Source organism: Mauremys reevesii, linkage group 1, assembly GCF_016161935.1.
Source record: "Mauremys reevesii isolate NIE-2019 linkage group 1, ASM1616193v1, whole genome shotgun sequence".
Classification (NCBI taxonomy): Eukaryota; Metazoa; Chordata; order Testudines; family Geoemydidae; genus Mauremys; species Mauremys reevesii.
The window spans coordinates 304,371,400-304,515,578 of NC_052623.1; the positions used below are offsets into that span (position 1 = coordinate 304,371,400).

A 144,179-nucleotide genomic window follows, 5' to 3' on the forward strand; every position below is an offset into this window, starting at 1 on the left:
TAGGTCCATCAATGGCTATTAGCCAGGATGGGCAGGTGTCCCTAGCCTCTGTTTGCCAGAAGCTGGGAATGGGTGACAGGGGATGGATCACTTGCTGATTACCTGTTCTGTTCATTCCCTGGGGCACCTGGCATTGGCCACTGGTGGAAAACTGGATACTGGGGTAGATGGACCTTTGGGCTGACCCAGTATGGTCGTTCTTATGTCCTTTTGAGATGGAAGAGCTGCAACCTAACATACAGGGTCACAATGCTCAGAGCGGAGAGCTGGGTCCAGCCCTGTGGGATAGGAGCGGCTATTGTGGGGTATATGCATGATGGGCTTACTCCAGCCCTACCCCTGGGGCGTCTCCTCCTCACTGGGGTGGGTTTGCTCACTAGCCACCATCCCCTCCCCCAGCCTCTTCTCCACATTTTTGTGTATTCATTCTCCATCCTCAGGACCTCCCCTCTCTGGGGTGGGCTTGCTTACCAGTATCAGAGGGGTAGCCGTGTTAGTCTGGTTCTGTAGAAGCAGCAAAGAATCCTGTGGCACCTTATAGACTAACAGATTCTCAGGAAATCAGTGGTGTCACGGAGATAGCTGGGAGTGCTGGTAACATAGGGTCTGAGTAGGGAGTCCACATATCCAGACAGTCCTTCAGTGAGAGTTCCAATGCCAGAGATGATGGGGCGTCCAGGATTACCAGGTTTGTGGATCTTAGGTAGTAGATAGAATAACCCTGGTCGAGGTTCTAAGGGTATGTTGATTTGTTCCGGTGTTAGTGTAGGGAGTGTCCTGAGTAGATGGTGCAGTTTCTTAGTGTATTCCTCAGTGGGATCTGAGGGAATCTGTTAGTCTATAAGGTGCCACAGGATTCTTTGCTTACCAGGACTTTTGTGGCTGCCTCTCCTTGCTGGAGAGGGCCCTTTCTTCTACAATCCCCCACCCCTCCCCACCCCCCTGGGCCATGACCTTTCATAGAATCATAGAATATCAGGGTTGGAAGGGACCTCAGGAGGTCATCTAGTCCAACTCCCATTTTCCTGACTATGGGTACAAATTGAGTACAAATTTGCATGACAAAATTGTCTTAATATTAATGGATTAAGAACAGTAGTGGGATATATTTTCAAAAGGGCAAAGTTGCATGTGCATGTCATCAGTGAAGGGTTTGCTTTCCTTCAGCCAATTTTTGGTCCACAACAGTGTCCATAACCATGCTATTTGAATTAATTTGACAAGATATGATCATGAGACAAACGCTAGCAAATTATTTACAACAATAGCTAGAGAGACAAGGCGAGTGAGGGAATATCTTTTATTGGACCAACTTCTGTTGGTGGAAGGGACAAGGTTTCGAGCTTGTAGCTCCTCTTCCCATACTACTTCTTCAGCGCTCTGTGTAGGCTGAAGCCATGTCCCTTTCTCCAATAAAAGATATTACCTCACCCGCCCTGTCTCTCAAGTATCCTGGGCTACAACACTGCAAACAAAAATAATTAGGTAAGGCTGAATTGGACCTTTAGCAAACACTTTGCACTCTCAGGCCCCATCACATAAAGTCCAGTCCTGAGACACAGCAGGTCCCCTTACTCAATTATGTTTAGATGGTTAACAATGCCTCAGTGAGCTAGAAAGAGGTTTTAAGCACCCCTGACTGCCAAAGGCAAGCTGAAAAACTAGTGAAGTCTTTGATTTAGTAGCAAAACCTGTTTTCATTACTCAGCTTGGAGTCCTGAGGACAACCCAAATTCCTGCAACACTGAGCTTTCAATAAGACACTGTTTACTCCACTGTGCTGTCAATAAGGTGTTATTACTTTAATTGCAAGATACGAAATCTTTCCCTGGGAACAAACCAGGGAAAGAGAGAAACACAAGGAAATTTGATGAAACTATTCTCTGGGTTTATGCCTTTCAATTAAAGCATTTAAGATTTAAAGTTGCATGAGGTCTCTTATTTTTAAAAAAATGCTCCTGGTGTAGAACAGTATATAACATGCAACATTATGGAAAACATGGGTTATGCTATAACAGCCTGTGTATGTGTCTCTGTGTCTGTGTGTGTGTTTAAAACAAACCATTAAAAGTATAAAAAGCAAGACACATTTTTGTCAGTTAGGGAAAAAGAAATCTCCTAGTTCCTCTGTCATTAAAGGAAAATTGCAGTGAATCGTTATGGGGCCATAATCTGCCATTAATCCAGAAGCACAGGCCTTTGAGATGTAGATCAGTGGCAGGATATGGCTTTTACATAGCTAATTAAGTTGTTACTAATTAACAACAGCTATGGAAAGAATTTTCAGTTTAGTTCTTAAAAATACCTGCTACCAGGCTATGGCTCCATAACTGTGACTGGAGCTGCTCTTCCATTGGTGACCAGTGCCCCATTACTGATACTTCTCAGCAGAAATTCTTGTCTGATCTAGTTTGTGACACAGACTTTTAAAAGACACAATAATTAAACATGTCAATCTCGGGACTTTCTCACATTCTCCAATGCTGCTGAGGTACATTTCCTGTCACAGATTCCACCAGCAGGCTGTCAAAATGGCAACTTCCTGTTAGACTCTTGCTTATTACTTTTAAAACTACATTTAAGGCCCAGTTCTACACACTTGTAGCCATGTATATAATTTTCCCATTCCTTTAAATTGCACACATGAATAATAGGGCTTGTCTACACTAAAAGACTAATCTGGATTAAGATAGGGTGAATAGTTCAAGCACTGATATCCACACATGGAATTATTTGGGAATAACTATTGCACTTTAAATTCACATTCTACTTTAATCTGAATTAATTTCCATGTGTAGACAAGCGTTTGCAGCAGTGAAGGCTCAGCAACTAGAGTCTTTAAAAATCGAGTAGGACTTGGTCAGCAGATTAATCAAGTAAAACACACATGTGGGAATGAAGCTATCTAAACGTTTCATTCATTAATTCAGTAAAAAGATCCATGGGCAATGGGACACATTGGGCATACTAACTGTGGGAGGAGAGGGATTTCCCAGGTAGAAGAGGTAAAGATTTGCTCCTTCTCAGTGACCAGAGACTCCCTTTTCTCCTCGCCGCAAAAGATGCTGTCTAAACTGCTTCCAGCCCCAAGGATTTAGCAAATCCCTGTACCATCCACATGCGGATTAGTACATTTCCTACCCATTGACTGCTGGGCTGTAGATATTTGTCACTAACTTTCACTAGTGTTGCACTGGAGATGAACAGAAAAAAGTCCCCACCATTTTACAATGGCTTATTTGTAGATGACTCAGTGTGATTCAGTTCAGTCTGGGCAGGGCAGGGCTAAACAGTCAGACTGGTTTAGAAAATGACTGGCTGAATGAGAAAGGTGTGTCTGTAACAGGAGACAGTGGTTACGCAGGGCTAACCTGGATTGTGTACAGTGGAGGTAATACACTAGCTGGCTGTATGGCTGTGGATATAAGCAGATATTGCTTATTGACTCATGGGCATTAGCCAAGGGAAATGATACAGGTGGCTGGTTAGTAAGTTGATACTGTCAATAAAAACAACTTTTATTAAACAATTGTTATTAATGGTGTAGATTATTAAAATGGAACATTTGCTGAATTAATTTTTCTCCGTTTATGCTGTTAGTTTGGATTTCACGCAGCTTGGACAGTGGGAACAGATGTCTCAATCTAAACTCATTTAATTAAATTTTTCCATTAATATTGTGTTTTATAACACACATATCCCCTCCCTGTGCGAATCCCTGCACACCTTTCTTCACCACTTCCAGATAAAGCTGCTTCTTCTCATATTCAAGGCCCTCCTCAACTGGTCTGCTCTTTACTTTTATCAATAGCCCCCTTACTCAAACACTCTGCCAACTGTGCTAGTCTTGTCTACCAATTGATCAGCTCCTTGCACGACTGTCTCCATATCTGCCATTATGCCCCTTAAACACCCTCACTGAATGAGGGAGTGGGGGGCAAAAGAGACAATTTCCATGGGGCCCGGGTGATTTAAAAGGGCCCAGGGGGTGCCCAGCTGCCTTTACTGGCAGCACTGCACGGCTAAGGCAGGCTTCCTGCCCGCCCTTACTCTGCACTACTCCCAGAAGCAGCCAGCACATCCCTGCGGCCCCTGTGGAGGGGGTTGCCACACACTGCCCCCACCCCGAGCACTGACTCTGCAGCTCCTACTGGTAACTGCAGCCAATGGGAGCTGTGGGGACGGTGCCTGCAGGCAGGGCCGGCTCCAGGCACCAGCATGCCAAGCGCATGCTTGGGGCAGCATGCCGCGGGGGGGCGCTCTGCCGGTTGCCGGGAGGGCGGCAGGCGGCTCTGGTGGACCTCCCACAGGGACGCCTGCGGGAGATCCACTGGAGCTGCGGGACCGGCGAGTGGCAGAGTGCCCCCTGCGGCGTGCCACCGTGCTTGGGGCGGCGAAATTGCTAGAGCCGGCCCTGCCTGCAGGCAGCAGATCATGGATACCTCTTGGGCCCCCTGTCTAGCAGCTGCTGCCAGAGGGGTGTGTCGGTCGCTTTTGGGAGCCGCCCGAGGTAAGTGCCCACCCAACTGACCTCCTCCGATGCCCAGCCCCCATCCCAGCGTAGAACCTGCACCCCAATTCCCTCCCAGAGCCTGCACCCCCAACTCCCTCCCAATGACTCAATGTTACCTGAGTCTGCTAATTTACTTAAGAACACATTTTTTTTTCAGTGAAGCTGTGCCCTTCAAGACCCACCTCTGCTATCAGCCAATTAATAATGCTTATTTGCAAGAATAGCAGCATTTTATTTATAATTTAAAATTAAGCAAATGTGTTTATTTTGGTATCCTTTTCCCCTTAGCTGCCAATGTGTTTTGGGGGGTTAGAAGCTCTTTGGTGAAGGGACAGCTCTTAGCACAGTAGGACCTGATCAGGGTTCTGGCACTACCACAATAAAAATAATAATGTACAAAAACTAAATTTTGAGACTAAATTACCTACCCAGCTGCCCAGTGTACTGACTGGAGAGCCAATCATAGCAAGAATGTGATCCGCACTGATCACAGTTTGATTTTTTTGTTTGGAATTTGGGTTATATTTTAAAACTAAAGGAGGAGGGACTGGGAATAAAACATGTATGCAGAGATGGTGTAACCATATTGGTCCCAGAATATTAGAGACACAAGATGGGTGAGGTAATATCTTTTATTGGACCAACTAAAACAGTAATCTTGAGACTAGACAATTCAGCAAGCAGGCCTCAGTGACTAAACTAAGATGGTGGTGAATTAATGAGGGGCCCTTGCACCAAGGGGCTCAGAGTGGTGGAGGCGATTCAAAGCAGTAACATGTTCTGTACTAAAGTTGTGAGTTCTGCAGAGGGGAAAACTGTCCTGCGGGGGGAAGGGCCTTGCCCAGTGGGGGTGCTATTATAGAACACATTTTAAAAAATTGAAAAACCACCCATGGCTGAATATAAATAGTTTCTCAAAGGGCTGGCGGGAAATTAGAGCGTTAAACACACAGGCTGAAGGAAGAATTCAAATCTCCAGCATGTTGCCAAACACTGTGTGACTTGCACCTGGGTCTTGCTAGCTGGGTGACCTGCAAGGAGTTGGCTAGGAATGAGGGGGGGTCCACAGCAAAATTCCAGCTGCATGCCCCACTGTTTGCTGTGTTCAACTAGCGCTTCACCAGGTGTGAGTGGCACGTCATGAATGCAACAGTGTGCAGTGCTGGTGCGGGGAGGCTAGAGCTTGGACAAGGAGGGCTGAAGAACCAAACCCCTCACCCAAGAGTACCCACTGCTTCTATCAGCATACCCACCCTCACCTAGAAGCACCTCCCCCGTTATTATCACATCCAGCAGCACCCATCTAAGCACCTTTTCCCACCCAGTACAACTCCTCCCCATTCAATAATCCTTACCAATGCCAAACCAGTCAGATTTTTTCTGTGACTACATGCCTTGTAAGGCTCCTAATTTTGGCTGCTATCTTGGTCTTCCAAGTGGCTTCTCATTGGGACAGAGTGCCCTCAATTGGCATAAGGACTCTACACTTTTGCAGGGGTGACTGTCTCCTCACTAGCCCTGCCTCCTTCCACAAAGCCACAGCCTGGCTGCAGGCTTCAGCAGGAGGGAGGCAAAATCCTTCACCAACAGCCTGGGGAGGGAGCAAGATTCTGGCTTCCAAACACATAACCGAGATGAGACTTCGTAGCTCCACCCACAATGCAGGAGAAGAGGTACTGCTGTCCCAGGGGGAGCCAGAGAGATGGCTGAGTGCAGGGACACTCAAAGTGGGCAGGGGGCACCAGGGAGAGGAAGGGAACACATAAAGGGAAACAGAGCAAGAGGTGGGGGATTTGTCAAATTCAAGGACTTTAGGAGGATCCAGGAAGAGAGGGAGAGATGGGGGAGACAAATGATTTGGCGGCATGGAGGCGGGCAAACTGATTAATTTAATTGTGGTTAAATCTATAGCAATATCCATCAAATATGCAAATTAGGCTCTAGTTGCATAAACTCTCTAGAATCCCAGCCCACATCCTTAACAGGTACCCTGTGACACACCTGGATGATTTTTGGCAGGTGATATTTGTGGATGTTGAGTTTTTTGCCCTCGAATGGCTGACCAACTGAGGCTAATGCACCGTAATACTACAGAGACCTACACAAAATTCTTCTGTAACTGGAGGGAGCATCCTCTGCCATGAAGCAAGTGTGAGTTCTGTTCCTTGAGCGGCATGGCTATGGTTTAGCTGATGACCAGGGTGTACGTGTGTGAACTTGTGTTGTTAGTGTAACAGACTAAAACTATTGAACTACTGAATGGTGAAAATATACCAAATCAGGGTGATGCAAAAGCAAGAGTGGTGAGTTAATAAGTACAGTTGCGGAGAGCCTAAATCAATTCTTTGCTTCATTGTTGACTAGCAAAATGGAGTTGTATTCCAGAGATTAGTGCTGTTTTTTAGGAGCTAATCATATCAAAGCACACAATTAGCAAATTAGGAAAATAAAAGGTGCCAGTCCTAACGCTGTTTGAGCTTGCAAATAAAATCCAATTTACAGAGCAGGCTCAGGAAGAATTCAATACTGTGCTATTACTAGACTACTGAGAAATATTTCTTTCTTACTAGAGAAATATCCCCAAAATAAATGAAAGTTCACACAGGTGTTGTTGCTGCTGTTATACCAAGTCATGTCCTAATCACTGGGTACATGTACAATGCCTAGTATAATGGGGCATGTGGGAGGGGGCTCAGGGCTGGGGTAAGGGGGTGGGCTCCGGGGTGGGGCCAGGGATGAGGGGTTTGGGATGCAGGCTGCCCTGGGGCTGCAGTGAGGAGAGGGGACTCCCTCCACCCCAGCCCTCTCTTACTGCAGCAGCTCTGGGCCGGGGGAGAGGTGCCTCTCCCCAGCTGCAGCAGCTCTGGGTGGGCTGGGCTGAGGGAAGGGCTCCTCTCCGCTGGCCATGGCAAGTCCAGGGCAGGTCTGCGCTGGGGCTGGCAGGGAGGGGTGCCTCTCCCTGCTGTGGCAGGTCTACACTGGGGCCGGCAGGGAGGGGCACCTCTCCCCACCGTGGCAGGTCTGTGCTGGGGGAGAGGCATCTCTCCCCGCTGCAGCCCTAAGCCCCTGCGTGGGGTTTAATAGGCAGCTGCGTGTCTGCCCAGCTTAGAGGGAACTTAGGCCCTGATCCTTGGCGGGGTTGCATATGCCTACGTAATACAAGTAAATATTTGCTCCAAGCCACTTAGCGTGTTTTCTTTCCTGAAATGAATTACAGTAACCCCCATCCCCCTTTTACCAGACATGAAATGACAATTGGAGCATTAGGCAAAATCCAGATCTGGTGTAAATTGGTGTAACGCCCATGGCAATCTCTGGGCCAAATTCTTTTGTGAGGGATGGGTGAGATTCTGTGGCCTGCATTGTGCAGGAGGTCAGACTAGATGATCATAATGGTCCCTTCTGACCTTAAAGTCTATGAGTACACAGTGGAGTAAGCTACACAGCTGGAGTATGTTAGAAAATGGGTGCAATTGGTGAAGCAGTGTAACCTGGTATGCAGTGGGTATGCAAAATAAGAGTAATTCACTTGAACAATGGCAAAAAGGGAAGGAGATAGCAGGTAAACTACTAACAGTAAAAGCAACTAACAGTGGGCTGCAAAATAACTTATTCTTGCTAATGCATATGAGCTGCTTGAAGTGTGAGTCCTAGGCTCGACTGCCTTGTCTACAACAGGATTTAAGCACATTAACACATTAGCTAACATTTAAAAATAGATCCATTTTCCTAGCATTGACATGGCCTAATATGATGCTACAACCTCTATACCCATAGCTTGTAAATTGCACTCAGCATCAGCTGAGTTTATGTCAGTGCAAGTTTATGTCATCACACCACCTGGCCATGTGAGAGCAACAGTGTAGATGGGGTACTGGCATTTTTATGACTGGGTTGTCAGCCTGCTCAATACAGGGCTAGACACCACGGAGGTAGAAACGGCTAAACTAGCACTCTACTGTTACCACCACCATGGAGCTACACTGGTGTTAAAGAGCAGCTGTGTGGAAAACATAAAAAAAGGCTAGTGCAGACAAAGTTTGTGTCTGAAATGGCCAGAGACTCTTTGATCTTCAAGCCAATCCATTCTCCTAGGCCTCTGAAGAGGGTATTGTTGGGCTAGAGAGGCATAGGAGAGTTAAGTGGCTTGAAGTTTGAATGGATGATAGGAAGAGTTCATGAGTGCAGTAAGATCAGTAGATTGTTTCCAATTGTACATACATGCCTAAGTCAAATAAACACCCCAACCCCATACACAGGGGTATAGGAGTAACAAACAGTAATTCACACTGATTGTGCAGTCCCAGATAGAAGATAAACCTGGACTAGCAGGAGCCACAAGAAGGGACCTAAAGGCTGAATTACCTGGAAGTGGGGTGCTCATTATAGGCCTGCTCCTGCTGGAATAAACTGAATTCCAGATCTTAAGTTTTTATGAGTGCATAATGATTTCCCCCCTCCATATCACAGCTCTGCTGTGGAAAAGGAGGAATTCCATCATCCAGAGAATTTAGAAAATAAGCTGATAGTTCTCAATAGCAGTGGCACAACTTCATGGCAAGAACTTGGAAAAGGACAGTAATATGGAAAACAGACAATGTTGATATACTAATAATTTAAAAATGGTACTTGGCAGCTCTATTATTCTGCTTCTAAAAAGGACAACACAAATGAAGACACTGAATGCATTTTAAAATAATTTTTATTAAAATGATAAATATAAAGAAACATCTTAATGTTCAGAAATTAATAGCAAGTATTCTTAACAAAAATACAAAATGTATATTCTTATGTGTCCAATCATATCAACTTCTGAAGAACCTTACAAATATTGGCATTGTTATGTAGTTTATAAAGTTGCTCAGACAGACTATTAGAGAGACAAGGTGGGTGGATAATATCTTTTACTGAACCAACTTCTGTTGGTGAGAGAGCCAAGCTTTCGAACGTACACAGAGCTCTTTGTCAGGTCTGACTTCACTGAATTTATACCAAAGATGATTTTGGCCCACAGTGGATGATGATGTCACAATTTGTGATCTGCAGCATCAAAAGCAAAAAACCTATTTATATTTCAAGCAGATTCTAATTTTCCCTTTAAAAGGCTAGTGAAATATTCTCCGAGTGACCTAGTCTCTAAAGGAGTTACAAATACTGTTGTTTTTCCCCTCCTGAATGTTTCATTCTTATGCTTCAAAAGTTCAGAGAGGCCTAGTAATCCCATCTTTAGCAGGAGTAGATAAAGTCTATGTAAACTGCACAGAATGTTAAGTATCTTTTTATTTAAGATGTTCTTTATTAAGGCACCACACTTTTCACTATCTGTAATTCTGAACTGTGCTTAAAATAAGACACTCTCTCTCTGTGTATATATATATAATATAATGGATCAAAGGCACTCCTGGCATAATGTTATCCTGAAGGAGGAATATTTGCCAGATGTGGATTAAGACTACTATGTTCAGGAGAATAATGCTAGGTGACAGCAAAAGGAAGAGATAGTACATGCCCTTGGGTATACAGGGATGAGGTCCAGTGGATTGAGTAGGTCACTGGGGACCAGGCGCTCCTGCATGTTAATCCTAGCTCTGCCACAGATCGCTGTGTGACTATAGGAAAGGCACTTAACCGCTCTGTGTCACAGTTTCCCCATCTATAAAATAGGTGATAAGTGTTGTGAGGTTATTTACATAAGGCCAAATCACGGTCCCGTCTCAGGCTGGTCTCTCTTCCATTCCCTCGTGATTTTGTCCTTTTTCATTAGTTAAATATTCCGCCCCCCCCCCCCCCACTGTTCTGTAAAAGAGTCTTTAAGGCTAACATGGATTTTTTTTTTGCATGATGATCATAGATGCGTGTGGCACTGGGGGTGGCTCTGGCTAGCTGCCCAACCTCATGGGTAGGTACTCACATGGCTGGCCTGAGCTACTGTGGCCACACTGCTCTTTTTAGTCTGCTAGTTCAAGCAGAGCTAGCATGTGTCTGTCTACCTGCCCTGGAAATGACATTTCCTGGCTACTGTGTTGACACATCCACTGAAGTGAATGGAGTTTTGGTTGTGAAAGATACAAAAGTGAGCCCTCTGTGGATATTGATTTAATGTGTGACAAGAATTGAAACTCTCACTCCTGTTACAGGTAAGAAGCCTCCAAGAGCATACAAATTCAAAACAGAATGGGCAAAATCAACTACTTAATGTACATCAACTGGGTAAAGACACATCACCTGATTCTCCTCTCAGTCATACTGCTGTAAAAAGGCAGGGATCTCCACTGATCCTATGCAGGTATCAACGGGAGAAGAAGCAGGCTTGCAGTGCTTCCTCTCATTGTGATTCAAATCCATTCTTACCATGTTGATTGAAATATCTTATCTGTATAATCCCCACTGCGCATTTCTTAGTTTCTATGGCACATAGCAGGCTTATCATGGCAACAGCAATGGCTGAACATCCTAATGTTTAGTTGTCATCATCTTTTTTCTTCTGTCTCTTTCTGATTTTGGCTTTTCCTCTTAGCTTAATTATATAGCCAGTGATTGAATTATCAAGTGACAGCTGCTTCAAGTGATCACAACTCATTCAATGGCAGCTAAAGTTACCAGACAGCAAATGTGAAAAATCGGGACAGGGGGTGGGGGTAATAGGAGCCTTTATAAGAAAAAGACCCAAAAATCAGGACTGTCCCTATAAAATTGGGACACCTGGTCACCCTAATGGCAGCTGTGTTGTTTTTAATACAAATGATTTGGTTTCTGAGGTTTTGTGCAAATTGAACAGCAGATGAAATAACCAATGGCTGAATGAAGTGGAAGGCGCTGTGCTGCATTTCAGAATGAATCTGCCCCTTCTTACAAGGCAACAGTTTAGAGAAAACCAGATGACTTATTTTCTGTCCGGCTAAAACTATTAAATATGTCATTTCGCTTTTTCCAGGTTATACTGGATCTCAAGGTTTTGTATTTTCCAGTCCTTCCCTCTATAGCCAATGATGTTCCAGACATAGCCAAGAGTTACAAGACACTATTTGCTAAAGGGAGTTAATCCCCAACTTTTGATTAGCCATTAGTAACATTTTGATTAGCCATCAGTAACCTGTACTGAGCCGGTTAAGTACTGTCTGTGTGTAAAATTCTTAGTCAAATTTAGGTCGGAAAGTGCCATCTTCTCCTTTCCAGATTCTGTCAGCTATTTTCCCCATATTTTTTTTCATAACTTTGAGATGATTCTCATGCAGGAGTGTCTGTGTTAAGTATTTCTCTCGTTTGATCTTGCTCTTCGTCTTTTGTGATACATCCGGAATTACGTATGAAACAATAAACTTCACACAGTATATGACATGCTAGGGAAGATGAAAATCAAGAATGTCAGTCATGCAGAATAGGCTATTATTATTACTAACTAGGAGTTGAAAGCCCATGCTGTCGCACAGGTGTAATTCACAAAGTCATGCATGGTAAAAAAAAAGCCAAAAATGACTGAGATCTTAAAAACTGGATGGTAACTGACCACAAATCCCATTCGTGATTGAACCTGGTGATATTTTGAACAAAAAAGAGCTCTCAACCATGCTTGTAGCTGTGTCCATTGCTGCACACTGACTCAACAGATATTCTAGGCTTCAGAGTGATGTTTGGGATGACTGTGTGTGCTGGTTGTATTGTGTGTGTGCGTGTGTTGATTTGTGTATGAGTTTTGTTTTGGGAGAGTTGTGTGGATCTGTGCAGGAAGCAAGCGAGGGACAGTGTGCTGCGAGTGTGCTGTGGTGAGAAGCTGTGTATATTTGGGGTTATTGTGTATGCTGGCTGTGTTGCTGTCTGGGTAGTTGATTTGTGTCTAGGGGGAGTGTGCTGGAAGAGTGGTGTTGATTTGTGCGGGTGGTGAATACGCGTTTGTGCTGTGATGTGACAATTGGGCCAAGTAATCCACCCTCTGTGCAGTCTCCCTCATACAACCAATGAAATTGTTGCATGCAAATAGGGGCAGAGTAAGGGTGACGGATGGTTGAGTTATCTCTGCTATCACAATGGCCGAGGCCTCTTGGCATGGCATAGATCCATGCCTTACTGTATTGTGCACTGCACAGGTATAATTTGTATAGTCAAAATGGCTGAGAACTTAAAAACTGGATGGTAACAGACCACAAAACCAGTGATGATTCAACCTGATAATATTCTGAACATAAAGAGCCCCAAAAGCATGCTTATAGCTGCTTCCATCACTTCATGCTGATTGTACGGACATAATAGGCTTCAGAATGACACACAAAGTGACTTTCTTGCAATCTTATTATATAGATGAAATGTTACATTAAGGTACATTTGCGTTTTATACCAAAGTAGCTAAATTTCCCAGTGAATACAGAAGTCTGGAAAGGAGCAATGTCCTGGGAAAAATTAGTTGTCTGAAAACAAGAGAGAGCCAGGAACTCCTAATTTGTAATCCTGGCTCTGACAGTGACTTCTCCCATAGCCTTGGGAAACTTGTTACCTGATGACTTCCTTTCTGGGACTGACCTCTCCCCCCTTTCCCTCCCCATCTAGCTTGAGTCTCTCTCTTCCTGTAACTATTGGAGCTGGTGCAGACTTGTCCAGGTGACTCTAGGACTTGGGCACATCTCCTCTGACCTCCTCCCTGGACACTGACCCAACAGCCATTGAAGTCAGTAGGAGTCTTTCTATTGACTTCAGTGGGCCTTGGATCAGGCCCTTGATGAATTTTATACAGAAACATTTAACTAGTGTCCTCCTCCCACAATTCTGAACAGCTTCATACCTCCCCAGATGCCTCCACAAAAGCCTCCACCTTTTCCCAGATGACTTCCACCATGCAGTACTTCCAAAGCTGTGTGGAAATACAAATGTCTTACTAGTAGATGAAATAGAATTTTTGTAACAGCAGTGCTGTATTCCACTCTCTATATGGCCACCCAATAGACTTAGCTGGGGTATACTAGAAGACAGGTCAGTCCCAGAAAGGAAATCATCATTTAATACGTTTTCCATTCGGGATCCTGCCCTCTCCCTGAGACATTTGGGATGTGATGGGCATTAAAGAAAATTAAAAGGGTGGGAGAGAGAAGCAGAAAATAAACTTCCCTAAACTTAATAATATTAGAATATTTTGAAGCAACTGCTTGGAATATCTTCCTTTTGAAGGCTGCTTCTGCAGCGGAATAGAGGCCAAGCCTGTATTGTTTTACTGAAGTGCTGATGGATTACAAGGTGGCACTTTACAGATCTTCTGTGATGGGCAATGCCCTTTTTGCCCAGGATGGTACCATGTGTCGAATGGACTGTGATGCCTTATTATTTATTATTTGCATTGTGGCAGTACCTAGGAGTATCAACATGCAAGGCACGGTACAGGCATAACAAAAGAACAGTCCCTTAGGCTTGGAAGTGTTTACAATATAAGGATATGATGAGACAATGAGTGGATACAACAGATTTGGAGCTGGTGTGCACAGAACAATGAAGGGGACAATTATGATTAGTGTAAGTAAGCAGTGGTCACTACATACCAGCCGCCTTGCAGTGGGCAAGTGTTTTGGCAGAGACACTGGTGAAAGGGCAGAAGGAATGTGGCCAAATCCCAGAGCTGGAAGAACCAGTCTGCATTGCCTCCAATATTTGTACGAAGGGAGGCACAGCCCAACTCTCTTGCACTGTGGGAGAGGTCAGAGTACAGAAGTCATTCAACCTCTCTGACTCAGAACCCCCATTTTTAAAATTGGGATAATAATATTTCCTTATCTGCTATATCAGACATGATGTGGATTAATGTCTGTCTGTAAACTGCTTGGTAGATTAAACATATTCTATAAATTACTATTTTTACTAATGTCTGCTCTGCTACTGCTTTTAGCTCCTTACCCATCAGATTTGCAGTTCAAGATTTTATTGCAAGTCTCATGGTATTTAAATCTTTCTTAATCACTGGACTCCAGTAACTGGGGATTTATGTTAGAATCTTTGCTTTTCCTCTTTTTTTAAAAAAATAGTAAGTTTCTAGCTCACAGGATTACAAAGAAAAGCCTGAAAATGCAAAACCTAAATGCTCAAAACCCATACAGAAAATAAAAAGAACCTAACAAAGTTAGCTTCACACTTGAGAACCATGCAGCTTCTCTGTTGCTCCTTTCCCAGCTAGAATTACAGATGCCCATATCTACCGTATAATGCTACCGAGCAGCTCTTTTGCTGTTCACAAAACAAAATGAATAACTTTGAGTGAAGAACATAATTAATTGCAAACTGAAAGTTCTTTTTTTATTGAGGGGAAGCCTAAAATTATATTTAAAAAAATCAAGACCTAATGTACTGACCTCCATGACAATGATGAAAGACAACTTGGCTGCAATCACATGCCAGTAATATATGTTGTGTTCATACTGATGCTGGTGCCCAGGAGGGTATCGGAAATCACGATATCTAAAGACAGTTCAGAAAAGCCAAGAAATAATTTCAGTAACTCCTGCAGTAATGCACTATGGCCAGGGGATGGAGCAAAATATGTCACATTTAACACAGCCCAGAGTCATGAGCTGTATACAACTGAAAGGATGGGTACATTTTACATCTACAGAATAAGCTGAACTTAATGAAATACATTTTTTCTCCACTATACCAAAAATATGTTTAAATCACCTTTATATTATTTTGCATAATGTATTATTAATTATTGAGGGAAATACAATGAATCAAAGATTTAGAAAACTCCATGTTGTTTTATTTTACCTTCTGACTGTTCTTGAGGTTAGCTGAGTCTTAATATTACTAAAGAGATTTTTATAAACAAAATTAGGATATTTTCTTATGTTTTCCTTTCCAACAATGAGAATAATTATTTGACACTTGCCTGCACGTCGTTTGGTTGCCAAGCCAAGGAAATGAAACTGGTTTGCTTCCATTTTTGAAGTCCGCTATATTGAAGACAGAAAGCGTATTGTTGATATACCCCTTCATGGTGTAATTGCTGTGATCCCCATAGGGAGGGACTGAAAAGGACCAATAATAAACCAAACGAGGAATCATATCAGATGTAAAAGCAATTATCATTGCCTATATTTTAGAAGAGGAAGACAAAAAGGGAGTAGTATTTAACTGGCAGCCTTAATATATACATAGCTTTTCCATGCACTTTAGATTTCAACAAATATGCATTACTGCACTAAAAATCAGAAAGTTTGCACTTTTCCTTTCAGTGGTTCTTTCTGCAAATAGATGTGCAGTCATTCAGTGGCAGAAAACAATCTCTCTGGAATGCACATTCTGTATTGTTTCTAAATTACATCTTTTGTGCAGGACACCTTCAAAGAGTTGTGCAATTAATGTTTTTTTCTTACGGCCACTCTCACCAAATTAAACATATACTACTGTATATTCCACTTCAGTCCACATGTTTCCTATCGACACCTGCTCACCATATATTTTAAACAACTACTGCCTGATGAATTTCAAGTAAAATGACACACACTAAGAAGCCTACCATTACAAATAAATTAAATTTCACAAGGAACATTTTAAAGATAATTCAAACTTAAAAAGCTACAGATTTTTCACCTATAACCTCCAAAACATTCCTTAGGGGTCATACCCAGCCCACATTCATTTCTGCAGCTGCTGGCTCGGAGATTCCAGTTGTCAGCAGATGTGGAAACTGCTCCTGATGCCAAGACAGTATTTCCCATCTTGCTAGCAGCTGCTTAATACCAGTTCACATACTACATGGCCTCTTATTGCCATCCTGTTCCAAAGAGTATCCATACCCCACTCAAGAGTGAGTGCCATAAACTGTATGTGGGAATCAGCCCTGTGGTTTTTTGCGGGGTGGTTAAAACAGTGACTCACGAAGACCTCCTGTTCTGGAAGAGTCATAGATTCCAGGGCCAGAAGGGATGATTGTGATCATCTAGTCTGACCTCCTGTACAACACAGGCCACCGAACGTCTTCAAAATAATTCCTAGAGCAGATCTTTAAGAAAAAAAACCAATTTTGATTAAAAAACTGTCAGTGATGGAGAATCCACCACGACTCTTGGTGAATTGTTCAATGGTTAATTACCCTCACTGTCAAAAATGTACGCCTTATTTCCAGTCTGAATTTGTCTAGCTTTAACTTCCAGCTATTGGATCATATTATACCTTTATTAAATATGTGTTCCCAATGTGGAGACTTATAGATTGTGATCAAGTCACCCGTGACCTTTTCTTTGTTAAATAGATGGAGCTCCTTGAGTCTAATCATTCTAATGGCTCCTCTCTGAACCCTCTCTAATTTATCAACATCCTTCTTGTGTTGTGGACACCAGAACTGGACACAATATTCCAGCAGCAGTCGCACCAGTGCCAAACACAGAGAGAAAATAATCTCTCTTCTCCTACTTGAGATTCCCCTGTTTATGCATCCCCAGATTGCATGAGCTCTTTTGGACACAGCGTCACATTGGAAGCTCACGTTGAGCTGATTATCCATCACAACCCCCAAATCATTAGATAGGTTCATCCTGGCTAGTTAAATGTTCTCCTTGGCTGCCTGATATTCAAAGGGCTGCACTATGAAGAAGGATCTTCATTGTTAAACTCTGCAATTGAGGGACTAGGCACAGGCTCAGTTTAACAACTGGGCACAACAGGCTTATGCCCAGCACTCTCAGTTCTGGCTGACATCTTGTGCTCCAGAATCTAAAAGCCAAAGAAGTCTCTTGTCCTTATGGCAGCAAATAAAACCTTGTCAATGTGAACAGAGTAGCTGATGCATTGATGGGGAAAGAGAATGGGAGCCAACTGGGGAGACCAAAACCCAGAGTGGGAAATAGAGAGGAAGAGAAAGTGAATGAATGAAAGCCATAGAAAAGGGGGTGGGATTGAGTGAGAGGGCAAAATTAGATATAGGGACAGAGGCAAGATTTAACAAAATCGATAAAGGGAGTGAGGAAAAATGGACAGAAAAGAGGAAAAGAACAGTGATTACAGAAAGTGGAAAATGGAAGGAGAGAGAAGGCAATAAAGTAATGGAAAGCATAAGGGAAAATGTATAACTTCAAAGTTGGTAAAACTGTATTCTATTTACATTCATGATAGCCTTTATGTTTAGGGATGACTTTCAGGGTGAATTTATATTTAATATACATAGTTCCTCACCTTTGGGGGGAGGAGTGACAAATATTCTTTGCCTAGGAGCAACCTTTGTACCTAAGGGAAGTCTTGATTTGAGGACATTTGTGATGGATACAAAACTCTGTGTATGTGTGTGTGTGGCGTGAGGAGGGGGGTTGACGGAAGACTGTGGAGATCTCTCTCATATGCTGGGTAATACGTCACTCACCAAGCAGACCCACTGTAAAGAACTTGATGAACAAGGTGGCAGGATCAAGAGTCAGACCCTGGTTCCAACTGGACAAAACTCCCATTGACTTCTATGGTACTAGGATTTGGATTAAAAAACCTGATTTCAACTTTTAGTGTGTTTTGATACTTTCAAGTTTAGCTGAGAAAACTCTCATCCATTTGGCTGACAAAAGGGAAAATGGCGGTAGCCTATGAGTAAGGAATCTTGTTTTTAAGTTTTTGAGGATAAATAACTACTTATGAAGGATTTTTGTAACATATTCTAGCATAAATTAAATGTAGGGTATGTCCTTTTAAAAACCATTTTCAAGAACTCTATGAAATGCTACATTGTTTAAATTCACACTAAGATTAGTTGTTTTTAGCATACAAATTCTCTCCAAAGGGTAATGTTAGAACAAAAATGCATGATATTAACAAGTTTTCTAATTGCAGGGGGCGGGGGCGTTTCCCCTCCTGCAGAATGATCTCCAGCTGCGTTGCAAACTGCTACAAGGACAGAAACATGGAAGCTAATTCTAAAGTGTCGTCTAAAAGGAAACACCACCCCCTCACCTCCCCCCTCCGAACTGTGGGCTGCTTTTTAGACTATCACGCTGAAAAAGTACAAACCAATAGTGTTCTCCATTTCCCAAGCTACACTGAACACAGTTTTCCATTTATACCATAACAAATTAAAATCAGTCTTCAAATCAACAACATCTGCTCTGGCATGGTACAACAGCAGCTCTGCTGCTTGAACTGCAAGTCCTAAGACTGATAGTTTTACACAAAAGTTTCTTGTAGCCTTGCAGGTGCTGCAAAGGTAATGTATGCAGTGGAAGACTATATGGTGCCTTAGGCTATAATAGCTAATCAGCAATAGCAAAACCAACAGTTGAGTGGAGAAGAGGAGATACAGATTCTGTATATTCAGGCTAATCAATCAGGTGGGAGGTACAGATGGTGAGGGAAAGTTCACATGTGTATATGTAGAAGCCCGAACCTCAAACAACAAAATAAAACGCCTTCTCCATCCTGTCAAACGCCTTCTCCAGGTCCGGGGACAGAAGAGTGAGTGACAGACCATCCCGGCATATGAGATGGAGTAGGTTGTCGACGATGGTCTGGCCTGGGATGGTGTAGATCTGGTCAGGGAGGTGTATGTCTATCAGCATGGACCCCAGCTGCAGCGAGATGGCTTTTGCTATGACCCTGGAGTCCATGCTGAGGAGCAAGACTGGGCACCAGTGCCTAAGGTTGCAGAGATTCCCCTTCTTAGGCAGCAGAGCAAGCATGGCCTACTTGCTCGACAGCAGAAGCACCCTGCTTCCTAAGGACTCGGCCCAAATGGAGGTGAGGTCTGAGCTGAGGACATCCCAGAACACGCAGTAGAACTGCATGGTCAGCCTGACGATGCCTGGATATTTGTTGGTTGGCATCACACAGAAGGCTTCCGAGAACTCAGACCGAGTGAGAGACTGCTCTAGCCAGTCCTGGTCGCCTGTGCTGACTGTAGGGAGTCCATCCCACAGGGTCCTGCAGGCTTCAGCATCGTTTGGCTCTTGAGTCCCTGGTGTTTCCTAAAACAACTGGGACTGGGAAAATTGCAGACGAGCCACTCACTGTGATCCTGCAGCCCTTATGTACTAATAATCTCACTGAAGTGAAAGGGAAATGTGTTGGTACTCAAGGACTATGGGATTGATTCCTAATTAGAGGGAGTAAAGCTGCATTTTAAATTTACCTGACTAGTGGTGGTTACAAGTATTATACATTTAAGAGCTGTTGCTTGCCTTTTGAGAGAGTGTTTACAACTAGTCTGAGGTAGCAGGATTTGTCTTATGGGAAAATGGCAGACAAGTAAGTAATCAATTGTGGGGGAGAATGCATCTTCAATAATCTAGAACTCCTTGCGCTGGAGAATGTGAGATAGCCCCCTCTTCTGAGTTGTGGAGGGAAAAGAGAGATAGACAGACCAAAATTAGTTCTTTGGGTCAGTCTTCTATAGAACCTAAAAATAGAACACTCTAACAACTTCCCGGGCACTAAAAGGAATCCAAACACATTAAGGTATCTAAATGCATAGTTAAATCACCAAAACAATCGTAACAATCTACAGCCTGCCTTTGACCTGTAGAGACAGCATACAATAACCATAACGATTATGATGAAGACATTTTAGTGTTTGTGCTCCCAGAATGGTTTAAACTAATTTTTAAAAATGCATTAGACTTTTTTTTCTTTCATGATATCTTTACAGGGCAGAGTTAAGGTTGTTTGGATGTCCTAACTGTGTGATAACATGTTTGGATTTCTTTTGGTGCATAACTGCATCAGGGTTATATGTGTTTTATTATTAGGTTTGTAGCAGAGTGACCCAAAGGAAGTTACTAATATATACTCAGAACCTTAACTGTAGCTTAATAGAGCTATTTTTGTCTGGGACTTTTCCTATTTTTTTTAATCAAAGTTATTATTAAAAATGTTGTAAATGAACACTAAACAAGAAAGCCAAAAAAACCTCCCTGGTGCCATGAAATATTTCTAATGATATGAAGATATGCACTATCAACTCTGAATCATTTGTATGTTAACTTTTAGCACCAGATTCACCAATAAATTCTAGCTGCTTGACACCACTCTGGAGCAGCACAAATCAGCCAGACATTACTGGACATTTAAGCTGGATTTACAGTTGCTTTGTATCACCAGAGTAGCACAAAGCAACTTGAATGTTTCTATCTCTTATCTTCTACATTTGCTTGTGAACCCCCCTTGCTCTAAATTGTCTTCTTGACTGCACTCCCCTCTACAATCCTTTATGCATCTGCATACACATGCACAGGAGTAATAGTATTTTTTTGTTGTTTGTCATAACTGAAAAATGAATCTGTCAGCAGAGGCTTACACAAAACCTTCTTCTTCAGAGAAACTTGCCACTAATTGCCCTCTTTCCAAATGGCTGCCATATCTGATTGTTCATTCAATAGTAGAGAAGCCAAGCTGCCCTCTGGGCAGATGATAGCACCATATGAAGTGAGAAGTGGCTATCTTTGCTAAGGACAGCCTGAGGCCTCAGTACTATTGAGAACAATGGATGATGGTGGCCATTTTGAGAAGGACATTAACTGAGAACACTCTGCGGCTCAGTCCTGCTGAGGGGGGAAAAGGCAGCCATTTTGAAAGAGGGCAGTTGGTGGAAATTTCTGAAGGATAAGATTATATGTTAGCTTCTGCTGGAGAACAAACTCTTGTGTACTTCATAATGGCAAAAAAGACCATTCCCTTTTTTCCAGCATAGCCTATGTGTAAGATTTCAGTATGATTTAACTATATGGGACGTTTGAAGAGTCTGCACTTGATTAATAAGACCATAAAAAGATCTGAAACCAAGTACTAAATTTCATAAAGGACTCATTTTTTAAATTAACTTTAACTCAGACTGATTAATGGATTTACTTGCAATTCTCAGAAAATTCATTTTACATTCGAAGGATAAGTGCTGTAATTTTGAGGCTACATTGTATTTTTCATACCTAACAAAGCTGTTGAATCTCTGCTTTAAGTGCAAAACTGCTTAGACGGGAAGACACGACCATAATAAATACAATAATAATTAATAAAGTTTAATTACAACCTAATTTCTTCAAAATCCATGCAGTTACCTGAAAATTCTTAGAAAATTCATTCTGTATTTAGTGAGTATTGTAAGTTTAGGGAGGATACACTGTATTCTTCATACATAATGGAAGGTTGGACACAGAATTTTCTCAAGGATATCACATTTAGGCCTAGGGTTTTTGAGAGCATGTAAATGACTTTGGAGCCAAAGTCTCATTTTCAAAAGAGACTTAGGATGCTAGATATTTAGGCTCCTAAACGCCCATGTCACTTTTAAAAATGGGACTTAAGATCTAAGTTCCCTATAAGCTGCGTGGCCACAGGCTATCAAGCGCTGCACAGGTGGGGTGAGGTGCCTCTCCCCCTGCAGCAGTCCTGGGGCAGCCTGCACCCCAATCCCCTCATTCCAAGCCCCACCCCAGAGCCTTCTGCACCCCCAGCCGGAGTCCTCACTTCCTGCACCCCAATCCTCTGCCCCAGCCCTGAGCCCCCTCCCACCGCCCAAATCATTCATCCCCGGCCATACCCCAGAGCCCACACCCCCAGCCGGAGCCCTCACCCCTCCAACCCTCTGCCCCAGCCCTGAGCCCCTCTCACACTCTGAACACCTTGACCCCACCACCGCCACACGTCACCTCCCTATTGGTGCACATAACAAAATTAATTCCGGACATGGATGTAAAAAATTAGAGGGAACACTGCTTAAGATCCTAAATTACTTAGGTGTTTTTGAAAATGTTACCTCTAGTCAGTCTGGCACGATACATATTAATATTTCACATCCTCGCTTGACTAGAATATTTAGAGTATTCCATTTTTTATAATTCTCAGGTCATACTTACATTGGTCACCACTGCCAGAATTGCTATTCCTTGCATGATTGGCTGCCATGCTCCTATATCTTGTGCTTTTTGTGGCACCATGCGTCTGAACTGGGTTGTAATCTTCCAGGCGTCAACTCGTATTTCCAACAAATTGTTAACAAGAGCCAGAAGAGGAGCCAGCGGGAATGATGCCACAAATAAAGTGACAAATCCAAACTGTATAACTGCCAATGAGAATGTGACATACGTTGGTGATGCCTTAACTCTGATGTGTATATATTTACCCACACCGTGACAACGACAGGAATGCATGTTTTAATGGTTAATCAGAGACTTTCTCTCTCTCTCTCAAATAGCAGACCTTGTGTGAGCATACATGCAGAAAAGTACAATAAACCCCTGAAAGATAGTGAGGCCTACCAAGAATGAACAATAGACTGTAAAAGTATGTGAGGTGCACACTCGCACAAAAAAGCCATATCTCATACATATGAACTATTCTGAATATTTAAATATCTGCTTTTTTTATATGCCTTCTTATCTTTCAGGCATGTACATTTATTTATTAATCCAGTGCTATGCTGAAAAGCCTCAAATAAGAATCACATTATTGGTGTTTGTGTGCTGAAATAAGTATGATTAAAATACTATTAAAGTATGGCTGGTTGCAAAGAAATTAAAGTTTTGACAGCTTCCAAAAAGCAAAAACTTGAAAGCTGCTGTAAATCTACAGTAAACTGGTATAGGAATGTGATGCTGCAGTGCTGGAGTTGAAGATGACAGTCTTCTGGCCCCTGACCTGCGGATAGGGTAATAGATGAAGAGGCAACAGACTGAGTCACACAATCCCTAGCTACAGAAGCCATACTGTCTTTGGTTGTAAACTGGATTGTCATTTATTTGATTTAGACTAACAATTTTTTTCATTTTTATTCATTTTGCACAAGCTTTAATCTCTATAACATGTTTACACTATCTATAAAATCATCAGACATTATTCATCTGAAGACTTTAAAAAAAAAAAACAAACACTTTTGCGTCCTGAAAATACTTCATGTGAATCAGAATTGCACTGCTGACTTACCCATTTCCAGATACTCATAAAACAATCCAAGTTTTCCAGCGGGTTGCAGATGGTAGTCCTGCTCCCAGCGGGGAATAGTCTTTTCTGATCTGGCAGCTGAGCAACATCTTCCAATTAGATTCTTAACCCAGCTATCAGTCAGGAGAGAAATGATGACTCACATTGTTAGTCTACTCTGCCAAAGGCTGAGCTATTGCAAAGATCTTGCTCTGGTGGTATAGCCAAGTTTGAAAATTGGTTTTTGATCATAACTGAACTACTGAAACTCCTTAATACAAACAATGGGTCTGTGATTCGCTATTGCCTTGTACCTTGTGCAGTCATTTACAGTAATGCAAAGTGGGTGCACAACACTACCATTCTGATCTGTGAGCGTTTCACAACCACTTTGCACTGGTGTAAAAGACAGCATCAGGCGAAAAGGCAACAGAGAACCAGGCCCAATATGTTCCTCAGACTGCACAGTTTTTAATCCCTCCTCCCGAAAAGCTCTTGGTCTGAAATGCGAGCACCAGAATTTAGGAAAATTGATGATATAGTTATAACTATTTCTATCTGTTACCTTAGAATAAGGAGCGGCAGCAGATGAGCTTTTAAGAAAAATGTGTATTGTTTGCACATAAATGTCCTTCATAATAAGGGAAGAGAAAATTTCCATTTGTAATAAGTGAAATGCAAAATGAGATATCAGCCAAATGCTTTTAAAGATTTGCATGAGGCATCACAGTTTTACAAAAGATGTGTTATTCCTTAAAATATACAGGAAGGCTTGCTTTTTCAATAGTGTTCCAAATTTCCCATCAATCCACCTTCTAATGTATCCCTCACTGTGGTATCTGGGCTTAAAGTAGTCCTTAAATATATCCTGAAAAACAGGTGCACTGAGACTGAATCTGAAACCATTTAATATCAAGTAAAATGTGACACACTTCCTTTATACATTATCCTTCCTCCTTTCTCATCTTACCTACAATTTTTGGCCTAATCATTGCAAATAGGAGTTAAATGGAAGCAAGATTTGGGCCTTTTCTCTTTTCCTCCATTTCTAAGTCTCCTTTACCCATATTTGTGTTTTAGGTCACTCCCTATTTCCAATCCCCTTCTCCACATTTTCTTCCTGTTCATCTCCTCTTACACTTCCCTCCTGCCCACCAGCCACCTGTTATCAAGGCCCCAGATCTACACTCCCTAATAAGGTTGTCAATATTCTGAATGTTATCTTGTTTAAAGCAGCTTTATTTGTCAGACAGCATGCTCTCTGTCTCCTAATCTTTCTCCTTCATTGCCTTCAATCCATGTATTGTTGTAGCCAGTGTGTATTGCTTGTGTCTGATTTAGATTGCAAGATGTTTGTGTCTGGAATCATTTGTTTTCTGTATTTGTATAGCCTTGAGCATTCTATCAGTGCTCAATAAATAATAAAAGTCCCTGATGCATATCCAACTCCCTGCATACTCCACTTGCTCCTCTGAATCACCGTATGTAGACACATTTTAATCTTCACAATTCAACTTTTCTCATCCTAAAGCATCAGTAATGCCTGTTACATTACTGTTGCAATGATTAAAAATGTCAGAATTGGGTGGATCTAGTTCTTTAAGTGCAAGCAATACCAGGCCATGTTAAGAATTGATCTGGGAAGGAAGCATGAACCTAGGACCTGACTACTGGTTGCAAGTGGTGATACATCGTGTGTGGTGATGGACAGGCATAAGTAATGGGAAGAACAGATAACTGGCTAAGCAAACTGGGACAATCACTGGCATAAATAAAATCAACTAGCACAATGAGACTTATTGGCTGTCAGCCTGAGGAAGGAAAAACTGACTCCTGTGGCAATTTTTTTAAATCTACAGATGTAAATACACAAAATCAGGCCTGTTGATTCTAAGGGACAGATTCTGCTTGTATTTGCAACAGGGTACATTTGAAGTAACTCTCCTGAAGGCAGTGGAGTTACTTTGGGTTTACACTAGTGTAAATGGGAATAGGATCTGACCCTAGTTTCTAGGACTCCCACCTCCAGTTTTCAAGATACAGTCAAACCTCGCAATAACGCGCCCCGCCATAACACGAAATTGCATATAACACGATCATAAGTTGGCTCCCTTTTAAGGCCTAATATCTGTGATCCCCAACGCCATGGCGCCCGCTGGGACATTGATGTGCCCCCGCCTAGTGCCCAGCAGGGGATAGAAGCTGCGGCCCCGCGCCTGCCGGGGACAGAGAGCACCAGCACCCGTAGCCTCGGAGTTCTCTGTCCCCGGCAGGCGCAGGGCCACGGCTTCTCTCCCCTGCTGGGCACTAGGCACTAGGGGGCGCACATCAATGCACCGCGTTGGGGACCACTGACTTAAACTGACCGGCTTGAAACCCCACTATACCACGACCCCGCATTTATCGCGATGGAATTTTTTGGACCCCAAACATCGCGTTATAGCGGGGTGTCACTGTAATTGTTATTATTTACGATTGTGCATACTTGAATGGTGAAGAAATGTCATAAATTTCCATTACAAATCCATCAGATACGTATTTAAATGAGTTTGTGCTGGTTCCCTCTCTTCGCCACTTCCCTTCGCTATACCTTTTCCAGCTTTCTGTACTTAGATCATTCCCTGTCTCCTGACGAGGCCCAGGGCAGGTGCAAAGATGTTTCACGCCCTAGGCGAAACTTCCACCTTGTACCCCCCACCCCCAGATGCCCCCCCTGTGGCAGCTCCGTCCCTCCGCCCTGAGGCGCCCCCCCCACGGCAGCTCCCCTCCCCCTCCTCCACCCTGAGGCACCCCCACAGCAGCTCCCCCCTCCGCCCTAAGACACCCCCTGTGGCAGCTCCCCACCCCTGCCACCCTGAGGCCCCCATAGCAGCTCCCCACTGCCCTGAGGCGCCCACCCCGCGGCACCTCCCCCCGGCCCGGGGAGCCCTGTGGCAGCTCCCCGCCCCAGCTCACATCTGCTCCACCTTCTCTCCGAGCACGCCGTAGCCGCTTCACTTCTCCCACCTCCCAGGCTTGCGGCGCCAATCAGCTGTTTGGCACCGCAAGCCTGGGAGGGAGAAAAGCAGAGCGGGGCGGCGTGCTCAGGGGAGGAGGCAGAGCAGAGGTGAGCTGGGGCGGGGAGCGGTTCCCCTGCATGCTGCACCCCCCCCCTTACTTGCTGCAGGCGGCCCTCTCCGTGCCCCCCTGCCCCAGGTCATTCCACTTAAATGCCAACGATGACCAGGGTGGTGAAGATCCGGCTGGCACGGTTGCCACCAAAGGACCCAAAATGCCGCCCCCCAAATGCTAGTGCCCTAGGCGACCGCCTAGGTCGCCTAATGGGTTGCACCAGCCCTGATGAGGGCAATACTATTTAATAACTTTGTGTAAGTTTTTTTTTTTTTTTTTTTAAACTAGAAATGGCTAAAAAGGGCTTTTTTTTTTTTCCTTCTCCAAACTAACAATAGATAAAACATCGTTTGCAAATGAGTGACGAGGCCCCGCCCCCAAGGGGAGGGGCAGGATAGGTAGATCAACTCGTGGAGGGGGGAGCAGGCTAGAAGATATGCAGCCTCCGGTTTTACTGTATCATTTTTACATTCAACATTACCCTTTGGGAATGTCTGTCATATGAACAGAGCTGTGAATGTCAAAATACAACTACAAAAATATATTTAAAAAACTAAAATAGCATTTTAAACACTTGTTCTGTGGAAAGTCTGACACAGAACAGTAAATACTAAATCGCGGTATGCCATTTAAAGCAATAATAAGGTGAAAATTGTCAGAGCCTCCAGTTTTGGTTGCCTCAGTTTTGGGCACTCAACTTGAGACATGTTGGGCCTGATTTTCAGTAGCGTTGAGCATCCGCAACTTGAACTGAACTCAGTGGGAACTGGGGATTGATAGCATGTTTGAAAAATCAGGCCCCAAGGCGTTTCAAGCTGGGCACCCAAAAATGGCATCCAAGTTGGAGACCATGGAAAATGTTGGTCTTGTTCTCCAGGTGCCTGAGCATATGCTGCTATTGAAATCTAAATGCCCACTTACTTCAAACAGAAGCAGGGCCTCAGCCATCAAATATTTGACTTTTTTGTTTCATTAGGTCACTTTTAAAAAACATTAGGTACTTACGGAAGAAGCACTTCTTGAATGTTATTCCAAATTGCTTTACCTCCCATTATTATTGTTAGCTGCGTTGTAAGTTCAAGGAGACAGCCGCCTGGATCACACTAAAGGTTGAAAGAGGTATGAAAAATGCTGCATAACTCTTCAGGCAAGATTATAGTGTTTTAAATAAAATATGTACTAACATTTTAAAAATTACATTATTTTAACCTTAAAAATAATCCGGGAAGACAAATGAGACAAATCCCTTTAATAATTTAGACAAAAGGCCCAACAGACCAAATCTGACGTTGCTATAAGTGGGCAGGATACCAGTGAAGTCAATGGAACAATGGCCCAGATCATACAGCCTCTCTGTGTTGCACTGTCATTACAAGAAGATCACTCTAGTGGAGGGGGATCCATGGATGGTGGAGAGCTGGTGCAGAGGATGTTATACCACCCTCTATCTGCTGCTGATACAGGTGTTCATGGGAAAGTGACTGTGGCTGGGTCTTTGTTATGCCACAGTGGTCCCTTGTGAGTCAATGACAACCTAAGTCACTTTAAGAAACCTTGAAGCTACTCTAAATTATGCTAAGGGGCTGGCCCAGCACACAGTTGGCCTAGAACTGGGGAAGTGCAAAGGCTACCATTGAACTCTCTTTCTGTGCTGTACACTCCTTGGCAATAGCTGAAGATCTAGGGCTTGTCTACACTCAAAATGCTACAACGGTTCTCCTGTTGGTGGAGGTAATCTGTCTCTTTGAGAGACAGTAGCTAGGTTAATAGAAGAATTCTTCTGTTGATCTAGCGCTGTCTACACTGGGTATTAGACCAGAATAATGACATTGCTCAGGGGTGTAGATTTTTCACACCCCTGAGTGCCATAGCTGGAATTGACCTAACTTTTTAGTGTAGGTCAGGCCCTAGACTAACATCTTACATTGTTAATGAAGAAAAAAAGATACACTATAGTGGATTCTTACCTCTTCATTTCTGTATTTTCCTAACCAATAAACTGGGTCCCCAGGGTATCCTACAAATTTACCCTTAAAGAATGCAATGTAGAAACATGAAGAATAATAGTTGACAAACTGGAATAAGAACATCTTCATGGTCAGACTGTTTTCATAATCAGTCTGCGTCCTTGGTAGTTCTGTAGTTTAAAAAAAACACACCAAAAAACAAAAAGGGAAAGAAAATTAATATTTGAACAGCTTTAGTGCCTCCGTCAAAAAATGTGCATGTGCCTTGCACGCTTGAATAGAATTTACAGCACAATTTAGATTGTTTAGGGTCCCTAATACAATGTACCCGTTATGTTAATTATAAGACTATTGTAAAGAGGAAAGAATTTGTCCTTTGACGCTAAAAGAAAAAGAGCAACACAATTCTCTATCGCTTTCATAGAAAGAGAAAATCCTCGCAGACTCAACAAATAACAAACATAAAACTTTGACATGACGGAAATAAACCATATTAAAATACCACTACTTTACACATCTAAAGTAGAACAGCTACTTTAATGTAGATGGCCTGGATGGAAAGAATAGTAATATTTGTGAATGGTTATGTTTAATAACGAGAGAAAATCATCTAGCATTGGACCAGTGACCATATTCTATTTATTTACAAAAAAGGGGCTGTTCTCTCCATAAACAATAGCTAATGTACTTGAATGTGTTATGCGGTACTGATCTGTTTTCATAAAGCCTGGGTATTATAGTAATCTTCCTAGCTTTGTCTGTTTCGCAAATACAAAGCTGTAAACAATTGATCTTTCATGCTGGATATACAAGGATTTCTTAGGCAAGGAGTAAAATATATTTCTTTGATGAAAGTGAAAAGCTGTATTTGAAAAATTCTAGAAGTCATTGCATGCTATAGAGGGAACATTCTGAAATACTTGGCGTAGATATTCATTTACTGGGGTCCTTATTATAAGAATGATGTTGTTTTCTGTTACAGTTCCTAGCTAAAGCATAAACTTACCAAAGTCAGTAATCATGATTGCCACTTTTTCATAGATGATGTTCAGAATCATGATGATTATAAAACTGATGATTGAAGCAGTTACTGAAGTGGCTGCCTGGGGAGTCAGGTACTTCTGAATTGCTTCTGTTCCATTAATGTGCCGTGGCAGATTTGCAGAAAACACAAGGAAAACTGAGAGTCTGTAGATGATGATGCCAATAACTGAAGCAACGATCAAAAGAATCTGAAAATAGAATACAATATATATACTGCTGTAAAAATCATATGGCTTGGGAAAAACAGTGGTTTGAAATATATATTACGAAGGGCAAAGTGAAACTAATTGGACCCTCTTTCTCCCCATCCCATAATATGAGAGCAAGGGGATGCTCTGTGAAGATAAAGCACAGTAAATTAAGAACCCATAAAAGAGAAGACTACTTTGTGTAGCATACGGTCAACCTGTGGAAAAAGAGATGGATAATTTTATGACAGATAATGTTTGTAGCTATACAAGCTAAGATAAGGAGAAAGGTAATGAGATCTCATGCTTTGGGATATGAGCCAGGTATTGTTGTTGCGGATTGTGGCCAGAAAAAAGCAACTGCCCCTCAAGAGAAACAGGCACATTTTAATTAGGGCTGTCAATTAATCGCAGTTAACTCACGCGATTACCTCAAAAAAATTAATCGTGATTAATTGCACTAACAATAGAATACCAATTGAAATTTATTAAATATTTTTGGATGTTTTTGTACATTTTCAAATATAATTGATTTCAATTACAACACAGAATACAAAAAGTGTACAGTGCTCACTTTGTACTATTTTTATTATAATTTTTACAGTGCAAATATTTGTAAATAAAAGAAGTAGTGTTTTTCAATTCACCTCATACAAGTACTGAAATGTAATCTCTTTATCATGAAAGTGCAACCTACAAATGTAGTTTTTTTGGTTACATAACTGCACTCAAAAACAAAACAATGTAAAACTTTAGTCTACAAGTCCACTCAGTCCTACTTCTTGTTCAGCCAATCGCGAAGAGATACAAATTTGTTTACATTTATGGGAGATAATGCTGCCCACTTCTTAATTACAATGCATCTGAAAGCGAGCACAGGATTTCGCATGGCACTGTTGTAGCCAGCGTCACAAGATATTTACGTGCCAGATGCACTAAAGATTCATATGCCTCTTCATGCTTCGGCCATCATTCCAGAGGGCATGCTTCCATACCGATGACACTCGTTAAAAAAATAATGCATTAATTACATTTGTGACTGAACTCCTTGGGGGCGAATTGTATGTCTCCTGCTCTGTGTTTTACCTGCATTCTACCATATATTTCATGTTATAGCAGTCTTGAATGATGACCCAGCATATTGTTTGTTTTAAGAACACTTTCACTGAAGATTTGACAAAACGCAAAGAAGGTGAGATTTCTAAAGATAGCTACAGTACTTGACTCAAGATTTAAGAATCTGAAGTGCCTTCCAAAATCTGAGAGGGACGAGGTGTGGAGCATGCTTTTAGAAGTCTTAAAAGAGCAACACTCTAACGCGGAAACTACAGAACCCAACAACCAAAAAAGAAAATCAATCTTCTGCTGGTGGCATCTGACTCAGATAATGAAAAAGAACATGTGTTGGTCCGCACTGCTTTGGATTGTTATTAAGCAGAACCTGTCATCAGCATGGACACGTGTCCTCTGGAATGGTGGTTGAAGCATCAAGGGACATATGAATCTTTAGCGCATCTAGCATGTAAATATCTTGCGATGCTGGCTACAACAGTGCCATGCAAACGCCTGTTCTCACATTCAGGTGACACTGTAAACAAGAAGCAGGCAGCATTATTTTCTGGAAATGTAAACAAACTTGTTCATCTGAGCGATTGGCTGAACAAGAAGTAGGACTGAGTGGACTTGTAGGCTCTAAATTTTACATTGTTTTATTTTTTAATGCAGTTTTTTTTGTACATAATTCTACATTTTTAAGTTAATCTTTCATGATAAAGAGATTGGACTACCATACTTTTATTAGGTGAATTGAAAAATACAATTTCTTTTGTTTTTTACAGTACAAATATTTGCAATAAAAAATAAATATAAAGTGAGCACTGTATACTTTGTATTCTGTGTTGTAACTGAAACCAATATATTTGAAAATGTAGAAAACATTGAAAATATGTAAATAAATGGTATTCTATTATTGTTTAACAGTGCAATTAATCACGATTAATTTTTTAAATCTCTTGACAGCCATAATTTTAATCAGTCATATCATCTGCATTGGTTGAAATAATACTTTCATGTTCAGTATTCTCTTTTCCCTTGTTTTTCGTCGAATCTGCTTCTTTCCCCATTTTTATTTCTTATTAGCTATCTAGTTTTTATTTAGATTGTAAGTTCTTCAGGGCAGCGAGTTTCTCTTCTTATACGTCTGTAAAGTGACATTTATCCCCTGCCCCCGCACCATAGACATAATACCATAGTAATAAACCAAATCACAATACATGTTACAAGATTCTCTTAGCATTCTGAATCCCAACCAGCCAGTTAGTTATTTTCCTCACTGTGCTTGAGACATGAAAACCCAGAGCATAGCCGCTTCCCTGCTGGCCAGCCAGATTCTGTACAGTCCTTGTGCTCCAACTTCATTTCCCATCACTGGTGATGGTTTTCCGGCTACAGGATGTTGTACAGGCTCTGGGAGCATGCAATATATTAGAGCCCTTAGCTTTTAGAGATGGCTTTTCTGGGCAGGCACACCATGTTACATATTGTTTCATGAATGGCTGGACTTCTTTCAATTTTTAGTTTTAATTAAAGTAGCAAGATTCGGAAAATCAAAGAGCTCCCAGCTTTGCTCTTTTAAGTGAAACGAAAAAGCTGAAAGAGGCCCAGTCGTCCATGACACGCTATTGAACTGAATGGCTGGAACAACAATGAAAGAAACTGGGAAGAAGGGAGGGGGAAAGTGCAGCCAGGTCTGTCCCCAAGTAATCCATTGTTCCACCTACCAGCAAAACATGTGGTACCATATTTTCAAACATAGCCCACAAGTTGTAGCCACAAAATATGCATAAGTATAAACTTATATGCACAAATATCTTTTTTGCATATGCAAATGTATGGTTGGTGTATGCAGTTTGGGCATGTGTGCAGATGCTTTTTGGGTGCAACTTAAACATCCATATTTGAAAATTCAAAACAGCCTGTCACTTTATTGACTCATATATAGTTTAGTTTTTCATGAAGCTATTATTTGTCAAGAGAAGTACATTATATTAAAGAATAAGATCAATAGAATTTTACCCAGAATAAGACTGCACTTATACCGAAGGTCATCCGTACACATTTTCCACAGGCAGTGTATGGCACATGCTCTTCTTGCTGGAAAGAGAGTTGATTTAGAAGGGGATTAATCATACATCTGCTCTTCTTTTAAATATATTTTCATGTGATCTCTTAAGCACTTTGATACGTTTAGGGCACAAGAATGGGAATCAGGATCCTAGTTTCTATTCCCAGACCTGACATCTTTGCCAGGTCCCCCTGGCAATTCATGTGGGCCCACGCTTTAAAAAAATGTTTAAAAAAAGTGTTCACTGATTTTGGGTGTTTCAGTTTTTGGGTGTCCAATTTGAGAAACGTGGGACCTGATTTTCAGAAGTGCTGAGCTCCCACTGCCCACATCAGCTGGATTAGTGGGTGCTTAGCACTTCTGAAAGTCAGGTCCCTATGTACCTGAGATTTGGCATCCAAAAACTGTCACCCAAAATTAGTGGACACTTTGAAAATTTAGGCCTCAGCCTCTTTGTCTCTCAGTTTACCGCCCTCTAAAATGGGGCTGATGCCTACCTCATCCAGGTGTAATGGGGCTTCTTTGATGTTTTAAAAAATCTTGGAGACACTCAGATGAAAGGTCTATATAATGGCAAAAATATTATTTTTTAGCCAAATCTTCTCTATCTAAAAATACCTTAAGAATTGTTTAGAATTATCCTTGTGTAGTAAAGATAATGTAAATTTTATAAGCTTATTAATAAAACCAGGTATCCTGTAGCACAAGATTATAACACAGAAGGGGCCACTTAAGGTAGATTTTTAACCATGTCAGTCTAGTTTTGGAACTTTTCAAGTCCTCTATTATAAACATTAATATAGTATGACTAGAACATGAAAGCAAAGCAAATGATCAGGTAAACCCGGTAGTGATGCAATAACAAAAAATAATAAAAACCTGACAGCTAAGCTGGAGTGAACCGCTAAAGCCACTTGAAAACGTATACAAAAAAAGGAGCTCTAAACTAAGAGCCTCATAAATGTGTATTGTGTTTCACTAGAATGAGAATTATTCCTGCCCAGGTGAACTCATTAATGTTATTAGCATCCATATATGCTTGGCCATAATACCTGTTTGTGCTTCTCTCATTCAGACACCTGTGGATAACAAAGTCTGAATACTGTATGAAATGCAACTTCTCTTCCTCCATTTTGTCTTGTTTTCCTGGCATGTCTCCAGGCTTTCAAGAACAATGAACAATCAGCGAGTCTACGGTTGCCAACCCTCCAGGATTGTCCTGGAGCAGGGGTAGGCAACCTATGGCACATGTGCCGAAGGCGGCATGCAAACTGATTTTCAGTGGCACTCATACTGCCCGTATCCTGGCCACCGGTCTGGGGGGCTCTGCATTTTAATTTAATTTTAAATGAAGCTTCTTAAACATTTTAAAATCTTATTTACTTTACATACAACAGTAGACTTATAGACAGAGATCTTTTAAAAACGTTGAAATGTATAACTGGCACGCGAAACCTTAAATTAGAGTGAATAAATGAAGATGCGGCACACCACTTTGGAAAGTTTGCCGACCTCTGTCCTGTCTCCAGGAATTAAATATTTAAATAATTAAATATTATGTCATGTGATGAAATCTCCAGGAATATGTCCAACCAAAGCTGGCAACCCTATCGGTGACCGCTGTGGACTTCTCACAAGAAAAATTATTCAATGCCAGACTGTTACCTGGGTTTAGAGGTACCATTTTGTGGCACCAGATCACTGTACTGCAGTCCCTCTGGCTGTTCGGAAACTGCCCTTTAGTAATCACCCCCTCACTTGGTGTTATGAATTACAGAAAGTTGTCAGTCCCAAGGTTGCAGTAATTGGTACAACCAGCTGCAGTGATAAATTTGATTTCTGCGAACTCCAGGCCTCACATTTTAGCCTGATACAGATTGGTGTATGCTAGGCCTGCAATTTATTAGATCAACATAATGGGTCAGATCCTCAGCTGGTGCAAACAGAGGTAGCTCCATTGACTTCAGTGGAGAAATGCTGATTTATATCAGTTGAAGATCTGGCTCATCACTTTCATGAGGTCTTTGTTTGAATTTCTAGCTTTTACAGTTTGCAGTATGACCAATTCTAAAAACATTCCTTACCTGTGTGATTTCATTTGTTACTACATGAGTGCATCGTGCTTCGTATTCTGGACGTATATATTCTTCCTGCTCTAAAAATTCAACAGTGTCCCATTCATATTCCAGTTCAGCCTGACGTCGCTTCCAAAACTCCAGAAACAAAGTAACTAACCAAAGGATAAACAAACAGAACTCTATCACATGTGCACCGAACAGCATTTGAACTCCTATGCTGTAACATGTGAATCATTAATTTTTTAGATCACTTTTCGGAGACATAGAATATAACCTTTACTGGTTGGTGGGATAGTGCCAAGACTTTCTCAGGGAGAAAATAACTGGATCTATTTCTTTACCTAATTACTGCTCTAATGATGGAGGTGTTTTTATTATATCAACCTGTGGATTCTTTATGCTAAAGAATGCACAAAAGTTTATTTTTCCTTTGTAAAATGGATAGAATATGAACAATTTGGATTTTATATTTGCAGGATGGTTTTTCAAAGCAGATTGTTTGATTAATTGAAGGACAATAATTTTGGAGAGTTATGGATGTTTTTAAAATAAAACCTTAGCGCATATAAAAAATTGCCATATGGAAAAGGCTAATGCCCATTTATTATACACTATGGAGTTAGTGCCACACCTACTAAAGGTTTTCCAGAAACAGTTACAGTCAATTCACCAAAACCAAGCATGCAATAAACAGACAGACTCTAAGGGCCAGCTTGGGGAGCACAGAAACTACTCTTTCCAAGCAAGAGGCCAAAAAAGGGGAAGTGGGGTCCCCACCTTCTGTATCAGCCTGCAGAGTAAGGCCAGTGAACCAAAGAGGCACAAGCTCCCCTATCCCTACATTGGGTCACTGGTCTGGTCCCCAGAGTAATTTAGAGAATCTCATCGGTGCTCCAATTAGCACCAGCTTCAAAAGGCCCTCAAGGACTGTTCCAGTAGCTGGGAATTATTGGAGTGCACGGTTGTCCTGGCCTTACAGCCTGCTGCCCCTCACTCTGCCACAATCCCCGTGCTAGCAACCAGGAAGCGAGTGTGGCCCAAGAGATGCTATGATAGCTCGGTCACTGAGGGAGCTGCCTACACAGAGGGAATCCTCCAGGTGTGATAACTTTATAGCTGTTTTGTACCGCTCAGGCCTCAGAGCAGGGCAGGGTCTTCTGTCTGTATTTTAACTGATCTTTTCTTTCATTTATTCTAAGGAGGCATTCTCTACTGGTTAAAACAAATGACTGGGAGTCTGGAGATCTAGGTTTTAATCCTGTCTGGCCTTGGACATGTCACTTACTATAATTTAGTAGTCCAGACCCACTTTACAGGGGGTATTGTGAGGCTGAATTCATTCATGTTTTGTAATTATTTGAGTTCTCTGAAGGGAACATATTACAGAAGTACCTTTATTAACAAGTATATTAATGGTAGCAATGCAATCATAGGGCTAAAAATGTATCATTCCTCAAATTATTTGGACCAGTCTATCTACAAAAGTATTATAATTCAATGAAAATTACAACTGAAATGGCATCACTTGGATTCAGTACAATTTTGATTGACAATTCACCTCCTTATAGAGCGGGTTTATGACGAGAATACTAACAGACCCTTGTACGCATTATTGTAGTTATGCAGTTTAACTTTCCATTTATCATTTTTGGAACAACTCTCCAAAACAGAAAACCACAAATTTTAATTAAGAGGCAAATTACAAATAAGTTAACAACAGAAAAAGGATCAAATTAACATCAAACTGTTCTAATCTTTGATTTAGGGAATTTCCTGCTGGTATCTTGAGCATAGTATACCTTTGAAAAGTTCTTAAAAGAATCACATTTAACTTAACAATTATTTTATTGAAATAGTTACTTTTAAGCACTTTATATTAAGCTCATTATCAAAAGATCAAGGTAGAACATGTTTTACAGTAACAAGCACATTAACCTTTCCTTATCAAGCTGACATATTGTTCTAAAATGTTACAGTAGTTGTCTTCTGTAGGCTACCTTTCATGCAGCACCACTGATAACAAATGAAACTTACTTCTGTAACTTTGTTGATTAGCTTCCAAGTCAACATTACTTGTTAATCACCAACTAGTAATCACTCTGGTTAAGGGGCTACAGTTAAAGCCAATTAGCAACCTGGCTAATATGGACAATCCACAGAGGCTTAATGAAGGTGGGGCCCTCAGGCTCCTCCCTTGGCCATAGACAATGCTGCTACTACTATTTCACAGTCCCCATCTCTCTGATGGGAGAGAAGGGGTGAGAGGAAATGTCCTGACCGCTCGCCATCTCCCTGGTGGGAGGGGAGGAGCAGGGAGAGGTCTCGGACCTGGCTCCCCACTTCTCTGAACCCAGCTGCCATCTCACGCTGCCTCCTCCACCACATCCACTTCCAGGCTTGCTCTGGAAGAAGAGATTGTGGCTTGGTGAGGACATGGGTGACACTATGAAGCGGTGGTGGAGGGGAATGGGAAGGAACCCCATACACATCTGCACACCTCCTGTTCAGGAGTGCATGCGTAAAGCAGAGTCCTGTCGATGAAGAAATTGGGAAGTAGCACATACTACTACTTCTCTGCTACTTGGCAGGTAACATGGGCCCCCTTGTTAAGAAAATTCTGGTTCTGCCTCTGCGGTCCAGTGAAACAAGACACTTTCTGGAAAAATAAACTGCCTTGTCCATTGAATCCAGTACAGAATAGAATCAGTCAGTGGGAACCCCATGATTAAAGAGACACTTTCACTGCCACAAGATGTCCCTAGTGCTTGTAATTACTGCATGTTTAGTGTATCAATTATGTAAATGAAGAAGGAAAGAAATAATTACTAGAGTATATAATAAATGGCTTTATTTTTCCCATTGCCTTTCTCAGTCACGCAGCTGCTAGTAGGAATAGACAGCTCCAAGAGTCCTTGGAGAATAACAAGTCCTTTGCCAGACATGTTTAAGCATGTGGCTCCTGCTGGCTTAACATTGGGCAGTTCTAATCCCTTCTTCTTACTTTTCTCCAAATTTAAAAGGATGAAGCAAACACTGAAAAAAACCCCCAACATTTCTATCTTCCCCTGGAAGTTCTCAAATCAGTCTCCAAATGATGCTAAAAAGAGTTACTGTCATGCTTAATTTTTTCATGTGAAATCCCTTTTGTGATATTGCTGAACACTAGAAACTGAAATAGTTGTTCATTTAGCTACACTTTTTGGCATATGTCTTAGGTCTGCCCAAAATTAGATGACAAAACTGTAGACAGAAAGCAAAACCTTGAAATCGACTTACCCCATATTCCCATAAATACTGCAAATACTAGTGTTCCGAAGCTATCAAATATACACAGTTTCTGTAAAGAATTAAAAAATAAACACTTTAGCTATAATGGGTCAGTAATTTTTCTACATAGGATAAGAATGCTGACAGAATGTTGCACATTTTGATTTTAGTTTTACATGGTTTAATAAAGAATCTTCACTTTTCCTCCTAGTATTTTTCCAATATACAAAATCAAGGAAATTAAATGCAGAAAACCTACATTAAACCTACGAGTCAAATATGTAGCAAAAGGATATACAACTGCTGTCGTATCAATGCTCCACCAATTCACTGTACTGGAAGAGGAGAGACAGTACTTCAGTGCTAGGAATTTCAGTTGACACGACACACACACATTGTATGCTCTCTCTCACATACACTCACAGAGCAAATGAACAAGTAATTCTGACAAACAAGAAGTGACACGAAAAACATTAACCTATTTAATAAGAAAACACTGTTTTGATATGGCAATTGTGGGGTTGCCCTCTGCCTTTTCCTTCCAACATTTCCCTTTTCATGTGTTTCTCTCTTATGCCTTTCATATTTCTGTGCTGAAGAAACATTAATCTTGCACTGGTGGGGGGAATAACACTGCTGCTACTTTACCCCATGGATGGTGTAAGAGAAAATACAAAGGCTATTGTAAGTGAACTTAGAAGCCCATTTCTGCAGGATGTAAATGGCACGTTACCTTAGAGGATTCACAGGTGATAGTGAGGTTCCAGTATGTACATTCACGATCACACTGCGGGCACATTATGATGTTGCCGCCGATGTTGGGATCACACACTTCTTGGCTAAAAATAAAATCAATCAATTACACAAACACGAAACTCAGACTACCGTTAATGCTTGTAGATGGTGTGATAACTCAGTGAAGTAAGGAATAAGTTGCTAAGTGCGCTGCTTTCAGACAATGTGCCTCCTCCACTTCCACTCTTAGCCTTCAATATACTGCAAATCAGACTATGAAGCTGGAAGGAATTATCTCCCATTACTCTTGGTGCTATTCTCTAAAACAAATCATGTTAAGAAGAAAACAGAGATCTTAAAAAATCCTATTGTTCACATTTTCAGGATTTCAGGGTGACTCTTTTACCTGATTTACAATGGGCAAACCCACCCTATAATGTTCAGTCTGAGCATGGTGGTAGGGGAGGTCTGACCCGGAAAAGTGAGGAATTCTCTTCAGGCCAGGGAGTGGCTGCAGAGTCACTTGGAGTAGCCAAAGTGGCTGAAGTAGTTCTAGCTACAGAGGGCGCAAGAGGATCAGGGGATCTGAATAAGTGCAGATCCAGTAGCCCCTTCCCACCAATGTCTCTTTTCAGGGTGTAAAGGGGGAGTAGCATTTCCCCTGTGCTGCTGTTCTGCCTATTCTCCTATAGAAGAGGGGGGGAAGGAATGTCTTGAGTTCCAAGCAGTGTCTTTTAGCAGGCCCTCCACCCATATGTGAATTTCATCTATGAGAAAGGTTTTTCTCTCCCTTAGGGAGTAGCAAACATAAATGGACATGCTATGGTAACCTGTGTTGAAGTTTTGATTTTTCACTGTTTTCTTTACATTTTTACATTATATGTGGATTCACATAGAAATGTCAAACTATAAAGAATGAAAAAACCCAAAATCTTAAATACAAGTCATTCGTAACCTCTCATGTCTGTCTATTACTTTTTTGCCCTGTACACTACATCTTTAACTTCGGAACCAAGCCAGTGGCTATTCTTATTCTCTGTGTTTGTTTCTCCATTAACCTGATTTTTGTTCGGGCAGGGATTGATCCACCACTCACTGTAGTCAATGGGAATCATTTCAATGACTGACTAAGTATTGGATCAGGTCTTTAGTGAGCCCTTTCCATCCAGTTTCCTTGATTCTGTTTCAGATGCTGTGCTGTATTCTTTATTTTCTCCCCAGGATTTATTGTCATTTTCTTTCCCTGTTTTTTAATTTCCTTTTATGTATTCTTTATTTTGAAGGCAGAAAACTGATTTATATTTTGGGATGCTCTTTTAACGTTTTAGTTGCTTTAATCATTTTGCTCATCTGCCCCTTTCATTCCATGTCCTTTTTATTTGACATGAATGTCTCTGTATATTCTGATTTGTAAAAGCCTTTGGGCCATAACGTGCCATCAGATTTATAGCACAACTCCCCACTGATTTCAATAGGGAGTTCCGCTTAAAAGCTGATGGCATGATATAGCTCTTTGTTTGCTTACAGGATGTCAGGAACGAGAAGGAGGACAGAGAGTAGAGGAGGGAACATGCACAATGAGAAAGGAGGATGCAAGGGAAGTAGAAGAAATAAGAGGGTGTCAGAGGACTTTCATGTCCCTTGGACTAGATGACCCAGGAATGTTCTTGTTGCTCTGATATATACTTGTCATTTTCTTTTCACAGTGTTCATTCAACAGCACCATGAACTTCAATCTGGGATCACTAACAAGGTTCCCTTTTTCTTATGCCTAGAAAACTCTATGCTATTTGTGAGTATTCAGAACTGTGTCAATATGAAAATATATTTGAACTGTCCATCCGGTACCTCCATGTGCAGTTGTCCTTTGTTATGTATCCATACAAAAAACAGGCAAGTCCTACTACTGCTGCCACGATCAGCATGTGAGTGTAAAAACCAAGCCAAGCAAAATATATTCCAATTTTCTCTCCATAATATTTCCTGTGGGGGGAAAAATACTCTTTGAAAATGCAAATAACTCCACATTTCTTTCTCAGACAGCTGTCTATTCCAAATATTTAGGGCTAGACTCTATTTTCATATTTTTACACTGTGTGACTGCAGAAGTACAACAGCTAACCATTTCTGTGAATTTGCATGATTTTTTATATTTGCATGAAATACCTACTTCTCACTGAAGCTCAGTTTTGATTGGTTACATGTATCTTATAAAGTCAGAAACAGAGCATGCTCAAATGTGTGTGCAGATATGGGCGTACATATCTGCAATTAGAATTGAGGCATGAATCTTCAATGTACCAAGATATGAAAATGTTACCTGAATTCCTAGGTCCTTCTGAATTGTACTGATCATATGCATACCCACCTGACAAGATCCAATGGCTGCAGTTTGTAAAAACTTAGAGGGTGAGCCCATTCCTTGTAAAGAAGATATCGTTCACTAGGGCATTTGGGGTCCTCTAACCGGCAATTGAATCTAGACTGCAAAAGAGAATGAATATGGAAACACTGTCCCATAAAATAACCGCTTATAGTACCCAAACTTTATGGGCGGCTGAACCAGTTTATATGACTAGACTGTAACTGTACCAACCAGTGCCTCTTCAGCCCCACTGGCTGTGTGAAATCTGATCCCTGTGGAGCTACACTTATGAGACTAGTGTCTGGAATAATCTCTTAGCCCAAGTTCCATTGCAAATTACAAAAAGGAGTAGGAAGTAAGCAAGCAGTGACAGTACAGAGGCTTGTCATTAAGGACCCATTCTTGCAAATACTTATGCACATGCTTCATTTTAATTATGGGAGTCATCTAATTGAAAATAATGGGGTTTAGTCATGTGCTTAAACATGCATTTAAGCAGTTGCAGGCTTGGGGCCTAGAATTGGGAAAAGAATCAGTTCTAATTAAAAATGAGACTTTAAGTACCTCTTACATACTATCAGGTCCTTTCCTCAGGACAGTGATGTACTACAATGAAGGCTGAAAACTCTGGAGAATAAATGCAGGGCTTTCAGCATCTGTTTCAGATTCAAAAGAGGGTACAGATGGAAACAACCCTTCATTTCCTTGCTAGGTTGGTTGTAAACATATTTGGTGAAAATGTGAACTTGTATTAAGAATTTTTAATGGCGTTTTCCATTCTCATTCTATAGTGCAACAAGAAAGGTGATGAAGAAGAACATTTGACTTTCCCCTCTTTGAAAGGGAAGTGATGCATCCTGGGAGTTTCTGGCCATGGAGCATCATAGAAGATATAGACTGGCTGGGGAGCCTGGCCCATAGAGGACAATAGGGACATGAGGCAACTGAACTACATACAACTCCCATCAGGCACCTCTGCAGCATTTCCAGATAAAAATATTTCAGTTTCTGGGTGTTTGGTTTTTGAAAGGAAAATTGAAATCTTCTGTGAAAAGACACTTTTTGTGGCAAATTCTGTTTACTGGAAAAATCAATATTCCTCTGAAAAAGAGTTTTGAAGGAATATTTTCTTCCAGCCATTGTCTCCAGCTATGACAGTCAGTGAACAAATAAAATCAATGCCCATATGTATTTTGCTATAGGAATCATACATATGTCTTCAATCAGCATACAAATTTATTCCCAACTAAGATATCTGTTCCAAGCATTGGACTTACATCGTGAAGAGGAAATGCTGCCTTGTAGATCCCAGAGTCCAGGAGTTTGTTAATACCAAACTTTTTCACATTGTCTTTTACTGCATATTCCACACGGGAAAGAATAAAATGAACCTGAAAAATACAAAATGCCCTGAATCTCTTGCAATTTGTAAGTGAGGAATATAAACTATAATTGTCATAAAATCATAGATTATTAGGGACCTCAGGAGATCATCTAGTCCAACCCCCTGCTTAAAGCAGGACCAAACCCCAAATTGCCCCCTCAAGGATTGAGCTCACAACCCTGGGTTTAGCAGGCCAATGCTCAAACCACTGAGCTATCCCTCCCCCCTGAATCACAGATGTCACCACATCTATGATTGTGACATAGATGTCACCACAGACTCAGACATTAAAGGGGCAAGTTCTCTACATGAAATTCACTGTACAAGGCCACTGCCCCATTTAAGTCCCACTTAAACTCTATTTTGGGGCATAAGTGGAACCCAAGTTGGACAAAGGTTTGGAATTTCACCTCATTAGATCATCCAGTCAGTTTCCTAGTCAATGTAAGATTGTTCCCTACATTTCTAATGTGTCAGGAGGGTTGGTTGTTATTGGTGATGGTGGTTGTGTTGCTCTGATTGACTTTGGCATCGTCTACACTGTGGGGGAGGGGGATCAATCTAAATTACGTAACTTCAGCTACCTGAATAACATCGCTGAAGTCAATGTACTTAGATCGACTTACCGTGGTGTCTTCACCGCCGTGGTGAGTCGACTGCTGCTGCTCCCCCGTCAACTCTGCCTGAGCATCTCACTGAGCTGAGTACAGGAGTCGACGGGAGAGTGCTCGGGGATTCATTTATCATGTCTAGACTGGACACGATAAATTGATCCCCGCTGGATTGATCGCTGTCTGCCGGTCCGGCCAGTAGTGAAGACATACCCAAAGGGAAATAAACAAATGTCTTTGTGTGGGTTTAGAGACAGAAAAGAAATAAATCTTTATATTGACTTACAATTCGGCTTCTGGTTGCAGGGTTGAAGAAGATGTCTTTGTCTTGAATGTAAAAATCAGACATACGAGCCTTTTCAAATGGGGCAGTGAAAAACTCTTGCTCTGGTTTGATGATATTTTCATCCACTCGGAGGAGTCTGCTAAACCAGTTGAAAGCTGAATCTCGGGTTTTCAGGTCACTGGGCTTCAGAGGCAATTTGATGTGCATAACCTCGGCATATGTGCATAGCACTTCCCAAGGCACGTGCACTTTTACAAAAATAAGCTTTTCATCTAAGACCTAAAGTGAAAGAATATTAAAAATATATGTGCACAAAAAATGAAAGTAAGGAGCCCTTCATAATACTTTTAAGTAACGCAGATTTTCCCTTCTTTTTAAAACCCGTAGAAGATCAATTCCAGGTTATATTCTTTATCCAATTTAGTGAACATCTCATTAACTTCTGCAAAGACACTGAAGGGAGATGAAAACTCTGGAGAGAATGGCATTTTAAAAAGATCACTAAATTGTTGCTTTAATGGTAACACCTTGCAAAATATTTTACAAAGCAATTTAAATTTTAACACACGTTACCTATATGGATTTCTTAATGCTGTTTATAGATCTAGTCCTCAGGAAGCTCACTATTAAAAAAGATTTTGAACCATGAGCATTGCAGGATTACCAAAACCTGCACAAATTTACAATGTACCATTTACAAGTAGCAATATATCCATGCTGGATTTTCTCCTAACAGTTCTCCATGTTGCAAGCTGAGGTACATGCTATGGTCAGAGGGCCAAATCATGGGCTGGGATGCACAAGTGGAGCTTCCACTGCAAGTTTCTATCTAATCAAAAGCCTAAAGATGTGGATTTTGAGCCCAGTTTGTGAGGAAGTGGCATGCTCCAGAGCTCATTATATTAGAAAATAATCATAAAAATACTTTGTGCCAGATTCTGTGCAGCATCTGCTGGGAGCCACAGCACAGAAGATGCAGCCCAGGAAGAAAGGAAGGGAAGATCCATCTTTGTGCTGCCTGGATTCTGGGATACTGCGGTGGCTAACGTGGCCTCCATTGTAAATAAGAACATCCCCAGTGGCTGCTTCATCTTTTAGCAGCCTATCCAGGGCTGCCTACAGACTGGAATGCAGCCCAGAATCTCCACAGTGCTGAGCGCTACAGCTACTCCCACTATGCTGGGACTTGCAAGGAGCATCCACCTAGGGCCACTTATGTCAGATCTATGGCTGCTCTTTCATTAGGCGAATTCTCCCCAGCCCCTGGTGTCCCAGTTACAATTTCTATATGCCACAAGGGCAGGGGGCAGAACTGGCCCCTTAGAATGTTTATAGGGCTTCATGTTTTCAAAGTGCTGAACAAACTAACTATTTAATTTTCCCAACCCCTCTGTGAAGTAGGTTACTACTACCTCCATTTTGCAGAGAAAGAAACAGACACAAAGCTTAAGTGACTTTGCCCAAGGCCACAGAGCAAGTCAGTGACAGATCCATGATTTCAGCACAGAGACTCCTGGCTCCTAGCCAAAGAATAGGGAAAGAGGCAGCAGGGGGAACCTCTTGTGACCCCAACATTCGGATCTCATAGGAATAAAGAGGGGGAAGAAGCTACAGTGCATTCATGGACTTCATTTCCTTTTCCATATGGAGCCAAAGTCTTCCTTCAGACACATTAGTCCACACAAAGGAAAGGATACTCACCGATCTTGTTGCTTCAAGTTGCAAGCCATTGCTTATCAGATTAGACTCATATGCTTGCCTCTTCCTCTGTTAAAATCAATTGCAAATAGTAAAATATCTTTGTTTGCCGATTTATGTCATTCATATAAAGTAGTGTACATAAAATAAAGGAACAGTATTGTCAAACAAAAGTGAAGAATCACTCAGATGCTAAGTTATTATCCTCAATATCTACATTATAATTGCTATGGCAATCAGTGCTCTATTAACCACTAGTCCAGGCCTGCACAACATGCAGCCCACGGGGGCTCACCGTGGTGGGTGAGTAGGTGGGTTCACTGTGCGGCACGGGGGGGGGTGAGTAAGCAAGTGGCGGGTGAGGGAGGGGGGCTGAAGAGGCGGGTGGGCAGTGGCGGGGGGTGAGGAGGCGAGCTGGAGGGGTGGGGGGCTGAGGAGGCGAGCGAGGAGTCAGTGGCTGACCTGTTCTACTGATCTGGTTTGGCTCCCATCCCCTCTCCAAGAGTTGCAGCTGTCCTGAGGTGCCTGCCTTCCACCCCATCCTCAGTCACACCTCATTCATTCAACAGGTCAATTGATTACAAAGTGGGGGGAAGATCTTATTCTACTTCTAGCAAAAAGACATTTTTCTTTTACCTGAATTATACTACCTTAGGGGCCTGCTATAACATATTACCAAGGTTCAATACTGCTGTTTCAGTGGGGCAGCGCTGGGGAAGGAGGGTTTGTTTCTGTGGGGCAGGCAGTGCTGGGGGGGGCATGGCGCTGGGGGTGTGTGTTGTTTTTCAGGTGGGCTTGGCGGCGCTGGAGGTGGGGTGGGATTGGGGTTCGGCCCGCAGCTGTTTTCTTTGGAGTAATATGGCCCTCGCCGCTTTATGAGTTGTGCAGGCGTGCACTAGGCTTATACTTTTTTCTAAAAGCAATAACACTTTAAAATGCAGTTTTGTGGAATACCTGCTCTCTTGGATTGCTGAAGGCACTTGACCTTTAGCCCATGTTTTACAATTACAGGTGGGCCAAGCCACAAGTTCAGATCTTGACGGTATCTAGCATTTTAGTCTGATGCATCACAGAGATAGTAGGTCATCCCCAAATTTTGTCTCTGTGAAAACGGTCATCCACATTGGCAATCTTCTCCTCCTTTTCACATCTAATTTAACCACTGAGGGAATCCCTCCCAGTAGCAAACATTCTTCCCTTCCAAAATCTTGCCATGACAACCAATCCCCATTTCCCTGCCAATAGTCTGCAATTTTTTCCGTCTTTCACAATAATGACATAACCTTATATTATGTTTCTAACTAAATCCTTACCAATCTCACAATCCATAAATGCACCATCCTAAAATTGAAAAGCTGGAGGTTAGAGCGGCTGGAGGGGAAGTGGTGTTGTCCCAGCAGTCCTCAGTGTCCCTAGGTGGGGGCAGAGCCTGGTTTCATAGCCTTTTAATTTATGATGTCTCATCTTAGTCATATTTCTTCTTGATGCCTGCTGTCATTTAACTAATACATGAAGCACAAAGACAGAAAGCCTCTTTTTTCTAGAGAACGTAAATGTTGATACTGTGCTTATTTACATGTGTCTAATCCTTTTTTTAATCTTGCTAATCAGTTTTCTTCAATAATAATAGCATGGCAATGAGTTCCACAAGTTAATTTGGTCTTCAGAACATTAAAGGGAGATCTGTCAGTCACCAAGAGAACATGGGCTCATCAGGCTTAAGGCATCCTGCTGATAGTTGGGTGGGAGAGACTAGAAGAAACAACCCTCCAATCTTATTATTGCCCTCTCTCATGATTTTTTGGGAGCTTTTCTTAAAGCTGCTAGTTCTGTCATCAAGAGATTCTCCATTTCGTTTTTTTCTTTAAAAAAGTAAGTTTCTATTGCTCATGGTTGCAAGACTAATGCTTGAAAATGTGAAGTGAGTGTACCGTAAAGGCCCATAAACCTGAAGGCAAAGAAAAAAGAAACCCTATATAGTGGAGTTATATATATCGTAAGTTTTAAGCCAATCTCATGATTTCTGCAGGACTGACTCATGATTTTTGAACACTTGGGACTGGTAACACTGCTGACTCCACCCTGACTGTCAATGATAATTTTTAATAATTGTACTTGGAAAGAAGTTCTGGACCCATCTCCCTGTAGCCATTTATAATTCCTGATTTCTCTCCTGACCCAGTAGGTGAGGTGAGAAAGTGGGAGCAGGATACAAGTAGGGCTGCCACAGGAATAGAGACTTTATTTCCAGGAGTTCCTCACTACCCTCAGCCCTGCCAAACAAATCTCTCTACCAGACTGCAGAACAGGTGTGGTTGCCCTCCTCCCTTAACTTAATGGGCTCATTCATCTTTCTTACCTCACTGCAAGATAGGTTATCTTGGCACACAACCAGTTTATGTAGCTTGCTGTCTTTTGCAGACCCAAGCAATGGCATAAAATGGACCTAAAATATGATATTTGTTTGTAGTGTTTATTTTAATAACACAGATATTGTTCCTTTTCTTCAGGCATGACACATTCAAAAACAATGGAAGAAGTAATGTTTTTTTAAATTGTTCAAACCAATTTTCTGTTTGTCAGGTAGCTAAACTAATTTAGATGAATAATATTTGATTAGCAGGAACAATTTAGAAAAAGATTGTTTACTTATGAAATCAAACCTCTCATATCCTGCTAATCTAGAGTTCTCTGTAAACTCTCTGTAGAAATCGCTGAATATCATATATTTGCTGTTGGTTGTTTCTTTGTTGTCTGGATAAAGATTTTTTTTTTAAATTATTTTTATGAAGCATGGATTGTTTTATCTTCATTGGTGACCATGATCAGAAACGAAGGTTCTGATCCAACTCTCACTGAAGTCAGTGAGAGTCTTTCAATGTAAATTGGATTAGGACAAAAACCACATTATCTGTTAATTTATTTTGAATTTACCTTTCTATTGTTGCCTCATTAGTTTTCAACTACAAGCTATTTAAGGATCCCAGCAGGAAAAAAAAAAGGCATATTGGAACACTTACTGAAACTCTAATGAGTTGTAGCAGAAAATAGTCCATGGGGTCTAAACTGAGCACATCAATTGCGAGGATTTAAATTCATACTTCATGGGAGAAATTTTAATCTCAGACATGCTCAGCACACTCTCAGATATCTTATAAAATTTACTTGAAATGCATTCCACCCATTGGAGTTTGGAATCTAGTCCTCAATTGTTATGATTTTCAACAGTGCTTGCTATGTTAGTTTAAGGTAAACTTCAAAGGGGTCAAAGTTCAAGTTCAGATGCTTATATGAAGCTTATCAACTTCATATACATTAAGTGAATTGAAAAATACTCTTTTTTATTTTTAAAGTGCAAATATTTCTAATAAAAATAAATATAAAGTGAGCACTGTACACTTCGTATTCTGTGTTGTAATTGAAATCAACATATTTGAAAATGTGGAAAACATCCAAAATATTTACATAAATAGTATTCTATTATTGTTTAAGAGCGCCATTAATCACAATTAATTTTTTTAGTTGCGTGAATAATCACAATTAATTTTTTTAATTGCTTGACAGTCCTTAAACATGGGTCAATTTCTGCCCTCAGTTACACTCATGCAATCCCATTAGAATTATTAGGGATGTGACGCTACTGAGCTGTCACACTGCAAAGTGACTCTGGTGAAAATCCCTTGACCAGGCTGACTTTCTCCATTACAAATTCATTCTCTGATCATTCAGTTCTACCATCTTCCTTCCTAAATAACTGTCCTACAATGGGATGTAGGCAGTGTGACCTACTGGTCAGAAGAGGAGCCTGGCCTACTGGGTGGAGAAGAATCAGAGGGTAGAACCGGAGGTGTGGTCAGAGGCCCAACTAATGGCTGGAGCCAGCAGTCAGAACAGAACCAAGGTCAGAAGCCAAGGTCATAGTCTGCAGATTCTAAGACAATGGTTGGAGCCCAGTAGTCAGAAATTATGAGGAAGATAGGAATGAGGGCTGGAACTGGAGCAGGCATAGGTTAGAGCAAGGTCCAGTACAGGAAGCAGGCCTGGAACAGCTGCAGGCAAAGAGCACATTGAGTAGCCACTGTGCAGCTCTTGCTTCAAGGCTTGAATGGTGATCTGTTGGCCCTTTTGTCTAATCAGGGAGTATAGTCACCTTGTGAGGCTTTAATGGTCCCTGCTGAGCTCAGTGGGGTGCTAGGTAGGTGATCATTCCTGGAGCTAGCTGAGGTCCTGACAGTACCTCTACACCGCCCTTTGAGGGCTCCTGCTAGGGTCCTTCAGCCCTGGCTTGTCAGAGTATCTTCCATGAAATTACTGCAGGAGACAGGGAGTATGGACGTTTTCTTTTGGTTTCCAGAATCGCTCCTCTGGTCTGTACCTCTTCCAATCTATCTAGAGCAGGGGTTCTCAGGACAAATTTTTTGCTGGTGACCGCTCTCACACTTTTTCCTAGAGTGCTTAATTAGCTTTAGGAAAAACAAATAAATATGCACATAGATATGTCCAAATCATTGTAATTTATTTATTGCTAACTAGTAAGTCTGCTGTGAAAAGTGATATTAACCAACATACCAGTATCACTTTTCACAGCAGACTTACTCAGCCCTGCCAAGCCTGGGGACAAATTAAGCCCTGGATATCTGGAAGGACGGGGGAGGCAGCCAGGGGCTAGAGCCTGAAGCCCGCAGCAGGATGCTGGGGCCTGCCGCCATGCAGCCAGGGCCCAGGGCTGAAGCCCAAAGCCTGAGTCCCACCACCCCGGGAAGGTAGGGAATTCACCAGCTGCCAGTTCCTCCAGTGTTGTGCCCCAGGTGTCGGCCCAACCCGTGTTGGCAGCCCCAGCAATCAATACCAAGGAAGCACATCCAGGAGCAACAGGGAGGGGGAGGGAATGCTGCTTTGCCCTCCCCTCCCCCCCAATCAGAGCCCAGGAGGCTGTGGCCTCAAGAAAAGCCCCTGGTGGCTGCATGTGGCCAGAGTGGCTGCATCTGAGAAATGCTGATCTAGAGCTTCCCCTGACCCGCTGGGAGTCAAGGACCAATGAACTTTGTATTCCTCCTATCCCTGGACAGTAACTGGAGCGTGGATGGAGAAGATGGTCTATCAGGTTGGGGAAGGAGGTTGTTAATGAACCATTTGGGGAGACAAACTTAAAACACGGGTGCATTCTGGGAGTTGAAGTTTGAAGGCCACTGGGTTTAATTCAGTGGCCACTTCTGAATATATGGATCCTAACTCTCATTAATTTTAATGAGTCAATGACCTAATTTCTGCCCTGATTTACATGTCACAAAATAGGGTTGTGTGGAGTGCAATTCAGGTCAGAACTTGTCCCAGTAGGTATTATCCTTACCTATCAAGGGTGAAATCCTGTTTCCATTGAAGTCAATGGGAGTTTTGCCATTTTCTTCCATGAAGCCACAATTTCACCCCAGGAGAATATACCCCTTTGGATCTATTACTCTTCAATAAACCAGAGTTCTAAAGCTCTGTACACAATAAACCCTTGGGTAATAGGTATATAAAGCTGCCAGGAGAGTCAAAGAAAGAGTAGTACAAACAAGGAAACTTTCAGTCTTTAAGCACCTTGAATTACACAATGTGCTGGATATAAAGTTTGGCTTTTTTTCAGTTTATTATTGATCAGGGACAGACAGTGAATATGCAGTATTTAAAGTTGATTATAAATGACAACGTTTCCCATTTTGGTTACTTGTAATAGCATTGCATCATAAAAGTAGTAGTCAATTTGCCCCAAATGAAAATATAAACAAATAAGTAATAGAGCATGTAAAAGATAACATAAAGATTAGAGATTACTCCAAGGCAAATAAAATCTTTATACATAAAATATTTCCACATCTTTCTGGGAATTCTGATAGGCCAAAATGCTAATTCTGTCATTAAATTTTCTATTTATTAGTATTTTCCCAGGCTGTAAAATTGCACAACAAATAAATAAGCCGTCCTCCTTTCCACCTCTTAGTTACCGAAGCTTTTGTTTTATTCCTCCCCTCCCCCATTTTCAATTACTCTAACTCCCTTTATTTCTTTGTTTCTCTCTCTCTCTCTCATAGCAGGGTGCAGTAAGACCCAGAGAAAATCCAGTGCATTGCTTGGAAGGAAACAGGAAGTTTTACATGTCTATACATAATTTGCTTATGAAATGAAGTGGTGTAGAAGGCTTTGGCCTCAATATTCTCTGCACAGCAGGTGCTCTGAAATGAAAACAAGCATCTATGCACTGGAGATACCTTTGAAAACTGGGTTTTAATAGTGCACATTTCAGCAGAGATTTTTTTGTAATAAACCTAAAACCATCTAATAAACAAGTGAGGTCTAATTGCACAGAGTGAACAACAGAGTTGATGAGGGAGGGACAGCCCAGGCAAATCCCGCCTTTATCTCAGGAGCAAATGTACTTGGAGCTGGCCCTCATCTACTCTATCATCAAAAAGGCAGAAACCTCTCACCTTTTAAAGCTGCCAGAACCCTATTCCTTGACTAACAGATAAGGAAAGTGTATTATTAAATCCATGACAGCAGTATTTGATGTGTTTTTCAACATTTGGAGAAATTCACCACAGGATTCTGGTCACATTGAATAACTCACTTCCTCTCACTCCACAGTACAAAAACTTCCCAGATTAAAAGGGAAACAGTCCATTTTTCTCTACCCTCTTCTTCCTCCTCCTCCTCCACCTTTCACTGTCCTCTCGCTTCTTCCCTTCACTCATCCATCACCTGGTCCATATCACCTCCCAGCTTTGAATCCTTTTACTGGTTCTCCATCTATGAATACATCAGATTCAAACTCCTTGTTCCGGGCTTCAAGACCCTGCATAATTCTGACTCTCCCTAGTTCTCCATCCTTGTCTCTTTTTGTGTCACCAGCCATCTCCTTGGCTCTACTGATACCAATCTCAACATAAAGAACGAGGAGTACTTGTGGTACCTTAGAGACTAACACATTTATTTGAGCGTAAGATTTTGTGGGCTAAAGTCCACTTCATCAGATGCACGTTTGTCCTAAGCTCCTATAACATTGCTGTGCCTTCACACTGTCCCTATTCATGGAAGGCCCTTTCCTAAAGGCTACTACCTCTCTACGTTCAAATCTTTCCTGGACACCCACTTCTACTGTGAGTCCTGCAAAAACGTATCAGATTGATAATGGCAGAGTTGATAAGTGATTGGAAATAGTGTGTATATATCACGGAAAATACACCCTCCACACTAGTCTCCACCATGGCCACTTGTATCCCACTATCCCCTTTTTTTTTTGTGTCCTATGGACAATTACAATGATTTGGACATATCTATGTGCATATTTATTTGTTTTTCCTAAAGCTAATATGTAGGTGTATTACTGCACGTACACAGAGCCTCACGGACTTCAGTTGGGCTCCACAGGTGCACAGCAGTCTGGGCACATGCAACAAATGACAGGATGGGGCCTTAGATTGTAAGCCCCTGGGGACAGGAGACTGAACCTTCTTTTATGGATGGAAGGCACCTAGCATAATACTGATACTCTTATTGGTCTGATAATTCAAGAGTTAATTTTATCCACATAATAAAATACCAATAATTTATTGCACATGTTTAATTTTCATAACTATTTGGAAAAGACACTCATTTTAAAAAAATACATTTGGGTTCTGACCAAAAATGACAAACAAAAACATAAAAATGTAATTGATACGACAGTGTTTCCAAAAGGGCAGCGTTTTGTTTTTAATTACCTCCCCACTTCATTTTATTTTTGGTACTTGTGACCATGTGTAAAGCTACATCCACCCACTGTTGTACTCTATTAAACACCACTAATGACATTCCTTATGGCTGCCTCAGCAATGCCAACTGCAATCCTGTGCAATGAATATCAACCCATCTAGCTACAAGGCTTTTTACTCCTACTCCTCCTTTTCCCTAAGGCAAGTCATTATTCATAAACCTGCTGCTTTTGGTATTGTGTTGTATCCTTGCCCGTCTCCAGCAGAGTCTATTAAAACTCAAAGATTTAAGAGAGAAACGTTGCTCAGATACAAGAGTGAAGTCCTGTGTTACACAGGGCTGCCTGGGGGTGGGCAAGTGAGGCAATTTGCCCCAAGCCCCGCAGGAGCCCCATGAGCCCTGGCCCGGCGGCGGTCCGGGTCTTTGGCGGCATTTCGGCGGCGGGGGCCCTTCAGTCGCTCCGGGTCTTTGGCGGCATTGTGGCGGCGGCGGACCCTTCAGTGCTGCCGAAGACGCGGAGCGACTGAAGGGCTCCCCGCCGCCGATGACCCGGTCCTCTGCCAGGTAAGTACAAGCGCCGCAGCTCCCCCGCTTTGCTCCAGGCTCCCTGAATCCTCTGGGCAGCCCTGGTGTTAAAATGCACCTTTCAAGTTTAGGGATGTCTATATAATCCTAAAATTAAAGGGACAATATCGAGGAGTCCAGGATTAAAATGTGACCTACAATGCCTATGCACTGTAATAATATGGCTGGGAATGTTCTCTTGGTTCTAGAGATCTCTATCAACAAAATCTGCTGTTGGGCACATTGAAGACATTAAATACCCATGTTTGACCTTTCTCTGTAGCAGTTCATTAGCACTATTCCTACTGTAGCACTAACAAGACAGTGGTGTGAATAGGAAGCTGACGTATTACGGGGATTATGGTGGAGGATCAGAGTGTTGGGGTGACATGGGAGAAGAAAATATTGGGGGAACAGTATTGCTGGGGGAGGGACACGGAGAGAAGTGAGTGGGGAAGGTATGGTGTCGCTGGAGTACATTTGTGTGTATGTATGAGAAACAGGTGTTCTAGAGCAGGCATGTGGAGTGGGAAAAATGGATGGAACAGATTAGAGCAGGGGATTTAAGGCAAAGTGGGAAGAGGGCGTTTCCTTGACCTGTTTATCTCCCTCCACCCCTCAGGCTTAGCCCTTTTGTATTTTGTCCTGATCCCTTTCTTATGTGCATAAATTTAATGCTGAAAACTTTATCTATGTAAATGTTATACACTTTAAAATATGTTGAGGTTGGAGTTCATTGAAAAATAGGATGCATTTTTCATGAACATTTTCATGAAAAAATTATCCTTTTTTTCTTGTTGAAAACTTTTGGAATTTGAAACTTTTTGACTAGCTCTTTCTGGGGCAAAGGACTGTGAGGAGAGAGACATAAGAAGTGACAATCTGCTCTCTTTCTTCGTGCTCCTGCCCTAGTCAAGATTATTCTTTTTAACACCCTATTTCTCCCTGGTGCAGAAAAGAGCAACAGGGATGATTAAAGGCCTGGAAAAAACTTTCATCTAAAGAAAGATTTAAAAGATTGGGGTTGTTTACCTTGGAAAAGAGATGAATAAGAGGGTCATTATATATGCATATAAAATAATAAATGATATCAAGAAGGCAGATCAGAAACTTCTATTCTCCCTGCCTTATAACACAAGAAGAAGGGAAAAATTTAAAAAGTGGATAATTCAGAACTGATGAAAGGAAATACTTTTTCACGCAACGTGTAATTAGACTGTGGGATTCAGTGCCATAGGAAGTCATTAAGGCCAAGAACCTGACAAGATTCCAATAGGGATTGGGTATTTATATAGTTTTCAAGAAAATCCAGAGTTGTCATAATTAATGATGACTAAAACTTTGGAAGGTCTATTAAACTTTTTGCTCCTGGGTTTAAGCCAGTCTCTAACTATTAGAGACTAAGATGAGACCTATATTTGGAACAGACTATTGAACATCTGTTTACTGCTGGGTTCTAATACCTTCCTCTGAAACATGTAGCTCTGGCTACTGAACTAGATGAACCTCAGATCTGATCCAGTCTGGCATTCCTGTTTCTATGTTCCTCCTCCCACCCACTCGTAACACCCATGTTTTTCCTATAACTCCCAGCAATGCCCTCTCTTTCCCATTCCTCTCCGTGCCCCCACAACTGTTCTCCAAATTAACCCCTCCTCCATATCCCCCAAAATCCTGGTCCTTCAGGACACCCGAGTTCTCTGCCAATCATCTACTACCCCTAGTGATCCTTAATATGTATCAAGTCAGTGATGAAGCCCCAAAGCACTCCAGGTGCTGATGCTTTCGTTACAGAAATCTAACCCTGTGAAGTGCACAGATGGATCACCAACTGCAAGCTTGGCCCCAAGCTCCGAGCCATCTGGGAGCTCAATCATGGAGCTCACCACTAATCCCACAGTTTATGATCATCCCTCACATTCAAGGCCAGATCCTTGGCCCCACTGCTGGTTGCTTTGTGCTAAAGCTGCCCGTATGGGGCTGATGGGGATTTCCTTTGTGTAGGCATAGCCCTGAGCAGCTTAATGCCAGGACAGCCAACCGTGTGCTCTCTATTCCCAGCATCTTCCTCCTGCAGCATGGTGGGGCATCTCAGGAGCAGGAGGGAGTGTGCTCAGAGTACGCTATGCCATCCTGTGCTACTGAAATGGCCCTAACAGGTCATTCCAGCTGGTGCAAGTTGGGGTAGTCCTGTGACTGTTACAGCTTGTGCCAGCATCCAAACCAGCTTTCACCAGTGCTCAGGAGAGGGGGAGTGGAAAAGTGGTGGAAAACCACTCCCCTCAGTGTGTAAAGCAGAGCTCAGCCACACCTGAGGATCTGGTCCTCTCTATCTATAGGTTTCCACAGTGAAGGCCTGGTGTGCTCCGGTGCTCACTTGAGTGTCTAGGTCAACACAGTGACACTTCTGGCTTTGGTACCTTTCTAGCAAACTTGTGGAGGAGCCAGCCTACAACAACAACGATGATTCCTTGATTGTTCTCTCAAGGGAAGTGGTCTGTGAATTAAAATTGCCCTATTCTTCACTGCCTAAAAATCAGTCTTTATGAGTGAAACTTGGGAGTTCAGAAAACTTGCTGCTGCTGAGAACATGTGGGCTGAAAAATCAGCAGCCACAGGGAAAACACATGTAATTTTTGACTAAGCAACATATAAACATCTCTATTCCTACTCTTTCCCAATTCCCTGAAAGAAGTTTCACAGGCTAGGTTAAGCATTCCAATGCGCAGACATGCTGGTTACTCGAAACAAAAGTGAGAAATAGTGCTTAAAATACAAGTCTGGCTTCACTCTGAGCTATAGAATGGGTGACCTTTTTTTGGCAAATAGTAAATTCACTGAAATATGCAGTTTTCAGGGGCACCGATACTATTTGCCAAACTTCATTTAGATAATAGTTTCAGCCAAAAAAAAAAAAAAAAAAGGGAAAAACAAACAAGGAAAAAAGGGACAAAAATACTGAGAAAGTCAAAACGTTTTGTAACATTTCATTTTGACCAATTCCTCTCCCGTCTTCCCCAGCTTTCAGTTTGGCCTGAACTGAAAAATCAATTATTTTTTCCATGGTAATTATGACCAATGCCTCCATGAAACAAAACTGAGGAACACCTTACCATTTGCTTTTTATTCACACTCTTCTTGCGATTCTCATTTTTGCTCTCATCTTCATACACCAAAACAAAGTCAATTCTTCGTTGGCCATCGTTAAAGAACAAGGAGTCAGGTTTTTGATCAAACTCTGCCTGTAAGGAGTGCAGAACATTTTAAATATGAAGATCTTTACAAACCAGTTCTTTTTGTTTATTGACTACATACAGAAGTTGAGGAGTAGAAAAACTCAATGTCAAGTCATTACAGTAGCAACAAAACTCAGGATCATACTGTTCTCTTTTGTAAAGAGCCAGGTCTCTGTATGACATAAGGACAGCAGAACTTCTACCTAATTTTCTCCTTCAAAAATTGCAGATTAACTTTTGCAAATATGGCAATGGAAGGATCTTGGGTGACAGTACCATTACCAAATAAGGCATCTGTCAAGTAACTTACATACCATTGTGATATACTGTTACGGATAATACCTGGCTTCCCATCTTTCCCAGAAACTTTGCCAGAAGTCTGAGCTTCTCAACAACTGAAAAATCCTTTCATGGCTCCATACACACTAATATCTATAAGAACCAGTGGCACGTGCATGACCCTGAATCAGAGAAGGATACGGTCACAGTGCAAATGCATTCACAAAATGTAACACCTCCCATGTGGATATACTTCTTATTTTTATTAGCAAAATCTCAGCAGGCACAGAACATTGTTAAACGCCACACATCCATCATGTTATAATATATGCCAAACTCAAAAAGATTAATATATCCATAAACCATCACCCAGTCCCTAGAGGAACATAGGATAGATTGTCATATCCACTAATAACATCTTAATGTGTTAATTCATGTGTATGACATTTTAGGCACAATTGATGATGGGTTTGATGGAGAAATTTGAATGCTGGAGTTACATTTTTGCAGTTAGTTTGTGGGAATACTTGTGGGCATCACCACGTGTAATCATGCTTAAGGTTAACATTTCATCACGGTTATTTTTAGTAAAAGTCACAGACATGTCGTGGGCAATAAACAAAAATTAATGGAAGCCAGTGACCTGTCTGTGACTTTTACTAAAAATCACAGGGGAGTGAGGGGCTGAACACTAGGGGGTAGGACTGAAGCCTGAGCCCCGCAGAGGGGGACTGACAGCTGCAGGGCAGAAGCTGAAGAGGTCTCTTACAGTCACGAAATCCGTGATCTTCATGATGAAATTGTATCCTTAATAATGCTCATCCTCATGTCCATTTTGTTAACAACTAAACCTTAATGTCATTAGAATTCTCACCCAGTTTGAAGAAGTGGGTGTCTGCGTGGATTAGGTTAAACTGGAAGATGTTCATGACATCGGGCCAGATCCTCAGCTGCTGTAAACTGATATAGCTCCACTGAAGTCAATGGAACTATGTTAACTTATTCCAGTTTAGGATCTTATTTCCAAAGTTGTATGAGAGAAGATATGTATTCCTGAAGGCTTGCAAAACTGCTGAAAACAAGAACTTCTTTCCCTGAGTTTACTATATTGACCCTGATATCAAAGTAACGACTTGTATGAGGCAAGATAAGGTTATATTCTTCCTCCTTAAGCAAAATAAATACACCTCTACCTCGATATAACGCTGTCCTCGGGAACCAAAAAATCTTACCGCATTATAGGTGAAACCACGTTATATCGAACTTGCTTTGATCCACTAGGCACAGCCCTGCCCCCCTGGAGCACTGCTTTACCGCGTTATATCTGAATTCGTGTTATATCGCATCGCGTTATATCGAGGTAGAGGTGTATCTCTAAACAACAAACAGGGGTACAAAGGTATCTGGAATGGCTTTACTCACTGTTGTTTGAATGGTAATGTTACTTATTATTACTAACGAGTTTAGATATAACTGTTATAAATTACTCCAGGCTTTAAAGGTTTGGGATAATTCATGTTTAAAACTTCTTGACATCCAGCATCTTTAGCTTATTGCAATGACACAGAGTATCTGTCTGAACCAAATCAATCAGCAGTTCTCATTTCTTAGAATTATAGGAGTTAGAGCTGAACGCGACCTACTAGATCATCCCACTTGGCCATTCAAGGATTGTCTGCAACAGCAGTAGTTTTAAATATAAAATGCAGCACTGCTAGTGCAATCTCCAGACTAGTTTTAAATGTCTTGTAATTGGGCTTAGCTGCATGGTGTCTACATTCTAGTGTGGAGTTAAAATATCAAATTACTGTAAAATAGTTATGTTTTGTTTATTAATTAGCACCCTCTTTTCTCCTGAAGCAGAACCTGATCATACTTTTACAGCTTATCACGTTTCTTGGAATTAAAATAAACAGTGGAGTGATGTTAGACATTGGATTTGTATTTTTAGCATACTGATTCTACCTTGACAACTATACTATCATTTGCATTTAAAAAAAATGAAACAATATGAACTTGGGAAAGAGCCAAATGACTAAAATCAACTCAGCAACCAGGTGTTCGAAATATAACAATCATACTAAAAAGAATGTATAACATTCCTGTTACTTAAGGGATAAAGACAATAAATACTAAGTGGGCCAATCTCTATGCTCATAATTACAATAGACTCTCATATATCTAAGTCTATAATAGAAAGGGGAAGATAGAAGTGACTTGTATACTTAGGTAGCCAAACACCTTCCATTATAAAAGGATTCTTGTAATTTTTTAAAGAGAAATTCTAACACCTCTATTGTTTGCAGAAGGCCTCAGACATTAGAAAAACCTCAGGTTAGAGAAGAGACTTTTCTTTGTCCCACGAAATTCTGTTCAGGTTTTCTTGAGATTTAAACTGTTGAAAATTACTATTTCCCTCTTCTCACTTGCATTCCTCAGGAAAATTCTGGCAGTATTTCAAAATATCTGAACATGAACATTCTAAAGATCTGGGCATTCACCCCCACCGAAGCAGCAGCAGATACAATACTGAAAATGCAATTGAAGTGAGCTGTTGTAGCAGCTGTTGCAGTGGGAGTGGGGGAAAGGGAAGAAAGCCAGGCCAGATTTCTGCCAATCATTCCCCTCTTTCTCCCCCTTGGACCCAACACATGGCCCAGCAGACTATGCCCTCCCCGGGCAAAAAGCTTTTTTCAAACTGCTGGCTGGTTTGGTCCTGTAGCTCAAATCGTAAAAGTCCATGTTGCAATGCTGAATGTACAGCGTTCAGACTCTTACGATGATGAATAATGGGGGGGATTGTTACGGTTGCACATAACAAAATTTTTGTTTGTTTTAATAGGAAATTACATTAAAAATCCAATGTTAAAATAAAGGCATTTAGGTTGCAAAGTTAAGCTCTCAAAAGTAGGGCCGGCTCGAGGTTTTTTGCCACCCCAGGCAAAAAAAAAACAAACAAAAAAATCCCCCAAAGCTGCGAAAGGTAGCCAGAATGCTGCCCCTGAAATTGTGCTGCCCTAAGCATGTGCTTGGTTTGCTGATGCCTAGAGCCAGTCCTGCTAAAAAATTAGGAAATGACAGATTTAAGGTTGCCCATTCCACCTTAATTTGGCCCCCTCGTGTGCATGCATTACGAGGCAGACTTTAATTACATGATCACTGAGGCCAGTGTTTTCCAGCAATGAAAACAGAGTAATTTCAGATTTTTCAAGCTGTATATTTTGGAAATTTCAGATATGAATTATAGTGATACAAAAAATACACATATCGACAAACCTGAGCAATACGTAATCCTCTACAGCAGGAAACTGCACTGGGGAAGGGGATAGGAGACAGTTGCACAGGAGAGATGGAGGACAGATGCTGGGCACTGAGGGCTAGAGCCAGGCCTGCTGTGTGGTGGGGTGAGGGGGCAGGAGCCAGCTGTGTAGGGGAGAGGAGGGACAGATCTTGGGCACTGACAGCGTAAAGCCAGCTGTGTGGTGGGGGGAGGAGCCAGCTGTGTGCAGGGAAGGGGAGCAGGGGAGAGGCACTGTGGACGCTGCCAAGAGTAGGTGCAAGCGCCATCCGCTCTGCAGCCTGGTGAGGGAGCCCGGCCCCACTGCCAAGTGCCCTGCCCGCCCAGGAGAAGCTCCACAGAGGTTTTTCCAAGCACAGGCCTGTGTAAGAATGGGAGAAGCTGGCGACGAGCCTCAACAGCAGCCAGCCCCCAGCTTCTGCCCTGTGCCCTGGGGATGAGTCAGGTGTCTCCAGCCAGAAATCGGAGGGGGGGGGAAGGGGGCAGAGGGGAGCGAGAGAGAGGCCTGACATGAGCCCGCATCCCCACCCCTCCTTTGACTGGCGATTCCAGAATTGAAGAGTCATTTTGGAAAAAATTGTGGCAATAGCAGCAATTTCCAGAAAACACCGGCCCTAATGATCACATACTACTTTTTCCACAGGACACATGCCTCAATCAGTACGCAGGACAGATGTATAAAGGGGCCAATTGAAGACTGCATGGGCAACCTTAAATCTGCTTTTTCCTAACTTTTGAGTGCTTGACTTTGCAACTTAATTTTCTTTTAATAATGTGGAGGGTTTTTTTGAACGTAACAGTATATAGGGGCAATAACACTAGAAGCATGCAGAGGCTGGCAAAACATTCCCCAGTGTCCTACATTTCACTAGCATGCATATGTATCACCTTTTATGTAGCTGAAAGATTAAGCAATTTTATTGCAACTTCATGAATCCAGGTCCACAAAGGGTTCACAGTTGTGAAAATATAGCTGGAAGCCCATTTTTCAAATGTAAGCCCACCGGGAAGCCTTTGTTTAACTTTTGTTTTTAGCTACTGTAAATAGTGTCCAGTTTTCCCCACATTACACACTTTATAAAGCATTAAAGTAAAATAACAGATTAAACATGGGTATTTATCATTTTGTTGTAAAATCAAAATTATGAAACACAAAAATCTACATTAATGTAATATTAAGTGCTACAAAGTTAAAATGTTTAAAGTCAGGAAATGCAAAAACTCAGGTTCCAATAGTCACATTAACTCAGTTGTGTTGTACATCCCATATATTTTATTGCATAGCTTTTGTAATGTACAGTAATAGATTAAGCAACACATTTAATTGAAAAAAGAGGGAAATAGAAAATAGCATATCTGTGTAATGCAGCTAAATTAACAAAAAATAAGATTCGAACAGAATTGTTATTTCATCTATTCAACCATAATGTTATATTATTATACTCTCTTACTTTTCACTTTCAGGTTTAAAACTGTTAAAATGATGCTTCAAAATGCTGTTATCAGGGATTAAATGTGAGTGGAGGGGATGTGGGGGGGCTCCAGGAAATACTCTAGAAGAATTTAAATTTATTATTAAAATTAGTTGAACTGGGCTGCAAGTTTAATGGGTTCTGCTTAAACATCAATGGCTTAATATAGCCCAAACATTATAGAGAGGCCCTTTGTATCTGACAGCCCTTTGTTTGGGAAGAAATAATCATGGGTCCAATTTTCACAGCCTCAGTTTAATCAGCATTTTAAGTAGTGATGCAGATACCGCTCTTCCAGTCTGACATTATAATGCCCTAATATATAGCAGACTGATATTGATCAATAATGTTAAACAGTATGAAACAATACATTTACAATTACATTTAGCACATATTATGTCATGTTTTTGAAGACTCAAAGCACTACACAGTACACTCCAATCAATCAATCAATCAATCACCACAACACTCCTGTGAGGTAGGTACTAGTTATCCTAATTTTATACATAAGGAATCCGAATGAGAGGAGACGGGCTAGATTGTGGGTAAAAGTTTCAAATGCACGGAAATAATTTAGGAACTTATGTTCCATTTTCAAAAGTGATTTAGACACTTAAGTCACTGAGGTGCTTTTGGAAATTAGACCCTGTAATAACAATTGCCCTGAATAAAGAGTGGTGTGTAACGTCTATGCCCTAGAAGCCAGACAAAGGAACAAATTGTGACTCAGAGTCACAGTCCTCTCTCTTTTCCTGGCTCTGTATTTAGTAAATTACTGTCCCCGTGAGCCTAACTAGCTTCTATGGTAAGTGAATTAAGGGGCACTGAGGCAGGGCTGTGCCCTCTCCCCATTTCTCTCCACTTCCTTCCCATCTACTTGCTAATATGGCGAGTATCAGGCGAGTAGCCCTTGCTCTCTCATCGTCAGGACAAAGCTGCAATCTGAACAGGGAAATAAAGGGGATTTTATCCTGAACAGCTAAGTAAGGTCTGGGATAACTTGGCTGGCAGTGACTGGACCAAGGCCACGTGGCGAATCAGTGAGAATCTGTAGTAGAACTGAGGACATCCTGACTCTCGGTCCTGTGCTCTAGATCACTGTGCCTCTCTGGCACAGAATGCTATTTGAACGTTTTGTCATACATATATCATACATATGTGAAACCTCACTGCACGAGACTTCTCCAGCAGAAGACGAAAGGATAACATTCTAGCAGTGAGCATTCTTCAGCAGCAGCTTACGCCTATGCTCCAGTTTCATGGAAACAATGCCACATGGCATTAACCAGCGTGAAATGTGTCTACATTTACAGCAGTATCTCAGGACACTCAAATGGTCTGTGGGTGGAGGCATGGAAGATCAGTAAAAAGATGAGAATGAAGAAAAATGAGTGAACTAATAAAAGCCAAGATTGTTGTTTATTTATCTTTTACTACACCACGAACAAGCACAATATTTTAAGGTCAGTAGATAATCTAACAGGAGTACTTGTGGCACCTTAGAGACTAACAAATAAATTGGTTGATTAAAGACTCTGGCAGCTGGGAGGCAGCAGGGCTTTCCCTGCTGGAGCCTTTCCCCACTACCAGAATCTTTCCCTGCGGTGGGGAAAGACTCCAGCAACAGGACACTACGTTGCTAAAAGAAGCAGTGTAGACAGGGAAGCACTGCTTGGGCAGGGAGAGAGCTGTCCAGGGTATGTACTCGGGCACATACACACACCCTTCAGGCATGTCTTTATTTGCCTCACAGTTTACTCTATTTATACTGGGCTAGGGGAGCTACCCACGTATAGACTCTACACGCTTCTTTCGGCAGCGTACAGTGTAGACGTACCCTCAGGCTGAAAGGTATGATCTGAACGGATACGCTAATTTACTAGTTAGAGTTTTTGGGATGATTCCTCCCATGAAGTTGTTGAACTTAACTCTCTTACAGATTACAGCCTTGACAAATTGGAGAATTGGTCTGAATTCAACGAGATGAAATTCAATAAAGACAAGTGCAAAGTACTTTTCTTAGTAAGGAAATTTCAGACACACAGCTACAAAATGGGGAATAACTGGGTAGGTAGTAGTACTGCAGAAAAGGTCCTGGGGGTTAGAGTGGATCGCAAATTGCATATGAGTTGACAGTGTGATGCAGCTGTGAAAAAGGCTAATACCGTTCTGGGGTGTATTAACAGGAGTGTTGTATGTAAGACATGGGAGATGATAATCCCACTCTACTTGGCCCTGGTGAGGCCTCAGATGGAGTACTGTGTCCAATTCTGGGTACCCAGAGGTGTGTGCAAGGGAGGGGAAGCAATCAGAGCAGGCACAGAACTCCTCCGGGGCCACGGGAGAAGGAGGGAGAGCCAAAAGCAGCCAAATTTTTATTCCTGTGCACGCTCCTGTGGGTACCACACCTTAGGAAAGATGTGGACAAACTGAAGACAGTCCAGAGGAGAGCAGCAAAAATGATAAAAGGTTTAGAAAATCTGACCAATTAGGAAAGGTTAAAAAAAGTAGGAATATTTAGTCTTGGGAAGAGAAGACTGAGGGGGGATCTGATAACAAGCTTCAAAAATGTTAAGAGCTGTTATAACGAGGACATTAATCAATTGTTCTCTGTGTCCACTGAAGGTAGGACAAGAAGTAATGGACTTAATCTGCAGCAAGGGAGATTTACATTAGATATTAGGAAAAACTTTGTAACTATATAAGGGTAGTTAAACTCTGGAATAGGCTCTCAAGGGAGGCTGTGGAATCCCTGTCATTGGAGGTTTTAAAAAACAGGTTGGACAAACACCTATCAGGGATGGTCTAGATTTACTTGGTCCTGCCACAGCACAGGGGGCTGGACTTGACAACTTTTTGAGGTTCCTTCCAGTCCTACGTTTCTCTGAGTCTATATTATGGCTACTATTACATCCAAAACAAACTACATTAAAGACCATTAAGGTTGCAAAGCCAAGCACTCGAGTTGGAAAATACTTCAATTAAGACTGCCTGTGCAACCTTCATTTGGCCCCTCTGTGTGTATGTATTATGATAGGCCAGGGGTTGGCAACCTTTCAGAAGTGGTGTGTCGAGTCTTCATTTATTCACTCTAATTTAAGGTTCCACGTGCCAGTCACACATTTTAATGTTTTTAGAAGGTCTCTTTCTGTAAGTCTATAATATAGAACTAAACTATTGTTGTATGTAAAGTAAATAAGGTTTTAAAAATGTTTAAGAAGCTTAATTTAAAATTAAATTAAAATGCAGAGCCCCCCCGGACTGGTGGCCAGGACCTGGGCAGTGTGAGTGCCACTGAAAATCAGCTCGCGTGCCGCCTTCGGCACGCATGCCATAGGTTGCCTATCCGTGTGATAGGCTTTAATTCCATGACCAGTTACTATTTTCCCCCCACAGGATCCCTGCCTCATTCAATGAATAGGTAGTTATTGACTTATTTTTTTATCCTCCTCATTCAACGTCTGGCCCCGGGCTTTATTTACTGCACACCATCCAAACTATGTAGTGAACACAGTATTATTTTCCTCCTGTGTGTTTCTATGGTATCTAGGTACTTCACGAACATTAGTGAATTTATCTTCACAATACCCCTCTGAGATAAAGTGGCATTATCTCCATTTTATAGACTAGGATGGGTGCATGGGAATAAGGCACACCGAGATCAAGCCAAAATTGACAAGTGTCTACTGAGTGCCCAACTTGAGATACCACGGGCCTCATTTTTTTCAGAGTACTTAACATTTTTTACAGCCCTTTATTTGTTCAAGCATAGCTCGAATCTACTTCACTTGCAATTGTGAATGCTCAGCACTTCTGTAAATCTGGCCCTTGTCTTGCCTGATACACCCATAAAATAGGGAACACACCAGTAGTGGTCACCTTTGAAAAGCTTGGTTTAAGTGACTTGCCCTGCATCACACAGGAACTCTGTGGCAGAGTCAGGGGCAGAATCCAGTTCTCCAAGGTTCCTTGACCATAAGACCATCCTTTCTCTTCTTCAAGCACCTTGCCTCATTCACTACACACCTTCCGATTTTCCTAAACAATGGAGGAGGAGTCCTACACATAATAGGTTTGGTCTCTACACAACCTTGATTCATTCCTAGAGCACTGTCCAGCCTTTGTATTGAATAGGGATGAGCTCTTGAGGAAAAATATAGTGTAGGATCATGTAATTAGACTTTATCATAATGTATATACAAAGCACAGGAAGCATTATTTCTGGCATTTTCTAACTTGAGTGGTTGACTTTGCAATCTTAACAATTTTTAATAAAAAGTTTTTGGATGTCACTTCCCCTTTTTTTAAATAGGAGAAAAGGAACCATATTGACCCCCAACTTGGGTCATCATCAGAGCTTGGACTTTTACATCCACAGCACAGACTTCTACCACTTGAGCTACAAGAGCAGGGGTGGGCAATAATTTTTGCAAGGGGGCCACTCCATGAATTTTGATAAGTCATCACTGGCCGCACATTTCTACTATATTAATGGAGGGGGTGCGGGGTCTGGGAGGGAGTTTGGGGGCAGGAGGGGGCTATGGGTGCAGAAGGGGGTGCAGAGTCTGGGAGGGAGTTTGGGTGCAAGAGGAGCAGGGGCAGGGGGTTGGGGTGCGGGGAGGGGGTGCAAGGTGTAGACTCTGTCTGGGACGTGCTTACCATGCCGCTCCCAGAAGCAGCTGCGGCTGGGCGCTGCTGGCATGTCTCCGCGCAGCCCTTGGGGGGCAGTGGGTCTCCGTGCTCTGCCTGCGCCCACAAGAACCACCTCCACAGCTACCATCGGCCGGTTTCCAGCCAATGGGAGCTGTGAGGACGGTACGGGGGGCAGGGGCAGCACACGGAGATGCTTCCCCCTTTCCCCCCCCCAGCCAGGGGCACGCAGAGACATGCCAGCAGCAGCCACCCGCTTCCAGGAGTGGCGTGGGGCCACAGCATGCAGACAGCCTGCCTGAGCACCCCGCTGCGCCGCCAGAGTCATGGCAGGCGGACAGAAATGTTCGACAGGCTGCATCCAGCCCATGGGCTGTATTTTGCCCACCCCTGTACTAGAGTAACTGGTAGCAATAGTAGACTGCTATCCTCTGTGGGCCATCCACTAGACTGGCATGACCCACACACTTTGCTAGTAGAATCCACAGCTTTAAAAGGAAAGTGTTAAGCAACTTAACTATGGGCAGCTACCAGCTTCCCTTATGATTACTTACTACATTTATTTCTTGAACTGATTCCTCCGTTACTGAGGATGAAGTCAAGAATCCTCTTATGTTGTTCTAGACCTAGCTGTTGTTGCAAGAAACAATCCTCGAAGTTATCTTAAAAAATTGCTCCTCTACTCTTTGTCATATAACATTTGACCAACATATGTACGTTGCTTAAAGCGATAGGCACCTTGTTAACACCTAAATCCAACAGTATTTAACATGCTCAGTAGAGTAATGAAACTCAGAACACTTCTTCCTGGCTCATTCCAAACAGATATCCTAGAAATTAAGGGGATATGTTTTCAGACCAGTTTGAGGCCTGACCTCCATATTTATGTGTATAATCTGAGATCACATTTTGCACCCTAAAGTGAAGTGTCAGTGCAAATCTGAGGAGCTGCAACTCCAACTTACATGAATTGTGGCCACAGTCTCGTTAGAGAGGCAGCTATTCAGACTCATGCATGAATCTGAGCTGCAGGCACTAACTGCAACTGCAAAAGGAAAGCCGCTCTTCTGGAAGCCTACCCTTAAATTCTACAAAACACTTTAATTTCATTGGAAATCCAAAGGTAAACTTAAAGTGAAAGAGTACTCACCTGCTCTGGAGTATAACGCTTTTGCTGGTCTGGCGCTGTTCCATAGCTGGGAATAGTAGTCTGTGCTATTTCTTCCAAGACTAAAAAGTAAACAAACAGAAGTATAACATATTGTAGTGCATCTTTTGTAGCTTTTAAATAAGTGGCTTGGTGGCAAAGAGCTTTACTGCACTCCACATTTTCAGGATTTGCTTCGTTTTGTCCTTCCACACTTTCAAATACAGTCAAGCTTGATTAATCAACATACATTTATACAGTTGGGGTGATTCTTGACTCCTTTAGACTGATTTTGTTTATGGAGTTACACTAGCAAAACTGAATAAAGAATAACACCCTTCATTTTTATTTGGAGTAGAAGACTTTCTACTGTTCATGGTGGAAGAAAGGTTACCATTAAGTCTAGATTCCACCACCTTTACTCACATGCTAAATAGTCCCTTACTCTGCAAGGAGCCCTGTTCACATAATATAACTGAAAAGTCAATGGGGTATTTGCCAACTTGGGCCTGGTCTACACTACGAGGTTAGGTTGAATTTAGCTCCGTTAGGTCGATTTTATAAGGAATGCGGCTACACAACCAACCCCATTCCGACGACCTAAAGGGCTCTTAAAATCAACTGCTATACTCCTCCCTGATGAGGAGAGTAGCGCTAAAGTCCACCTTCCTGGGTCGAATTTGGGGTATTATAGATGCAGCGCTGTGCAATTTGATGTTATTGGCATCCGGGAGCTATCCCAGAGTGTGCCAATGTGACCGCTCTGGACAGCACTTTCAACTCTGATGCACTAGCCAGGTACACAGAAAAAAACCCAGGAACTTTTGAATTTCATTCTCTGTTTGGTCAGCGTGGCGAGCTCAGCAGAACAGGTGACCATGCACTCCCACAATCACAAACGAGCTCCAGCATGGAGCGAATGGGAGACACTGGATCTGATTACTGTATGGGGAGAAGAATCTGTGCAGGCAGAACTCTGATCCAGCAGAAGAAATGCTGATATATATGCCAAAATCGCACAGGGCACGGTGGACAGAAAATTAAGGAGCTCAGGCAAGCCTACCAAAAGACAAAAGAGGCAAACGGTCGCTCCTGGTCACAGCCCCAGACGTGTCACTTCTATGATCAGCTGCATGGCATTCTAGGGGAAGACCCTACCACTACCCACCACTGTCCATGGATACCTGCACGGTGGCAGCCTCACGCAACATGGAGGAGGATTTTGTGGATGAGGAAGAGGAGGAGAATGAGGAGAATGCGCAGGCTAATTATCAGATATTTATGTGTAAGCAGAGTCAGGATGAGCCCCACCCTGACATCTGGTGGTAAATTATGGGGAGTGCGGAAAGTGTTGCATTGGTATTTTGGTTATTTGCATGGGCACTCCCACCCCACTTAGCATACTGCAAAGCAGCATGGGATGGTTATTTTCACAGCTGTGGGAGCCCCAATTTCGTTGTTATTGGGGCAGGAGGAATGAAATGTTGTCACCCTGATTGGGTAAATGGGGAACTACAAAATTGTCTTGTGATGGGGGGTTTCATTGTCAGCTGGATAGCGCTTGCTAGATGGGGCACATGGGTTCCAAAACCCATTGAAGAGAGAGAGGCTGGGGACAGAGATCTGTACTTGGTGGTGCAGGCTCTTTGTGTGAGCCAGAAGCACCAGTTCCACCTGTGCCTCTCTCCACTGTGGAATGTCAGAGTTAATTTTTGATTCCCTTAAGAATCTAAATGCAGGTTACTGAGCTGAATTCACTGGTACTGGGGCTCCCCTACTAAGAGCTGGAATCACTAAGAGCTGAAATCACTGAAGAGCTGGATTTGCTGAGCTGAGAGCACTGAGTACTGTGCTAATGAATGGGGGAGCCTGAAGCCATACTGTGGAGCAGAGCACCTGGCAGAGCAGAGTGGAGCAGTTTGTGCAGCCACTGGGTGAGTGGAGCCAAGCAGCTCGTGAGGACGGCTGGAGTGGCTCACAGGACAGCTGGTGGACCAGAGCAGCTGGCAGAGCGGAGCAGCCCACAGAGCAAGCGGAGCTGAGCTGTTTGCGGAGATGACTAGTGGAAGCATAACCCCACGAAGAGGCAGGGCAGTGGGCCCCGAAACCACGTAAGGTGCCCCTTTTCTACCCAGGCTGGGGAGGGGGACCTCTGCAGAGAGACTCCTGAGCTCTGGGGCTGCACTGACCCGGGACAGAGACTTTTGGATTGTAGGACTTTTGGGACTGTGGGTGATTTGGGGGTTGCTGGACTCAAGGGCCCCGAGAGAAGGACATGGCCCAATTTGCTGGAGTGGGTCTTTGCTCACGGTTTGACCTATGAACTCTAGCTGAGGTATTTTCCCAGTTTAATGCTGCTTGTTTGTCATGTAATTAAACCTTTTCTGCTACACCAAGACTCTGTGCTTGCGAGAGGGGAAGTATTGCCTCTTCGAGGCGCCCAGGGGTGAGTGTAAGATTTTCCCAGGTCACTGGGTGGGGGCTCGAGCTGGTTTTGCATTATGTTGTGGGGAAGGGACCCCTATGTATTGAACCCAGCCCTTGCTGCTATCGTTTCGGCCCGGCAGAAGGGTTACATATGAAAGGTGACTCGTGAGCCATCAGGATTGTGACCTTCCTTAAGCTTTTAAATATGAATTTGACATTATTCCCTTTTTGGATTCTAAAAAGAAAAGCATTAAACAACACACACATTTGAGGTTAGAGAAGAATGGGTGAGGGGAGAAGGTTACTGTACTCTCCCCCATGTGGGCCACCTGCTTTGGCTCTTTCTGCTATTTTTCATGCCCTATATGCCTTAAAACTGGAAGGGTTGGCCTTCACCATGGAAAGGGTCACTGAGGCACCGGCACAGAAGTGCTGAGTGGGGAGTCTGGGCTTCAGCATCAACCCTCGCCAATGGTAGTAGGCAACTTGATTAGATGGTGCTTTTAGAAGGCTATTTAAACAAGTATCAGATAAACAGGCGAGACTCACCAACCTCACTAGTACTTAAACTACATTATACAGGCCCAGATCCTCAGGAGGTGTAAATAGGTGTTACTCTGTTGACTTACGCCAGCTACGGATATGGCCCTACAGTGCTTGCTGATCCAAGATGTAAAAAGACTGAATAGTGTATCACAAAGGAGAATAATGTTTATGGTTCCAAAGCTGCACATTGTTAAAGTTAGTTATAGTTTGGTTGGGACTTTGTACTAGACATTGAGCCATCAGTTTCTAGAGCTCTAGTGTGGTGATGGTATTTACTCCAGGGAGTAAAGCAAAAACAACTCCATGAATTTTCCATCAGCCTAAGCTTCAGAAACATTTGAGTCATAACCTAAATATTGGCCCAGTTGGATAATCAGAGTTGGTCAGCTCTCAAAATAACCATTTCTGAAGCTGATGGGGGAATTACAGAAAAATCTTAAATGCTGGCCAGCAGAGGCAAACATAAAACAGGAAGGAGCCTAGCAGTGCAGTTGAAATATCAGACACATGCTAAATCCTATTACGGGTAATCAGATAACAATGATACAATTCAGCATTTACTGTAAGGTTACCACATATGCCCATCATTATTCTTTTTGTAAAGGCTCAATCCAAACCAGTGTGTGGAAATGGGAATTACATATCTCCTACATAAGGCTCCTGTTCATCACTTATACTCCTAAACATCAGTGCTGCACAGAGTTAAAGGCCTCTGCATATTCTATCTCTGTCTGTGGAATATGTCTGAAATCCTATGGAGAAGAGAGGGCAATTGCCTATACTGCAAAAGGGGCAGGGACTAGGTGGAGAGTAGATATTTTGTACAGTCATCCACTCAAAAATTTGCATTCCATTGTATTGAGCAAGCAGATGTGCAGTGGAAGCATGTGACAAGAAAATTTGCTCCAGCCACTGAACTGAAGTAATGGGAACCATGTGTTAAAAGTGAGCTTGGTGCTGGGTACTCGTTATGTGTAATTGCACAGCACGCCTCAGTGCTGTCTAGAAATCACTTCAGCCACAATTGGAGAGAGACAAAAGTATGACGTTCATGGTGGAAAGGGTCACACTTATACTTGCTCACAAGTACTAATAGTCTGGGACTCATCAGCAATAACCATCAGAAGTAGCACAGAATATCACTGTACAAACACATATATCTGAGGGCTTGTCTACATTACCGTCTGGATCGACAGGCAGCGATCGATACAGTGGGGGTCAATTTATCACGTCTAGTCTAGACGCGCTATATCGACCGCCAAGTTCTGTCCCATCAACTCCAGTACTCCAATGGAGCGAGAGGCACAGGCGGAGTCGATGGGGGAGCGTCAGTCGTCGATTTACCAGTGAAGACACCGCGGTAAGTAGATCTAAGTACGTCGACTTCAGCTATGCTATTTACGTATCTGAAGTTGCGTAACTTAGATTGACCCCCCCGCCCCCGGTGTAGACCAGGCCTGACACACCTTTTGTTGGAAGATTGTCCAGTACAATGCCTGGGCCACTGGTAGGCCATATGCAAAGAGGACCGGACCACTCCCACCAGCTGGGACACTGGCCCATAATCCCTCTTACTTCAATTTAAACAAGTATTTTACTGCTGGCACAAACCCCCAATATCAGAGTACCCATACTACTGCTTCACTGTGTACTTAATGTGATCACCCCTTCGTTGCACTGAGCCTTTAGTAAAATAACATTTTTACCTTTTTATTACTTCAGTAGCATACTAACTACAGTTCATGCTTAGGTTAGAGTTTGTCAGATACAGTTGTTTGTAATATGTTGCTTGCTCAGCTAACTAAGGCTTTGTCTACGCTAGAACTTTTGTTGGTAAAACTTTTGTCAGTCAGGGGTGTGAAAAAATACAAAAGTTTCACCGACAAAAGCGCTGGTGTGGAAAGTGTTATGTCGGTGGGAGATGCTCTCCCACCGACATAGCTACCACTGCTTATTGGGGTGGTTTAATTATGCCTTTATAGAGTATCTACACTGCAGACCTTACAACGGTGCAGCTGCAGTGATAGAGTTATGCTGCTGTAAGGTCCATAGTGTAGACCAGTGGTGGGCAACTTGTGGCCCATCATGGTAAGCTGCTGGCAGGCCGTGAGAGAGTTAGTTTACATTGACTGTCTGCAGTCACGGCCGTCTGCAGCTCCCAGTAGCTGCGGTTCACCGTTCGCAGACAATGGGAGCTGCAGGAAGTGGCGGCCAGCATGTCCCTGAGGCCCACGCCGCTTCCTGCAGCTCCCATTGGCTGGGAACGGCGAACTGCGGCCATTGGGAGATGCGGGCAGCCGTGCCTGTGGACAATCAATGTAAACAAACTGTCTTGTGACCTGCCAGTGGATTACCCTGACGGGCCGTGTGTGGCCCGCGGGCCGCAGGTTGCCCATCACTGGTGCAGACAAAGCCGTAGTCTCAGAAAGAGAACACAAGAAATCTGATAGGTTTGTCTGGCCTGTGATCCTGCTTTGTTCTGATTTTTTAAGTGGCCAATCCACCAATTCTTCTAGTTTTGGATGGTCCTTTTTGGCAACGTAATTTTTCCGTGTTTTTACATGGACAAAATTTCATCTTAATTTTCTCATTTTTATCCTAGTTTGAGTTCATTGCTCAATGACACTCATTGCTTTATTATATTCCTTCCAACAGATCCTACATCTCACTCAAACTATAGTTCCTAGATTTATATACATTACTTTATTAAATATCCTAACAGTAGCTTACAAGGAAGCATGACCTACAAGTTAAAGACAAGGGGGTCAGATTCTGTGCTGCATCTCCTGAAAGATGCAACTCGGAAGGCACATTTCAAGAAGAGGGGGGGACAGAAGTCCCTTTATGGCACCTTTGTGTTGTCAAGATTCTGGGATGCTGTGAGGGAGAAACAACTTGCAGCGTAAGGTAGAGGCAGAGCCAGGAGTTGCTCTAACTCACAGTGTCCCCACAGCTGTCTGTCTATAGGTTACTCTGCAGCCAAGATTAGCCACACTGCAGAGTACACTGACCATATCCCTGAATGTGTCCTTGACATTCCCTTACGCCAGTATAAGACACTTATGAGGCTCTTTTACAGCCAATATACTGCTGTGGACAGGCTGTGGGAGGGGTCAGAATTTGGTTTCAGCACTGCATCAGGAGCCCTGGGTTCTGTTGTTGGCTCTGGCACAGATTTGCTATGTAATCCCAGGGAAGTTTCACAGCCTTAGTTTTCCCATCTGTAAAATTTGGATATTTGCCTAACTCAGAGGCATAGTGAGGCTGGATTTACCAAGGTATGTAAAATGCCTTGAGAGCCTGTCACAGGGTAGCTGGCCCTTTGAGGGAAAATGGGGCCTCAGCTCACAAGTGACAAGATCAGTTCACCTCCCCAGGTGGGTAATGAATGAGGTAATGAGATTAACTCAGGCCAGGTGTCAGAAGGGAAGGCATGAAGGGACGGATTCCTGGGTAGTCCATGGAGAAGGGAGTTTTGAGTGGGAGCCTAACACTCCAGGTAGGAGGGCTGGGCCTGAGAATCCCAGGCAGGACAGAAGCCTGGAGAATTGCACCTGGCTGGATAAAGCAGCTGTAGGTGAGTGCTGCTGTGAATTAACTGAACTGAAGACAGTTCTGGGAGGAGGACCTGGGGCTCCTGACTCAAGGAATGTGAGGGACTTGAGTGATAACCAGAAGCTGGAGCAGAGAAGAAAGTGTCTTTTTTTATTTTTTGTTTAGTTTATGTAGATTCAAAGTAGGCCCCTGTCAGAGGACTTACGTTTCATACCTTTGGGACTGTGTGGTGTTGTTTGAATGTTGATAACGGTAAACTGAGGCAGGGTGCTGGCAGGGCCACCCTGGACTCATGAAGGAGTGACTAGGTGGTGGCTGACCCTGTTACAGAGCCTGAGATGGAAGGCACTATGGAAGTGTAAAATATTACTGAAATACAACGTGTGTCATTTTATCATTTGGCTGCTTTTGTGTTGCAGTTTCACTGAAAATTAAAAATTTATATTATGCAGCAGCTAGTTGATACTAACTGTAAGCTGTTTATCTGCTTTTGTAGTCTCTTTGCCTCATTTTTCAATCAAATAATTCAGTTTTACGTAGCATTACACTATTTCCATTTTATGATGGAAGATGGGTGAAATCTCATTGAATCTGATGGGTATAATAACCATCCTTCACTAAGGATAAATGGAAGAAGTGGTTGGAGTAAGATAATTGAATCAACAGTAGACACCACCTGAAACACAGGCCAAATGCAAGCCTGGTCGACGGGGTTTTGCTAGGTATCATTTGATGGAGGTGTGCACTGTTGAGCAGAAGCAGATTGAAGGAGCTTGGCTTATTTATCCTAATGAAACAAAGGCTGAAGGGAGCTCTGATTGCTGTCTATAAACATGAGAGGGATAAGCAGCAGGGAGGGAGAGGAGTTATTTAAGTTAGGGGTCAATGTTGGCAGAAGACCAAATGGATAGAAACTGGCCATCAACAAATTAGATGGTTTCTAACCATCAGGGGAGTGAAGTTCTGGAACACCCTCACCAGGGGAGTAGTGGGAGCAGAAACCCTAACTTGTTTTAAGACTGAGCTTGATAAGTTTATGTAGGGGATGGTATGATGAGACTGCCTATATTAGCATATGGACTATGACTGCTATTAGCAAATATAGCCAGTGTTTGGAGATGGCACACTACGTGAGGAGGACTCCGAGTTACTATAGAGAATTCTTGCCCAGGTGTCTGGCTAGTGGGTCTTGCCCACATCCTCAGGATCTAATTGATTATCACATTTGAGTTGGAAAGGAATTTTCCCCCAGGTCAAACTGGGAGAGACCCTGGGCTTTTTTATTTTTTTTTTGCATTCCTCTGCAGTGTGGGGTACAAGTCACTAGCTGGTTTGAACTAGAGATCTCTAAAACTAAGTTTTTATATCAAGATTTGAGGAGTCCAGTAACTCAGCCAGAGGTTATGGACCTATACAGGAGTGGATGGGTGAGGTTCTGTGGCCTGCGATCAGGGGCGGCTCTAGGCATTTTGCCACCCCAAGCACGGCAGGTAGGTTGCCTTCGGCGGCTTGCCTGCGGGAGGTCTGCCAAAGCCGCGGGACCAGCGGACCCTCCGCAGGCAAGCTGCCGAAGGCAGCCTGCCTGCCGCCCTCGCGGCGCTGGCAGAGCGCCCCCCGTGGCATGCCGCCCCAAGCACGCGCTTGGCGTGCTGGGGCCTGGAGCCGCCCCTGCCTGTGATGTGCTGGAGCTCAGACTAGATGATCACGATGGTCCCTTCTGGCCTTACACTGTGAGTCTTGGGAGAAAGCGGAGAAGTTTTTGGGGCGAGTGCTAACTGGAAAGAGGCTTGCAACAGAGAGCAAATAAACTGCCACCTGTTTGATTCTTACTGAGTTTGGGGAAACAGGATTTTGTGCACATTCTTTCATGCAATCCTCTCTTTACTTACAAATAAATACCTGAGTCATCAGTTTCTCCTTTTAATGGAAACAATCAGCATGACTGTATATTGACTAACTGCTTGGTGAAAAGGGGAATGATTATTCAGGCTTCTAAATCATAGCAGGGTGACAGCTCTTCTATACTTTAGGGTAAGACCAGCTTTCTGTTTAAAACTCGGTTGTTCTAAGTGTTCTAAAATCCACACAGTTGATCAGACTTGCTTGAATTTTGGTGTGCCTCACAGGGGCGTGGGGAGTAAAACAGCTTTTTTCTTAAAGTTGACACATTCTGGCAATTTGTGTGGAGCTGTGTGTTTCTCCCCCACCCCCTCACAGATGGAGATCAAACTAAGGCTCATTGCACCAGGGTCTCAAATACTTGATGCTTACCGCAACAGAGTGCATGGCACCCACCAACCCTTTGAGGAAATCAAATTAAAATGTTATTTGAAAAAGTTTGCTTTTCTATTTAGGCACCCTGAGGCTTCAGCATCTGTTCACACATCGAATGCACGACACTGAGCATACATTGAAAGAGAGACTAACTCTTTGGAAAACAACTCAGGACTTATACAACCTGTGTGGCTCTGGGAGTATGCTATGGACTTAGAATTCAAGTCCTGCATGTTCAAATCTGGCTCAAGGCAGAAATCTGCAGGGGAGGGGAAAAGCATATTGCCTTTGTCAAAGGGGGATTTTTATTTTGGTGAAATGTTATTTCAGTACAGAAGAATATTCAGAAGGCACTGAAATAAATAACGTCTATAAATTAATATAATGTATTTAAATGAAGTATACTACACAAATGCTTGCTGGGAGTGGAGGGTGATTAGGGGTAGAAGGATATGCAGGGAGATGGGTTGAGAGAATCACATGATGGGGACTAGACAGAGTGATGGGGTACTGAGGGAGACTAGGGCCAGGGGTGCCTGTAAGCCCCACATTCCACTCCCATGTGTGCCACATTTGGGGGGTCACGCAACCAATCTCCAGGGGTGTAACGAAGGTAAAGTCGCCCTGTAATAGCTAATACCCTTCCAAAACACTGAGCTCAGCAAAACTCAAGATATCTGAAAACCAGGAAATACAAAATTATGCTAAATGTCCACATAACTTTAACTCTGCCCTCTTTGAGCAATGCTCCAATACACACATCAATTTCTTTTTCCCTGTCTTTTCACTACAATGGATAGGTGTTACTTGCACTTGTCCTTCTAGCCTCAAACACTAAGCCTACTTCCCTGGCAGAATACCATTCTGGTAAAATTTAACCATCATTTTATACCCCCTTCAGACTTGCACAGAGGATACCGCCTAAACCTATACTTCCCCCTACCCATCATAGAATCCACAGATTGCTGTAATATTCCACTATACTACTGACAGTATCCTTGTCACGAAGACCCCAGTGCCCTGTTACTGACACAGCCTAAACAATTCTGTATTGAAATGAGGTAGACTGGAACCTCAAGGTGCACATGCACTGTTGATAACGAGGCAGGGGGTGATGGTGGTGCTCAGACCCAGACCTCATAGCACAGATCTTCCAAACTGCTCCAGCTTATCCTTCCACTGTTCAGTACAGCTACATTTACATTTTATAGTGCTCTAACTTGCTGGCTGGGGGGTGTGTGTGTGTGTGTGTGAAAAAATCACCCCCCTGAGAGCAGCAAGTCTGAGGGCTTGGCTACACTGGAGAGTTGCAGTGCTGCAACTTAGTAACTGTCCACACCTGCAAGGCACATCCAGCGCTGCATCTCCCTGGCTGCAGAGCTGGCTGTACACCTGATCTGCCTCAGGTATAACGAGTGCAGCGCTGGTGATGCAGCGCTGGGGAGCAAGTGTAAACAGTGATTAATCTTACTATGCTGTAACTGACCTCCGGAACCTTCCCATAATGCTTTAAGTACTAGATAACATTCTTTGTTTTGTTGTGATGCCTCTCTTCGTTTTGTTGTGAACTCCGGGCTCCCGGAGCTGCTTATCTAAAAAACAAACACAGCTCCTGTTTGCTGGAGCAGAGGCAGGCAGGGGAATTCTTTTGGAATGTGCACAGCTAGTGTTTGCTTGAGGAGAGAGATAATTTGCTTGAGGAGAGAAGTGGGGAGAGGGGGGGTCCGTTTTGAAACAGCTGCTTATGTGGTCTGAAGGCTATTTGCATTTAGTGAATAAGAGAGAGGTGGGGGAAGGGGTCGAAAGTTTTAAAATGATTGAAGGTTGGTGCTGTGTATCTTCCAGTCCTTAGAACTTGCAAGGCAGGGAGCTCACACAGTGTCAGCTCCAAAAATCCACTCTCTCTGTCTCCCCCACGCTCCCTGTCACACTCCACCGCACCCCCCTCTTTTGAAAAGCACGTTGCAGCCACTTGAACGCTGGGATAGCTGCCCATAATGCACCACTCCCAACGCCGCTGCAAATGTGGCCACACTGCAGAGCTGGTAGCTGTCAGTGTTGCCACACTGCAGCGCTTTCCCTACACAGCTGTATGAAGACAGCTGTAACTCCCAGCGCTGCACACCTGCAAGTGTAGCCATGGCCTGAGTGCTTTAAAGTGTTAGTGTAGACAGGCTCCGAGCACTGGGAGCCGCACTCCCAGCGCTCGGAGCTAATCCCCTCGTGGAGGTGGATTACCAGGAGCACTGAGAGAGCTCTTTCCCAGTGCTCGCGAGTGACCACACTCACACTTCAAGCGCTGCTGCGGGAACGTTCCCACGGCTGCGCTTTGAAGTTTCCAGTGTAGACATACCCTAACACCGTGAATGCAGCTGGAATGCATGCAGATAATTCCCAATGGTGATTCCCAGCTTCAGGGATGTAGTGAAGGTTGTGTGGGTGTTTACCTTAACTCTGCATTTCCTGGTTTTCAGATGTTTGAATTTTGTGGCACTCAGCACTCTGGAGGGGCATGAGCTATCACTGGGATAATGATAACTTACCTCTGTGTTACTGAAGTTTTTTGTCATTCAATTATCTAGAGAAGCCAAACCAATCAGAACAGAACTACTCCGAGCACCAAGATCTCGCTGCACAATACTGATCGCGTGCAATCTTAAAAACTGAGTTATTTGTTTCAACCCTGTCAGACACCCCAAAGAACAAAAACTCAGGCATGGCAACGAGTAAGACACCTACTGTGTAATCACGAATGCAAGGCCAGTCTGCCAGTACTTTCAATTCCCCAATGTCCTCAAACATTGTTACCTTGCCATAAATGTCATCTCTCACTTTCCTGAGAGTACCTGGTAAATGAGAGCTTTGACTGGTTGTCACAGCAGTTTAAAAATAACAGAGTCCAAATCCTTCACTCACAGGGGGGAAAAAAGAAATGGAACACTGCACTCTCATGGGGTACAATCCACTCCTGAGCAAAGGGTCAATACAAAGGCTATACGCCAGTCAGCACCCGCTGAGCCTTTCAGTGGGATTTGCCTGCTGCACAGGCTTTATACTTGTGCCCTCTGCACATGGGAAGAATTACAGACAATTATTTAGGGGAATTCACTGACTGACTGAATAAAAACATAATCATACATTTTGAGACAACTGGGTATCACCAGTTTAAGGTTTTGGAGGGAAACAGAGGTACTTACTAACCTAATAGAAATGTCACAAATTAAAAAACCCAATAAATATTTACAGTTAGTAAGTAAAATACAATAAGTTTTTATGTGAATTTAAATATTCCCCTGCAGTGTTCAGTCTAACCGCGAGAAGCAGTATATGAAATGGATTAGACTTAATTGTCCAAATTGAATGAAATAACAAAATAAAATAAAGGGGTTAACAGATCTAGATTTGCAGCTACTGAATGGAGTCAGATGGTCCTGGCTCTGTTCTGTTCATCTGGTATAAGTTGCAGTGTCTAAATGTAGTGGAATCCTAGGGCTTTCTTTCAGGATGCTCCTTATTAAGGAGTGCTAATTGTGCGACTGAGTTCCCTAAAAGAGGTACGGATGCTCCTCATGTTGGTATCCGATCACACCAGTGGAAGAGTCTCCATCAAGGAAAGCTGATGGGCCTACCTCTAGGGCACAGGCCACTGATGCGCAAAGAAGCAAAGAGCCTTCTGAAGACTGCCCCTTGTTCACAAGGCCACATCTTACAGGCACTGTTTCAGGAGCTCTGGGAAGGGATAAAGAATGATACAGGGATACAATCTGGCTCCTGAAATTAAGTCTATTCTGCAGCTTATTGTCTAAAAATCATATGTCACTCCAGAAGACCGTGGGATGACTATGAGTGGTCTCTCCCCGATTCTGAGGAAACCAAGGGTCCACAGATGAATTACTTTGACCTGGGATAGGACAAATACTCAGGCAAAGGCATCTCCTAGCAAAGGATGGCTATCCACACATCAGACATGAGGAACTGACAATTGTTGTTTCTATCACAGAAGAGGTAATGCAAATATCTGCCAGTACATATCTACTGGAGTCTGGCTTCCTCAAAGTCTACAGAGCACATGTAGTATTTGGGGAGAGATTGGTGCACTGCCTGAAATGGGCTTTATGCATCTGCTCACTCTAAAGAGGAGACCCAAGGCTAGGTCTGAAGTCCCCTGACATTTTGGTCAATAGAAAAATGATATTAATTAAAGCCTAGAACCTTGTTCTGGCATTTTAGAAGGTAAACATGTCTTGTTGCTTTAAGCTAGGATCTCAAGCACACTTGAAGACCAGTGGTGGGAGAGGCTGAATCTGAAGATGTAACTATCCTGGACTACTGAAGAAATTCCCAGTGAAATAAAGGGGGGTCTAAACATGGGAGGATTTCCCTTTTCCAAGTACCAGTATCTAACTGTGGAAGGCTGAAGATGCAATTAAAAAAAAAAAGCTGTGCACCATAGGGCCATGGAGTCAATTGAGCTGCGCATGAGCAAAGGATGAGCTGAACATATGCTGATGTAAGGTAACCTGACAGAGTGTACCAACCCTGCATTGGGGAGGTGGGGGTTAAAGAGCTGTTCTGGGCCCAGGAAGTCACATCCCCTTGCCTCTGCTGGGCATGCTCCCAGTGGAGGGAGCATTTAAAAGGGAGTGACTCAGATCAGTCTAGACTGACTGCAGCAGAGAGCAGTGGGGTGCAGCAGCCTCCTGCTGGGAAGCTGCCAAGCCTCCATGCCACCGGCACTGAGCCTCATAGCGAAGCCACTGGAAGAGTGGAGGGTGATGACTCACCAGGGCCAGTGGGAGAGACAACGGCTACATACTGGAGGAGAATACAAGAGAATCCCATGTCCAGCTCATGACGACCCCAGAGTGACTGGAACAAGGGTAGGAAGTGACCCCATAGCATGCTCTTGGGGTATTGGGCCCTGAGCCTTGCATGAGGGCTACTGCTGCAAAGGGCCATGGGTCGGAACCTGCTGGAGTAGGGTGGACCCAGGTTCCCCTATCCCCCCTTGCCAGTAGATGACGCTACCCCTGAACTGTAGCCACTGGGTGGAGTGACATTTGGTATCTTGCCAGTGGGCGACACTACCTTGAGCTATAACAGACAGAGAAATCGACCCTTGGACTCTCACCATTAGGCATTACATCTTGGAATACTTGGCATTCTGGACCACAGAGCCAACTCCAACATGTAGGAACTGGAGCATTTGCTTCCAAAGCTTCAACATTTGCTTCAAAATTATAGGATGGGGTGAAGGGGATGATGACCTGAGGAAGACTTCCAGAATACACTCTTTTCCCAGTCATGGCTGAAACTCTGAATTCATAGCCACCAAAAACTACTCCTTAGTTCAGGAGATAAGATACTCTAACTTACTGTCTGGTTTTGGGACTGCGTAGATTTGGTCGGGGGGAAGATACTGAATTAGGACTAAAGTAGTGAGGTGTGATCTTTACCTTTCAAAAGAAGGCAAAAAACCCTAAAAACCCGAGGAAGAGGGGTGGGTTGCAATATCGACACCAGAAGTAAGGGAGTCTTCTTTCCTCCTTGTTAGGTGGACATGTAGCACTATTTGTCAGGATCTTCTCAATTGTTAGATACTATCTGGGTAACAAGAACAGTTGTTCTCTGGGATAAACTATTTTCAGAACTCACCTGTGAGCCCGGCCATTATGTTCAAAGATTACAAAGGGACCTTTATCAGGAGTTTACATTGTTTGCTTTATTACACTTGTGCAGGTCTTAGCTTAAAAATACATGCTACTAAACCTGTGCTCCACTTTGTATAGGGGCATGTATTTAAAAATGAAATTGATCTTTTTCTTTCTAATGAGCTGTCTTATGTATGCAGTATTTATAGTTAACAAGGTCATATCACTTTTTAATATTAAAACTTAGTTCTCTCCTTATGGTCACTTACAGTTCCTAATAAGGGTGGATAAGAAACAGATAGCAATTAGTAATGCCACAATGGCTTTTAAACTATTGGTAAATGACATTGTTAGCATAGTCACAAACCGCATGTGTGTAAGTATTGTTAAACCAAAGACTAATCTACATCACCTAATAAACATTTATTTTCGTTTCAGAATATACAACCTGTATGTAGTCTCTCTCTCTCTCTCTCTCACACACACACACCCCCCCCTCTCAATCTTAAAGGAAGTGCAATGGCTGTCTTGAGAGACTCTTCTTTTTTGTTTGGAAGACTTATTTTTAAGTTGTTTTTCCCCCCACTTACAGCTGTACAAACAGAGCACTGAGAACAGATGATCAGAAATCCAAAACTAAAATATCTGCTAAGACTAGCCATAAAGACAGAGACAGTTGTGCGTTGGGAATATAAATACAAAGAACACCACAATAAAGCCCTGTTGCTTGAAACTGGTCCGAGCCAAGGTAACTCTTAAGAAAAGGAAGATGCAACTAGCTGATTGTTACAAAGTGACAGATGAGGGAAATGATTATGCTATCTGTAGTGCTTGTACATTAAAAAGGCATGAGACTGGAACGTTTGGGGATTCAGTAACCAATTATTGCTCAATTCTTGTGTCCAAACCTTGATTTGAAAGTTGGCCACTTGCCCAAAGGCTGGGAAAGGCTCTTAACCGCCGGTTTGTAGGCAATGCTGACTCATCAGAAAAACAAAGGGCCTGATTCTGTTTCCATTGAAGTCCATGTCAAAACTCCCATTTATTTCAATGGGAGCTGGATTGGGACTGATGTTAGTTTATATAATGGACCATGGGCCAGAGTCTGATTAGTTCCACTGCTATAAATCCAGAGTAACAGCAGTGAAACCCAAACGCTGATGCCAGATCTTCACTGGGGTAATTCAGACCAGAATTGAAACTCCAGAGTAAATTCTACTGATTTATACACCACACAATCTCAATGGGGTGCACAAGGAGTAAATTAAAGCAGAAATTGATCCATTAGTTTGGCAATAGTAAAGACTCATTTTAGAGGCGAAGCAGTTATTCTTCCTGCAATGTGGTTAAGAATTATTGCAAGTTTCATGTATCACTAAGGCCAAATCTAGATGAGGAAAACAGCTTGTTTTAAGATCTGTTTAACACTATTTAAAGCCTGTTACAAATAACAATGCAAGTAATGTTTAAAAAGATGTTATCTGGTGTGGTCAAATCTAGGGCATAATGGACTAAACTGATCAGGAAACTCAAAATCCTTCCTGTTGACATAGGCCTGCCTTGCTCCCTGAGAGCAGCACATTGAGAGAAGACCTCCACATGTGGATCTCCCTTCAGCTGTGTGTGAGCTCAACCGTCTCTGTGCCATGGTCCTAGAGTCTTCACTGATATGGGGCTGGGGATATGGACTGGAGGAGGGTAGAATAGTAGCCATGTTACCTGACTCCTTTCCCCTGAATACCAGAAAGAGTCTGCTGAGATGCAACCCAGTCTTCTCTTCTCCAAATCACACTCTGCATCATGGAGACCACCTCCATTTTTAAAGGGGATATCTGAAGTAGTGGGGAGGTCCTGGCCAGGCTGCCAGGAAGCTGGCGGATTAAGGATGTGAAGAAAGGTGCCCAGAGCTAGTACAGAGGGCTGTGAGCTTCCGGGCTAGTGGACACATGAAATTTGGGAGCTGAATCAAGCACCAATGCATGATTTCCACCTCCAAGAATAAATCCCCTAAGGGGAAGACATCTTCTAGTCTGGCCTTGTGGGGATGGGATTTCATTTCTCCCATTCAACTACCTTGGGAGGAATGGGAGGCATGATTTACACTGCAAGCACTACAACACAGGGTGAAATCCAGAATCAGTTGAAGTCAATAGCAACATTTCCATTGACTTAATTGGGCCAGGATTTCAATCTACACTGCTAGATTAGATAGCGATTGGGTTACTAGACTTCCATATAATAGGTGGTGCATGTATCAATGCCCATAGTTAAGGTGCACAGAGGATACCGGTGCTAGAGTATGGACAGGACCATTGGTTAACAACCAGTGCCCTCCCCCAAAGGAAAGACTGCACGTGGTGGAGGCTCAGGTTCTCACACCCAATGGGGAGAGCAACTATGGGGGAGACCTGTCCCCTCCAGAGGGAAGGGCACTCCCGGGGCGGGGCTGTAAAAGCTGAAAGGGAAAGGAAAGAGGATTGCCTGTCTTCCCAAGTGAAAGGTCTGGGCAGGGCCAAAAAAGGGGAATAAGGGTGGGGACAAACAAATAGACCAAACAATCACAACAAGGGAAGGGAGATCCTCAAACAAAATGCACTAAAATGAACAAAGGGAAGGGCACCAAAATGGAGGGCAGGCCACGCCACAAGCTGGAACTTGGGAAACAACAACACTGACAAAAAGCTGCTGCTACTAGGAGACTACAGGCAGCAGAGGGGGAGCCTCGCTGCAGCAACAGCCGCAGTCAAAACAATCTCCCACCACCAATGCCTGAAAGAGTAGTATGAGCAGAGCAGCCACACACCCTCCTCCAGCTCCAGCAGCTGGAGTGGCAGCAATGGCAGCGGCACACAACAGGGAAGCGTGCAGGATGCAACTGCTCTGGAAATGAAGCTGGGTTGGGTAGTGAAAGAGGCTGTTGTTTATAGGGCCCTGCCTCGTTTGTGCCAGAAGCTGGAAAGTGTGTACCTATTGTGGTTCCCAGGGGACAGCATGCCTAAACCTGCCCAAAGCTAAAGTCCCACCCCTTCAACAAAGGGGGAGAAGCCACTGAACCTAGGCCACAAGTAAATACTGGGGACAACAAATTAAAAAACAGGAACAGGAGTGAGGTCAAAGGTTGAAAATCAGGCACCTGGGGGGCGGGAAGAGACACCAAGCAGAGAACCCCTGACAGCACCCACTGCTCCTCAAAGGTGTCTAAAGAGTCCATGGACACTGCCTGGAAAGCATGTTGTGATGAGGCAGGGGATTAAAGGAAGAGAAAGGATGGTTTTATGGTTAGGATAGTTTGAATGCTGCCCTGGAGAACTCATTCTAGCCCTGCCTCTGCCAGAATTGCTATGGGATGCTAAGGCTAGGCAAGTCACTGAAATAACATTTGTCCCAGGTGGCTACTAATTGTGATTCTCATTTTCTAGATACTCAAAGTGAGACACGTGAGGCTAGATTTGCAGAAGTGTTGAGGACTCTCAACTGAAGTTTGTTCAAAGCACTGCTCTGATAAACTAATAAAAAAATGTTATGTACTCTGAGAAATCAGGCCCTAGGTGTCAAGTCAGACACCCAAAAGTACTAGACATGATCATTTTGGCCTCAACCTCTGTCTCTCAGTTCCCCAGCTGTGAAATGGGGATGATGATGCCATCTGATTTCACAGGGGAATTACAAAGTTAAATTCATTCTTTGTGAAGCCCTCAGATACTACAGTGAGAGGACTGTAAAAAACATCCTTGAGGAAACAACTATTCAGTACAGGATTTTGGATAATACGTATTAAATAAAGTGGATGGAGGGCACATATCTTTTGAGGGTAAAAGAACACTGTACTAACTACTAATTTATTGAATGAGGCAGCAGACCTGTAGGGGAAAAAATAGTGTGATTACTTATTTAAAGACTGTATCATAACGTATGTGCACAAAGAAGGCTGAATTAAGATAGCACAGACTAGCTTAACTCTGGCACTTCCTAACTTCTGTGTGCTTGACTTTGCCACTCTAATATTTGGATGTAATGTATGACTGTCAGCTGTTGCCAATAAGGAACCAATGGGAGCTATATTAAACTGATATCTGCATTTGAGCTTACACATGTTTAAAGGCCTGTGTCTTTAACCAACAAGCTGATCCAATAATAGATATTACCTCACCCACCTAGCATCTTTAAATTATTGCTGGCTACACACAATGTAATTGAACAGCCAGTTACAAACAAACAAATATTGAAACATTTTAGAGGTGCCCCTGACCAGAAATGATGTAGCAGTAATTGTTCCTGAGGGAGGGGAAACTTTGTTAAGGCTCTAGAATTACACCTAATCAAGTGATTTGATTAGTGGAAATACATGTAGAAGCTATAAAATACACTTCTTACTGTTTGATCATCTTAAAGTGTGGGTATTATGAAATACGTGACTGACACAACTCTTCAGCAACTTGCATATCAGATTTGCTAAGTTTTCAAAGTCAGTACAAAGTGTCTAATTTAATGGAAATTTAACTTAATACCAGAAAACAAAGCTGTATTTTGGCTTTGCACAGTCACTATTAATAAAAAGTTTTGGATCCTGTTGACAATTCATGAAACTCAATGACTACAGCTTGTTCCTAGCTATGTTTTGATAACTTAATGCAAAACAGCTGTGGCTTTGAAGACAGTGCATGTAAGCTATCTTTTCGTGGAAAGAGGCAAAGAAGGACCAACAGGAAGGATATACTTGTGCTCACAGCCTTCCATTAATGTTCAACCAAGTACGACAGTAAGGGTAATTTATTTTTGACTACAGCCAGAGTGTTGGGTGCACTGTACAACAGAACAAGAACAAACCAAACATGACACTAACATACAAAAACAAATTTGGAAAATGTGAATAAAACAAACAACACAGGGCCAAGAGTGATTAAACAAAATCCCACCCTGAAGGCGTGGGAGTAAGGGAAGTCGGATGATAAATGGCAGGCCTTTTATAAAATGGGGATGGACCAAGGCAACGGATGTCACTGGAGAAAGAATTTTACACTATAGACCCCACCACCTTATTCTGCCTGATTGTCTGATGACCTTAGTCAATGGTGGAAACCATAAACTTTGGGTGATGTGTGAGTGCAGTGATCAATCAATACTCTGCGAAATGAGCAAGCCTGAAATACAGCCAGGGCAAATAATGTTACAGGCTTTAAAAGCCGATACTGCCAATTTAGTTTACAGTTAGCTAATATACAGAATGGAAAACAGGAAAAACATAAGTCACCTCAAACCAGTGAACAATTGCGCTGCTGCAAAAGATGCCACAACCCTTCTGAGAGCCATGAAGTGAGGGGATTACACCAAATGAATCTTATGGTCACAAGGCCAAGTGTGCTGTTGCAAGGTCAGCACAGTATAAATAAAGACATGACTGACAAGTTATGCAACTAAAGAAAATTCCAGGACACATCATGTGGAAAGGCTATCGTGTTTCACCCTGCTCCTCTCAGGGCTCTTTTCTTTGCTATATGTGAACAATTCTCATTGTGAACAGATGTAGAGGAGTGAGCTTCCTCTATGGACAACCACTACCCAACAGCAAAACTATGGTCTTCTCAGGGTTGAGGACAAAATAGCTGCAATGCATCCAGCTGGCAACATTCATTTTTCCAGTGCAAAACCTCAATTTACAGAATACACAGCCCAAGAGGTACGTACAGAGCTGGATCATTGCAGGCCTTGCATATTTACAGAGTTAGTAAGAAGCCACCAGCTGCAACTTAACAACAGTCTCACACAACAGAACGAGCACAGGGACAGCTTCCTTCTTCCTGCCCCTGCTCCTTGAAGCTGCAGAAGGGTGGGGCAGGGACAGAATCATGCCTTCCAACCCCCTCCACCCCCCCATGGATTAAGGCTGGTGCACTAGGAGGAGCAGTATGCTCCATCCAAATGGGTGAGCACATTTGCACTTCATGCTCAAGGAACAGCACTGGCAAAGACTATATCCTTAGTGCTCCTGCTAGGGACAGTGCAGGATCTCAAGGACTCTAAGCACAGATGAGATCCGAGTGCCACACTCTAGCCCACAGCTGTGTACAATACTGATGTTACTCCACCACAAGGATCCTCAGACTGTGGTTCAGGAGCCACAAGTGGCTCTTTAATGTGACTCCTGTGACTCTTTGCAGCATCTGATATTAAAACACTGTGTGATTTAATTATTCACCAACCTAAGTTATTAACCAATCAGGTTGCTTTTATTATGTTATTAACGACTTGTAGTTGATAAAATAATAATACTTCATCAGTCATTTATATACTAAATATTTTTCCTGTCACACTGTTTAAATATGACTATACAGTACTATAGTTAAGGCTAAGATTTTGTTGCACATAGTTTTAGTAAAAGTTGCGGACAGGTCATGGGCAATAAAGAAAAATTCATGGAAGCCCATGATCTATCCATAATTTTTATTAAAATATGCATGACAAAATGGGGAGTTGTGGGGTCCCCACACCACCCTGGGGGTCCCGGCTCAGAGCTGCAGAGTCCCTCACCACCCATGGCTCCGAGCTCCGGGGTACCCCGCCGCTCATTGCGACTGAGAGCTCAGTGCCCTGAAGTTCTCAGCCACCACAGGAGGCAGGGGGACCCTGTAGCTCCCATGGGCTCAAGTCATGGTATCTGACTTGAGGTATGGATTCCATAACTTCCGTGACCTCCGTGACAAAATCATAGCCTTAACTATAGTAAACGAAACAATGAATTCACACTACTGTGGGTCTTTTGGGTAATGTTGATCGCTAATTTGGCTCCTGAACCACTGAGGCTTTAGGTAACACTGTTCTAACACATGCTTAGAAATTTTCTCAAAGGGCTTCTTTTGTGCACTAAACAACACATGCACGTTTCCTATTCCATAGTGATGAGATGGCTGACTTCTGTCTTCTAGGGCTGGAACCAGTGAGGCAGTTTTAGACACATCAAAGCACACAGTAAATACACTACAAAGGTGCAATTTGTAGACTCCAGCAGTAATTTTACCCTCCCACAGGATTGGGCGGGAAGATGATCAGAAGACAAAATAAGACCTAATGTAAAAAGAACATGAGTAAATGTGAGTCTATAGCTGATTAAAATATTTATAACATGAAAATGTGGAAAATTCATGTTTTGAGAGTTTCTTGGGGCGGGGGGAGGAGAAGATTGTGTGGAAAGGGTAGCCAGAATCACATGCTGACTCTTGGTAGCGGAAGAAAATCTGGCCTTTGACTCTGCATACCACTCAGCCCTAAGAAAGCCAACAAATAAATAAATAAATAAATAAATAAATACAGAAATGAGACAAGCCAGCTTTGCTCTGGATTCACTTTTACTTTGACTGAAGATAAGATACATATTGTGGGTGTTTTGAAACTATTAGTTAATAGTATAAAAATAACAATCTGAAATATGTTGGGTTTGATCTTTTCATCAAGTGTTAGGGAGATGTTCAAATAACTATGTCCATGAGAAAGCAAAAATGCTTTTCTTTCCAAAGTTATTTCTGTTTCTATTATAATCCATTCATTAAAAATTGGAAATGGGAAGGCTGTTAAAAACCACACTTTTCAGCTCCAGGCTCCACAGAATTGTTTCTCATCTAAGTAAAAAGGTCTTTTATTTCATCACTGTTTTATTTACACATCTTATTATTACAAGTTTCAGCTAAAGTGACATGTTTTTCACGGCTGTGAATTTGATAGGGCCATACACATAAGCCCTGAGAAGAGCAGCATGGCAGCCAGACATACAACTCTTCATACACAGACTGAAGAGCCCATGGCAAACGACTGTCCTTCTTCCTCTTAGTTTGACTATGATTAGATTTATAAACAAAACCTTCCGAGCCACTACATTTGCAGTTCTGTCTAAATTTCCAATGTAAACTTCATTTTGAGGAATTTCTCATTCAAACATTGGGCTGAAAGTTGTCTTAAATTCTTAGAACCAAGCGAGGTATTATTTGATGTGGTTATAGTTTCATATTATGCACTTTTCACTGTCTTTTTATTAGAGTGGTTAAAGTATTTTAGTTTCTTGTCCCATTATCTCGTTTTGTACAGCTGGAAGATTTTTCCTTGGCCAGACCCAGGAGCAGTGTCTCTCAACCTTTCCAGACCACTGTATCCCTTTCAAGAGTCTGATTTGTTTTGCATATGCCCAAATTTCACCTCACTTAAAAACTACTTGCTTACAAAGTGAGACATAACAATACAAAAGTGTCACAGCACAGTATTACTGAAAAATTACTTACGTTCTCATTTTCACCATATAATAAATCAACTGGAACAGAAATATTGTACTTACATGTCAGTGAATAGTATATAGAGCAGTATAAACAAGTCATTGTCTGTATGAAATTTTAGTTTGTACTGACTTCACTTGTGCTTTTTATGTAGCCTGTTGTAAAACTAGGAAAATATATAGATGAGTTGACGTAACCCCTGAAAGACCTCTGAGTACCCCGAGGGTACATGTACCCCTGGTTGAGAACTACTGCACAGGAGCACAGTTGGGGGGAAGAGGGGGAGGGGAGTGGGTAAGGAGCTTGAGCAGAACTGTCAAAATAATGCACTGACCACTCCTTAATTATTGCCTCAGGAAAAGCTAGTGCCTCAACGGGGGCAGAGACTAGGTGGAGACGTGTCCACTATATGCTAGCCAACAGAGTTGGCCTGCTGCACATTACGTAGCATGCTACGCTCTTTAATGTACTTATGTATTAGGGACCTCTGAGACAAAATGCCTCCAGTGCTCCTAACACAGGGCTGTTTCTACCAGGAACAATCTAGCCCTGAATGAAAAACAAAAATACTGCACACTTGGTGTATATTTTGGAAGAAAGAGGAAGAGAGAAACCAAACCTAAAACCACACAAGATCAGAAAGCAAAGGATTAGGTGTAGAAAGAATGATACAAATATGACCCATTGATTTACACAATACTCAATATTACATCCTAATAAGCGTTGGTGATGCAACCTTATGCGAGAATGTTGTTGAGTGTGACTATTCTTATACTATCCCTTACCAAAGCTAACAGAACAGCATGCTGATGGCATACCACCTGGAGATATGAAACACGCTACATTTTAAAAAAGTGTTGGCACATTCTTTTTTATTGTGTTTAAGAAATGAAACCCAGATGTTCAGTAAGAAATGGAAAATTGTGCTGATACATTCATGGATAATGGGAAAAGATGCAGAGTTGTTTCCTGATGCAGATATATATAATATTTCAACTACCCTCAAAGTAAACTTTGCTTCCTCAACTGCAAGGTATTTTTATAATGTCAAATATATACACTTCCACTTTTGTTAGCTTTAGTCATTGTTTTTAAGCACAGTTAAAAATGGAGGCTCTTTATCAATGCTTTTAATTATAGCTGTTCATGGTCATACTACTTACGGCCTGATCCCATATTCCCTGTGTAAGAAAAACTCTCCCCTAGGAGTTTTCTTAACATAGAGAATATGGTGTCATTGCTTTGTTAGACTTATTACAGATGAGATGTGTTTATGCTGAATTTACATTAGTAAGATTTTAATGATCACCCTCACTCCACTCACTTGGCCAACAGACTGTGGTACACTTGACGTAGTTCAGTATGAGAAATTTAGGGTTGCCTCTGAGGTCCAGAAGTAGGTCCGATTTCAGGACAGAGCTCTGTCTTTTCCTACAGGTCAGCCTGTGCTATGTGCATCTCAATACTGAGTGCACCTTGTATCACCCTGGACTAATTTTCTTCTGGTTGATATTTTGCATAGCACTGATCAACTCTACAGGGAATCACATTCTGCCCCTCCTAAGGTCAGGAGGGCTACGGGGGGAGGTCACTTGAAGTGGTTGAACAAAGAGGGAGAAAGTGGAGGGGAAGCTGGATGGCAAAGAATTGTGCAAACTCCTCAGAGAGTCAACAATGAGATCTTTGCTTGGCTGCAAAACAGGATGATCAGAGTTTGTTTCAGTGAACTGCATATGTTGAAATGTACAGAAAATCTATGTAGCTGCCACATGCATTTGGTCTTTAGTTTTATCTTAAAAATATAGGATAAACATATACTCCCAAAACATTTAATTAAACTCTTTCTCCACTGAAAGCAGCCATAATGTTGGAAACTTCTGAGGGAGACCAGGGCACAATTCACAGGTTCACATAATACCACAATTAACAATCTCTTCAAATGTGGTTTCTCTAATGACCTGCATGTAGATTCAGTCAACTTCAGACTATGTCGCATATCCTTGATGAGAACCCACTGACTTACTTTGATGGCAGTCTACAGGCTTGTCATCTGGCTGATGATGAAGCTATTAAATAGCTTGTGATTTGGAAGTTAAACGATGGCTGATAGTGATGGAGGGCTAGCTCAGTGGTTTGAGCACTGGCCTGTTAAATTCAGAGTTGGGTGTTCAATCCTTGAGGGGGCCACTTAGAGATCTGAGGCAAAATCAGTACTTGGTCCTGCTAGTAAAGGCAGGGGGCTGGGCTCAATGACCTTTCAGGCTTCCTTCCAGCTCTATGAGACAGGTATATCTTATATTATATTAACAGTCATGGGACCTGGCCCAGTAAACATACATATGAATAAATTTACTCATGTGGATAGTTCTGTTTCCAGGACTGCATCAGTGAGTGAAGTCATTTATAGCTAAGTGTTTGTGTAATAAGCTTGTAAAATGTCTGGTGTGCCCTTCTGTAGGGGCTGGTACACAGACGATAATAGCCTGTTGCTGCCAGTTAGTGGAATTACTCCTTTACTCAAGCAATAAAGGTCTGGATTCTGGTCTGAAGATCCTAGATTCAAAGCCTACTGACAATCCTGTAAACATAATAATGCCTACCATGGATTGTGCCCCATATGAGGGGAACAAGCAATGTTTCTACACATTAATGAATAACAAGACATTAGAAGCATTGTGCAATTCATGTCAAATTACATAGGCTGTGATTGCTTTTTCCAATGTGCTTTCCTGGGAAATGTCTAAGGTGACAGTCGTTACTGAGATCTGAAATAGCCTAGCACAAATTCACAACAATTCTGTTTTGAGGGTTGCAAAGGAAACAAGTAAGCAGCAGCAAGAGCCGTTTGTTATTTGGTATGTATATGTACTATAACCTGTCTATCATAATCAAGAGGCTGCCCAGAACCTTGCCTAATTAAAAAACAGATATAGTGTATGTGTGACTTATTGAATCACTATTGTCTCAACTTCTAGAGGGGCTTGTATAAGTTAACCTTATAGTCAAGTGTTTGGCAAGCTGCTTCCTCCAAGTGTTATCTGCCCCAGAGCCAAAGAGTATCATTTCCAAATGCACCTGAGTTATGTCAGCTCAGGGAGCTATTCTTGAACCTGTGTCTAAGTATGTGTCACCAATGCCAAATCTCCAGGCAGCTGTGAAACTAGATTTTAATGAGAACTGAAATCATAAAATATCAGGGTTAGAAGGGACCTCAGAGATCATCTAGTCCAGCCCCCTGCTCAAAGCAGGGGCAATCTCCAGACAGATTTTTGCCCACATCCCTAAGTATCCCCCTCAAGGATTGAACTCCCAACCCTGGGTTTAGCAGACTAATGCTCAAACCACTGAGCTATCCCTCCCCCACACTGTGGTAGCCCCTAAATTACATGGTATTCTTTCTGTTCCTGACTAGATGATGTAACTGTTATAAGCAGGAAGAGTCATTCTTGGCCCATGAATTACCCATGAGCAAGTTGCCACTTTTATGAATTCATTCACTATGTGTAATTATTTGTGTCTTCCAAAGAAAGCTGTGACAGCACTTCTGCTGCTGCTCTTTATTTGCATTAGCATTTGCAATACTTTTGAGTTCCACGAACAATCTTGGGAACAAGAAAACACCCATTTGCTTAGGAGTATGTGAACAAGGGGTGTGAGCGGCAGTGAAGTGTGTTGGTAGGTTGGAAGAACAGTTTTGATTCTTTTTTTTTAACGGTTTGACTTCTGAATCTGGATCTTTGCCAATCCATCATATCTTTCTAGTGAAGCCTCCTCTTCAGCCTCCCTGCATATTTTCAACTCTTCCCATCTCACCAAACTCTTCAATCTAGAACCTGCCCCATACTGTGGCTTCTCTGCATTACCTAAGCCCAGAGCTCTACCCTCTAGTTCAAATGCAGGGCTTACACTGATGTCGACAATACTCCCCAGCTTGTATTTGAGAGCAAAAGTGGTAGATCACTGGGCCAAACCCTGAGAGCCTCACTCTATTTTTACTCATACGCATTCTAACAAGTGGTTTCCCAGTGCTGTACTGCCAAAGCTTTAACAAGGGGCTCATTCAAAATTTCCACCTCAATCCGTGATGCATGTGACATTTCCTGGGTAAAATACTCGACTCCGCCACAAAAAAAGTCTATCCATTCCACACTCTTTCTTCTCTCCCCACAAATACAACAACTCCATATCCTCTCCCTGCCCAAACAACCAGTCCCCTTGCCATCAAACCAGGAGAGGTGAGTGCCATTTAACAATTGTGCTTCCTCCTCCTTAGCACCTCCTCAAGACTCCTCTAGATGGCTCCTTTACTTGGCAGCCATTCCCTGCAGCAGTGGTGTCTGAGGGATTGTCCTGTGGCTTCTGCTGGCAGCAGTGGTGACAAGCACCGAGAGTCTTGTTTACTGGCCCAAAAGCTGGCTCTGTTAACAGGGGCTCCCCTTGAGCCCCGTCCAGCTCACCAATGAGCTCTCCCTACGAAAGGGCTAAGAAGAAACTGAGCGAGGTCCTCTGAATTTGACACAATGTTAATCTATAACTTGGTCCTTTCATTCGCTCGACAGAATAGAAATAACACCGAACACCCAAATTGTCATACATTTAGCCCACTATTATCCATCACCTGCAAGGGCTCTTTTCAGCTGGTGCTTGTGCAGAAAAGGGATGCCTGCAGTTTTTTAATGCAAAGAGAATAGTGGAGTGGGAGTTTGTTCTGAATTAAGTGCTGTATTATGTAAATATTTAATGTCCCATGGTGAACCACATTTAAAAAAATCCTGAAGAACTTGATTGACCAGATTAAAGTGGCAGGGGGAGAAAAAAATCACTCCACACAAAACTGAAAGGAACAGAAACTGTAAAAGAAAAAACACACCCCACAACTGGTGGCAGTCACTACAAACCCTGGCTTTTCAGTTATTTCAAAAAAAAGAATAGTAACTAATGGTTTAGATGGAAAGTATTTAATGTAAATGCTAAATGAGGGGGTTGTTCTTATTCAGTCTTCTTACAATATTTTGAAAGTGAGCCGCAATTTCAACCACATGAGGCATGAAATCAATTAAAGAACGTTTATGCCTCAGCACACTTGTAACTACACTCTTTAAAGTTGTCAATTTACGCTTTAATACATTTTTGTTAATTTCCCAAGCTCGATGTGTAATAACTAAAGATATGAACACACAGCATAAGCTTGTCTCTCTAAACCATTTAGTCTTCCTAGATTTTCCTGATAACGGTTTGAATTTTACCCCTGTACAAACATGACATGCAAATTTAACTAATATATCTACTACTGTAGACAAAACAACTAGCCTCTGGCCTTTTCATGACCCCCTTCTGATTAAATAGTATTATGCACTTTTAACAGTTTCATTACTGTACAAAGACTGTAGGGGAGCAAATACCGTAGGACATTTATATCAATAAGGTTTAGAAGTGACAGTTTTATAAAGGAGAAACATAGTTGGACATAGTATTGCTGTAGGTACAGACAAGGGGTACAATCATAGTTCCTGATCCACACATGGACGATACTCCATCTACAGAATAGGGAGGAGGACAGCTTCCTCTCCAGCACCATTTCTACTATTATCTTGGATTCTGCGGAGTAGGGACCAATCCGTGAGCCCTGGAATGAAATCCTGGCATTACTGATGTTAATGGGAGTTTTGTAATTGACTTGAGTGAGGCCAAGATTTCACCCCTGAACATCACAAGGGGAGCAGGGAGGCACATTGTTTTCTCCTCCAGCTGTGCAGTGCTCGGCACTGAAAGAAGGCACAGCTATACTATCATAGCAAGCAGAAATGTATTTCAGTTGTTCATATAATTCTCCAAGAAAATGCCAATATATCTATCCTGGAGTGAAGCAGAATCACATGGAAATGACAGATGCTTGGGTTAAAGCATAAAGGGTGAACCCAATGAAGGATTCTGCAGGAAAATATTTGTTTTACATAGGGCTTGTCTACACGGAGAAGCAGTGCACACTACAAGGATGTGATTTCTAACACACCCATAAGATTTCACATTAATGGATCTATATAGACCCTGCCGGTGCACACTAAAGGTTCAATAGCAAACTTTAACATAGTACTGTTTTAAACAGCATTATGTTAAAGCGCACTAGGGAACCTTTAGTGCGCACCAACAGGATCTACATGAACCAATTAATGAGCAACATGTCAGTGTGCTTTAGAAATCACCATCGGCAGGGTACATTACCCTGTTGTTTAGACAAGCCCTTATATAAACTGGCAGACAAAAACTATATTTAGTGACATTTATGTTTGCAGGAGGACACAACCCACCCACACAAATCTTTAAAAGCACAACCATAAGAAGTTGGGAGAACAGACTCCTTTCTGCCTTCATATGGCTTACAACACTGTCAATAAAACACTCCAGTGTGCCATTTCCATTTCCAACAGATGCCCCAAAGCAACACGAACCTCAGCGCCATCAAACTTGCACTCTAATGCCAAACCTTAAGATTGACCTCATATGTTTATATATTAGTTCTATCAACAGATCAGCACACTGATTGTCACACAGACCATTCAGTGGGGCAAGTTCTTTCAATTCTACCCTGCTGAATGCTGAATTTGCATAGCAAACCTGTCAGAATACGACTGCAGGTACAAGTGATCTCAGGGACATTACCATAGGAACTGTTTCTCATTTTAGGTCCATTAAATGCTTGTGGGTCAAGAATCTGTTTAATAGTACATCTATACTATAGACCAACACTTCACAGTTGTTACAAAGGACGATGCCAAAGACACATACTGAAGCAATGACTACAGCACAGAAAATGAAGTTCTGTTTTTCATTATTTTAGGCTACAAAGCTCAACAATTGCATTGAGCCTCCCACAATTCTTCTCTTCTGACTCTTGCACTCCCAATACAAAAACAACAAACACAAACCCTCTGTGCTTCCTATTTCTGTTCACACGCTATTGAATTCATGTCTTGTTAAAATACACACTTGCAGAGTCTTTATAGTCTTAATGTCTTCTACACTGTTTAGAAAATGTTTTTTCTTATATCAAGTACAGCATGCTTAGTTTCTCTAGCGTACACTTAACTATTTCATAGTGGAATGGATAACCTGACCTGCTCCTGCTAGGCCAGACTTGTCTAATGGTTCTTCTCCCCTGCCCCCACCATTGAATACAGAGTAAGTCATCTCACACTGCCAAATCCAAACAATCAAAGAAAATTCTTTCAGCTGTCTATGCAAAAAGGAAAAATGGGAAATCAGTGCAAGGCCAGTTACATTTGCTATTGGCAAATGCTCTTACACACAGCTCAATGGTTAGTTCTTGTTTTTTAAATGCAGTATTAGAAACCTCAGGGTTGGAGTTAGTTACCCTCTGGGGTTTGGCACATCTCTAGTTGCAAACCAGACCATTTGAATCCACAGCATCCAGGACATCATCTTCTATGAAATTACAAGCCTGGGTGCCAAGAAATGCTAGGATGAAGTGGTTTAAAGGATATGGTTAGGTGTACTTTAACAAGAATGCTGTCCTTTTAAAAAAAAATCATTTTATTTTGTGATTAACATACCTGACCTTTCCATGCATGTATTATTAACAAACCTTATTCATAACCTGTATCTGTTACTTTTAAAAGATCCATTGATGTTTCATCAACCTCTTATCATGTGTATATATTCTGTTCAAAGTCCAAAAATGGTCACCACACATTATAAAATCTACTTGATACTGAAATAAGGCTGTCATTTTTCCATATAATGGGTTTCCCGTACTTTATTTCTCCATGCCACTGACGTTGGGGGATCTGTCCTTTTCCAAAACAAGCTATCACACATCGGGTAATTGTGTTATCAATGGGTCCTTCCTCAAGTCAGTAATCTCTAAAGTAATAGAGCCGATATGGGTTCTGTGGGTAACCTAACTTCAGTTGTCTTGAAAGTTCTATTTGTTATTTTCCTCCAAAATACTATTGCCTTAAGGCATTCCCACCATAATTCGGGAAGGTCCCCATTCTTCCACATCCTTTTCAGCACTTATGACTAAAGCTGAGCAAATAATGGGGTTTTTTGGTTCAAGAACCAAACCAAAAAATCCAAAAGAAAATCCAGTTTGATTCAAACCAAATCAAAACCAGAGTCAACCAAAAAAAATTTTTTTTGATTTGGTTGTTTTTCACTCTTTGTGGCTTTTTAAAAATAGGCTAAATTTGAAATAAAAATGCTGGTTTGATTAAAAAAGTTGAAACATTTAGTTTCAACTCCCTCTCTCCTCCCAACCAAAACTATTAGGCAAATTCAATCCAAATTTGGCCAATAGTTTCTGGCTCTGAAAAATGCATTTTTTGATGGAAAACCATTTGTAAATGTAACAGGGTGGCTTGCCTCTTAAAACGCTGGCAGGTCTGTGGCTAGCCAACTCTGATTACCAGTGAGGCACTACTGGGAGAGATCAAGTGATTTCCCTATAAAGAGAAGCAGGAGGAAGTTCAGGAGATGAGAGGCTTCTACTAGGGAAGACCCTGACATCAGGAGAGTTTGGAGTCCAGTGAGTGGGAGGCTCCTGGGGGAAACTCTGCTTGGCTTTGCACCGGGAGGCCAGAGCCAGAAGGCTGAGCTCCAGCTAGGAAGAGCTCGGAAGGCTGGCTGAGAGAACAGAGTGGGGCAGAAGAAGAGCTCCGGTTATGATATAAGATGCCAGAGCTATATATGAACATTAGTGTTCTTGTTTTGTGGTTATTTTGGGACCCTGAGGATTGTTTTGAACTGTTACTGTTATTAAACCAGTCCCAGGCAAGAGTGGAAGCCTAATGCAGTTCTAAAGGGGCTGTGAAGGAGGGAAAACAGAGGCAGGGTGCTGCAGAGTAACCTTTGGGCACAAGAGAGCACTCAAGAGCTCAGTTGCAGTCAAATTTTGCCCAGCTCTATTAATGACTCTTTTTAATACATTTTATATGAAGTAAGGTACCATTCATAAAGTATTTAGAATATTTTTTCTTAATGATTACACAACTAGATGAGTCCTTCCTCCAGCTATTTTCCCAATCATAGAATTGGAGGACGGGAGGGGACCTTGAGAGGTCATCTCGTCCAGTCTCCTGCACTCATGGCAGGACTAAGTGTTATCTAGACCAACCCTGACAGGTGTTTGTCCAACCTGTTCTTAAAAATCCCCAATGATGGAGATTCCACAACCTCCCTAGGCAATTTATTCCAGTGCTTAACCACCCTGACAGTTAGGAAGTTTTTCCTAATGTCCAATCTAAACCACTCTTGCTGCAACCCAAGCCCATTGCTTCTTGTCCTGGCCTCAGAGGTTAAGGAGAACATTTTTTCTCCCTCCTCCTTGTAACAACATTTTATGTACTTGAAAACTGTTATCATGTCCCCTCTCAGTCTTCTCTTCTCCAGACTAAACAATCTTCCCTCGTAGGTCATGTTTTCTAGACCTTTAATCATTGTTGTTGCATCTTTCCTGAAATGTGATGCCCATAACTGGACATAATACTCCAGGGTGATTTCTTATTTCAGATCCTTTCCCCATTTTTCTATAAAGGTATTCTTATATTCTAGATATCTCAGTAACAATTCGCTATACCTGTGTTTCTTAACCTTTTGAGGTTGGTGATCCCCTTATTCAAAGTGAAAAAATTTCACAGCCTTTATATTTACTATAAAAGATACTAAAGAGTATCACTGATAGGCCTGTATAATTTGTCTATGTTTTTGCAAGATGTTGACAGACTACTTGACCTTCAGAGGCAAGGGGGTGCAGGGAGTGAGTTTTTCTTTGTTTCAGATTGTACTAAAATTTCCAACACCTTGCAACCCCCTTGACTGCCTTTTGTGACCCCTTCTGGTTCATGGCCCACTGGTATAGAAATACTATTATACTATGTGGAGATCAGGTCCTTTGAGGTGGCCTCTTTGGAGTTAGGGATTTTATCCTTGTTAATGGTCTTCTGAAATCTGGACTTTCTACATGGGTTTTGATATAATGCCTTAGTTGCAAAACAGCCAATGCTAGTGTATTAATACACAGCATGAGTTCTTTGATGTTAATTTCCATAATTGAATCATTATGGAATATCTGGCCAATGGTTATATAGCTTTTTGTCTCAGACATGATATTGTATTCAACAGAGCTGGTTGTCTTTAACTGCCTATTATGGTAAGTTTTCTTTATGAATCAGAGCTGAGAAAAGCTTGCTTATTTTACTTCAGTTCTGTTTTAGCCAATTAGGTGCTTGGGGCAAATAGTGAAACTGGAAAAAATGTTGTGAATAATAATGACAGAAAAAAACTCTACTAACTCTGGCATGTTCAGCAGCAAATTCTGAGAAAAATTTTATCTTAAAAAAACCCCTTGTGGAATGTGTTAAAATAGTTACACCTTTAAGGAAGCCATTGTGATATACATATTTAATAAATATCACAGGCACATAAGAAAACATAAAATAATTGCTGGTAAACTTATCAAATAACACAAGTTAGTTGAATAAATAAATTGAGATATCCTATCTCCTAGAAGTGGAAGAGACCTTGAAAGGTCATTGAGTCCAGCCCCCTACCTTCACTAGCAGGACCAACTACTGATTATTGCCCCAGATCCCTAAGTGGCCACCTCAAGGACTGAACTCACAACTCTTGATTTAGCAGGCCAATGCTCAAACCACTGAGCTATCCCTCCCCCACAATGGTAAATGACAGATCAGTTCTAAAGAGTGATCTGGATTGCATGATAAACGACTCATTTGAACAGCATGTAGTTCAATACTGCTGAATGCAAAGTTATACAGTGGAGTCGCATGATAGGCGCATTTAACTTACACGATTTTAATTATACACACTTGGCAAAACAAAACAAAGAGAAAAACAACAATACTGTACCTGTAGCGCGGGCAATTCCGCCCGCCATTCCACTCAATGAGCATTTGACTATACGTGATTTTCGCCTTACGCGCTGACTTCACAACCTAACCCTCGCGTACGATGCGACTCCCCTGCATACATCGGACCCAATAAAGTAATTTCACTTGCAAGATCAGGGAGTGTATTTTGGAGAGCCAGGACTTAGGGAGTTATGGTGGATAAACAGCTGATCATGAGCTCCAATATGGAGCGTGACAGTGGCTAAAAGAACAAATGCTTTTCTTGGATATTTAAGATGATATTTTAAGCATATACAGCATTAGTAAGACCATTACTGGAATGCAATATTCAGTTTTGGTGCCTGTACTTCAAAAAGGATGTCAACAAATAGGAGAAAGTTCAGAAAAAAGCTACAAGAATGATTTTGAGTTCTGGAACATGTCTCTAAGAGTGGGAAAAACTAAAGAAACTTGATCTATTGAATTTTTCCAAGAGATAGTTAAGAGGTGACTCATCATTGTCTGTAAGTGTACATGAAGAGATGGTATTTATAGAGGGCTCTGATCTGGCAAACAGTCAAATAACAGGATTAAATTATTGGAAGCTGAAGCTAGATGAAGTCAGACTGGAAATGTGGTGAAAATATTTAACAATGAGGGTTACAATTGGAATAATTTATCTAGAGAAATGGTGGATTTTCCATCACTTAAAGTCTTTAAATTAAGACTTAAGATATGGGCTAGATGTAGAAGTTGCCTGGTGAAATTCTATGGCACATGTTATTCAGGTGACCGGACTAGATGAGTATAATGGTCCCTTTCTGGCCTTAACATCTATGAAGATACGTGAACGGTGTTTGTATTTCAATTGATTTTTACAGAATACAAATTCTTTAGTGCGCTGATCGGTACCAAGGGTTTAAAAAGGGTGCAGAACTGCCAAAATTCTTCCCACTCTTTCACTTATTTAAGTTGAAGAATCTTAAAGAATCACACTCAACATTTTACTACCTCTCAGTAGTGTTTTCCCAGAGGGCCAACACTCCATGAAACTAGAACTATCCAGCATCTAATTACTGGCATATATATAAGTGACTAATATTAAAACACTACCAAGATCAGACAAGCATTCCAAATCTATCATAGACTCACTGGACAATCTCATCCAAACATTAAATGCATAACATAAAGCCTTGTATTAACTGGGTTAACTATTTCATGGCTACTAACCCCTCCTATCCATCCTAAAGTTTTATCCTGCTGTCCCTCTCCATAATATCTAAGGGCCTTCCATGAGACATAGGCTGGGAATAGTGAGGTCCTTAATGGATTTCATAGAATATACTCTGTTTAAGGTAGGGATTATTTTTTGTTTGGCAATTTTTGAATTTGTTTAGCTTGTTGATTTTCTTTGTTTTTATTTTTTTGTACATAGAGGGGTGCTGGTGGTGTTAACGTCAGAGAGGGAATGTCATTCTGCTAGAAAGGTGGAAAGTCTTTGTCATTCAGAAAGAAGGTCTTGTAAATTCCTAATGTTTGCCAGACTCTTGATTCCTTTTTGTTTCTTAAATGTTCTGATATCATCCAGAGACTGTAAATTACAATTACTGCAAAGCAGTAGTTATGCTGTAGTTACATATGTATATTCCCACTTACATGTATTTTAGAAGATTTGTGGAAAAAATAATAAAGACTATTTAAAAAAAATAGCGAGGTAGCATTCGTGTGAGGGAGTTCAGGCATGATCACATTCTATTCTATTTTGTTGCTGGGATGCTGTGTAGTAAGTGAAAGTAAAATAGGGACAGAGTAAGATGGTAGAAGGAAGAGGGGAAGAAGAGATGCATGTAAACTAAAGGGTAAGATGAGTAGAAGGATAAGCAGGCAGAGAACATGAGCAATAATTAACAATTGGATGGCTATTACAGGGATGTTCATTGTTCTGTGTTTGTACAGAGCCTAGCACAGTGGGGTCCCAGTCGATGACTATGGCTCTTAGGTGCTATAATCTACATAAGCTGATAAAAAAACCAAAATAAGCAAGAAATGCAGCCATGTTATCTTTGACATGTTATCTTTGTCAGTGGTACATGCCAGTGGAAGAGATTGGATATCATCTTATCCTGGATTCATAAAAGGGAGAGTGAGTAGATTTCTATATGTTAAGTTTTAACAAATAAATAGGATTCCTGTTTACTAATATTCAAAAGCTAATGAGTAGTTCTAATGTCAATTACACAATGTTGATATTTTCAAAACATTGGGATTGAAATTCTGTATTTGTAGAAAACAGCAAAAATGAAGGCACGAACACTGTTTGATCCTCATGATGTCACAGTTGTCTGTAAACACTAACTGTTGTGAAGTGCCACTAAAACTAAAGCACGTTACTAGCTTCCTGGGGTTTATTATGTGTTCAGTACAAAAATGCACAGATTTTGGCCCTGATCCAAAGTTCATTGAAATCATTGGGAATTTTTCCACTGATTTCAATGGGCATTGAATCAGGCCCTTGGGAGAATTTGCATAATACTAAAGGGAAGAATGCAAAACTAGTTTTCCACTTGGAAAGTTTGTAATCACTTCATGACTTTTCCTTTCCATCCTGTCCCTCAGAGAGCAACTCAATTGTTTTCTGTTCAGGATTGTATATCAGCTCTGGATCTGGGCTGGGTTCAGCTCCCAAAGCCAGCTAGCATGGGTTATGTACTTGCAGTATACGCCAGTTTGGAACAACAAGGACATTTTGGAAATTTAACTACCAAGTGAGTAGGGGTGATCTCCTAAATTGTTACACAGAGAAATTCCATCACAGAGTTTTGCTGAGACTGTTATTCAGCCTTGTGAAGTGCATGTTCTGTTAATACGTGAATATTCAGGTTACATGTCTGAGGTTTTTTACAGTAACTGTAGAACTACGTATGGAGAGGATGTTTACCATGAAATATAACTGCTAGTCAGAGAAGTTAGCAGTTCACATGTTTGCCTCCAGCCTTATCATGCAAGTGTGCACATGCGTTTACCAAAAAAGCAGCACCTGCTCTATATTAGTATTAAACGAGCCTTCTCTTGACATTTGTAGTCATGCAATACTCCCATTGAGTCAGTAGGAGTTTTGGCTGAGTAACGACTGCATGGTCTAGTCCTCTGGTTGGGCTTGTAGCAAGTTGGAAGGATATTTTTCCAGTGCATGGACATCTCTATATTTTAGAGGCAGGAGCTAAAATTCCCAAAACAATTTTTTTTCTAGAAACCACCTTAAATGATTTACTATGGACAGCTCTGCAAAATGATGTGTTCTTTTGCTAGTGCCAGACCACATGTTGCATCTAAATTGGTTTGTATATATGTGTGGGGATTTCCTAAATTTCTCAGTGTTCTCCCTAGAGGAATTAACGTTAAAGGCAATTTGCACAGATGGAAGAGCCATTCAGCAAAGCGTCCTTGTCACTTGCAGGGGCAGTTTGCTGCAGTATCAGGCAGTTCGTTTTCTTCTTTTTGCTCTGTTCTAGGTGTACTTGTGTGTGATTGGGAATAAATAGGTCTTCATGACAGTGCCTTTTACTAGTCACTCATTAGCCCCCTCTCTCCTCCCTACTGATCTCTTTTCTGAATTTTAGTTTGGGTATTCTTTCTCTGCAGATATACTCAATTCACTGTTCAGCCTGTCTTGCCTGCCTCAATCTCATCAACTCCCAAATCTACCATAACAACCTTAAGCTTGTCCTAGCCAAAATTGATATCCAATCGATAAGGTAAGCATTATTGGCCCAAACTCCAACATCTCTTCTCCTGCCAACTCAAATCAAACACTTGTCCCCTCTTCGAGAACCTAGGTGCATTATTTGAACCTGAACACTAGCCTCTCATCTGTCTGGTCTTGAAAATGTGCTGCTATAACCACTGAAACATCTTTTGCAGGATGCTACTTTGCATTGTTCATGTGATGTTAACTACAGGTGAACAAATCCATATCTTTTTCTGCTCATGCCTGCCAGGTACTTTTTTCTTTTTTAATATTTCATATTTGACCCACTTGTTTGTCTTAAATTTTTCCTAGCTCTTAAGCCACTGTTTTTAGTTAGTTCTCCCTACCCCATCCTGAACAATTCTTCCCATTCGTCCTTAATGGTGTTGCCTAAGTTCATCACAAATCTTCACCAACTTCCTGCCCATTTCTGAATCCAGCACATTTCTCTCCTCGTCTTCAAGATCCCCTGTAGATCCTAACTTTTTCTTATGTGTTGTTCAGCATCCAGCACAGTGGAGCTCCTCACATAACTGACCATCTGGGTGCTACTGCAGTACAAATACAGAAGAATAATTACTGTGATTCCTCACCTCATTACTTTTGCTTTTAATTCTGTTCTCCCAAGAGGGTGCACTAATTATTTTCTCATACTACTCAGAGCTTCCCATTTCCCACCCATTCTCATTCTTCTTCTCTTGCTATTCAAAATCTCACAATATTCTACGTAAGTAAGTAAAGTTAGAGCACCATAAATTGTTTTCTAAATAGTTTACTTACATAAAATATTGTGTACACACTATGATGTTTTGTAATGCACTCCAATACTTGGGCCTGAATGATAGTATAGAAAGATAAATCATATATACATGTGCCAGATTCTCCAATCAGCAAAGGAATTTGTCAATTGTCAGGAGATTTCCTGACCTACCAAAATATAACTTACTTTCTGCTATAGTTTACTGCAAACCACATAGTTGTGAAAGATTTCAAATTGGTCTACTCTGCACTAGGTGCTGGTATTGGACTCAGTGACCTAATAATGCATCTGGTCTTTTAACAAAGTCAACATCATTTTCAATTTTATTTTCATACGGAGATATTTTCCCTCTGTGGTTTACATATGGGATATGAATCCCTACAGTACAAACCATTGTATGTTCTGCGCCACTCCTGTCACTTCTGTTATTCTTCAGTTTGTTTCTCTGTTTAGTAATCTAACTAAACATCAATTAAGGTACATCTCAGGCAGCCCTCATCTTGAAGCGCACTACAGGCTGAATGTCTGTTGCAGAATAATTGGAGATGGATCATGAGGGTAATTTGGTTTGCTGTTCAGCCAAAACATATTAGGCTGAGCATATGCATAGAAGGGTTAATATGCAGCTTGCTCTGCTCTGCTATTTATTGCTGTACTAGGCTCATGCTGGAATACTAAATGAAGCGACTGGCTGGCACAAAGCAATGACAACCACCAAAAAAAAAATCAAATAGAAGAAAAATCCTTTTTTCACTGAAGCTACAGGAATTGCTTTCATATTTAATAATACTTTTTATACTGCAGCTTTGGTACTCTTTGAGTATTTTGGAGAGCAAGACTCTAGAGATAATGCAGGAACCATTCAGTATGACAACAACAGTTCTGTTGCTGTTTCCACAGGCAGTTTTTCTCCTAACTTTGTCAAAACATTGAGAGAAACTTGTTGACAAACTTAATCTGAAAAACACAAATTCTTAGGTTAGTTTTAGATTTGATTTACATATTTTGCATGTATCTGGCATCTTTCATGTGAGACTCTCTCAGGTGGGTAAGTATTATCTCTGGTCTGCAGATGGGGAAACTAAGGAACAGAGAGACGAAGGGCCTCACCCAGTGCCACACAGTAAGTGGCAGAGGTGATTTAGAACTCGTGAGTTTCTGGTCCCCACTTCCATGTTCACTGCCTCTCTAGCATATGAAGACAGACAGAAGTTGGATTTCTTTTTTTTAACATATTTGTATTAAGTGGAATTTCTTGCACGTTCACAGACAAATATGGTAGGAATTCAGAAATTTTTGAGTGCAGTTTTTATTTATTATTGTACTAGAACAAAAGGCTTCTGGATGCCATGGCTATTATCATCCAAAAACATAGGATCAGATCCTCAGCTGGTGTAAATAGCGCCATGGAAATGAATGGAACCACATCACTTTACACCCACAGAAGATCTAGTCTATTATGTCTATAGTCTGTAAGAGAGATACTCTGACAGAATTCAGTCCAGTATTAAATACAGAAGAGAGAGCTCTGGCGAGTTGCTGTTGGTACAGAAACTAGTATATAATCCTAATGGACATAACATTCTCCAGTCATTTTACTATCGGTAGTATACATGTTCCAGTGAAAAGTCATTCTCTGTTGGGCCAGTCTTCTCCCTGCTTTGCTCATTGCTTCTTCCCCATCCCCGCTCTCCCACCTCTTGTTCGGCTGCCAAATTAAGGCACTTAAGCCTGGCAAGGCGAATGAGCAATCTGCTTTCTCAGGACAGGTATGCCAATAGCATGGGCCAGATCAGCCTCAGGGGATCTTGTGTGTGGTGGAAACTGAATTATTTTCATTATCCAAAGGTACTGGGCCAATCTCACTTCCACCTTCCTCCAAAACAATTTGTATGCAATATACAAAAACCTGTAGGAGAACACTTCAACCTCCCTGGCCACACTATAGCAGATCTTAAGGTGGCCATCCTGCAGCAAAAAAACTTTAGGACCAGACTTCAAAGAGAAACTGCTGAGCTCCAGTTCATCTGCAAATTTGACACCATCAGCTCAGGACTAAACAAAGACTGTGAATGGCTTGCCAATTACAGAACCAGTTTCTCCTCCCTTGGTTTTCACACTTCAACTGCTAGAACAGGGCCTCATCCTCCCTGATTGATCTGACCTCGTTATCTCTAGCTTGCTTCTTGCTTGCTTGCTTATATATACCTGCCTGTAGCAGGGTGACCCCTGCTCCGGGCCCAGGGGGGTTAGAAAGTGGCCTGACAGGGCTGAGCTGACCAAGGAAGTGGCTGCAGCTGGGGGCCACGCCCCAAACTAAGCCACAGCTGGGCCTTATAAAAGGCAGGGAAGCCAGGAGCCCAGGCAGTCTTCCTCTGTATGTAGAGGGAGATGGGCCTAGCTGCTGGGACTTAGAAGAAGGTTCCTGAGTGAAGCAGGGCTGGGGAAGGCTGAGGGGCTGGGGAGCTCCAGCCAGGAAAGCCCCAGGCTGCAGCCTAGTTATAGGCCCAAAAGGGTACTGGGGGTTGCAGAGGGCAGTCCAGGGGTAGGACAAGCAGCAGGTCCAAACCCTCCTTGCCAGGGATGAGTTGGCTGACACTGCAGTCTGCCCCAGAGTGTGGGGCTAGACAATGACTGTCAGTAGCCACTACTGAGGCAAGGTAGGGATAGAGGGTGGGGGGTTCCCTGAGACAGAAAGGGAGACCCAAGAAACAGGGGTTGCTGCTAGGGGTAGCGCCCCATGTAGAAGGGCCCCGGGTCCAGGGAGGGCCCCGGGGGGGCCTAAGAACCGGTAGATCACCCGCCTGCAGAGGGTGCTCCAGGGTGAGACTGAGTGAAGTTCGCAGAGCAACCAGCAGGAGGCGCTGCAGGGGTGAGTCGACCCGTTTACACTGCCCCAGGAAATTTCCACCACTTGCATCCAAAGAAGTGGGTATTCACCCACGAAAGCTCATGCTGCAAAATGTCTGTTAGTCTATAAGGTGCCACAGGATTCTTTGCTGCTTTTACAGAACCAGACTAACACGGCTACCCCTCTGATACTTCCTCCAAAACAGGCTCTGTCAATGATCTGGGATCCTAGCTACATCCTCATGGTTACTGCGAAGTGCTTCCCTGTGTCATCAAACTGAGTTCCTTTTTCTCTTCAAAAACAGGCCAGTTTATGGGTAAAGTTTTCTATATATTTATGCACACTAAAATAGCTCAATATTGTCTTTCACATGAAAGGAGGAAAGATTATTTTCAGACTAACTGTGGAAGACAACCCATTTCTACATGCATCACTTGTGCTGACAAATTTGTGTTTTCTGTCTCGCCATTATCTGGAGAAGTCCCAGACCTTGCACTTGAAACTTGCAGAACAAAAGCAGATCATAAACCTAAACACTGCAATTCACACGTAAGCCAGGTACCTCTCTGTCTCTCACCCCCATTCACACACTCCCTGCACAGGCAGCTTCATTCATTCCAGTAAAATCTCAGGCCAGCATTTTCAAACGTGGTATCTAAAGGTAAGCGCCTCAGCTCCATCCTCAGGGCAGGCATCTCTTTGGCCTCAGCTCTTCACACAGTTCAGAGCAAAACCGAGCCGTCAGGGAGTTTAGCTTTCAACATGAGCTGAAAGAGCACGCTGGGACAGAAACTTTCCCAGGTATGCAGCAGGGCTGGCAAACGGAGATTTTCAATACGCGAAAGCAAAAAACCCCACGTCCCATTGAAGCCCCCCCCCAGTACAATCCTCGCCCCTCCGCTTCCTCCCCAGGAGGAGACTCGAAACCACTCTCTTAAAATTAATCGCAAGGGGCGCTTCCTCCCTTCCTGAGGCGTGGGGTCAGGACTCTCACACCCGCTCCAACACGGCCCCCTCCACGTGTCTGGACTTAGCGCCAGGACTCCCCCCGTCTATTTCTAGGGTGCCGGCCATTCATCTCGCTCCCGCCCTGCCGTGATCCAACTCTTACTTACCAACCTCCCCATCCTCTTCTTCCTCCTCGTCCTCCTCTTCCACTTCCAGCAGCACGTCCTGGTTCTCCCCTGTCATCCTCCCGAAAGTTTTGTCCCCACTTCGTACCGACTCGGCCTCGCACACAAGTTCGGTCCGTTCCCTGGAGCAGGGGCTCGCGCGAAGCCGTCCTGGCAGGACCGAAAGCCGAGCCCAGTCCGGCAGCTGCGCTGAGCTCCGCCCGCTCAGTCCCAGCCGCGCAGCAGCGAGCTCCGGCTGGGCGGGGCAGGAAAAGGGAGGACGCCTGGGGAGGACAGATTCGTACAGAGCCAAGGGCGGGCAGGGCTGCAACCCCCCACCCTCCTAGTGAGCGTTGCTCGAGGGGGGAGAGTCTCTCGTTGCCCTGAGAGACAGGACAGCAGAAGGGAAAGGAGTGACTAGGCAACCCTCCCCTTTCCGAGCAACGCCCGGACAGCCAGAGGCTGACACCTTCTCCCTCCCCACCCCTGCCAAAGCAGAGCCACCTCCCAGCTGCCGGAGCACTGACTCCGACTGCCGCAGGGCACGTGGTTTCACTGTCTAGCAGCCCAGGGTTATGCCACCGCTGGCTGAGGGGCAAGGGAAGGTCTCCCACAGAAACTCTGGTGGGCCCATTGCCACCCTGAGTCCTGCCCTTTCCTCTGTTCTGAGCCCAGACAGAGGCAGAAGAGGAGTTAACCAGTGCCGGTAGGGCATCAGCCAGTTCTTCCTTCCTGGGTTGGATGTTTATGAGATTGTTTTGAAAGTGGTAGCCAGGGCAACGGTCATGGCGTGTTTAAAGTTTAAGGCCCTGCTTTGAAAAAGTAAGAGCAAAGGTGGCCAATTTCTAACTAGTAGCAAATTGCGACCTGCATAGCCAGAAAACAAAAGTGTGTGTAACAAACATGGCCACATACATGCCAACCCTTCAGCCATTGCCACTGTACTGAAGACTGGATTTTAAAGACTGTGGCCTATGCTGAAATTGGTCAGATTCCCATTAGGTCTGACTATTCCTTATTTCTATGGGAGTAGCACACAGAGGTCCAAGTCAGAATCTGGGTCCTCTTAGCTAGGCGCTATATCACTGAAGACAAGGTTCCCACCCCCAAAAAAGATTATGGGGCTTGTCTTCACTGCACTGTTACCTCAAGCCAGAACTGAAGTTTGCTCCTAACCCAACTCCTGTCCACACACACAAATCTCTGGCTTCAATAGTGCTTTAAACTTGAGCTAACTGGCCACCGTGTCAGGGTATGTGTGCTGAAGCTCCACTGCCACTGATGCAGAAGCTAGTACATGCTGTGGGGGTGCAAAAAATCAAGTTACAGCAGCTCATCTGCTAATCCAGTTACTCTGGGTATGGCTGCTTTGAAGTGTGGTCACTCTAAGGACTTGACTACACAGACAGTACGTGGCGAGTGAGGGTGTGAATCTACAGCACACTAGTTTGCCATGTTGACCCTGCTACCGCACACTAATAGTTCTGCAGTACACCTACTCTTAGTGCGGTAGCACTATTAACAGCCTATTAACAGCCAGTTAGTGCATGGCTGTGGCTTCATACCCTGGCTAGTTGTGCACTAAGGGTATGTCTACACTACGAGATTACTCCGATTTTACAGAATTCGATTTTTGGAAACATTGTATAAAGTCGAGTGCATGCGGCCACACTAAGCACATTAATTCGGCGGTGTGCGTCCATAGTACTGAGGCTAGCGTTGACTTCCAAAGTGTTGCACTGTGGGTAGCTATCCCATAGCTATCCCATAGTTCCCACAGTCTCCCCCGCCCATTGGAATTCTGGGTTGAGATCCCAATGCCTGATGGGGTAAAAAACATTGTTGCGGGTGGTTCTGGGTACATGTCGTCAGGCCCCCCCTCTCCCTCCCTCCATCCGTGACAGCAATGGCAGACAACTGTTTCGTGCCTTTTTTCCTGGGTGAACTGTGCAGATGCCATACCACGGCAAGCATGGAGCCCGCTCAGCCCAACGCAGCAGTCATGAACGTTGTAAACACCTTGCGCATTATCATGCAGTTTATGCTGAACCAGAACCTGCTAAACCAGGCGAGGAGGAGGCGGCAGCGCGGTGACGAGAGTGACGAGGACATGGACACAGAATTCTCTCAAATTGCGGGCCCCGGTGCTTTGGAGATCATGGTGTTAATGGGGCAGGTTCTAGCCGTGGAACGCTGATTCTGGGCCCGGGAAACAAGCACAGACTGGTGGAACCACATTCTGTTGCAAGTGTGGGATGATTCCCAGTGGCTGCAAAACTTTCGTATGCGTAAGGCCACTTTCATGGAAATTTGTGACTTGCTTTCCCCTGCCCTGAACCGCAAGAATACCAAGATGAGAGCCCTCACAGTTCACAAGCGAGTGGCTATAGCCCTGTGGAAGCTTGCAACACCAGACAGCTACCGGTCAGTTGGGAATCAATTTGGAGTGGGCAAATCTACTGTGGGGGCTGCTGTGATGCAAGTAGCCAAAGCAATCACTGAGCTGCTGCTACCAAAGGTAGTGACTCTGGGACATGTGCAGGCCATAGTGGATGGCTTTGCTGCAATGGGATTCCCTAACTGTGGTGGGGCAATAGATGGAACCCATATCCCTATCTTGGCACCGGAGCACCAGGGCAACCAGTACATAAACCTCAAGGGGTACTTTTCAATGGTCCTGCAAGCACTGGTGGATCACAGGGGACGTTTCACCAACATCAACGTGGGATGGCCGGAAAGGGTTCATGACGCTTGCATCTTCAGGAACACTAATCTGTTTAAACGGCTGCAGCAAGGGATTTACTTCCCAGACCAGAAAATAACTGTTGGGGATGTTGAAATGCCTATAGTTATCCTTGGGGACCCAGTCTACCCCTTAATGCCATGGCCCATGAAGCCATACACAGGCAGCCTGGACAGTAGTCAAAATACTGTAACTCCTTTTATCCATATAACCTGCATCCATGGGTGGCAAGTTTGTAGAAATTTTGGTGGTGCCCAGAACCCGACCCCCCCCCAACTCCGCCCACACCTGCCTAAGGCTCTGGGCGGGGTTTCGTGGGGAGGTATGGGGTGCAGGTCCTGGGCTGGGGATTGGGGTGCAGGGTTTGGGTGCAGGCTCTGGGCTGGGGGTGGGGGTGTAGGAAGGGGTGAGGGGTGCAGGCTTTGGGACGGAGTTTGGGCGCAGGCTCTGGGCTGGGGGTGAGGGCATAGGAAGAGGGAGGTGGTGCACGCTCTGGGAGGGAGTTTGGGGTAGGAGGGAGTGCAGGGTGAGGGCTGTGGGGCTGAGGATGAGGGGTTCATGCTGTGGGGGGCTCAGGGCTAGGGCAGAGGGGTGCAGTGAGGGCTGTGGGGCTGAGGATGAGGGGTTCATGCTGTGGGGGGGTCAGGGCTGGGGCAGAGGATCAGGGTGCAGGGGGATGAGGGCTGGGGCAGAGGATTAGGGTGCGGGAGGATGAGGGCTCTGGCTACGGCTGAGGATTAGGGTGCGGGGGGATGAGGGCTCTGGCTGGGGCTGAGGATTAGGGTGCGGGGGGATGAGGGCTCTGGCTGGGGCTGAGGATTAGGGTGCAGGGGGGATGAGGGCTCTGGCTGGGGCTGAGGATTAGGGTGCGGGGGGATGAGGGCTCTGGCTGGGGCAGAGGATTATGGTGCAGGGGGATGAGGGTTCTGGCTGGGGCTGAGGGCTCTGGCTGGGGCTGAGGATTAGGGTGCGGGGGGATGAGGGCTCTGGCTGGGGCTGAGGATTAGGGTGCGGGGGGATGAGGGCTCTGGCTGGGGCTGAGGATTAGGGTGCGGGGATGAGGGCTCTGGCTGGGGCTGAGGATTAGGGTGCGGGGGGATGAGGGCTCTGGCTGGGGCAGAGGATTAGGGTGCGGGGGGATGAGGGCTCTGGCTGGGGCTGAGGATTAGGGTGCGGGGGGATGAGGGCTCTGGCTGGGGCTGAGGGGTTTGGGGCGTTGGAGAGGCTCAGGGCTAGGGCGGAAGGGCAGGGTGAGGGCAGCCTGCCTTGCCATTAGTGAATGGCAGGCGCTAGGACCCTGCAGCAGCAGACAGCAGTTCTGCTGGGAGCTGATCTCCAGCAGCACAGAGCAGGCAGGGGAGAGGCGCGCGCTGCTTTTTGTCAGGCAGGGACGCGGTGCGGCAGGGGGGGACACGCAGGGGGAGGGGTGGCAGGTGGGGGCTGAGACCTGCTCCAGGCAGGGACGTGGCGGGGAGGGAGGCCCGCGGGGGCCGGGGCCTGATCCAGGCAGGGCCGGGGGAGAGACCCAGCTCCAAATATTGCTGGAGCAGGGCACCCGGCCCTGAATATTCCTGGAGCCTGGGCACCGCCAGGGGCGGCTCTACAAAGTAGGCTGCCCCAAGCAGCGCGGAGCGCTGCGCCGCCCTTCCCCAGTCCCGCGGCGGGTCCCCTCTTCCCGCGGCTCCGGCATCCTGGGGAGGGCGGCATTTGGCTCCGGTGGAGCTCCCGCCGGCATGCCTGCGGCAGGTCCACCGGAGCCCGGACGAAGCGGACCTGCCGCAGTCATGCCTGCGGGAGCTCAACCGGAGCCGCGGGAAGACGGGACCCGCCGCAGGCATGACTGCGGCAGGTCCGCTCGTCCCGGGCTCCGGTGGACCTGCCGCAGGCATGCCGGCGGGAGCTCCACCGGAGCCAAATGACGCCCTCCCCAGGATGCCGCCCCAAGCGGGCGCTTGGCCCGCTGGTGCCTAGAGCCGCCCCTGGGCACCGCACATGTATATAACCTGCCGCCCATGCCTGCATCATCCCTAGGCGGCGATAGCAGCATAGCTATTGATGTAGCTATGCTGGCAAAGCACTTGTAGTGTAGCTGAGCCCTCCTACATGGAGTAACTTGAGTGTACTAACCTGAGTTAACGGTTGCAATGAAAACAAGCCCTGTATAGAAGTAACATGTTTCTTTAGCTCTTGGAACATTATCTCCTTGTAACTTGTATGCTGCCTGCTGCAGTCAGACTTGCTAAACTCACTAACTTAGGAAAGGATGCTCCCTTTCTTGGGTAAAGAATGGTGTCCCAGCCTCTGTTCGGCAGAGGATGGAGATGGATGGCAGGAGAGAGATCACTTGATCATTGCCTGTTAGGTTCACTCCCTCTGGGGCATCTGGCATTGGCCACTGTTGGTAGACAGATACTGGGCTAGATGGACCTTTGGTCTGACCCGGTACGGTTGTTCTTATGTTCTTATGTTATGTTCCCTTGGTTTAGATGAATTTGAATGCAGTTTAAAGCTGGGACCCCTGCAATGTAAAAATCATACATTTTAAACAAACACTTATTTATTTTCCTAATAGTATCTTAGATTATTAAAAGGAAAATGAGTATAAAAATCAATTTACTTGTTACTATGCCTGTTTACTTTTTGCATTTCCACTTGTACATTTCGTTTTTGCTTGTAGCTACTTCCATACCATTAGTGCTGCTGTGATTAGATTTCAAGCTCTGCAAGGAACTTTCATTTGCTTAAACCCAACTGTTTCATTATGGTCTTAGGTTTGTAAAAGCTGTTTTGTTTTTTTAACAAAATCAAGCTATGGGCCAAATTTAAGTTGATAATGTCCTTTTAAAAGTATTGTAACAAGTTCATAACCACCTTAAATTCCATGGTTGTCACAGATCTGTATACTACTGCCACTCGTATCTTCATGCCAACAGCAGAGAGAGATATCAGATTTTCTTATTTCAAAAGCAAAAGCCCCAAATGCTAGAGCTAAAGGAGAATCTCAGTTTGATGTTTGCAGTATAGGGTCTATGACAGTCAGTTCTAATTCTCTTCACTCTTCACTGCAGGGCTACACATACATACTATCAAGTTCATTGCAGTATCTCACTCTTGAGATAAACATTTTTGTGTGTGTGTGTATGTTTGACTGAGCCATTGAAAATCTCACTAATTTTTCTAAAATTTCAATTATTTATATTGTCTCAGCTGGCAAGCCCTGATCTGTTGTTTATTTAAAAACAAACAAATAGACTAATTTAGGGGGCTAATATAATGATGTAAGGACAGAAGTGTTACAAAAACTAAATATTCTTAGCAGGAGCCACTGCAAAGATTTTAAAAACTGACTAATGATTTTGTGTGCCTCCATTTTTGTTGAACATCCAATCTTTTGAAAATTAGGTAAGGTGCCTTTAAGTTGTCTCAGGTTGGACATCCAAAAATGGAGGCATGCAAAATCGCTACACACTGAAAATGCTGGCCCTATGCATGTAAGGAAGGACAGCGGGTGTAAAAAAGGAAGCCCATGCAAGAGAGGTGTTGTATGAGTTTAGATGGAATAAATGGGTTGAAGGGGTTAATATTACCCAGTCCCAGCAATATTAAACAGAATTAAGCAAGATTCGAGGTTTGATACACAGAGCCCCCAGTCTGCTTAGTTCCATGACAAACACAGAATTACAAATCCTTTCAATCTGTTATTAAAGATGAAGAAATCAAGTAAAAACAGTTACTTTACATTTCAAATGCTTTATTAAATAAAGCTTTCATTTTAACAACATTTTTTATTCCCATTCCTAGCTGGAGGGAGTTGGGAGAAAGTCTGGTGTTTCAAGAGCCCTTGGATCTGGTAGTTTGAAATTTAATTCACCGTCAATGCAGTAGCAGCACTGAATTAAGGGTGTATTCTGTCAACAGGGATGGGGAGGTTACCCCAAATGTTATTTCAGTAAAAGTCTGTTTTAGCAATGTAACCTTCAACCATTTAAAATAAACTTCATTTTTATGACTTTTGCTTTTTCTTAAAAAGATCTTTTAATTAAACCTTCAGAATTATTACCAATCATAGAAACTATAAACCTCATTATAAAAGAAAAAAATGAAACAAAGCATTTGTTAAAAGATTTAAAAAATTAGTAACTTTAAAACAATTGTTAAGCCTCTTTTTTAAGGCAAAACATTAACTGTTTGTTTTGCATGCTTATTTCAACAAGCTCAAGACATGTAAGAATTTTAAAACAAACCTTGTTTTAAAATTCTAACTTTGAAAACAATTGCTTGTTTGCCAACTTGCGAGATTCTGAGTATAATTAACCCTTTAGGCCCCATGTTGGGATGCCAAAAATGTATTAATTTAGACAGAATAAATGGGCCAAAGATGTTAACATAACCCAGTCACTGTCTGACATTAAACAGTGTTAAACAAGGTTCAGGGTTTACAGGTATACACGAGACCTCAGCTTGCTTAGTGTCATAGCAAAAACACCATTACAAATCCTATTAACTTTTATTAAAGATATAGAAAAGGAAAAACAGCTAAAGCATTTGAAATGTAGAGTATTAAGTAAGGCTTTCATTTTAACTACATTTTTTGTTTCCTTTCCCTTTAGCTGGAGAAAGTTTTAGAAGGAACACCCATCCTCCCCCCCCCACTCCCCTCCCCGTTCAGCAGTCTCCTTGATGGTATCAAAGATGGTAATAACTGTCCTTTTGGGGAAAAGGGAAAAATTAGTTGAGATGGGCTGTAGCTGTCATTATGTCCAGTTAAATCTCCGGTGGTGTCTAGCACTGGTAGGGATGATGATGTCATCTGGATCCCTCTCTCTGACCTGATCTGGTCAGGACATCCCTCAGGATTAGGAGGAAGAAGGCCCAGGGTCCCAGAAGATGATTGGGGATAGCAGCCATGATAGTGAAGTTTGCTCCAGTAGCTTCCATCTGTTTTCCCCCTCCCATTTCTTTAAGAACCCTGTGACAGGGTATACCAGGCCCTCTGAGACCCCCTGCTGGAGGTCTCCTGGTCCTACCTCATCCCAGAAAAGGAGCAGTGAAGATGGGTCCCCCAGGCTGGCCTAGAGAGGCTGCAGGGAAGCAGCCAATCAGAGTGCACCAGGCCCAGTTAAAAGTTGCTGCAGGACTGAGCAGCTCAGTGGCTGGTTGGGACCAAAAGTGTGAAGGACTAAAAGACTGTACAACACCACAGGTAAAGAGATGGGTGAAGCCCTGCTTAAGCAGCGATGGGGCTGGGAAGATATCCAGGTGCAGAGGCCTGGGAGAGAGAATGCTGATTAAAAAGGGGGTGGAGGCTGTTAAAAGCTCTCCAGGCAAAGAGGCCTGAGTGAAGACCCTGTGAAATCAGGACAGAGACTGAGAAACTCTCCAGGCAAGGAGACATGGGGGACGCCCTGTTCGAACTGGGAACAGACAGAGACCCAGGAAGAAGGGGCTCTGTGGTAAGTGGCCCAGGGAATAGTAGCAGCAACCATTACAGGAAGCAGCATGTGGCTACTATTTATAGGGTGCCTGGGTTTGGACCTGGTTCCCCCCCTCAGCCATTGAGGAAGTGGCCTAAGCCCAGAGAAGGGGACAAGTTTCATTTAGAAGCCTAAGCACAGGGCTGTAGGATGGGACTGAAGACCCTCCAAGAGGGCCAACCATTTGTTGAACTTTGTTACCCCATGGTAGGGGACTGAAGTTAAGGAGTGACCTGGCTGCAGAGTTGAGACACCACAGAACTGCTAAAGGTCAAGAGTCTCCAGGGAGAAAGCTCTGGTGGCACAGCTCTATAACAGGGCAGGGACAGACTTAAAGCTAGCCCAGAAGGGGCTGAGAACTGAGCCCAGAGGCAGGCAGAAAATACAGATAAGGGCACAATTATAGTCCTTGTTGGCCCTTTGCACCTGGCCAACAGAAGGTGCTCACATGAGGTGAGTGTCCCCTGTCACAGACTCCCAAAGGGAATGGTGGCTGGAATAGCTGCCCCCCCCCACTATTTTGTCTGCTGGTTAGGCCTAATATCTGACACAGCAAACTTGGTTAATTAATTTCCACTTCAACATCTTCTGTTTTTACCAAGCATGAGTTTAACATAGTGCTAGATCATATCAATAGACTCTTTTGTTTAGACTAATTCAGTCTTTCTGTCTCCTTTTTGTATTTTTCCTACCAATATTTATTATAGGTCGGTGTTCTCAATTTCATTGCACCTTGACCCATTTCTGACAACAAACTTACTACAGTACAGACCCGTTTACGTGCGGATGTCGGGAGTCAAGCTGTCACGACCACGTGTTAACAGACCACGGGTTAAGAGGGCCATGCTGAAATATTTTAAGATATCTATATATACATGTGTATATATAGATATCTAGGATTACATATGCATTCACAGCATCTCAAATACTGCAAGGCTATCTGTTAACGGCGCTTTGCAAGAATATAAATTCAAATGTGTAATCTAATAAAAAGATTATAACTACACAGGGGTGAAAGTAACTCAGGACACTTACCGCTACAGAGCAGGGGCAGCTCTGCCCCCTGGAAGGGGCGGGGCCTGGGGTGGAAGGGGTGGGGCTAGGGGTCAGCATCCCCCAGCCAGCCCTTTCAGGCCGCCTGATCCATGCTGCCGGGGTTCCTGTGGCGATTTAAAGGGCCCAGGGCTCCGGATGCTGCTGCTGTGGTAGTGGCATCTGGAGCCCTGGACCCTTTTAAATAGCTGGCCCTGGGGCAGCTGCTCCCTTTGCCCTCCTCCCGTCGGCAGCCAAGGGAGGGCAAAAGGGGCAGGGACCGTAAAGCACTGCAGGGTCCTTTGCTGTGGCAGCGCTTTAACGTTGCTGCGCCCCCTCCCCCGTTGGTGGCCCAGTGCTGCCGCAGCAAAGGACCATCCTTAAAGCGCTGCCCTTTTTGCCTCCTCTGTTGGCGGCTCTGCTGGTAGGGCCTCTACTGGCAGGGCTGCCAATCGGGGGGAGAGTGGAGGGAGAAAGGGGCAGCAACAGCAACATTACAGCGCTGCCATGGCAGTGCTTCAAGGACAGTCCTTTGCTGTGGCAGTGCTTTGAGGATCCTTAAAGTGCTGCCACAACAAAGGACCGTCCTTAAAGTGCTGCCATGGCAGTGTTTTAACTTTGCTGCTCCTTCCCCCCTGTCGGCGGTAAAGACGTACAACATGTTTCCACTCCGCACTTCCTGTCGATTTCTATGTCAGTGATTAATAAGCAAATCTGTAGCGCTACATAGCAAGTTCCTGTACCGCGTGTTAACAAGTCTCGTGTATTAAGTAGGTAGCACTGGGAGGCATGGTGTTACCGTGCGTTAAGCGGATTCATGCGTAAATGGATCTGTACTGTACATGACCCCAGGAGGTGGGCCGGAGCCGGAGTCAGAGCCCTGCCGCTCCGGGTGGGTCGAGAGAGGACTACAGCCTGAGCCCCACTGTCCTGGGTGAGGGTGGAGGTCAGGCTTCAGCCCTGGGTCCCAGCAAGTCTGATGCTGGCCTGGTGACCCCATTAAAATGGGGTTGTGACCTACAGTTTGAGAATTGCTGTTATAGGTTATTATGACATCTTATGAACTTACACATACATTTCACAATCTCACAATTAGAGCAAATTTGTAGGCCCAGTGATTACAACAGAGGAACGCTGGGCCATGGGGAGGACAGAAAGGAGTGAAAGCTGAAAGAGATCTGGCTGATGGTGGGGATGGAGAAGGGGAAAGGGCTGCACTTAAGGCATAAGAGCTAGTGGTAGTGAGGATGAAGGGAAACAGGTTAGCGGAGATGGATATTGTGGGTTGGGTCAAAGCAACCTGGTGGCAAGAGTGGCAAGAAGGAGACCACTTTGAACCAGAACCGTCTTTTCTGCATCTGAGTATGAAGTTTCTCAGAGTACAGCCTGTTGCAGCTTACATTCATCCTTTGCTTTGCAGAGCAGATAGGACAGTCTGCCCATGATATTATGATGCTTAAGATGCTTGTAGTCTGCTAGCCTTTCTGATAAACTTTTAATTTGAGCAACCTGGCAAAAACAGAGGCCATTTGTGTCAGAGGCCTCTTCTGCTCCCTCAGAGGATATGTGTACATTGCATCTGTGAGCAGCCTCCCAGCCCAGGTCCACAAACGTGTTAGCTGGGTTCATGCTAGCACGCTAAAAATAGCTGTGTAGATATTGAATTGAGGTTGCTGCTTGGGCTATCAAGCTAAGGAGGCAAGAGGGGAGGTGGCTTGAGTCACAATGTCAAAACATTTCTCTAATGTATCCCTTTCTGTAAAAACAGACTCTTTAAGCTTCACTCAGTCATTAAGTCCTGTACATTCAGTTTCACACATTACATTTGAATACACTTATATTAAAGACAATGGGAGAGTGTAACTTAAATCCTACAATGTACGGGTATTTGTTTCTTAATTTTTACACCTGTGGGTGCAAATATTTCTATAGATACTCTTGGCAATGAATCAAAATCCCAGCAGGCTGGTTATGTTACTTTTGTGAAATAGTTATTAAAAAGCAAACCAAGAGGGGCCGGGGGAAATAAAGCAACAGCACCACCCAGCTGCAATCCCTTTGTCAAATAAATAACAGCAGGAAATCTGTTAAATCAAATCTGGTTTTGTAAACCTTGGGCCAACATACAAAAGTCAGATACTGTGATGAGGATGAAGTGTTTAAAAATATCCTTTTCCTAACTCTGAGCAGGACTGCTTTCAATTTTCTTTTTTGTAATTCAAGCAAAACAAATCTGTTAACGTTCCTGGCAAAAGAAGAAGCAATGCAATGGAACTAGGTAGAACCAGTGGAAGAATGTTGGGCTATTGCTGATGTGAGTAAGAGGTTGCAGGACAAGGCCCATTTCTCCACTCCACCCCTCCGCCCCCGCGAAAGATTACATGGTTACATTTTTCTTTTTCTTTTTGCAAACTCTGCCATGTGAGTCCAGTGTGGGAAAGGTCATATGAACACTGGAGCATTTATTTGTCAGATACTTTATTTAGAGCTGCAAAATGATTTGTTCTAATTCCCTGATCGCAACTGCTCAAATGCTTTTTAAATCCCATGTTTGGACTGAAATTATTGATGTTTGATTTCTGCTTAAAAATTTAAGCAAAATCCTTTCAGACAGTTTCAAGAAGAGTGCGGAAAATGCACTTTTCCCCATTTAAAAAAACAAAACAAACATGAGTTTGCAACAGCCAAGGTTTGAAAAATGCTGTCCCAGAAATCTTATCTGAGGAGTAGCAGTATATCTGTCTAGGTACTTAGATGGCCCTTATCACCACTGTAACTGAACACCTCACGTTACTCCTGTGAGGTAAGGAAATATTATCCCCATTTTAGAGATGGGTGTACTGAAGCCAGGATAAATTAAGTGTAAACTTGGCAGGATTAGGGTTTTTGGCAAATGCTGGTAAAAGTCAATTTCACCATACACGCACAAACCAATGAAACACTATTTCTACTGATTATCAAAATTTACAGATAGGCAAGTTAAGAAAAATACTGCTTGAGAGCTTAGTTTGATTTAAGAATATTTACTTTGTATACTTCAACATGTGATGTTGACAAATTTTGTGTGTTAATGGTTATAAAGCTTCAACTTTTTTAATCTCAATGTCTTCTGCAATTAATTGTCTGACCCTCCATAATTTTCTGCAATTGTTAAAATTTAAATGGATTAAAAAATCTTAAACCCCATAACTTTTTGCCATTTTGAAAATTTAAATAAAAATAAACATTGACATTGTACAAAAATAAAATATTATACAAAAATAAAACTGAATTCCGCCAAGCCTAATTAAGTGACATGCGTAGGTCACACAGGAAGTCTGTAGCTGAGTTAGGCATTGCACCCATCTCTCCTGAGGCCAAGTCCCATGCTCTGGCCACTACCCCATTCTTCTCCATCATAGCCCTCATTTGGAGGAAATTAGCTCTGATTTGACAAAGCTATGACTATCTGAAAACCGCATGCTAGCCATTTAATATAAACTTAGTGGGAGTGAAATTCACGCTGGCACAGAAGGCCTTTCTAACCACTGAAGCCCTACATTGGGACTCTGCACCAAGGTGACTACTGCATACATTTTGTTATACAAATTGGAATAGTGAAGGCATTATATTGGTGTCCGTTAGCATCTGTAGGTCCTACAGAAAACTATAGGCCAAATATCTCGACTTTACAAGGGTTACCTCCCTTGTGTTGGCAGACTGGTACAACATGACTTTGGAGCAGCATGTGATGATTCCCCAAATAATATCCTATTAGTTTTACTACCAGACTGTTCATTAACTCATGTCCATTGCCTGCATCCCTGTAACTAATTTTCAGTTAATTGTTGTACAGTGCACCTTCAAAGAATACAGTAATACTTAATGTACCATGATTGTCATAAAAACCTTGATTATTATTGCAGCAGGATTTTCAGTATTTGTGGTATTCCACATCCTAAATTCATGAATGCTACAAATACCATGGGAAAGCATCTGTAATTGGCCATAGCTAAAGGATACCAATCTAGATCAACACTTGGTCTGCTCTAGTGAGGCAGTTCTTGAGATAAACTGGTAAGGTTGCAAAGGGCTCAGATAATGTTTATGAAACCATATCAATAATTACATAGATGGAAGTCTGAACATGTTACATATACCACAGTTGAAATCCTGACTCCACTGAAGTCAAAGAAGCTTTTGCTGTTTACTTCATAGGACCTGGATTTCCACAAGGTATTAATGGTTGACAACACTTCTAAGCTAGGAGATAAGCAAGTAGCCATCAGTGGGACAGATTCTACTCTCAGAACCAGCTCCCATTTTCTTCACTGGACTTTAGATCAGACCCTTAGTTACAGCAGTGTAAATTGGGTGAAGCGCCACTAAAACCAATGGATTTAATTGGGATTTACACTGGTATAAATGAGATCAGAATTTTGTCCAAAATATTTAGATTCTCCTCACTTGTCCCTGTAGGACTTTCACAGGTCATCTTCTGTCCCACCCACCCAGACATTCACATCCTGGACGTGGTCTTTGGATTACATGTCAATACAGAAGATATCTAAACCCAGACACTGTCTTGGACACCTCATTCCGGTATTAGTCAGAGCTCTCCCAGATCTCATCTTACAAGAAAAGCCAGCGTTCCTAACTCTGCCATGAACCATCAAATTCCAAAGCACGCTAAAGTACAGCAGCACTTCATGTAAAAGACAGAATTGAGGATCTGCTGAATCATTACCATAGCACACTGGCTCCCAAATGGCTCTTCTCTCTCTATCATCCCAACAGAATTCCTTGGGTTCCTGACCCTCACCAGATGTAGAAAGAGGGACCGAAACGTGAGTGCCAACGATATAAAACTACAGAGGCTGCCAAGTCCCTCCCTAAAGAACTAACAAGAGTTGTAAAGTGGCTAACTATCCCTGACTGCTTGCCTTCCACAGCAGAATCCAGCATCAAGTGCAGTAAAGAACTGTCATCCCACTGAACAGAAAAATATACATGAATTTGGGGAGGCTTCTCAGCAAGCTTGGATCCATTATGTCTTCGCCAGCCAGTAAACAATCCACTTGCATTCCCAGAGTTCAGTGCATTCATTCTTCAAGGAGCACTGGACACTCTGAAGGAAACCCGACCTCTGAATCTGACTGCTACCCTTCCTGGTTGATGAGAGAGTCATGAGCAACTGGTGCCACTCATGACTGAAACAGTGAATGCCTCATTTGGGAAAGGAATCTTTCCTTCCCCCTTCAAACATGCAATATCTAGCCAACACTGAAGAAACCCACCCTAGGAAGATGGAATCTAGCTCACTACTGCCCAGCATCAGCCTTCTGTTCCTTAGCAAGTTCATAGAGAAGCTAGCCAAAGTCCAACTACACAGTCATCTAACCAAAGCAATATCCTAGACCCAACATGATATGACTTCAGGCCTGGACATGGTATGAAAATGGCTTTGGTGGCACTGATGGATGGTGTCCTGCTGTCAATAGATGGAGGGCAGACATCCATCCTCAGCCATTCTTCCTGGACCTCTTGTCAACATTCAGTACTGTTGACCATGAGATACTATCTTTCCTGAGAGAGGTTGCAGGGGTTCAAGGGAATATGTTAAAATGGCTTAAGTCCTTCATGGAGGGATGCGCCCCAAGAATAGTGATGGGGGAAACTGCACTTCCACCTCTAGACTTGTGGAGCCTCACAAGGATCAATTCTCTCTCTGAACCTGGTTAACATCTGACCAGTTCACCTAGTGCTACATGTAGATGACATTGAAACAAGTGCTAGCCATACACAGATGATACAGAACTCCACATACTATATCACTACCACCAAGATGGCCCAGTGCTTGAACAAGATCAGTTCATGGATGAAGAACAGCTTGTTGTTGCTGAGCCGAAGCAAGACAGAGGTGATGCTGGTATGTAAAAAGAAAGCACTCTGAGAGTTTGAAGCCACTATGCAGCTTCCTTTGGTTGAAGGCACACATGCACAATTGACCAAATTTAGTCTTTAGTTTGAGTGCTCTTGTATTCCTTGCTGATACTAAACTCAATATATAGAGCAATATATAGGAGTAATGTTTTCTACATCTCCAGTTGGCAAAGAGACTTCACCCCATCCTGGCAGGTAATGAACTAGCCTCAACTATACATGTCTGTCACCTCCTGTCTGGACGACAATGCAATATAGCTGGGTTCTGAGCCAGCAACCCATAAGGTCTAAATAGTACAGAATGTGGCAGTACATCTCCTCAGTAACATGGGCTACCATGAGGACATCAGACCTGCCTGTAGCTCACTACACTGGCTTTTCATATAATATTGAGATTAATTACATCAAGAATATAGAATTAAGTTTACCATCTCAGTCTTTATCGTCAAGACACTGAATAGCCTAAGCCCAGGTTATTTACAAGATCTCCAGAATCTCTAGAATAAGGAATGTGGTCAGTAACTCCCCTTCTCAAGCACAATGGAACTCTCCACCAAAATGGAAAGTTTGTCTATGCAGGATACTTAGGTTCTCAGCTTCTGTGCTCAGTTTCTGTGTGTAGGTTTTTATATTACCCTCACCACCACAGAGGAATAGCTTCTTCAGTGAGCCCTGTATGTAAAGATCAACCCACTTGCACGGAGCAATATTGAAGTTAATAGAGTCCCCCTACATGGAACTCATTGCAGGACTGGGGATTTAGGCACCTAAATACCTTTGAAATGATGGGTCTTTGTGTTCCCTCTGCTTTACATTTTTATAAAGAAAAATGGAAATAATTCACTTTAAAACCAGCTGAAGTGTGTCATTTAATGTTTAATAAAGCATTGTCTTTTTCAATATAATTGTCTGGATATTGGTCATTAGTTACTGTAAAATAAAATCATCATTGAAACAGTTAGGCACTGTCATAAGGTGGCTGGCCATTTAAGGGCAGATGGACTCCAATTCACCTGAAACAAGCTTCTATCACCGCCCCTAGTGGAAGAAATTATTTTGGTCATGTGACTAACTCAGGCCAGGCCGAGGGATATAAAAGAGAGAGGCATGAGGGAGCATAGGGGGTTGTTGAAAAAGGAGCTGCTGAAGGAAGGAAATAAACTACCACATAGGAAGGAGGGCCATGCAACCCCTAAACTTGAGGGATGAGTTAGTCTGTGGAGAGCAGGATTTAAAGCCTCAGACCTAGGAAGGAGGGCTAAGACTTTAAACCTGAGGGATAAGCAGGAAGGTACCTTTATGGGAGCTGATTGACCTTGAATAAATTAAACCACAAGAAAAGGGGAATGTTGTTTCAAAGACCTTGGGTATGACTAGATTGTTTTGAGGGAACTCAGAGGGGAAAAGAGGCAGAATGTCTTTAGGGTGACCCCAGGCCACAAGGGGTGATGTTGGGTGGTGACAGCCCTACCACGGGTGCTGATTTACAGAAAATTGTGTATTTTAAACTATCCACATTAGGTATTAATGAGAGTTCCTGTCCTCTTATGAATAAAATCAGATAGAAAATAAATACAAAACCAAACTATTCATCAGTTACAAGTAGTTCCCACAAACACATCTAATTATATTGGAGCTTGCTGCATTAAAAATAACAAAACCAATAAAGGAAATGCTAAGGGAATGTAATTTCTTACATTTTGTCCCTACTTGTATATTTCACAGTGCTCAGCTGTGCACTTCCAATCTGCAGTTCTAGAGACAACATATTTCTAAGAGACTGAATAGAATTCACTTCCTGCCATCAGGTGCTTTTGTCTTTTTCAGTGTTTCAGTGATAGGCAAAGAGGTGGGGCATTAAAGGAAATTACAATGACTATCTTAAAAAACAAACCATAAACCCCTGCAGTTCCAGTATTTTTCTTTCACTTTAGTCTTGTTTCCTACTGTATTTAAGACTTACTCTTGCATACAATTTTCAGTCTGTGATGACAGCTTCAAACTTTTGCCCTCTGTTGAAGGTAATTGGTAATAACAATTACCAATAAAATGAGTTACAGTATGTAAATAGAGGGTATAAATTGATTTTTAGATTGGTGGTGTGTGTAATTACTGCTTGGAGGAAACCTCATGAGCACTGCCAAATCTTCTATCGGCTGTACTTACATGTTCATTTAACCGCCTTCTCGATCTGTCCTTATTGCAGGACCTGGGCACTGTAATCCTATGGTAATCTTTTCATTTTATACTTTGGGAGTGTTTAATACAATTGTTTTAGTGATTATCGAAAATGATGGCCTATTTAAATCCTGGAATGGTGGATTCATTTTTTTAATAGCATCAACAAAAAAACAAAAAAAGTTAATGGTTCAAGATACTTGAATTTCAATGACTTAATGGGTTTGTTTGTTCAGATTTAGTACAATTAGTAAGATATAATATCTCATTTACAGCATCCTATATTAGATATTTGTTTTATTACTCTTCAATTCTACTCAGAAAAGACAAGGTCGCTCAAAATGTGAATATCCTTAACACAGTCTCCCCAAAGCGACTCAATTAAATCTTACCAACTAAGAAGAGTGACAGCTCTGTTACGCTACTGAAATCCAGTGAGACTATATTTGTGTAACTGAAAATATATTTTGTTTTCAAAAGAGACAAACAGCCAAATTCAGTGCTGACTTGAACCTATGTAATTTTACTGAAGTAATTTGGGTTTCCTATGTGAATCAGTAGTAGAGACCACAATCTTGCTTAATATACAAATGAACAATTCACTTCCTTTTACTTCAGTGGAAGTTCATAGATTTTGTTTTGTTTTAAGGCTAGAAAAAGTCATTTTAATAATCAAGCTTGACCTCTTGCATAACATAAAATCTCCCCCAGTAATTTCTGAAACAAGGCTGTAACATCTGTTTGAGCTGTTTTCTGTTTGAGATCTTATAGGGCTTGTCTTCACTACTGGGGAGATCAACGCTGCTGCAATCAATGTAGTGGGTGTCGATTTAGAGGGTCTAGTGAAGACCTGCTAAATCGATGGCAGAGTGTTCTCCAGTCGACTCTGGTACTCCAACTCCCTGACAAGAGTAAGGTAAGTCAACTGGAGAGCATCTCCTGTTGACGCAGCACAGTGAAGACACCTGGGTAAGTTAACCTCAGCTGTGTCAACTCCAGCTATGTTAGTCACATAGCTGGAGTAGAGTAACCTAGGTTGGCTTACTCCAGTAGTAAAGACAAGCCCTTAGAAGAATATCCAGTCTTGATTTAAAGACTTCAAGTGATGGAGAATCCCCCCACAACGCTACGTAAGTTGTTCCAATCAGTAATTACCCCCCTCTTAAATAAAATTGCACCATATTTCTGATTGAATTTGTTTAGCTTCAGTATCTAGCAAGAGGATCTTGTTGTACCTTTTTACGGCTAGAATAAAAAACTGTCAACTATCAGAAATCTCTTCCATATAGGTACTTTTAGACTGTGATCAAGTCACCTCTTAACCCTCTTTTGCATAAACTAAATAGATCGAGCTTCTTTAGTCTCTCATTATGAGACATGTTTTCCAGATCCGAAATCATGTAGCTCTTTTCTTAACCCTTTCCAGCTGTGTGGAGTTGTATTAGGAGTATCTGAAGGAAGAACTGGTTCCAAAGCTAGATTCATGAAGGAACTTAGGTGTGGGAATGCTGACTTTTAGGTGTCTAGAAATCTCAGCGATTGCAGAGCCTGGGTTCAGTGCCTAGGCTCCCTATACAGTGAATGGGAATTATAAGCACCTCAGAATTGGATTCACAAAAGCCAGCACTCTAGGCAGTTCCCTGCCTAAACTAACCAGTGGGCGATATTGAGGGAAGCCCTGCCCCTCACAGGGAGTTCAGTGCCTAAGGCAGGTCTGTAGCAAGGCACTTCCCTCTCTTGTAGTTAGAAGCCTATGCCATTTATTCACAGTGGAACAGTTTCAACAATAGAGGGCTGGTCTACATTGGGGGGGGTATCAATCTAAGATACGCAACTTCAGCTATGTGAATAGTGTAGCTGAAGTCGAAGTATCTTAGATCGATTTACCTCGGGTCCTCACGGCGTGGGATCGATGTCCACGGCTCCCTGTGTCGACTCCGCTACCACCGCTTGCTCCGGTGGAGTTCCAGAATCGACGGAAGCGCATTCGGGGATCAATATATCACGTCTAGATGAGACGCGATATATCGATCCCCAAAAAATCGATCGCTACCCGCCAATACAGCAGGTAGTCTGGACGTACCCAGAGCCACAGAGCACAACATGAGGATGTCCTATAGCCCAGTGACTAAAGCACTCTCCTGAGAGGTGGCAGATTCCTACTGAAATCCCTTCTTCCCCTCAGACAGAGGAGGGACTTGAAGCAGGATCTTCCACATCGCAGGCAAGTACCTTAACCCCTGGGGTGGGGAGAGAGGGAGTTATAATGGAGCCCCTTTACCCCTCCTTCCCCATTTTGTGGGAGCTCACCTATGTGGTCCCAGTCTGGTAGGTGAGCTCTAAGCACACCTATGAGATTGGGCCCCGCTGGAGAGTTAGTTGGAGGAATACCTATCTTCCCCCGGTTTGTGCATCCCTCTGAGGTGTGGCTGTCCTAGAGGGGAGCAGCAGCATGCATGCACAGAGTCAGAAACTGTAGCACCTAAGGTGCCAGCAAATTTAGGTGCACAGGATTTAGCTACTGGGATTTTTGTGAATCCCAGTGGAGCCTGATTCTAAGGTACCTAAAGTTGCAGTTAGGGGCCTACATCCTTTTGTGAATACAGCCCTTAGTTATTTACTCAAAGGTAAAAATTCTGGGTCAAATCCTGTAATTCTTGTACAAGTAAAAATTTTACTGAAGTCAATGAGAGTTTTGCAGACAGAAAGACTGTAGGGCTGAGCAGGGCCAGCTCCAGTGTTTTTGCTGCCCCAAGCGGCGAAAAAAAGAAGAAGCCACGATCGGCAGCACTTTGGTGGCAGCTCTACTGCTGCCGCTTCATTCTTCAGCGGCAATTTGACAGCAGGAGGGACTGAGGGGCCCGCTGCCGAAGAGCCGGATGTGCCACCCCTTTCCATTGGCCGCCCCAAGCACCTGCTTGCTGTGCTGGTGCCTGGAGCCAGCCCTGGGGCTGAGCCTTCCATTTGGATATTATATTCCCAAATAAATGTAGTGATTTGTCTCTTGTTCAAAAGATTTACAAAGTAAGCACCAGATTCTGGATTCCCTGCAAGGCTGTGTAAATGGCTTCAGGGCTTCCCCATATCTGCCTGATTCATCCAGGAACCTAGTGTTTCTTGAGCTTAATGTGCCAGGGGAATAATAAAACAAAACAACTAGAAGTAGTGCACACGCATAGGGTGCAGAGCGGGGGCATGGCCAGAGACTCCTGTTACTGCACTGTGGCTGATGGTCCATGCTGGGGCTGTTTAACTTGCACTAGGGTAACAAAAATTATGTGCAAGTGCTATTTTTGAGCACCCTCTAGAAGTATTCTGCCTGTTTCAGCAAGCTAAATGCCTCCAGTAACTGCGGCTGTGCACCCTCCCCTGCCACTGCTTGGCATGTGTCTTCAATTTGATTTTGAAAAAACTTAAAATGTTAAATACTCAAAACTGAAATTAATGTTTCATTTGACCTGAAATGAATCCCCCTCCCCCACACCCCAGAATTGCCAGTAAACCAAAAAACCTGTTGTTTGCCCCATTTGAACTTAGGGATATATATATCTATATATCGGTTAAAAAGTTAACCAGTTAAATGAGTAAAATGATATTTAACCGGTTAACTGTTAACTGAGGTAACTCTGGCAGGCCTGGCATGGCGGCGGCTGGGGAGTTGCTCAGGCTGGCCGGTGTGGCCAGGTCTGGGGCCTGCACCGGTGTGGCCAGCCCAATGTGGCCAGGACTGCTCCGGCTAGTACAGCCGGGGCTGGGGTCCCTCCAGTCTGTGCAGGGCCATCAGGGTTAATGGTTATGGTTGGTTAACCGGTAAGCCTAATCAGTGACCTTCTGCTAACAAGGATAGTGACTCTGGGAAATGTGCAGATCATAGTGGATGGCTTTGCTCAATGGGGTTCCCTAACTGTGGTGGGGCGATAGACAGAACGCATATCCCTACCTTGGCACCGGGCCACCTTGCCAACTAGTACATAAACCACAAGGGGTACTTCTCAATGGTGCTGCAGGCACTGGTGGATCACAAGGGATGTGTCACTGATATCAACGTGGGATGGCTGGCAAAGGTGCATGACGCTCGCATCTTTAGGAACTCCGGGCTGTTCGAACACCTGAAAGAAGGGACTTACTTCCCAGATCAGAAAATTACCATTGGGGATGTTGAAATGCCAATAGTTATCCTTGGGGACCCAGCCTAACCCTTTCTCCCATGGCTCATGAAGCTGTACACAGGCCAGTAATAAGGAGCAGTTCAACTGTAGGCTGAGCAAGTGCAGAATGGTGGTAGCATGTGCCTTTGGACGTTTAAAAGCTCGCTGGTGCTGTTTGCTGACTAGATTAGACCTCAGCACAACCAATATTCCCATTGTTATTGCTGCTTGCTGTGTGCTCCATAATATCTGTGAGAATAAGGGGGAGAAGTTTATGGTGGGGGTGGGAGGCTGAGGCAAATTGCCTGGCGGCCAATTTTGAACAGCCAGTCACCAGGGCGATTAGAAGAGCACAGGTAGGCACGCTGCGCATCAGAGAGGCTTTGAAAACCAGTTTCATGACTGACCAGGCCCCCTTTGTTGAATTTACTTCCCTGTAAGCCAACCCCCTCCCCCTTCAACCACAGCTGGCAAAGAAAATAAAGTCCCTATTGCTTTGAATCCATGCATTCTTTCTTTGGCTTTGGCTACACTTACACTTCAAAGCGCTGCCGCTTTGTGTAGAAAGCTCTCCCAGCGCTGTCCGTACTCCACCTCCCTGTGGGAAATAACGGACAGCGCGGGGAGCCGCGCTCCCAGCGCTGGGGCTTTGACCACACTGGCGCTTTGCAGCGCCGCAATTTGCAGCGCTGGAGAGGGCGTGTTTTCACACCCTGCTGCAGCGCTGCAAATTTGTAAGTGTAGCCAAGCCCTTTATTTAAAAAAAGGGAGATCACTGACAAGGTAGCCCAGGTGGGGTGGGGGAGGAGGGAAAGACAAAGGCCACTTTGCTTATTGTAGCCACACTGACATTCAAACAGCTTTGATTTGTAGCCTTCTGTTGCTTGGGCCATTCTCTGGAGTGGAGTGGCTGGGTGCCCGGAGCCCCCCCGCCCTGCGTTCTTAGGCGTCTGGGTGAGGAGGATATGGAACTTGGCGAGGAGGGAAGGCAGTTATACAATGGATGCAGCGGTGATCTGTGCTCTTGTTGCCTTTCCTGCAGCTCCGCCAGATACCTGATCATGTCCGTTTGCTCCCCCATTCGCCTCAGCATCGGCTCCTGCATGTTCTGATCATGCTCACTGTATGCTTTCCTGGCATCTGCCACCAAATGCCTCCATGCATTCAGCTGTGCCTTATCAGTGCAGGAGGACTGCATGATCTCGGAAAACATGTTATCGCGAGTGTGGTTTTTTTCACCTTCTAATCTGCAATAATCGCAAGGACAGAGATGATACGGGGAGCATAGAAACATTTGCACCTGCAGAAGGGATAAAAAGGGAGAGTACAATTTAAGGCGATACATTTCTGAGAACAAAAGGGAGACTCTTTCGCAATAAATCAAGCAATTCACATGTGCTGTAGGTACAAGGTCGCATTGTGCCTTTTATATTGAGCGCCTGCCAGTATGGTGACATATCACACATGGCTGGGCAACAGAATTCGGTTTCCAGACAGCCATGGTAAGCCCAAGGGTATGTGGGGTTTGCTTCTAACGCCTTCATAACATGTGGGAATGGTTTCAAACTGCAGCGCCCTCCTTTCCCATAGCAAGCAATGCCAGCTGGGTTTGCTGTTTAAAAGGAAGGGCTGTGGTTTTGGATTGGTTGTGCAGCACATCCCTCCCTCTACTGCGTGGTTATTCTCCGGCATGATCCTTTTAGCCAAGTGCAAACAGCCCAGCATGAATGGGGTTCTTTTACTGTTCCCTTACAAAAATTCCCCTATTTCAACCAGGTGACCATGAATGATATCACTCTCCTGATTACAGAACCAGTTTCTTCTCCCTTGGTTTTTCACACCTCAGCTGCTGGAACAGGGCCTCATCCTCCCTGATTGATCTAACCTCGTTATCTCTAGCTTGCTTCTTGCTTGCTTATATATACACCTGCCCCTGGAAATTTCCACTGCTTGCATCCGAAGAAGTGGATATTCACCCACGAAAGCTCATGCTACAAAACGTCTGTTAGTCTATAAGGTGCCACAGGATTCTTTGCTGCTTCTACAGAACCAGACTAACACGGCTACCCCTCTGATACTCTCCTGAGGCTGACACAGAAAGATAAAGACCAAATATTGCATGAATGTGACTAAAACCCAGGACCATTCACTGCCATGCTTTGTGCTGCAATGATTCCAGACTACTTGCTACTGGCTTGGTGTGGTAAAGTGTCCTACTGCAAAGGCTTTCAGAGTACCTCCAGGAGAGCTTCATGGAGATGTCCCTGGAGGATTCCCGCTCTATCCCTAGACACATTAACAGACTTTTCCAGTAGCTATACTGGGCGTGAATGCATCCTAATTCTTCAGGGCAAATCAAATATTAAACACAATTGCTTTTAAACCCTGTAGTGTAATTACAAATGTGCACTCACCAGAGGTGCCTTCTCCACCTTCAGGGTCTGGGAACCCACCTTGGGAGGGTATTGGCTCCAGAGTGATGAAAAGGTCCTGGCTGCCCGGGAGAATGATTCTCCGCTTGCCTGCTGCGCATTCTCCTCCTCCTCTTCCTCATCCACAAAATCCTCCTCCATGTTGCATCAGCCTCCCTTCTTGCAGGTGTCCATGAACAGTGGTGGGGTACTCATAGGGTCCCCCCTTAGAATGGCATGCAGCTGATCATACAAGTGGCATGTATGGGGCTCTGACCTGGAGTGACCGTTTGCCTCCTTTGTCTTTTAGTAGGCTTGTCTGAGCTCCTTAACTTTCATGTGGCACTGCTGTGTGTGCCTGGTGCGATTTTGGCATATATATTAGCATTTCTTCTTTTTGATCAGAGTTCTGCCTGCACAGATTCTTCTCCCCATACAGCAATCAGATCTAGTGTCTCCCGTTCGGTCCATGCTGGGCTTGTTTGCGATTCTGGGACTGCATGGTCAGCTGTGCTGCTGAGGTTGCCACGCTGACCAAACAGGAAATGAAATTCAACTCTGATGCACTAGCCAGGTACACAGGAAAAGCCCCAGGAACTTTTGAAAGTGCTGTCCAGAATGGTCACATTGGAGCACTCTGGGAGCACTGGCTCCTGGAGGCCAATACCATTGAACTGCACAATGCTGCATCTGCACTACCCCAAATTCGACCCAGGAATGTCGATTTTAGCACTACTCTCCTCGTCAGGGAGGAGTACAGCAGTCAATTTTAAGAGCTTTTTAGGTCAATGGAATGGGGTTAGTTGAGTAGGTGTATTGCTGTCAGGGGGAGGGATAGCTCAGTGGTTTGAGCATTGGCCTCTTAAACTCAGGGTTGTGAATTCAATCCTTGAGGGGGCCATTTAGGTAAAATGGGGCAAAAATCTGTTGGATGATTTAATTGGGGATTGGTCCTGTTTTGAGCAGTGGGTTGGATTAGGTTTCCTGAGGTCCCTTCTAATTCTATGAAAATTGACCTAACTCAGCTAAATTCAACCTAACCTCTTAGTGTAGACCAGGGCTGAGTAACAAGTAGGCATGTTGCCTGCCCTTAAATCCATCTTGCTGATGTTCAGCAAAGGTCTAATTGTCTGAACCAATCACATCACATAATGCTGCTTACCAAGCCTTTGCAGATAGGATGGCTGTTTGTAGTGGAAGAGTGGGCTGGACAGTTCAAAGACATTATGCTCTAGATCTGGTAACAGCAGGAGGCAGAGATGTGTTTGTATAATTCCCAGCACAATGGGGCCCTGATCCATGACTGCAGCCCATAGGTGCTATTATTACAAGTAAATAACACTAATCTGTTGCTGGGACCTAGCTACCTGCTTCTGAACTGAGCCCCAAGTCCATTGTGTAAGACAGGCCAAAGACAAGAGAAGGCAGGAGCTGAAAATCAGAGGGAACAGGTAGTCAGGTCAAGAGAGCACAGGGAAGGGAGTAAATGTTGCACCAGCTTTACTGAGCATGTGTTGTCAGGCACCCTCATATAGATTCATCCAGTTAACAAAACATCCATATCCCCTAGTGATAAGTGCCCCTCCCCTCATTTTAGCCATAACATTTCTGTAGACAAAACCTCCCTATCTCCTTCTCTTTTCCGGATGATAAATCTCTTAAGAACCTTGGTGTGTTATAACTGACCAATAATGTTATTTTCACTTAAAGGGAAACTGTTAAATAGCTTGGACATCAAAACACCTGAGTTCTTCTTATCATTAGCAAATGCACAAGTGGTACAATAAAGATGGAAAAAAGTTCAAAATACAAATGATAAAGTAGAGAAAACAGTGATGTACAAGTCAAAAAAAGAAGAAAATGTCCAAAGGGCTGAGGTAGTTATCACACGGTTTAGCCTTGGGGTCAATTGTGTGGAATCTGGAAAGTCCTTTTGATAGACCAGCCCAGGATAAACAGCCATCTAGTAAGTGTGTAGCATCCTCAACCACTTTGCAGCTAATCTAAGTGATGATATCTACTTGCTTTGTGGCCTTGAGCTAATACTTAACTCCTTTGTCTTAGTTTCCCATCTATAAAATGGGAATATTGATAAATTCTTTTTATCTCGTTGGGCTGTTGTGAGTATTCATTAGCTAATGTTTGTAAATGAAAGTGCTATTATTAAGAGGGATTCTTCAAACCTTTTTGTAGAAAAAGATGAATATTGTTATTTGGTACCAGCATTTTAACATTCCGGACTGCAAATGGCCTGGACTAGTCTATTAATTTTAAGATGCCAATATCTAAAACTAACAAAAGCAGCCTTTTGGAGCTATAGCTTTGGACAAAATTGTAAAATGAACAAATTCAGACTGCATGGCGTTATCTGTTATTAGAGAGAAGGTCAAGTTTTCAAAAAGAGATACTTCAGTTACACTCACAAAACTTACATTTCTGTGGACAAACATATTTTAATGTGTAAAACTGGTATCTAATTACATATGCAAACTGGCACAAACAAGTGTGCATATAAATTTTGCAGGGCAGTTTAGTTTTCATAAGCACCTGGGGCTTCAATTTAGGTTGACAGTTTTCAAAAACTGACCCAGTGCCTTTTTCTCTTTTTTTGGACTATAATAAAGAATGCAACTCCAATACTGTGCCCCTTTCAAAAATAAAAAATTTAATCAAATCAATCAAGCCATGGAACGGCTTTAAATTTTCAAATTCAACTCATCCTGCACACCTTCTGTTCATGTGTGGTAGCCCATTTAGTCACCCTAGCTTTCCCACAATTCATGGAGGTTATCTTTCAGTAATTGATACTGCATTCTGTGCCAGGCTGTCAGAACATCTGGGATGCCTTTTACCATCTTGCTATTGCCATCAGCAAAATTGTTTCTGCTGAAAGCACGAAACTGTAAGGAACTGTAAGTAACTGCAGCTTGATTGAAGCATTAACTTTCCAGTGCTCAATTTTGTGCAAACCCTGTGGAGTCTTTGACACAGGACTTTTATTGTTAACAAGTAAGAAAAATCACCTGAGTTTTCATCATCGCTTACTCCATAAACAACTACCTGACATATCTAGTTTTTTGCTGCTTCACCAGAACTTTCAGTATCATGTTAATTATGAAAGTAAGGGGCTATCCTTAGCAAATACTCTGGAAATCTAATAGTATAGCTTTACTCATGCACAGTGTGGTATCCAGTGAAAAGCTGAACCCATCCATGAATTCCAAGAGACGAACAAGTACTTGCAAATCTCTCATTCATTTTCTTTTTTTTTAAACAAATGAACTATGTACACCTCTACCCCAATATAACGCAGTCCTCTGGAGCCAAAAAATCTTACTGCCTTATAGGTGAGACTGCATTATATCGAACTTGCTTTGGCCCCCCTGCTCCTTGTCCCTTGACCGTCCCCTCCAGAGACTCCTGTCCCTAATCACACCCAGGACCCCACCCCCTGCCCAACCCCCCTGCTCCCTGTCCCCTGACTGCCCTGACCCCTATCCACACACCCCGATCCCTGACAAGCACTTGCCGGCAGCAGCGGGAAGCGGAACAGCCCAGCCCAGGCCAGCTCCACTCCGCCAGTTCCCAGCTGCGGTGCTCTGCTTTCCCCTGCCAGTGAGTGCGAGGAGGTTCCCAGTACTCACCTGCTGCGGGAAGCGGAGCGCCGTGGCCCCACCCATTCCACTTTCCTTGCCCAAGCCCCAGCCATGTCGCTGGGGGTGGGGGCGTGGGGAAAGGTCCCGCACTCACTGGCAACGGCGGAAGCGGAGCAGCCCAGCCCCAGCCCGCTCCACTCCGCCGGCTCCCAGCCACGGTGCTCCGCTTCCCGCCGCAAGTGAGTACGGGGGTGTCCTTTCCCCAACCTCCCTGCACTCACTGGAGGTGGGAAGCGGAGCGCCGCAGCTGGGAGCTGATGCGCTGATCCTATGAAGTGCTGCTTTACCACGTTGTATGTGAACCTGTGTTATATCGGGTCACATTATATTGGGGTAGAGGTGTACTATGTTAGCCCTGGATGTGAGCTATTCCAGCACAGGCTAATACTTGACTTGACTCACTAGCGTTGGTTAGTTTGCTTGTTTTGTGAAATGATCCATTTTACAGTGACCTGTCCCCATACTGTTTGCAATATCAGGATCCCATAACCTCTCCAGTTTGACTAAACCTGAATAATACTGATGTTCTTAAAATGCCATTCTCAAGCTATTTGTATACTGGGTGGTCATTTAGCAGTGAGGAACTCTCCTTGGTCACAGCCTACTCTTCCTAACCTAGTGATATCAGCATTTTGTGCTTCCCTGTTTGCCAGTCTATGTAATATTACACGGAAAAATGACCTCAAAGGAACATTAATAGGCTGTAAAGTCAAGCACTCAAAAGTTAGGAAATGTCAGCATTAAGGTTGTCCATGACTTGTGCATACCAATTCTGTTAGTCTTTAATCATATGGTCACATATTATTTTTTTTCACAGAACCCCTGCATCATTCAATACATAGGCTGAACAGTGAGCTGGGGGTGAATCAGGGTTGTGTAGTGAAGGAGAAAGTTGTTTGGAGGATCCTCGCGCAAGTTGCAAGGAGTGTAGTGAATGAGGCAGGTGATAGGCTAAGAAAAGTTGGTCTCATGCTTAAAGGCAGTTGAATACCGGCTTAGACAATGGTATTCTATCTTTGCCTCTGCCACAGAGTTCCTGTGTGATACTGGGCAAGTTACTTAAACCAAACTCTTCACATGTGGTCACTAATGTGCCTCATTTTCTGAGTGCCTGATTGAGACCCTGATGTCTGATTTGCACAAGTGCTGAGCACTCACTGCTGTAACTGAAGTCAAGGGGAGCTGTGCTTTGAACATATAATTCTAAGTACTCTGGATAAAATCAGGCCCTAGCTGTCTCAAATTGGGCACTTAAAATTAGTGGACATGTTAAATATTAACTGTGCCTCTATTCCTCGTCAGTAAAATGGGAATATTACCATCCCCCCACCTCACAGGGTTGTTGTGAAGATAAATTAATAAATATTTGTGAAGCGCTCTGGTACTATAATGAGGAAATTAATAATTCTGTATACAGCACTCCATTTGAATAGTGTGCAGTAAACAAGGCATGGGGCCACACTTTGAATAATGAGGATAAAACAAATTTTTTAATGGCTGTTCATTCCTTGAGGATCGTCCATGTTATGCTCTGAATGAGGCAGTGGTCCTGTAGAAAAAATAATATAATAACCTAATCACATAATTAAAAGCTGTTTCACAATTTAGCCCTCTTGTGGTTATGAATTAAGGTTACACAGTCTTAACTTTGGCACTTCCTAACCTTTGAGCACTTGACTTTGCAACCTTAATGTTCTTTTATGTAGTATTTGTGTGTGTAATACAGTTTAGTCTAGCTTGTACATACAATATCTACTATATTTGAAATCTGTTGTGAAATATATATATACCCTAATTTAATAGGTTTCTCTAAGAGTGTATCTTCTTTGAGTACAGATCTTATATTTCCATTGAAATACCACTGAATTTAAGGGACCAGTTCTTTTATTTTCAGCCACTGATTATGAACACTTTGCTTCACTCCTAATCCAGCAGCTTTTGAATTTAGGGGCAGATCCCCTGGGCTGCAAGAAGGTGCTTGGTAGTTCTAGGGTAGTTCTAGGCAGCTACATGTGGACATAGCAGTATTAACTTTTTTGCTATGTTCCGCAGTTGCCACTCAGAACTATACTCTGACTCGGCTGATCCACACACATTTCAGGGCTGACTGCTCTTGATAGGAGTCATGCAGCTCAGGATCAAGCTTTAGAGAAGAAATGCCTTTGCATCCTAGATAATCACATGTCTAAATAGCAAGCTGCCTTGGCACTAATCCATCCATTCAGTTTGCCATACAAAGCAATGTCCTCCCAAACCCCACACATTCTTCTGACCATTTCATGTGAAGTGAAAGTCGTTTTTGTTTTTTGTTCATTTTTTTTGGGGTGGTGGAAGATTTTAGCAACTACTATTGCAACAATGTATTGCAAACACAAACACCTGCACATAAAACACTGCAAAGCCCATATCGGGGCAGAACACAGCACTCCTCTACACAGCTGAAATGGAGAAGCACAACGCTGGTGCCACCAAGTGGTAAATTCTGAATTATACCAGGAGGTATCCTAAATTTCCCTTACTGAATGCTTTGGACCCAGGAAGTGGGACTCTTAAGCCTGGTCTACACTACGCGTTTAAACCGGTTTTAGGAGCGTAAAACCGATTTAACGCCACAACCGTCCACACTAGGAGGCACTTATATCGATTTTAATGGCTCTTTAAACCGGTTTCTGTACTCCTCCCTAACGAGAGGAGTAGCGCTAGTATCGGTATTACCATATCGGATTAGGGTTAGTGTGGCCGCTGATCGACGGTATTGGCCTCCGGGCGGTATCCCACAGTGCACCACTGACCGCTCTGGACAGCAATCTGAACTCGGATGCAGTGGCCAGGTAGACAGGAAAAGCCCCACGAACTTTTGAATATTTCCTGTTTGCCCAGCATGGAGCTGCGATCAGCACGGGTGGTGATGCAGTTAAAAATCAAAATAAAGGAAGAGCTCCAGCATGGACGATGCGGACGTGATCGCTGTAAGGGCAGGCAAAACTGTTCTATCAGCGCTCTGTTACAGAAGACGAAATTCAAAATCATTTTTTAAATATCTCCAGACAGATGCCATAGCAGGGACTCAGCGCACTGCTGCGTGGCAAGCGTAATGGAAAGCCAAAGAATCAAATGGACGCTCATGGACTGGAGGACTCAAGCTATCCCACAGTTCCTGCAGTCTCTGAAAAGCATTTGCATTCTTGGCTGAGCTCCAAATGCTTCTAGGGTCAAAAACAGTGTCCGCGGTGGGTCAGGGCATAGCTAGGCAATTTACGCACCCCCCCACCCACCCCCAGAAGTGAAAGGGAAAACAATCCTCTCTTGACTCTTTTACATGTCACCCTATCTTTACTGAATGCTGCAGATAGACGGGATGGTGCAGCACTCAACACCAACATCCTTGCTCCCCCCCCGCCATGGGTGGCTGATGGTACAATAAGACTGATACCCATCGTCATCATCAGCCTATTGGCACATGGGGCAGTGCAAAAGGACTGGTAACCATGCGTACTAGCATCGGTCAGGTTGATCAAGGGCGCCTGGTCCTAATTTTTCCTGGTAGATGGTGCAGTATGGCTGATATCCATCATCGTCATAGCAACAGGGGGCTGAGCTCCATCAGCCCCCACCCTTCATGTGTAAAGAAAAGATTCAAGTGCCCCTGAACTAGCAGAGGGATGCTGGGCTCCTCTCCTACACACTCCTTACTGTCCTGTCTGGACTATCATAGCAGCTGGAGGCTGCCTTCACTAACAAGTCACTGTGTCTTATTCCTGCATTCTTTATTACTTCATCACACAAGTGGGGGGACAATGCTACGGTAGCCCATGAAGGCTGGGGGAAGAATGAAATGAACAGGTGGGGTTGTTGCAGGAGCACCCCCTGTGAATAGCATACAGCTCATAATTTCTGCAGGATCTGACACAGAGCAGCTGTGCTCTCTGGTTCTCTGATACAGTGGTTCTCTAGTACACTTGCCCATATTCTAGGCAGGACTGATTCTATTTTTAGATACCAAAAAGGAGGGATTGACTCAGGGAGTCATTCCCAATTTTGGCTTTTGCGCCCCTGGCTAAGAGCAGCCAGGGGCACTTATGACAGCAGCAAATGGAACAGTGCAAAAGGACTGGTAGCCATGATCATCTTATTACCAATTTATGGATTGGTAGATGGTGCAGTATGGCTGATAACCATCTCTGCTGTCATGCAAAAGCAAAAGCATGCTGCTGTGTAGCGCTGCTGAATCGCCTCTGTCAGCGGCATCTAGTACACATACGGTGACAGTCACAAAAGGCAAAACAGGCTCCATGATTGCCATGCTATGGCATCTGCCAGGGCAATCCAGGGAACAAAGGCGCGAAATGCTTGTCTGCCGTTGCTTTCCCAGAGGAAGGAGTGACTGACGACATTTACCCAGAACCACCCGCGACAATGATTTTTGCCCCATCAGGCACTGGGATCTCAACCCGGAAATGCCAAGGGGCGGGGGAGGCTGCGGGAACTATGGGATAGCTACGGGATAGCTACCCACAGTGCAACGCTCCAGAAATCGACGCTAGCCTCGGACCATGGACGCACACCACCGATTTAATGTGTTTAGTGTGGCCGCGCGCACTCGATTTTATAAAATCTGTTTTACAAAACCGGTTTATGCAAATTCGGAATAGTCCCGTAGTGTAGACGTACCCTTAGTGCTTCTGTCACTAGTACTACCTGAAATGTCTTTGCCTTTCAGTAACATGATACCGCATTTTGTTTTGATTTTATATTTCTGTGGTTGAAGAGGGAGAATATTTTCTAATTCTTTAGCCTGGAGTTTCTCACCGTTGCATCTGATTAGTAGAAAAAGGAACTTCCCATTAGCTTTCTGCAGGAAGCACAGATATTGCTAACGGTCTAATCCCAAAGTCAGGTCTGCAATTATTTCATGCTGAAACGTGGCTTGAATGAAGGCTGTGGTGGGCTGAAGCATTTAATGTGTGTTGCTGAGGGGTGCGGTGAAATCTCTTTGTAGCTCCTTCAGGTTAACTGTAAGACTCATTTAAGCTCCTTTATGGAATGCAATAGCTGAAACAACAGGAGCCACTGCCCAAACACGGGCCATATACAAGACAGCCAGCACAAGCACTGGGAGCATGGCCCTGAGAAAAAGCCAAGTGAGAGCTTTTGGGGTAGAATGCTGGCTGGAAAGAAACTTGGAACTGTGGTCAAAGAAACTGTCTTCTGCTGTTTTGATTCCTACAGTGTTCAGGGAAACAGGACTTTGTACATCCTCTGTAAATAGGATTGCATCAAATGAAATACCAGACTCCATCAAATGTCTCCTCCTAACAGAAACAACCTTCAAGACCCTGAATATTGGCTAATTCATCAGGTCAAATGGAGTAACAAGTGATATTCTCCAGGCTACTGCCCCATTCCAAAATCCAGCTCCACTTGGCTGCTGTGTGGAGGGAGGACTCTGGAAGTCAGTCCTGGTTAGAGGTGTGTTCTACACAACTCGCAACTGAAGCCATTTCAGCTGTTTAAAAACTTCTTAAATGAGGCCCAATATACAATAATAAATTAGGTGTGGAATAACTTACTTTGCATTTATGATATAAACAAGCATTATCTGACCTGGAATAACAGTTTCTATCCCCCTTTTTTTTTCATGTGGAGCCAATAGAAAACTGATTGTCAACATGTGGCTTTGTTAGCACAAATATAAAACTAAGTTGGACCTTTAAAGCACTGCCTCATAGTATGGGGTTGTTGAGGCCCATGGCCGACCAGAAGCTGTGGGTACCATATTGCCTTAGGGAGGCACAATTCCTCTCTGGAGCAGCCCCTCCCACAACTATTTAGAGGATGCACCATGTGCATTCCCTATATGTAGGGGCAGCTATGATGGAGAGCCTGGAAGAACTCCACCCTCATGTGCCTTTTGGGGAGATCATTGTTGCTGCCAGTGCTAGCCTTGAGCAATCCCAGTACTCCTTGAGTACGAGGAGCAGGATTGTGTCTGGCTCTGCAGGGGGCTGGAGGAAGCAGAAGTGGCATAAATGGTCAGTCGTTACTGTACTATTGAGGAGGACCTTTCATTTGAGTCCTGGAGGCTTCTTTCCTCTAGCAGATCATGTGAAGGGGGGGATTGTGACATTCCCCAGGGTACAATCTGGACTATTGAATAGTGGTGACCCCTTAACTCTCTAGCTTGGGTGCCTTTTACACTGCTTTGTTGCCAGAACAGCCACTCCTGGTCTGCTCACACAGCCTTCAGCATGTAAATTCACTCGCAGCTAAATACAGGTGCACTCTCGCTAGTTGCTCATGAATTACAAAGAGGGCGACACCCACAAATTGTTAGTAGCAGACTTTCCCCCAGAAATGTAGATCTTGTACTGCACAGTATCCTCCTGGACAGTACAAGCTCACAGTAAGTCCATCATTTCATCAAAGGAAAATGATAATGCACCAACCTTTTTATCCCAAGTGAAGTTTCCCACACACTTTAATCCAAACACATTGGTTAATTGATTACAAGTGGTAATGCATAAATGCATTATGCTTAAAAGTCAGGATTGGTTACAAAAGAAATAAGAGCAATATGCAAGCTAATACCTAATTTAACAAGCTAAGTGAACTTTAAAGCAAGGTTTTGTTATCTCCCCATACACTGTTGTAAATTTCACAGGCTGGGTCTCCTTCCAGCCTGGGACCACTCCCCCTTTAGTTCAGTTATTTGTGAACTGTTGTCATGAACAGAGATATGGGAGGAGGAGAGGTGAAGTCAAGTGTTTTTCTCCCCCTTTATAACTCTTTCTTGTACTAGAAACATCCTTGCTGAGTCATGGTGACATGTAGTCTGATGTAGATGTGAGGTTTGAAACATTGCTGTGATGCAATCTAAATTTCTTATTCACACCTTCCTGTTGCTGGAGAATTGCTGCTTAAGTAAGTGATAGCCCACTTAACTTTGTTGATACACT

At 43.2% G+C, this 144,179-nt stretch overlaps 1 protein-coding gene across 2 annotated transcripts; it reads right to left on the reverse strand.

The window, feature by feature from the left end:
- Positions 1 to 10,263: 10,263 nt before the first annotated feature.
- On the reverse strand, positions 10,264 to 109,946 carry ANO6 (anoctamin 6). 2 transcript variants are annotated; one of them, XM_039509372.1, is made up of 21 exons: positions 109,663 to 109,946; positions 67,613 to 67,692; positions 56,641 to 56,769; positions 45,233 to 45,298; positions 43,532 to 43,810; positions 42,528 to 42,641; positions 41,254 to 41,369; positions 40,734 to 40,868; positions 38,884 to 38,989; positions 38,160 to 38,220; positions 34,890 to 35,035; positions 32,757 to 32,834; positions 29,456 to 29,681; positions 28,450 to 28,619; positions 27,488 to 27,585; positions 23,375 to 23,505; positions 22,309 to 22,514; positions 15,372 to 15,574; positions 14,839 to 14,944; positions 14,035 to 14,178; positions 10,264 to 11,853 (listed from the first exon to the last, which is right to left on the reverse strand). In XM_039509372.1, exons 1-21 carry the CDS (start codon positions 109,736 to 109,738, stop codon positions 11,647 to 11,649), a joined length of 2,877 nt encoding a protein of 958 aa, XP_039365306.1. In that variant the 5' UTR covers positions 109,739 to 109,946; the 3' UTR covers positions 10,264 to 11,646. The 2 variants fall into 2 exon arrangements, with proteins under 2 accessions (XP_039365306.1, XP_039365315.1); XM_039509381.1 differs by lacking the exon at positions 14,035 to 14,178 and having other exon boundaries at positions 109,663 to 109,943.
- Positions 109,947 to 144,179: the final 34,233 nt, after the last annotated feature.

Bases quoted from the DNA above. Each gene is read 5' to 3' on its own strand.
- ANO6 (XM_039509372.1), bottom strand. From the start codon at position 109,738: ATGACAGGGGAGAACCAGGACGTGCTGCTGGAAGTGGAAGAGGAGGAC. The intron at 38,221-38,883 runs GTAACGTGCCAT...AATTCTTTACAG, and splicing joins TCACCTGTGAATCCTCTAAG to AAACTGTGTATATTTGATAG. The intron at 28,620-29,455 runs GTAAGTTTATGC...TTTAAACTACAG, and splicing joins AATCATGATTACTGACTTTG to AACTACCAAGGACGCAGACT.